General features: G+C 45.6%; 3 protein-coding genes and 1 non-coding gene across 15 annotated transcripts; 1 reads left to right on the top strand and 3 right to left on the bottom strand.

Annotated features, from left to right (window-relative positions):
* Positions 1-470: 470 nt before the first annotated feature.
* On the top strand, positions 471-29,925 carry CTR9 (CTR9 component of Paf1/RNA polymerase II complex). The gene is made up of 25 exons (XM_002708814.6): positions 471-857; positions 2,179-2,277; positions 5,328-5,567; positions 6,055-6,172; positions 6,522-6,611; positions 8,763-8,911; positions 11,138-11,245; positions 12,703-12,810; positions 12,939-13,175; positions 13,397-13,486; positions 13,595-13,723; positions 13,829-14,012; positions 18,000-18,088; positions 19,807-19,992; positions 20,079-20,166; positions 20,690-20,838; positions 22,462-22,578; positions 22,698-22,843; positions 23,793-23,864; positions 24,376-24,511; positions 24,692-24,838; positions 25,600-25,757; positions 26,680-26,776; positions 26,991-27,103; positions 28,864-29,925. Exons 1-25 carry the CDS (start codon positions 813-815, stop codon positions 29,288-29,290), a joined length of 3,522 nt encoding a protein of 1,173 aa, XP_002708860.1. The 5' UTR covers positions 471-812; the 3' UTR covers positions 29,291-29,925.
* Positions 29,926-51,471: 21,546 nt separating this feature from the next.
* Positions 51,472-63,003, bottom strand: EIF4G2 (eukaryotic translation initiation factor 4 gamma 2). Its single transcript, NM_001082379.2, is given in 22 exon segments — positions 51,472-52,304; positions 53,900-54,021; positions 54,099-54,310; positions 54,445-54,649; positions 54,982-55,240; positions 55,332-55,547; positions 55,642-55,746; positions 55,875-56,000; positions 56,480-56,593; positions 56,948-57,108; positions 57,199-57,340; positions 57,588-57,686; positions 57,771-57,854; positions 57,963-58,073; positions 58,401-58,552; positions 58,649-58,715; positions 58,806-58,937; positions 59,711-59,813; positions 60,343-60,483; positions 61,366-61,431; positions 61,542-61,668; positions 62,785-63,003. Coding segments are annotated over 21 exon segments (2,724 nt in total). The 5' UTR covers positions 61,583-61,668; positions 62,785-63,003; the 3' UTR covers positions 51,472-52,238.
* Positions 56,287-56,427, bottom strand: LOC127485317 (small nucleolar RNA SNORD97). The gene has a single exon (XR_007912424.1). It is a non-coding gene; the product is annotated as a small nucleolar RNA SNORD97 (small nucleolar RNA).
* A 1,246-nt stretch (positions 63,004-64,249) lies between the features above and the next one.
* Positions 64,250-107,199, bottom strand: ZBED5 (zinc finger BED-type containing 5). 12 transcript variants are annotated; one of them, XR_016231196.1, is made up of 5 exons: positions 106,809-107,019; positions 104,897-105,012; positions 66,403-66,601; positions 66,047-66,288; positions 64,250-64,403 (listed from the first exon to the last, which is right to left on the bottom strand). XR_016231196.1 is itself a non-coding variant. In XM_008266192.5 (3 exons), the coding sequence occupies exon 3, from the start codon at positions 103,675-103,677 to the stop codon at positions 101,593-101,595; it is 2,085 nt and encodes a 694-aa protein (XP_008264414.1). In that variant the 5' UTR covers positions 103,678-103,817; positions 104,897-105,012; positions 106,809-107,199; the 3' UTR covers positions 101,516-101,592. The 12 variants fall into 12 exon arrangements, 7 of the variants coding, with proteins under 7 accessions (XP_008264414.1, XP_002708861.1, XP_008264419.1 ...); XR_016231195.1 differs by lacking the exon at positions 64,250-64,403 and having other exon boundaries at positions 64,578-66,288; XR_016231200.1 differs by lacking the exons at positions 64,250-64,403; positions 66,047-66,288; positions 66,403-66,601 and adding exons at positions 93,822-94,034; positions 97,465-97,588 and having other exon boundaries at positions 106,809-107,051.
* Positions 107,200-109,356: the final 2,157 nt, after the last annotated feature.

The following is a 109,356-nucleotide window of genomic DNA, read 5'->3' as shown; positions in this document are numbered from 1 at the left end:
GAGCTGGATTGGAAATGGAGCAGCAGGGACTCGAACCAGAGCCCATATAGGATGCCAGTGCTGCAGGCCGGGGCTTTAACCCGCTGCGCCACTAATTTAATGAAATGACTAGTTACAAATCTTAATCAAAAGGTTTATCAAATTCTCCCAGAATTGTATGTCACAAATATAGCAGGTCCTCTGTATTTGCATCAAAGAACCATGTTTTAAAATACACAAATTATCGCCAGGACTACAGATTCATTGTAACATTTCTTTATAAACAGGTGTGACTGGCGCAGAACAGATGCTGGATGATCGAGGTGCGGAATGAAGATCAGCGCTGAATTATCCGCAACAATCTCAAGAAGAAAGCAAGACTGGCCGGGCCCATGCAGAGGCCACGTCAGTCAGGGGCTTCTCCTGGCGCAGCACGGAGCGGCTACGCCTGCCCAGGTTTATCTGGGCCAGGCTCCGAAGCCACAGGCCTCGAGGATCTCGGACCACAGACAGCCGACGGGGCCATCCGCAACCTTGGAGCTGTCAGCCCGCAGAGGGCAACACCTGAGCCACCGGCAGAATTCGCGTCGGGCCCGCCCCCTCACGGGAAGTGCTTCCGGGGCGGGGGGCGGGGCCCCGGAAGTGGCCGGTAACCGTCCGCTGCTCGTTGTTTAAGCCGCTGACGGGAAGGAGAAAGCCGGAGCTCCGGCGGCGCCGCGGGGCGGCAGTCACGGCCAGAGCCAGGCCGTCGCGAACCTCTGGACTAACCAGAAGCGAGGACAACCGACTGCGGAGCGGCGGGGCGAGACGCCCGCTCGCTTTCTGATCCCACCATGTCGCGAGGCTCCATCGAGATTCCCCTCCGGGACACTGACGAGGTAGTGCCGAGCGTGAAGGGGGTGGGGGCCGTGAACTTGGAGGATCCCTTCCCCCCAAACCCCGACTTTGCTAGACTCCGTTTCCGAAGCGAGAGCACCTTCCTCCCCAGGAGCCGCGTCGAGTTCCCCAGGCAAAGCTCCGATCACCTCCCTCCCCAGCCCTTCTCCCTCCCAGGCTAGGAACTCCGTGTCCCGGCAGCCCCGGGGCCGCTCGCAAAAGGAGTTCTTGAAAGTTGCCCCTCCAACCTGTCCGTGTTCGGCAATGCCCTCCTGTTCTCCTAACTGGTGCCCGAGCGCAGAGGTGTGAGAGTACCCGGTCAGCTGCAAAGCACCCGGCAGATGACAGAGGTGGGCGCCGAGGTCCCCGAGATCCGGCTGCCGCTGCAGCTCGGTGTCTTCTGGGAATGCAGGGGAGATTGCCCCTTCACCCTTGGAAACTCGAGTCTGTCACGGTGCGCGCTGCTGTATGCGCTGTCCCTCAACCAGCGCCTCGTTCGTGGGTGGCCCGTGGCTCGTCTGAAGGAAGCGCTCAGCTTTGATGTCCAGTCATCTTGGAGTTTTCATACTGTTATTTGTTTTACCATACAATCAAGGAGTTCTGAGTGTAGTCACAGAGTTGTGTATCATCGTCTCCAATTCCGGAACATTTTTCTGTAATTTTCATGCCCACATTCAGGAGCGTCTGTGATACACAGAAGCTGCCTCCATGATTAATGTGTACAGAGGTATGCAACTGTGCACGGCTTCGCAAGGTGTCAGACCTGTGGCATCAACCGTTTTCAGGGGGCTTAACTGCACCTTAACCTGTGTTGTATGTTAAGTAGCATTTTGTTCTGTTGCTTTTGAGTCAGCATTTTATAGCTCTAGTGATGTGGGAACAGTTGGCAAGATTGTTTTCTTCTCCATATTGTTACTGTAATATTGAAGTATAGCATCTTTGTCACATACTCTCTAAATGTTGACATGAATTGGCTCAGTGCCAGTGCAGGTGAGCTCAGACTCTGTATCTACACATATTGACAAATGTTCAACAATAGCCACAATCACAGAAGAAACGTCACTTTCAAAAGGAAATAAGAGGGGCCGGCACTGTGGCACAGTGGGTTAAGCCACTGTCTGCAGCGCTGGCATTCCATGTGGGCACCGGTTCGAGTCCTGGCTGCTCTACTTCTGATCCAGCTCCCTGCTAGTGAACCAGCAGATGGAAGATTGATCTCTCTCTTTCCCTCCCTCTCTCTGTAATTCTGACCCCTACATAAATAAATCTTTAAAAAAAAAAAAAAAGGAAATAAGAGATAAAGCCTACATTTTGTGTTTTTAGGTCATTGAGCTTGACTTCGATCAGTTACCGGAGGGAGATGAAGTTATCAGTATTTTGAAACAAGAGCACACACAACTGCACATATGGATTGCTTTGGCGGTCAGTATAATAAATCATTTCTATTTGTTGATCGGGGAAAAATGTGTTCTCTGTTTTCAGATATAGAACTGGCCAGCTTGGGTTCATGATAAATAAATTAATTGTTGATTATATTATTTGTGGAACAGTAAGACCATTTCCTAAATTATGTGCAGCAGCTCAACTGGTAAATTAGTATCTGTTGGTAGAGGCAAAGTTCACCCTCAGTAAGGAGTATTTGGTTGTTGGGTGGTTATTTAATACAGCTGGTTGTGGGTTATGGCTAAGCTGAGAAGAATTAAGATACTGCAGTGTGGACATGGCCACCCACATTGCTCTCCAGAAAGTCAAAGATTTCACTACAAAACTCTACAAGGTGATTAGGTTCCAGGCTAACCCACACAAGCCATTTTGGTCAAAGCTTATCACAAGCTGATGGGTTTTGTCCTGTTTGGTGACCTCCATACTCTGAATGTTTATGAAGAACCTTGGGAAAATCTCAGAAAGGCCACATCTCATCTGTACCCTGCGCTCCAGGGCTGCTGCACTGCGATGCTTCCTCTTACAGGGCAAGGCAGTGTCAGCACCACCCTCACTGTTCGCGAGCAGGCTGCCTTCATATATGGGGGAGGATCCCAGTATGGCCTAGAAGGGCCGGAGGAGTAGGCCTGCAATTGGGCTTGTCGCTAGTATGCAAGCCTGTTCTGAGTATCTTCCCTTTGGATGTGGAGAGGTGAAAGAGTGCTTTCAGTAACAAGTAGTGCCATCCTGACTTAAATTTCAAGTTTTCCTGTTTCATGAAGACCAACCCATGACTACTTATCACACATTTTTTAAAACCAGAAGGAACTTTGGGTTGTTTTTAGTTTATCTGCCTTCTTTAGCAGCGCCAATAGGGAAATTGGAGTACTGGAGAAATTGCATGGTATCTGTGGTAGAATATATTAGTGAAACTGTGGAATATAGGTTGTTACAGGGGAAAGAGTATGGCTTTGGGGTTAGAGGCTTTTGTCCAAATCCCAGCTTGGCTGCCGAGTAGATGTGTGACCTTAGCCAAGTGGCTTAACTTCTGAACCTGTTTCCTCCTGTAACATAGGGGGGTGTTTGAGTCCCTACTTCATAGGGTGGATGTAGATCAGAGAGAAATGTATGTGAAGTTCCTGTTTGGACTGTGACCCACAGTAGGTGGTTAATAAATGATAGATACTGCTTTTTACTATTTATCAGTGAAACACACTGGGGAAGTTATTCAGTAGGCCCAAGTCACAGACAATTTTTGGTTGATCTGGAACCAGAACCCAAGTTCCTTGCCTTTGAATTCTTTATGACTTTTTCTCTCAGTCTCTGCTAATTTAAAGATTAAAGCCTGAGGCCAGTGCTGCGGCTCAATAGGCTAATCCTCCGCCTGTGGTGCCGGTACCCCAGATTCTAGTCCCCGTCGGGGCACCGGATTCTGTCCCGGTTGCTCCTCTTCCAGTCCAGCTCTCTGCTGCGGCCTGGGAAGACAGTGGAGGATGGCCCAAGTGCTTGGGCCCTGCACCCTCATGGGAGACCAGGAGGAAGCACCTGGTTCCTGGCTTCGGATTGGCGCAGCACGCTGGCCACAGTACGCCGGCCCTAGTGGCCATTAGGGGGTGAACCAACAGAAAGGAAGACCTTTTTATCTGTCTCTTTCTGTCTAGCTCTGCCTGTCAAATAAAAAAAAAAGTTAAAAAAAAAAAGATTAAAGCTTGAAATCAACTACTTCTTGTTAGGAAACAGATTGGAAACATTTTTAATAGCCCCAATTTTTTAACAGCTGTAATAAAATCTAATTGATCTAAAATAGACTACACATATTTAAAGTTTCCTGCCTTAGTCCATTTCTGTTGCTATAAGTGAATGCCACTGACTGAGTAATTTAGAAAGAATAAAGGCTTGGCTCACACTTTTGGAGGCTGGGAAATTTAAGATCTGTTAGCTATTCTGGTGAGGTCCTTTTTGCTGGTGGGGACCTGGCAGTGTCCAAGGTGGCATCTGTTGAAGACAGCATACTTGCCAGCTCTGGTCTGTCTCTCATAAAGCCACTATTGCAGTCATGGGGTCCCTTTCACATGACTTTCATCTAATCCCGCTTACCTCCCAAAGGCCACATCTTCAGGTACCATTAACACGTGACTTTGGGGATTAAGAGTTAACCTAAGTCTTGAAGGAACAAGTAGCCAGACCCTAGCTTGTGCCACTTGTTAGGTTTGGTTGTGTTTATGTACCTGTGAAGCCATCCCCATAGTCATCATGATGAATATATCCATCACCCCCAAAAGGTTCTGCTGTACTGGTCTTCCCCACTTTGTCTGTGCAAGACAACCATTGATCTGCTTTTGGTCACTGAAGATTTATATTTTCTGGAGTTTTATAAGTGGAATTGCATAGTATGTACTCTTTAGTGGGTTAAGGGTCTGGCTTCTGACTCAACGTACTTATTCTGAGATCTATCCATGTTGTATCATGTGTCAGTGATTCATTCCTTTTTGGGGCCAGCATTGTGGCATAGGCCGTTAAGCTGCTACCTATGACACCAGAATCCCATATGAGCACCCATTCAAGTCCTGGCTGCTCTGCTTCCAATCCAGCTCCCTGCTAATGCACCTGGGAAAGCAGCGAAAAATGAGCCAAGTCCCTTTGTCCTTGTACCCACATGGGAGGCCTGGATGGAGTTCCCAGCTCTTGGCTTTGGCCTGGCTTGTGGCCTGGCCACAGCCCACTGTGGCCATTTGGGGAGTGAGCCAGCGGATGGAAGATGTCTCTTTCTCTCTGTCTTTGCCTCTCTCTCTCTCTCTCTCTCTCTCTCTCCATAACTCGGCCTTTCAAATAAATAAATCTTTAAAAAAAAATTCATCCCTTTTTATTTCAGAGTAGTATTCATTATACAGATATACCACAGCTTGTTTATTTCTTCTTCACTTACAAATCATCTTTTGCATTGTTTCTAGAGTTTTGCTATTACCAGTGAAGCTGCTAAAAACTGTTGTGTATAGCTTTTTATATGGACATATGCTTAAGTAATTCTAATTGGATCCTTTACCTTATAGTTGGAATACTACAAGCAAGGAAAAACGGAAGAGTTTGTGAAGTTATTGGAAGCAGCACGTATAGATGGCAATTTGGATTACAGAGACCATGAGAAAGACCAGATGACTTGCTTAGACACACTGGCAGCCTATTATGTACAACAAGCTCGGAAAGAGAAGAATAAGGACAATAAGAAGGATCTTATTACACAGGCCACCTTGCTGTATACAATGGCCGACAAAATTATCATGTATGATCAAGTAAGTTCAGCCAATTTCTTTGAATTTATGAAAGAGAGTGGAGGAAATACCACAGGAAAACCAAATGCATATGATAGGCAGAGTTTTGAACAAATTTTTCTTAACATGGTTTATATGGCCAGAAAGAAGGGTTCCTCATTAAATTTAGAATTTCTTTGGTTTTTGTATTGTTGAAGTAATATGGGCAAATTTAGTATAAAACTTTCTCACATGCTGAGTCAGCAATTCTAACATCTACAGGGAAATTTAAGCATATTTTTAAAAATTTGAACTTTTCTTTCTGTCATTATTACTGGCACAGGAAAGTTGGATTTCAGGATAATTTCTCATTTTGTAACTAAGAAGTGTATTGGTGGTTTAAACACATTACAATTGACAGAAAACTTTGAATTACACTCTACCTCCTTCCTATATGGTTTTCAGTTTGGTGGTACACAGTAATGGTAAGTGATATTAGTTTTAGTAACATCTAAGATTTGCTTTACAGAACCATTTGTTGGGAAGAGCCTGTTTCTGTCTCCTTGAAGGTGACAAAATGGATCAAGCTGATGCACAGTTTCATTTTGTACTCAACCAGTCTCCAAATAATATTCCAGCCCTTCTTGGTAAGTGATCTTGACAACCATCTTAAGAGTTTTCCTTTTTTTGAAATTGCAGAAATAAAAGAATAATTTATTATCCATTTCTAGAGGGTCACTAAGCAATCTCTCCTTAGACAATACCAAGCCATTTTGATCATTACTTTATAATATTTTATATAAAGAAAGGAACTTTTATTTTTGCTCATAAACTGACATGCCCTTATGGAAAATGAAGATTTAATATGAAAATGTGTTTATTAGTTTCAAGTATTTCTTAGCAAGAGATGTACTTAATTTAAGTGAGTTAGTGTAAAGAATAGTAGACTTGTGTTCTGTAATAAGAGTATGTGTTTATTTTTAAAAACCATTACAGGCAAAGCCTGCATTTCTTTTAACAAGAAGGATTACAGAGGAGCTCTTGCTTATTATAAGAAAGCCTTGCGTACCAACCCAGGATGTCCAGGTGAGAGAAGAACTTTATTTTAGATCTAAGCTGTGTGTGACCCAACTTAAAATATTGAGAATTTGGCAGTTGCTTGTGAAGTTAGTTGTGAAAAGACACTTGGATTATTGAAATGATGGAATCAAGATTTTCTGGTGTTTTGTTTGATTCAAAAGCTGGATAGGAGATCAAATTGTAAGCTTTTTGCTCTGTACTATTTTTCTTTGCAAAATTTCATTCATTTAGTGAATTTTTATTGCGTACCAGTGACGTGCCATGCACCGCAGTAGACCTTGGGAATGCAGAAGTGAACCAAGGAGACAAAAGTCTTTGCCTTCATGAAATCACTTTGCAGTGGGGAAGATGAGTCAGTTATATCCTATGTAAGCTAGTAGCAAGGGCTAAGGAGAAGAAGAAAGCTGGAGAGAGCTGTGAGAAGCTTTCGAGTTAGAAAGGGTGACCAGGGAAATGCATCAGAGATGGTGCTATTTGAGTAGACTGAACAACTTCAGAGCTGTGCAGATACATGGGAGGAGACCATTCCCAGAGTGAGCAAGCAGAGGAGATGTAAGGACCCTGAGGAAGGAGTGTGCCCGCCAAGGGTGAGGACTACTGAGGAGGCCAGCAAGTCTGGAGAGAGAAGAGGGGCAAGAAATGGGATCAAAACCCCCATGGGGAACTCGTCATGTCAGGCATCGTAGATTATTACAGGGCTTCAGCTTCTACTCTGGTGGAGATGGGAAGCCATTGGAGGGCTTGGGGCAGAGGAACACGACCTGACCTGGGTCATCGGCACTTCTAGAAGAGTGGGGAGTGAGGGGCAAGGGCTGAAGTAGGGAGAGCAGGGGGACGGCTGTTGCAGTCCTTCAGGCCACAGACTGTGGCTCTAACCAGAGTGGGGAGAGTGGCAGTGGTACACGTGGTCAGATTCGAAATAGATTTTAAAGGGAGAGCTGATAGAGTAGAAGTGATATATGAGACAAATAGAGATAAGTTCTTTGCCTAAGCAGTTGGAAGAGTGCTGAAAATTTTACTACATTTGAAGAACTTGTTTTAGACAGGAAAAGTTTGAAATGCCTTTTAGACCTACAAGAAGAGATCAGAAGTGCTGGAGCTCAGGAAATGGATCGGGCTGAAGTAGTTGATTTGGAAGCCATCACCCTGTGGATGGTGCTTAAGGCCACAACGGGGCATGAGGTTAACAGAGGAACCTGTGGGTAGAAAAGGGACCCAGGCACAGAGCCCTGGAGCACAGTAGTGGTTAGGGAGTTGGAGAACAGCAAGGAATCAGCAAAGGAGCCTGCAAAGCAGCAGCCAGAACTACGGGGAGAAGCCAGGTGGAAAACGTTTCTAGGAGCAGGTGACTGTCAAATTCTGAAGGCACACCCTAGTTAAACAGACAGAATTGATCATTGCGTTTAGCAGCATGCACATCATCAGTGACCTTGATCAAGGCAGTTCTACTGGAACAGTGCAAGGGAGAGCCTCATTAGAGTGAATGCAAGAGAAAATGGAAGGAAAGGAATCAGAGGCAACAAGTGTAGCTGGATCTCTGAAGGAATTTTGCTGTCAAGGAAAAGGAGATGGGTTGGCAACTGGAAAGGAAAATGAAATCATGAGGATTTTCTATGAGATGGGAGAAAACTTATGTGAATGAATATGATCCAGTAGAGGAGCACCCTTTTACAATGCAGGAAAAACAGGACAGGATTATTGAAGTAGTGCCTGCCAGTAGAGGAGAGAGCATCCATTGTTCAGTGGACAGACTGGCCTCAGGGACAGGTTTGTGTTTGGGCATGGCTTTCTGCATGTGCCGGCATAGCTCTGAAGGGGATGACAGTGTGCCTGTAATCAATCACAATATTGAAGGTCTGACTGGAACTTTGTTCTCTGAGAAATTGAAGGTCTGGTATAGCAGAGGTGTTAAAAGACAAGAAAAATAGTATTACAGGTGTTCTGTTCTGTGGTGTGAGAGGCATCCATGAAAGGAGATAGGGGTGCATCTAACCTCCAGTGAAGGCAAATTTGTGGAAAGCCAAAAGATTTTAGGGTGTACACTGAGGTTAATCTTGGAGATTTTGCAACCCAGAAATGGAAAATGTGTAAGCATTTTTATAATTGACTTGAACCCTAAAAATACTCTAGCTTGACAGATTGACTTTATTTATTTAGCGGAAGTTCGTTTAGGGATGGGCCATTGCTTTGTGAAACTTAACAAACTAGAGAAAGCCCGTCTGGCATTCAGCAGAGCCCTGGAACTCAATTCCAAATGTGTGGGAGCATTGGTTGGACTGGCTGTTCTAGAACTCAACAATAAAGAGGTATGTAACTGAAAAAGTGTCTCATTCCTGACTGACTGATAAGGCCCACAGTCCCTTATCTGAAGTTCTTAGAGCTACTTATGTCTTAGAAATGAAAGATTTCAGATGATAGAAAGTTAACATGGTGCCTATACGGTATGATGTCAGCACCCCCATTATTGGGGCACCATCCCCAAAGCAAACAGGTCTGTGGCAAGGTGAGTGACTTTTCACACCCTGTAGGTTAGCATGACAATTTAGGGAAAGTGTTGCCACTAAATGAGTTTGCTCCAAGATTCAAAAAGAAAAATATTGTTTTCTAGAGCTTTTTGGATTTCTTAATTTCAGCTAAGGGATTATAGAGCTGTATGCCAGTTTGGAATACTTTAAAGAATTGCAAAGAACAAGAACACAACCCATAACATAATGATTTTTATTGTTTGTTAAACCAAATGTCTAAGGTCTCAGATTTGGCACCTCAGCATCATCAGATCTAGGGTTTTATCTTTCCTTCTTTCTTTAATGTGTGTCTTTCTTCATCCTTGTCTGTCACCTCATAGTCGCCAGATGGCTGCTGCATCTCAGGCTTCTCATTATGTAGTCATATATGGGCGGAGAGGAGGAAGGGATAAGAGGCTTTCTCTTTGAGAAACTCCCTGTTACACTGAGAAGGAAGCTCCCCGTCATTCTCTCCTTCATATAGTAATTCTGCAAAGCAAGGTTTCCAGTGTTTCTCAGCCTCAATACTATTGGCACTTGAGGCTACATCTTTTGTTGTGGGAAATTATCCTATCCATTGAATGTATTGCAGCATCTCTGGCTTCTTCCCATTAAATGCCAGTAGCACATCCCCACCACCACCACCCTGATTTTTGATAATCAAAAGTGACATTGTCCTCAGCTGAGGATCAGCACATAAGGCCAGTTTCCAGAGAAAGGGAGTAGATTATCTCAACTGGTTAATTACGATTCATTCTTTGGTGTTGGCAAAGAGGATAAGGAGGTGTCCTTCCAGAAATCAGAAGAAGAGTTACAGAGGCTGCATAGTCTGCAGGCAGGGCAAAATGGCTGTGGAGTAATCCACCAGTATCTGCCACTCCAAGAAGATGGCTAGATCAGTAACACCAAAAGTGACTCTTGGAAGGCAGAAACTGATAAAGCAGATGGCAAGTAAGAATTGACAGGAAAATAAAAAGAGGAGGGGCTGGCATCGTGGCAAAATGGGTAAAGCTGCTGCCTGTGATGCTGGCATCCCATGTGGGCACCGATTTGTGTCCCAGCTGCTCCACTTCTCCACTTCTGATTTGGCTCCCTGCTAATGGCCTGGGAAAGCAGCGGAAGATGGCCCAAGTGTTTGGGCCCCTGCTACCTATGTAGGAGACCTGAATGAAGTTCCTGGCTACTGGCTCCAGACTAGCCCAGCCCTGGCCATTGTGGCCATTTAGGGAATGAACCAGTAGATGGAAGCTTTCTCTCGTTCTCTCTGCTCCCTCAACCCCCAATTCTAGTCCCTTTCCCTCCTTCACACCCTTTTTTCCCCTCTCCTCCTCCCTCTCGCTCTGTCCCATAACTCTGCCTTTCATATGAACAAATAAATCTTCAATTAAAAAATCATAGTTAAAACTGGTATCAGAGGTGCGTGTTGTGACACAGTGGGTGAGCAACTGCTTGGGGTGCCTGCATCCCATAATGGAGTGCCAGATCCAGTCCCAGCACCTCTGCTTCCCATCCTGCTTCCTGCTAATGCAATCTGGGGCATGGCAGATGATGGGCAAAGTGTTTGGGCCCTTGCCACCCACAATGGGAGGTCCTGAGCAAGTGCCTGGCTCCTGGCTTAAGCTTGGCTCAGCCCTGGCTATTGTGGGTATTTGGGAAGTGAAGCAGCAGCCCCCTCCTTCTCTTTCTCTCTTGCTCTCACTCTCCCTCTCACTTTCTGTCACTCTGCCTTTCAGGTAGATGAAAATAAATAAGCTTTAAAAAAAAAAAAAAGACTTAAATATATGCACCCAATATCAGAGGACAGGGAGTTCTTTACAATGGAGGGTGCTTCCACAATTAAGAAAACTAAATTCTAATGATTTTGTAACTCACTATTTGAAATTTTTGGTCCCTGATAATAACTAAAACAAGAGCTATATTTCACTTTCTGAATTTTAAAGTTATATTATTTCTTAAGACTACAAAGAAAACTAAAAAACTTCTAATTAAGTAATGTTTTTCACTCCATCTGATTGCAATTTTTTTTAGGCTGATTCCATCAAAAATGGTGTCCAGCTTCTTTCCAGAGCTTATACTATTGACCCTAGCAACCCTATGGTATTGAACCACTTGGCAAATCACTTTTTCTTCAAAAAGGTAGAAGTCATTTACTTTTCTATTCTGATGCTTGTTTTTCTGTACTGCAGTTAAGAGTATTTTAACTTGGAAAGAAACTTGAAAATATCAGTTTGTTTGCTTTTCCAAATTATTTACCTTGGGGTAGGTATATTTGTTCATTTTTATTGACCCTTTATACCATAGCCAACACTGATAGGGATGTGGAAATGAGTAAGACATGGTTTCTGTACTCAAGGAACTCAGCTTCATGGAAAACACAGCCATATAAACAAATGTAAAAATAAAGGTCTGCACCCACTTGTGGCAAAGAAATGAGGAAGTGATCAGGCGTCTAGAGAGGGTTTCACCAACATGGAAGAGCTCTGAAAGTGCAGGTGTTTTGGAGGCACTCACTAGGTGGTTGAAGGGAATGGCACAGATCTGGAAAACAGTCTTAGCAGTTTGGTGTGGTAATAGCATTGCATGAGATGGGCAAGCATTGCATCTCGAGCATGAGGACTTGTGTCAGAAACATTTGGATGTACAGATGTGGGCAACAAGGAGTTTGTGACATTTTTCTGTTGATTATGATATATTTGTTGCCACTAATTCTGTAGAAGCAATGGCATTTTAATTAAGATACTAAATCTAGAATTCATTGATGGGGCTAAGGTTGTGGCACAGCAGATTAAGCCGCCGCTTGCAACACCTGCATCCCACATTGGAGTGCTAGTTCATTCCTGTCTACTCTGCTTCCAATCTAGCTTCCTGCTAATGTACCTGGGAAAGAAGTGGATGATGGCCCAAGTACTTTGGTCCCTGCCACCACATGGGAGACCTGGATAAAGTTCCTGGCTCCTGGCTTCAGCCTGGCCCAGTCCCAGCTATTACAAGCCTTTGGGGAGCAAACTTGCAGATGGAAAATCTCTCTCTGTGTGTCATTATGCCTTTCCAATAAATACATCTTAAAAAAGATTTGACAAAGTTTTTATATAATATTCATGAAAATGTAATCTTCCATTTTGAAACCAGGTACTTTAAGCTAGTTTAATAGCAATTTAAATAAAAGCTACAAAACCAAATCAATCCTTATTAATGATAGCTACTGTGTTGTTCGTTATTAGTATACATTCCATGCTTACCAAATGCTAAGTGCTGCTTAAAATGTATTCCATGTATTTATTTAGGTACTCTTCATAGCAGGCTTATGAAATAGGTAATCTTACTGCCATTTTATGCTTGAGTAATTTGATGCAGTTAATAGTCTAAAGTCACCCAGCTGCTAGCCACTATGTTTTACTCTGGCTGTGGAAGCTTCCTGCCTTCCATGAGGAACTGTTGACTAAGCTCTGTGGTGTTTAAGTGTCACAGGACCCAAAGGCAACCGTGTAGGGGAGATGGATCTTACAGGTAAATGAAGTGTCACTGTTGAAGAAGAAATAACTACGCAGACTCAATTTCATTCTCCCAGTTAACTCTCTGTCTGTATCATTCAGGATTATAGTAAAGTCCAGCACCTGGCTCTCCATGCATTCCATAATACAGAAGTAGAGGCTATGCAAGCCGAAAGTTGCTATCAGCTGGCTAGGTCATTCCACGTGCAGGTGAGATAATTTTAAAACTTTCCTAAGCATCCAGTCCTGTTGTTTTATTTATAATATTTACAGTTCTTCAAGTCTTTTTTTTAACACTTTTATACCTGTTATGGTGTTGTTTCATTTCTGTTTTTTAGGAAGATTATGACCAGGCTTTTCAGTACTACTATCAAGCCACACAGTTTGCCTCATCTTCTTTTGTGCTACCATTTTTTGGTTTGGGACAAATGTATATTTATCGAGGTGACAAAGAAAATGCATCTCAGTGCTTTGAGAAAGTTTTGAAAGCTTATCCGAATAATTATGAAACTATGAAAATTCTTGGCTCTCTTTACGCTGCCTCAGAAGATCAAGAAAAAAGAGATATTGCCAAGGTACATTTGAAAAATCTGTGCTATTTTGTTAGCTATCCCAAGACTTGCATTCCTCATTTCTTGTTATTGCTACGAGAGATAAGCAGGAACAGAGTTGTTAGCTGAACCTGTTCCAGCTTGGATAACAGTAGCTGACTTACTAAACAGTGAAGTAGCCACCATTTTGCATTTTGACCACCTGTGGTTGGAATGTGATAGCTTAGTGCTCCTCTTCATCACAGGGCCATTTGAAGAAGGTCACAGAACAGTATCCTGATGATGTGGAAGCTTGGATTGAATTGGCGCAAATCTTAGAACAGACTGATATACAGGTATTTTCGTTGTTTTTTCTCTCCTACATGATGTTTTCAGTGTGAGCCTGGCCTAGTATTTGTCTTTGACCTTCGCTTCCGCGTCTTCTGTCCATCATGAAAATGCAGGGTGCCCTTTCGGCTTATGGAACGGCCACGCGGATCCTTCAGGAGAAAGTGCAGGCTGATGTCCCCCCCGAGATTCTGAATAACGTGGGTGCCCTCCATTTCCGGCTTGGCAACCTAGGGGAGGCAAAGGTAGGGAACTAGAAGTACTCTCGTAATAGTTGGTTAAGTTCAGTGTACACCTTTTAAAGACGTGTTGACCAGGTCTTTTAACAACGTGCTTTGCTTTTCTTCTAGAAATATTTTTTGGCATCACTGGATCGTGCAAAGGCAGAAGCCGAGCATGACGAACATTATTATAATGCCATTTCCGTTACGACGTCATACAATCTAGCCAGGTTGTATGAGGCAATGTGTGAATTCCATGAAGCAGAAAAACTATATAAAAACATCTTACGAGAACATCCGAATTATGTTGACTGTAAGAATTTTGAATTTATGGAATAAAATCCCCAAATTCCCACAATAGCAAAAATTTAGCCTGCAGGAAAAGCATCTTTCTTAGAACTGATAGTAAAAAAAAATTTGCGGGTTCTGATTGTCTCCCTTCTGTACAAATTTGTGACAAAAAAAGTGCAGCTTTATTTATAATTTATGCTCAAAAGAAACAGGTAACCCAGTTGGACCATACTCAGTTACTAGGCTGTGTTCAGTGGAATCAGCTAATTTTATTAGGCTTCCAACAACTCTGATATATTCGATACTGGATTTACCTTTATAACTATGGTGACATGTTATGACATGTAAACATTTTTGCAGTGCTTATAATAGTGAAAAAGTATTTTTCCTTGAAAAAATTCTTACTGAAATGTCGCTCCCCCTCTTCGTGGAGGAACGACACAGGACCCTGCGCTGTTCTTTCGTCTGCTCGGCCCTCCCCGGGTTTGCTGCTGGTTCTTCCCGGGTTGGCTACTATCCCTTCCACCTCCGTGGAAGGGCAGTTCCCCCTGGCCACATTCCCCACTTCCGCAGGGGAGCGGCACACCGCCGGCCGGCTCTCTCGGGGGCTGCACGGGTTCCCTTAGATGTTCCCCATAGATGTTCCCGGTGCATGCCGTTTCTCTCCTCCTTTATAGTCCTCCTCCGCCAATCCCAACTCGGCTGCCCACACGCCGAGTACGCTGCTTTCCTCCAATCAGGAGCAAGTCCTACAGCTCATTAGTTGAACTCGAGGCAGCTGTGCGGAAGCTGTTTACTTCTCTCCCAACGCCATATTGTGGGAGAGCAGATGCATAGAATAAGTCTTAATTCGAGTAACAGTCTAGTCCGGATTGCTCCCCACAGATCCCCCTTTCTTTTTATTTTTTAGCGTTGATACGCGCCTGTCTTCGGTGTCCCGCGGCACACACTCTGCTCTACTTGCTAGAGTTGCCACAGGCTCTTACAAGTCCTATCAATCAGGAAAACCGAATCCGGGTCCTCTCTTCGCCATTGTGAGGAGGTTTTTAGGCGCTGATGCGTGCCTGTGTTCAGTGCCCTGCAGCGCATACTCTGCTCTGCTAGAACTGCCTGCAGGTGTTTACAAAACCTATCAGGCAAACCGAATCCAAGCCTTCTCATTGCTGTATTGTGGGGGAGACTTATTAGTGTTGGTTCGTGCCTATCTTCGGTGACCTGCAGCTCATACTCTGGTCGAGCTGCTTGTTGGCGCTTACCGCCTTAAATCAGGCAGACCGAATCCAAGCTTAATATTGTTGTATTGTGGGGAAGCCTTACTGATGTTAATTCGTGCCTGTCTTCGGTGACCTGCGGCGCATAAGCTGCTAGCTGCCCGCAGGTGCTCATCGCCTCACTTGATTAGGCAGACCGAATCCAAGCTCTCACATTGCAGTGTTGTAGGGAGGCCTTTTTATTTCTCTATTTCTCTATCTCCGGGCATTCCTATTTCTCCCATTTTACTTCTATCTTCCAGCATTCCTATTTTTCTCACTTTAGTTCTAAAACTTCTGTTTCTCTTATCCCTGCAGCTTCCCGGCGCCTCGCGCTGCCGGCAGCTTCACGGCTCCGCGCAGCTTCAGCCCGCGCCTCATCTGCGCGGCTCGGCTTTGCGCGGCTTGGCTTCGCGAAGCGCTCCGCGGTCTCCACGCTTAACCCTTTCGCGTCTGAACCACAGCCACGCCAGCGTTCCCTATCTATTCACGCCCCGTGCTCTCTCTGCACGCGGCGGCTTCCGCGAGTAACACAGCGTAGCTTGCGTCTCCGCCACTAGCATTCAATCTAAGTTCCCCGGGCTAGCCTGGCGAATTCAACCCAGCGTACGTCTCCGCCCCACGATTTGGCTTCCCGTCCTTTGCTCCCCGGGCTAATCAGACGGATCCCAATCTGGCTTACGTCTCAGCTTCTGGTTTCAACTTTTCGCCCCCTATTCCCGGGCTAACTTGAGAATCCCAAAGTGGCTTTCGTGTCCGCCTTGGCCTGCCCCCCACGGCTTCAATTTCCCTAACATTTTTCTCTACCCGGTATGTTTCCCCAAGCTTTCCTCCAACAATACTCCTCCCTCATTTCTCCTGGCCTCTCCCCACAGTCCGCGTCCGAGTCTGTTTGTTCTAGCTTTCACCTTCGCTTTCCACCTTAGAGATTTCTCCCAGCTTCCCCCCGTAGTCCGTATCCGAGTCTATGCCTAGGCTTTCAATAGCTTCTTCCGGCTCCTTTTTCGTCCGGCTTTTCCCTAGGCTGTTTGCTAGTCTCTCTCTCCGATATTTTCCCTAGTTCTTCCCGTTTCTTCCCTCCTAAGTTTTTTATCCGTCCTAGGTTTCCTATCCGAGTCACGGCACCATTATGTCGCTCCCCCTCTTCGTGGAGGAACGACACAGGACCCTGCGCTGTTCTTTCGTCTGCTCGGCCCTCCCCGGGTTTGCTGCTGGTTCTTCCCGGGTTGGCTACTATCCCTTCCACCTCCGTGGAAGGGCAGTTCCCCCTGGCCACATTCCCCACTTCCGCAGGGGAGCGGCACACCGCCGGCCGGCTCTCTCGGGGGCTGCACGGGTTCCCTTAGATGTTCCCCATAGATGTTCCCGGTGCATGCCGTTTCTCTCCTCCTTTATAGTCCTCCTCCGCCAATCCCAACTCGGCTGCCCACACGCCGAGTACGCTGCTCTCCTCCAATCAGGAGCAAGTCCTACAGCTCATTAGTTGAACTCGAGGCAGCTGTGCGGAAGCTGTTTACTTCTCTCCCAACGCCATATTGTGGGAGAGCAGATGCATAGAATAAGTCTTAATTCGAGTAACAGTCTAGTCCGGATTGCTCCCCACACTGAAAGGCCCCAGTTTGAGTTTTTGCAACCAAGACATTAAAAATATGAAAGGTTTTTAATTAAAAAGTAATTTTCATTGGTTTATGGATTTGAGAGGACAGATAGAGAGCTCGCATACTTTCTTATTTTGTCTTAGTCGCATCAGGAGCTATTAACTTGGCATCTATAGAGCTATTGTGGATGCAAAACTGATTTCAAATAAATCAGATTTTAGTTGAATGTCAAACTGAATTCACATTGACTTGATAGCACTGAGCCATTATTGATTTCTTGAAGAGAATTACCTTTTCTAGAGAAAACAATTTGAATTTGTGTTGTACATTGAAGTGCAAGAACCATGGTTCGAATCCAGGACTAGTAAGTAGTAGTCCCCCATAGTCACATGCTTCCACTTGTGTCATATGACAGGCAACCTTTTAAGAAAAAATTACTGGATTCTTAGCTTCTCTATATGCTGTAATTTTAATTTTAAACATTCCTTAGATACTACAAGTAATACTTGTCTGTGTTTTACTTATTGTTCTTAGATTTAGGTGAATGTAAAAACTAGAATCATATTACAGAAATAATTGAAAGTTTAATTCCAATTGTTTGGGGGAATCTGACATTAACTTTTATGCCATAGTCTTTGGAAACATTTAAAAGCACTATTCTTGCTTTTTTTCTATACTACAGAGAGTGTTATTTGTCATCTCCTTCTTTGTTCTTATTCTGTTGTGATTTGTTTCAGTTATTTGTGGGAAATAACTTCTTAATATGTTTGTTTTCTTGAATTAAAGTTTTCATGTGGAGAATATTAAAAAAAAAAAAGAAAGAAAAGAAAAAACTACTGGCAGTGGTATGTGTTGGAGAGAAATTGGAAACAGAGACCAAAGCCAAGCTTTTTAAAATATAGCTTCAGATAAGGGCTTGGACCAGGGTGCTAGCATTGAGAATGGAATGGAAGAGATAAATCCTAGATTCCAAATAGTAAGACATGACAAAATTACACTTGAACTTGTTAGGCTGATGTTGGATGTTTTTCACCCCTGGGACTTTGTGTTTCTTGTATGGACATTTTCACAAGAAAGAGTTATTTCTAGAGTATGACTTTAAATTGTGATCCTGCATAGCTAACATTTTGAACATAAAACCTTTTAAATACATGTTTTCAGGCTATTTGCGCCTAGGAGCCATGGCCAGAGATAAAGGAAACTTTTATGAGGCTTCAGATTGGTTTAAGGAAGCTCTTCAGATTAATCAGGTTAGTAATATTAATGTTTAGGTTTGAGAGATAATATTTTCACTTCTTTCCAAGAACCCTGTAAATCAGTTCTTTCTTTTAATGGCTGTCATATTTGTAGTATTTTGGCATCTCTCTGTTTTGTTGTTGTTGTTTTCCATTTATATATTAAGAATACTGAAGAGTGGGATAGGGGTTTGATCTATCAGTCAAGACAAACTGGTTGGCCGGTGCCATGACTCACTAGGCTAATCCTCCGCCTGAGGCAATGGTACCCCAGGTTCTAGTCCCTGTCGGGGCACCGGATTCTGTCCCGGTTGCTCCTCTTCCAGTCCAGCTCTCTGCTGTTGCCCGGGAAGGCAGTGGAGGATGGCCCAGGTCCTTGGGCCCTGCACCCGCATGGGAGACCAGGAGGAAGCACCTGGTTCCTGGCTTCGGATCAGCACAGCGCACTGGCCGCAACGCGCTGGCCGTAGCGGCCACTTGGGGAGTGAACCAACAGAAAAAGGAAGACCTTTCTCTCTGTCTCTCTCTCTCACTGTCTAACTCTGCCTGTCAAAAAAAAGAAAAAAAGACAAACTGGTTAAGAATGCCCATGTCCCACATCAGAATGCCTGGGTTTGATGCCTGATTCCAGCCAGCTGCCTACTAGTGTAGACCCCAGGAGGCAGTGGTGATGACTGAAGTACTTGGGTTCCTGCCACCCACATGGAGACCTAGGTTGAGTTTCCTGCTCCCAGCATTGGTTCAGCCCTAAAATTCACTCCTCAAATGCAGACATTTGGAGAGTGAACCAACAAACAGGAGTGCTTATGTGCTCTCTCTCTCTTTCTCTCTCCCCCCTTCCTCTTCTCTCTCTCTAGTTCCTGAGAACTCTTAGTCTATCCCGCTCTGCCTCTCAGATAACTAAATAAAATTTTATTTTTTACTTTTTTGAGACAGAGTCCCCATCTGCTAATTTACTCTCTAGTTACCCAAAACAACCAGGACCAGGCTGGGCCAAAACCAGCAGCTAGGAACACAATCCAGGTCTCCCATATGGGTGTCAGGGACTCAACCTCTTCAGCTATCACCTGCTGCTTCCCAGGGTCTACAGCCACAGGAAGCTGGAATCAGGAGCTAGAACCATGGCTCAAACCGAGGCAGTCTGATACGGGATGCAGGTGGTACCACTAGGCCAGACACCTGCCCCTCTGTTATTAATTAATCATGGAATAAATAGGGGCCATAGCCTCTTCTATTTACCTCCTTATTCCGTCTTCCCTCCCCCGTCCTATCCCTTCACATACACGTCAACAAATGTGACCTGGTGTGTATGCCTTACCCTCTGTAGTTTACCTCACTTGGAATTTTAGTCCCATTTGAGAAAAGCTTGTGGCATCACAGTATTTTAGCAATAGAGGAGAGCTCGTGTTAGCCTTATGATTGTGGCCCACAGTAAGAATTAGATTTCACTTCAGAGTCTAGTGTACACATACGTATATGTATAAACAGCTAAAAGCTTCCAAGTCATTATTTGTTCTTGCCAGTGGTCAGTGGGCTGATATTTCTACTTTTTTCCCCTTCTTTTGTATTTCTTGGGCTGTAAACTATGCACTACTAATGGGTCTCAATTCTCAGTTGGAAAACCACTGTTCTAATGTAAATAATAACCTCTTCAGAAACCATCTTTGTAGGAAGTTGATTGAACTCTCTCAAACTATAATTACAGATTTTGTTTCATTGTATGTGTGTTTCAGGATCATCCCGATGCTTGGTCTTTGATTGGTAATCTTCATCTGGCAAAACAAGAATGGGGTCCAGGCCAGAAGAAATTTGAGAGGATATTAAAACAGCCGTCCACACAGAGTGACACGTACTCTATGCTAGCTCTTGGCAATGTGTGGCTCCAAACTTTGCATCAGCCCACTCGAGATCGAGAAAAGGTCATCTCTTTTTGCCTTTTTAAACTAACCTTATATTCTGTGTTCTTGTTTGAATTTTTTAAAATAAGACTTGTTTCCTTTTACAGGAGAAGCGTCACCAGGATCGTGCTCTGGCCATCTACAAGCAGGTACTCAGAAATGATGCGAAGAATCTGTATGCTGCCAACGGCATAGGTGACTATCAGATGTGGGTATCCAGGGGTGGGTGTTTGTGCAGTGGCTGAGACACGCTTGAGAGGCCCGCATGCCCTGTCAGTGCCTGGGTTTACATCCCGGCCCCACTTCTAATTCCAAGTTCCTGCTCATGTGCGCCCTGTAGGGTAGCAAGTGATGGCTCAAGTATTTGTGTTCCTGTCTTGAGTTGAAATCTGAGCTCCTGGCTTCAGCCTAGCTAAGGCTGTTCTGGGCATTTGGGGAGTGAACCAGTAGATGAAGAACCTCTCTATGTCTCTCCCCATCCCTCCCTGTCCTCCCTGTCTCTGACTTTCAAGTAAATACAAATTTAAAAATTAAAAAAAAAAAAAAAGATGTGAGCATCCATAATGATTTCTGAAATGACTATTTTGAAGGAGTATTTGTAAATCAGACTTTATCTCCAAATGTAATAGATAATTATAATTGCTTTAAATAAGACTTTTAATTGTTTTACTGGCTATGATTAGAGAATTCATAAATGTGAACCTTTCTGTACCTGTAGGAGCTGTTTTGGCCCACAAAGGGTATTTCCGTGAAGCTCGTGATGTTTTTGCCCAAGTAAGAGAAGCAACAGCAGATATCAGTGATGTGTGGCTGAACTTGGCACACATCTATGTGGAGCAAAAGCAATATATCAGCGCCGTTCAGATGGTAATGTCTTGTAAGATATCTTTATGTCATGGTCATTGTTGAGCAGATGTTTTCTTAACCTTGCTGGCCCTGTCTTGGAGCTGTCTGCTATCTCTCTGATGCTGTGTCTATTCAGAGATTTGTAATTACATAATGTAAAGGCCAGGCTTTGTGGTCCAGAGATGTGAGTCCTGGTTCTGCCACTAATTGCATGTCTTGGGCAAAGGACATCCTCTCGGAGCCAATTATCCTACCTTTCAAATGGAGATGATTGTACCTTAACCTTATAGAATATTGTCAGGATCCATATGAAAAGTACTTGGCACTAACTTGCCTAGCATATTACTGAATACCCAGTAAACAGGATTTAGTATTCATTTGTTTGCTTGGTTTTTGAAACTGCAGAGTTTCAGAAAGCTGAAATGACAATATTTTTTAAAAGAAAGAAAACTTCATAGGGATAAACTTTTGTAACTGTAGAATTTTGTTGTGGTTATCTTATTTGCTGAGTACTTGAATTTGAAATAAAAGCTGCACCCAACATCTTTAATATATTAAAAAGTGGGGCCGGCATGTGGTGCAGTACAAGTGATGTCTGCGACACTGCCATCCCATATGGGCGCCAGTTCAGGTCCCGGCTGCTCCACTTCCTATCCAGCTCTCTACTAATGCACCTGGGAAAGCAGCAGAAAATTCTTGAGCCCCCACCACCGACGTGGGAGACGTGAATGGAATTTCAGGCTCCTGGCTTCAGCCCGACTCAGCCCTGGCTGTTATGGGGAGTAAACCAGTGGATGGAAGATCAATCTATCCCTGTCTCTGTAACTCTACCTTTCAAATAAATAATAAATCTTAAAGATACATGTATATATTAAAAAGTAAAAAGACCTGCAGGTTATATTATGGTCAGAAAGAACTAGCTTCTTACGTAAGGTAGAAAAAGACCAGATGAGGCTTTTGGAAGAGGTTTACCTTTATTCTAAAAAGAGTGAGTTACTGTTGGTGTTCAAAATATTGGAAGGGCAATGATCACAGGGACTCACAGAATTGCGATTGCATATGGCAACCTGAGAGGTTGTGTTTTTTGAAGTGGGCCTTCCTGATCTGCAAAATTGTAATGTTGTCTTTTATAAATGCAAATCAATTATCAGAGACACTGGTCTTTTCCTATGACAAGATGTGTTCCATGGTCAAAAAGTGTGATATTCATGTCAAAATTAACAATTTTATTGCGTTGATCTTACCAAAAAGTGAAGCAGAACAGTAAGAATTCTCATGCTCATGCCAGTAGATTCCAGCAATCCTACAGCAAGGTCCTAGAGAGTATGCCCACGGGAGCTGGGTGTGTGACTTTTAATAAGTGGTCAGTAAACCGATTCTCCGTGGCTTCCCAACCTGCTTACTCTTTCTTTAAGTGTTGGTCCAAATTTCAAGTGAGAAAATGATTTCAAGTGTCTAGTTTTTCTAAGGATCAGATTTTTATGTTGTGAAAATGTATCCTAGATGAATGTCAAAAATCATTTCCAAAATCATTCTCTGAAAATAACCCTACAGGGTAAAATACAAAGCTTCAAAATCACTTGAAGTTTTGCTGCAAAATGAAAAGACCATTTAATCCCTGTTGGATTTCACTCTGTTTCGTAGTATGAAAACTGCCTCCGGAAATTCTATAAGCACCAGAACACCGAAGTTGTGCTGTATTTGGCCCGGGCCTTGTTCAAGTGTGGCAAGTTACAGGAATGCAAGCAGACTTTGCTGAAGGTAAAAGCGAGAGCTCACTGGGGCTCCCGTGCGTTTCTGTGCTGGACTGTGTATTTTTAATTCTTTCGTCTGTGTTTTCACATAGCTACTAACAGTCTGCGTTTACTTTTTACTTGCAGGCTAGACATGTGGCGCCCAGTGATACGGTTCTCATGTTTAATGTGGCCCTGGTCCTACAGAGATTAGCTACCTCTGTCCTGAAAGATGAAAAAAGTAATCTGAAGGAAGTTCTTAATGCTGTGAAAGAACTGGAGCTTGCGCACAGGTAAAAAGCCTGTGGGGAACACCTTTGAATTGAAATGCTTTTTTTTTTTTAAGTCATTTGTCTCCAGAGGTGCTGAAAGATTCTTCCCTAAAAAGCAAACTCCATCAGAATCATTCTAGGCATATTTGTGCTAAGGCAGATGGCTGCCATCAGGTGGCGCCATACTGCAGCCAGAATCCAGCCACCAGTGGCTTATGGAGCCCCACCCTTTGAACTGGCTGACTGGCTTGGTCGCTTGCCTTAGATTTTTCAGTAATCTGACAATAATTTGATTTGGCATTTTATTCATGTGAGAAATTTAGATTCCAATTAGGCTTGTTTTATTTTTATACCAGTGTGTCTTGATGAGATGTTGGTTTTCGTTGAACTAGGATTAAGTTCTTAACTCTAGAATACTGCTTACTGGGTTTATTCAGCTCAGCTCAAAATTTACTTAACCTGATAGTATTTCTTCAGTAATTCGGTGTGTGGTGAGATTAAAACCTGACATCTTTTCAGGTTTTATGCAACCTATTTGAATCTCGTTTAACATTTCTTCCTTGCTTAGTGAAGTGTAGGTGTTTTCCTGACCTAAGTGCCCTGGCTGCCATGCTGACGTGTTTCATAAATTTACTGTTCAGTCAGTATTCGTTGGTTGAATTGATTTTTTTTGTTGTTGTTATTTGTGAGCTTACTGATGGTATTAAACAACATTGCCCGTCTTGCTAAACTCCTCTTTTATTAAACGTGGTGAGTGGCTTATTGATAACAACCTTCTTTTAGGTGAGTTGGGTGTGTAATTTTCCTCTTGAGATGATAGTCCTTTGTACATTCTGTGCATCCATGTAAATCAGCCAGTCAAGACATAAGCCTTTCTTCAGTTTGTTTTGGTAGAACAGATTAAAAATCTAACAGGCTTTTTAAATTAGACCCTTTCTTTTAAGTATTTTCTTTTCCTCATTCCATTTAGATACTTCAGTTACCTGAGTAAAGTGGGTGACAAGATGAGATTTGATTTGGCGCTTGCTGCTACAGAAGCAAGGTAATGTTACTGTTTGTGGCGAGTGCCTGGTTGGGCTGGGAGAGCAACACAGCAGCAAACAGGGACTGCTGGCTTTGCAAGGCTCGGTCTTTCACACACGTCAGGACTCCCTAACCCATGCCAACACTGTTTTCTTTCAAGGAGTTTGGCACAAATGATTGAGTACAAGAACTTAAGTTGTGGGGAAATACCTGTGTGTTTCACTAATGTCAGCAGTGTCACCAGTCAGCATGGTGCCTGGCTCTCTCTTGAGTCACCTGAAGATGATGTTAGAAGTCTGTTAAGCTGTGCCTTGAGAGGGTGTTTGTGATTTGGGAACTTAACATAGTTGACGGAACTAACGTGCTAAAGAAAATTAGTCTTGCTAATTAAGGCTTCACACAGATGTCATCTAATGATTCTGCTTCAGATTTGTTAACTTAAGGAAAAATCAGGTGCTCTTGAATTTCTCGTTTGTTTTAAGAACGTGTCCTTTCTACTTTCATATTTCTCCGACCCTAACATGTTCCAGACAATGCTCTGACTTGCTGAGCCAGGCGCAGTACCACGTGGCCCGAGCCCGCAAACAGGACGAGGAAGAGCGGGAGCTGCGGGCCAAACAAGAGCAAGAAAAGGAGCTGTTAAGGCAGAAACTTCTGAAAGAGCAGGTACCTCGTGCCATCGGGTCTCCCAGGTGTGCTAGAATTACAGAAGTGTGTGCATACACGTGCTTCGGTTTTTTTTTTTTTTAAACCCTTCAGTTTTTTCATTATGGTAGCCTTCAGTTTTTTTCATCATAAGAACATTTTGATGGGATTTTTTTTCCGCCTACCTTGTTTTCCTCACAGGAAGAGAAACGTCTCAGAGAAAAGGAAGAGCAAAAGAAACTTTTGGAACAGCGGGCCCAATATGTGGAGAAGACCAAAAATATTCTTATGTTTACTGGCGAGACCGAAGCAACAAAAGAGAAGAAAAGAGGTGGTGGCGGTGGGCGGGTAAGACACGACCCCTGCTGGCGCTGACAGAAGTGAATCTGATACATTCCCTCTGTCCCTAGTCCTTAGCTTTGACTTCCTCCTTTACTAAGAGACAGTCTTCTGACACAGAGAATGGCATCCAGTGTTTAGAAGTGCATTCCGGCCGGCGCCGCGGCTCACTAGGCTAATCCTCCACCTGCGGTGCCGGCACACCGGGTTCTAGTCCCGGTCGGGGCGCCGGATTCTGTCCCGGTTGCCTCTCTTCCAGGCCAGCTCTCTGCTGTGGCCCGGGAGTGCAGTGGAGGATGGCCCAAGTGCTTGGGCCCTGCACCCCATGGGAGACCAGGAGAAGCACCTGGCTCCTGCCATCGGATCAGCGCGGTGCGCCGGCCACAGCGCGCCAGCCGCGGCGGCCATTGGAGGGTGAACCAACGGCAAGAGAAAGACCTTTCTCTCTGTCTCTCTCTCTCACTGTCCACTCTGCCTGTCAAAAAAAGAAAAAAAAAAGAAGTGCATTCCAAGGTTAGCTAAGTACGTTTTACCTTGTAATGGCCTTGGAGTAGTTGATGACTTTTGCGCAGTGTTAACCAGTTGAGACAGTCAACCCAATTAGAAGTTGTAGACATCTGGGCCTGGTCAGGCATCTCTTGCATGTGACTTAGTAAAAGATCCCTCACTTGGCACATGGCTGCTAGAATGTGCCAACTTCCTATACCCTAGAGTTCCGGCCGCACTCCACCTTCCAGGAAATAACTGAGTTCATTTTGTTTGGATTTTAGCGTTCAAAGAAGGGAGGAGAGTTTGATGAATTTGTCAATGATGACACAGACGATGACTTACCTGTCTCCAAAAAGAAGAAGAAAAGAAAGGGCAGTGGTAGTGAACAAGAAGGTGAAGAAGAGGAGGGTGGTGAGAGAAAGAAGAAAAAGAGGAGAAGGTAGTACCATCCGTAATGTGTCCTAGATAACCTTGTGAAAATAGCAGGAGAAACCCTCACCTTCTGAATCTGTCTGCCAGCCGGATCACGTGATCTTCCCAGTGATGCTGTGTGCTCCTGCTTCCTACCGGAACCCTAAAACAGAGCACATGCCCTTCCGCAGTCCTCAGTCAGTGGGGCCCTCTTGTGTCTTTACAACCATGGTATCTGTTGGCAGATGTAGGCGACAGAGAGAGAGAAGACCTCTCTGTCTTCTCTGAAGGTGTGCGCTTCAGCTGTGCACACAGTCTCAGCCTCCAGTCCCACTGGTGCATTGGAACAGCAGTGCCTACCTGGCTGCGTGCGCAGAATGTGAATGTATGGCAGCTCCTCTTACACTGCCCGGTCAGGGCTGCCCTGCCCCTCTCGCAGCTCTCCCGTGCCCTCACGTAGCACTGCCGTGTCCAGGAGCCCCTGCCGGCTGCCTTCCTTAGGCTGCCCTTCCCGGTCGTGGTCAGCTGTGTGTGAGAAAGAACCTGATAAATTCTTTCAGGCCCAGCCAGACCTGTGGAGTTGAAGCTGTGATGAGGACATTAGCAGCAGGCCTGGAATTAGTCGTTGGGAAGGAAGGAACGGGGCAAGATGTGGGGGTCTGGAGCGGGTGTTTTTACAGAGTTGCTCTCACCCCACCCAGCGCCAGATGCAAACTTCGAGTGCTGAGAGAGTGCACGCTTGACTAAGTCAGGCAGCAGATGTCGCGGGCACGCGGCGTGCTCATTGCCAAGTCCTGAGCCGCGGCCTCCGCCCCCGCGGAGTGTCGGGTCTGTCGAGGACAGTTCCTGCTCAGCGGGGTTTTCAGAATGAAGAGTGTCTTGATGGCAGAGTAGTGTGAGGTGAGAGGCTTGCGTGACTGCTGACAAACTCTCTCTCGGTGTTCTCTAAGACCTCCGAAGGGAGAAGAAGGGTCTGACGACGATGAGACAGAAAATGGCCCCAAACCGAAAAAGCGCCGTCCTCCGAGAGCAGAGAAGAAGAAGGCTGTAAGTTTCAGGGCTCTGTCCTTGCCCCGTAGGTGGAGACCACCACCTGCCCTGGAAGGCCTCCCTCCCCGCAGCTCCCACAGGCGCAAGTGCTGCTTGGCATCCTTTGGGAGGCTGCTTGATGGTTTCGTTGTAGTACAGATCCAGTTCAGCAGGAAGTCTTCACTATGGAAGAGTCTTGCCTGATCCGTTATGTGTCACATTTCTTCTTCAGCCCAAGCCAGAACGTCTGCCTCCTTCAATGAAGGGAAAAATAAAATCCAAAGCCATAATATCATCCAGCGATGATTCTTCAGATGAGGACAAACTGAAGATTGCTGACGAAGGGTAGGACTTGCTCCCTTGGGGAATCCCTCTAGTGCTGTGGGTAAAGCAGAAGTGGTTGGTAATCTGGCTGTCTGCACTAGGGAAAATATGCCTGTCTTTTAATAAGAGGGAGCAGATGGATAGCCTCGGTGCCAGATGTCTTCTCTCTGGCTTCTTAGAGCCTGAGCAGACATCTTGTCCTCACCCCTCACTTTGTCCTTCGACTCCTTCCTCCCTCAAAGAAGACCTGTTCTTCAGTCTCGTTCCTTCATGGACACTGGCTGGTGTTTCTTAGATGACAGCCTCCTAGAGGAGACAAATCCTTTTACTGCCTTGCCACTGACTAAAAGTGTTAGCGAGTAGCTTGCGCCTGGACTTTGGAGACGGGATACCCCGTCCTCCCTCCCGGGCAGTGGGATTCGCCTCGGCCTGCTCCCCAGGCGGCTGAGCCTCGACTCTCCCTCAGCTCACCGCTCACCTGATGAGGTGGTACAGGGTACTGTGTGTCCAAAACTTCCCCTCAGGCTCCAGCCGCCTCCCTGTGGAGGCCTGGACTCGAGCTCACTACTGCACCTGCACCGCACCGTGTGCTTCTTTGGCCATTGTTTTATTCCTTCATTCGACAGACACTTGAACATCTGTTGTATGCGTGAAGTGCGGGGGGTTTAGGGAAGAAAACAGAGCCCATAAATTCCCCCTGGGGGGTTTTGGAGAATAACAACAGAACAAGTTTAACGCTTGCTTTGTGTTTACGGCGCTCCAGGGACCATACCTAATCTGGAGTTGGGGTGATGGTAGGAGTCTAAGATGTATTTCCGTAAAAGAAGAGGTGTTTGCATTGAAGTACAGCGTCCTGGGGGTCGGAGGTGAGGCAGAGGGAGAGGGTCAGCATGTTGAGAGCACAGGGTGCGGTGCAGGCCCGGCCTGGCGGGGGAGAGATCTCTAGAGAAGCAGCTGTAAGGTCTACTGCACCCCTTCCCTCTGACAGCTCCGTCGGACACGCATTTGGGGCGCCTTTCCCTAAGGTGGTGCTTTGTCCTCACCCCCATGCTGGTCTGCTGGTTTGATCACGCCTGAGCAGTGTGTGGCTTTTAAATATGAGCACTGTGGAGACTACACGTAGAGAGGAAGGCCCAGTGTGGGCGGCAACCTGCCGCCACACCCAACCCGAAGTCAAGGCCGAGTTTATTAAGTCACTTGCCTCACTTAACCTTCATCCTGGCCAGCATGGAGTGCATGTGCTTATTTGCCCAGGTGACATGAAGTGAGCCGAGTCCTAGCTAGTGGGCCCACTGGGCCTGCACACATATACAGAGCCCCCTTCCGCATCACTCTTGATGTTCTCAGAGTGGACTGGGTCACCTGTTGCATACCTGGGTTTCTTTCCCAGTTCGAGCCTTTTGCCCGCCTGCGGTGATGTCCTTGTGTGTCACCTCCCTCGCCTCCCCCAGACTAAGCTCTGTGCGGGTCAGTACTTCTCCCACAGAAACCCGAAGCAGGGACTCCACTGGGGAAACGTGTCCGCCCCAGAGCAGCTGTCCCGGTGGCAGGGGCTCTCCCGGCCAAGACTCGCTGGTGCCACCACCCCGCGGAGCAGAGCGGCTCGTCCTTCTCCCTTCACACGGCCCTGACAGTAGGGGGCTGAGGCGCGGTGGGCCACTCCTGCAGCCCGGGGAGGGGCCGGCCCTTGGTGGCACTGGCCAGCAGAGGTCCTGGCGCGGCCTCTGTAGAGGTGAGCTTGTTAGTAAGGACAGACAAGTACCCTTCCTTCTCTTTGCCAGACGTCCCAGGAACAGCGACAGTGACAGCGACTCGGACGAGGACGAGCGGCAGAAGAAACGGGCCTCGTCGGAGGAGAGCGACTCGGACGAGCACCAGAACAAGTCCGGCAGCGAGGCGGGCAGTCCCCGCAGGCCCCGGAGACAGCAGTCCGACGAGGACTCAGACAGCGAGCGGCCGTCCCGGCAGCGGGCCTCAGGGGCCGAGCAGTCTGACAACGAGTCCGTGCAGTCCGGGAGGAGCCGCTCGGCAGGCTCCGAGAACGACTCCCGCCCGGCCTCCCCCAGCGCCGAGTCTGATCGCGAATCCGAGAGGGGATCGGATAACGAGGGCTCTGGCCAAGGCTCCGGAAACGAATCGGAACCCGAGGGCTCCAACAACGAGGCTTCGGATCGGGGCTCAGAGCGTGGGTCAGATGACAGCGACTAGGTTGTGTGTCATAAAGAAACAGCATCTCTGCAGGAAACTTTTTTAATATATGAAAGCTGTGAGAAACACGTTTCGGATGTTTAGTCAAACAATTGTGAAGTTTTTTCTTAAGGCAATTTTTTTCCTATCTGTTTGTATATTATGCCCCAAGAGACATTTCCAGTGCTCAATTCCAGTATCTGAGTCTCTCGTGATAATGAGACTGTCCTTCATCGTGGTACAGTTCCACCTGTCATATGTGAAAGCTGCAGTAAAAGTAAATGCAGATGCTAAACCATTCCTACCAAGACCGGACTGAAACGGCACAGATGTCTCCCGCATCTCCTTTGTGTGTTCAGCAGCATCCTGTTTTGATTTTTATTGCAATCTTTGGCCAAGTGCTGCAGAAACTTGGTGTTAATGTCTTTGCTCCCTTTTGAGTTTAGATTGAGAACATTTTTATTTTCTGGAGGAAGAGGTATCTACTGTATTCTTGCACCAAAGTACATATGAAAGGAGGGTGATACTGCAGCCATGCAGTTACAAATCACAAATCTATAATTTGTTAGGTTGAATGAGGTGTGGAAACCCCTTTTCTGTTACTAGACTGCAAAAGCCTACCTAAGCCACGTAATAAAATTCTTTACCAACTTTCATGGGTAACTTTGTGTGTTTTTTCTCAGTAATGTTTGTATATGAGTTTTTTTTTAAGATTTGTTTATTTATTTGAAAGAGTTACAGAGTGGGTGAGACAGCAGAAGAGGGAGGGAGAGAGAAAGATCTTCCATCCTCTTGTTCACTTCTGAGATGGCCGAGATGGCTGCCATGGCCAGTGCTGGGCCAGGCCACAGCCAGGAGCTTCATCCAGGTCTACCACATGGGGGCAGGGGCCCAGTCACTTGGGCCTTCTGCTGCTTTTCCCAGACCATTAGCAGGGAACTGGATCAGAAGTGGAGCAGCCAGAACTCGAACCAGCACACATATAGAACATTGGTGTCTCAGGCAGCAGCTTTACCTGCTATGCTACAATGCCAGCCTCTGTATATGAAAATTTAGCATAAGGAAATTATGTGGATATTTGGAATAACTTGCATTAGGCCAAAGGTCGCTTTCTCAAGACTTTTGTAATTCTTTTGAGGTTTGTGGAGAGATACTAGTATGTATTTTTATTTTCAGTCATCAATGTAAGAATAATCTTATGTAGCCATTTGCAAAGAGCTTTAATGAATGCAGTCAGCACATACTAAGTATACTGTATTAGACACAGAATTGAGAACATTGAGATAAGATGCCCTTCCTGAGGTGGGCGGGGTCCCAGCAGGTTATACTGCCACTTGGGTTGCCTGTATCCCATGTCAGTGCTGGTTTGAGTCCCAGCTTCCCATCCAGCTTCCTGCTGACACATCTTGGGAAGCCCAAGTGTGTGGACCTCGGCTACCCACCAGGGAGACCTGGAGGGAGTTCTGTGTTCCTGTCTGCAACTGGGCCCACTCCTGGCTGTTGCAGGCATTTTGAGAGTGAAACAGTAGATGGAAGATTTCTCTGTGTCTCTGTCTCCCCTTCTGTCACTCGGCCTCTCAGGTAGATGAGGGAAAAAAAAGGAATATTTTTTAAATAATAAACTGTTCTTCCTGTCCTCAAAAATCTGGTGGAGACAAGTTGCCTGTCCCTGTGGTGTGAGAACTGGGGGGCTAACGTTGGTCCGAAAGCAGTTGTCAAATGGCTCCTGGTTAAGGCAGGGTTTCCTAAAGGACAGGAGACGGGCTGACTCAGGCCCGGCCCAGTGGAGATGTCCAGAGAGGGGGCGGGAGGCATAGGGAGTCTCACGTGCAACGCTAGGAACAATTACATGAGAGGAACCTGCAGGTACCCTGCTTTCAAAGTGGCGGAGCCTGGCTGGTGGGGTGCAGCTGGTACTGGTGAAGCTCAGACCAGAACCCAGGTCTGTCTCTTTCCATGCTTGTTCCCATGGGTCACTTGAGATGAATTTGTTAAACCCCAAGTGACAAGAATCTGAGTTAAAGAATGTTTCTCAATGGATGTAGCTTGGGAGCGAGGCCCTTGGAAAGCCACCTACAAAGGGAGTCGGCTGGGTGTGTGTTGTGATTTCTCTGTGACTTGCCTCCCACTACAGGTTTTAGCTACAAAAGTGCCCTCTGTGGGACGGTGTAGTGGTGCAGCAGGTTAAGCCGCCGCCTGGGACCCCAGCATCCCACATGAGTCCCAGTTAGTCCTGGCTGCTCCACTTCTGATCTACTTCCCTACTAATGCACCTGGGAAAGAAGCGGAAGGTGGCCCAAGTCCTTGGGCCCCTGCACCCATGTGGGAGACACAGAAGAAGCTTCTGCTCTCAGCTTGCCCATTGCAGACATTTGGGGAGTAAACCAATGGATAGAAGATTCTCTCTCTTCAACTGCCTTTCAAGGAAATAAACCTTAAAAAAAAAAAAAAAAAAAAGTGCTTTTGAGTACATGTCCCCACACTGAGTTTTGGAGTCAGTTTCAGCTTGCTTGCTTTTTTTTTTTTTTTTTTTAATTTGACAGGCAGAGTTAGAGAGAAGGTCTTCCTTCCGTTGGTTCACCCCCCAAGTGGCCACTACAGCCGGCGCTGCGCCGATCCAAAGCCAGGAGCCAGGTACTTATCCTGGTCTCCCATGGGGTGCAGGGCCCAAGCATTTGGGCCATCCTCCACTGCACCTCCGGGCCACAGCAGAGAGCTGGACTGGAAGAGGGGCAACCGGGACAGAATCCGGCACCCAGCTTTCTCTGAACATTTCTCCCAGGTGAAAAGCAGTGCTCCCCCCCCACCAGCCACGTTGGCCACATCCGAAGCCACTGGGAAGCTGCTTCAGGCACAGCAGCTCCCGTGGCCGCAGTTCTGGGTCTGGCCACGGCAGAAATGACCCATGCTGCGAAGTGCTCCACTGAGGAAGAAGACCCTTCTGACAACAGAGTCACCGTCCTGCGCCTAGCTCTGCTGCCCCGGGGAGTGCACATGAGCTCAGCGGCGGGGCCCCTGCCTGCGTGTCATACTCCGTCTTCCATTTCTTTCTTTTAAAAAACTGTTTATTTTTATTTGAAATGCAGACCAACAGAGAGAACCGAGATTTCCTACCCACTCGTTTACTCCCCCAATGCCTGCAACAGTCAGGGCTGGGCCAGGCCAAAGCCAGGAGCCGGGAAGTCCATCCAGGTCTCTCATGTGGGTGGCAGGGACCCAAGTACTCGAGCCATCACCTGCTGCCTCCCAGGGTGCGCATCAGGGAGCTGGGTGGGAAGTGGGGCAGCTGGAGCTCAAATCAGGCACTCTGGCAGACTCAGGAATGCAGGCCTCTCCAACAGCAGCCTCACGGTGTGTGCCTCCCCCGCTCCACTGCTCAGTGGAGTTGTCAGCAGGAGAGGCGGCTCAGAACAGTCCTTAAGAGCAGTAGAGGGGGCCGGCGCTATGGCGTAGTGGGTAAAGCCACTGCCTGCAGTGCCGGCATCCCATATGGGCGCCAGTTCGAGTCCTGGCTGCCCCACTTTTGATCCAGCTCTCTGCTATGTCCTGGGAAAGCAGTAGAAGATGGCCCAAGTGCTTGGGCCCCTGCACCCGCGTGGGAGACCTGGAAGAAGCTCCTGGCTCCTGGCTTCGGATCAGCATAGCTCCAGCTGTTGCAGCCAATTGGAGAGTGAACCAGCGGATGAAAGCTCGCTCTCTCTCTCTCCCTCTCTCTCTGCCTCTCTTTCTCTCTGTGTGTAACTCTGACTTTCAAAACAAACAAGCAAAAAAGAACACATGTAGCATAGTGGGCTGAGCCTCCCTCTGCAGCACTGAATACCATATGGATACTGATCCGAATCTTGACTGCTCCTCTTCCAATCCAGCTCTCTGCAATGGCCTAGGAAAGCAGTGGAGGATGCCAAATGCTTGGGCCCCTGCACCCACGTGGGAGACCTGGAAGAAGCTCTGGCTTCAGATCCGCTCAGCTTTGGCCATTGTGGCCTTTTGGGGAGTGAAGACATCCCGCAGATGGAAGACTTCTTTCTCTCTGTAACTCTACCTCTCAAACTTAAAAAAAGTCAGGGGCCGGTGCTGTGGTGTAGCAGGTAAAGCCAACACCTGCAGCACCGGCATTCCATATGGGCACTGGTTCGAGTCCCAGCTGCTCCACTTCCAATGCATCTCTCTGCTGTGGCCTGGGAAAGCAGTAGAAGATGGCCCAAGTCCTTGGGCCCCTGCATCCATGTGGGAGGCCTGGAGGAAGCTCCTGGCTCCTGGCTTCGGATCAACACAGCTCCAGCTGTTGTGGCCAATTGGGGAGTGAACCAGCAAATGGAAGACCTCTCTCTCTCTCTCTACCCCTCCTTCCCTCTCTATGTAACTCTGACTTTCAAATAAATAAATCTAAAAAAAAAAAAAAAAAAGAGAGAGAGAGAGAGAAAGAAGACTGGATCCCATTCCGGATTAGAATCTTTGTGACACTGATATGCTATGCAGGTCACTTCTAGACACATCACTCTGCTCATCTAAATCGAGCCAGTTCTCCTGCACGGTAAGTGTTAAAAACCACAGCTGTCACAACCACAAAATGTGATTTGCATCGCCTTTGATGTTAATTTAGGACTAGACCAAGGACCACAGCCGTAAATTATAGCCATAGAATTTAAATAAATGTTGAAATGTTTGCAAGAAAGAACATTTATTATTCTGAATATGAAACTTTAAGCCCCTCCCCCCACAATTTTTAAAGTATTATTTTAAAAAGATATTCTTTATTTGAGAGGTAGAGAGAGAGAACACTGCTGATTACTCCTCAAATGCCCACTAAAGCCAGCACTGGGCTTGGACATGGCCAGAATGCAGGAACTCAATCTAGGTCTCCCATGAGGGTGGCAAGGAGCCGCTTACCAGAGCCACCATTGCTGCCCCCACGGTCTGCATTAGCAGGGAGTTGGAGTTGGAGCTGGAGCCGGGAGCCAGACATGGGCATCAAACCCAGGCACTGTGACTCTGGGGCACAGGCACCTTAACTGGAGTCTCAACTGCTACACCGGAGCCTGCTCATAGAACACATTTTAGGGGTCAGCGCTGTGGCGCAGCGGGTTAACGCCCTGGCCTGAAGTGCCAGCATCCCATATGGTTCTAGTCTCGGCTGCTCCACTTCCGATTCCGCTCTCTGCTGTGGCCTGGGAAAGCAGCAGAAGATGGCCCAAGTCCTTGGGCCCGTGCACCCACATGAGAGACCTGGAAGAAGCTCCTGGCTTTGGATCGACACAGCTCTGGCCATTGCGGCCATCTGGGGAGTGAACCAACAAATGGAAGACCTCTCTCTCTGTCTCTACCTCTCTCTTGTAACTCTTTCAAATAAATAAAATAGATCTTTTTTTTTTTTTTAAAAAGGACACATTTTAAAGCAGACAATTTCCATTATAGCAAAAGACTCAAACAGCTGTTGCAAGGGAGCATGAAAACATAGGCTAAGCAGTGATCACACTGTCAATCCCCAATGAATTCAGCTGCGTCACTGAGCCAGGTCTGAATGTGCCCCGAACCTGGCTGGTTCAGACCAAGGACACCCTGGGTCAGTTACTCTCACACGGGCCATCCTTTTAGGCTGTCTTGCTTCTTCCTAGTTCCCTGTGAGACCAGTATTTTTCCTCTCCAGGAAGCAAGCCTTTCCTGGGACTGTTAAAGTATCCCTTGTCTGGATTCCACTCATGCACACTTTCCATTCCTGCGAGAACAGGTGGCCAAGAGAGGTAAGAACGGCCTTTGGAAGGAGAATGTCCTTTCCTCAAGCTGGCACCTGGGCCGTGTGCAGTGCAGCCTTGTCCGTAGGCGGTTGTGGCGCTGGGGTCAGGGGAGCGCAGGCTGGCGGGAGGCGTCCCTGACTGGCGGAGGAGCCCGGGATGCAGCAGGCACTTCTAGCGCTGCAGGAGCTCAGCCGTGATGCACATCTCCCTTTGCCCAGGGGCCCCTGCTTATGATGAAAGCCGCCCAGGCCTCCAGCCCCACTGTTGACGAATGCGTCCCTCCTCAGCCCCGGCCTCCCTCATGTAAAAGGAGGCTGTTTGCCATCTTTTCAGCATTCCGGTTCTTTCCAGGGATCATAGGAAGAGCTGCCTCTACCTCTACTGCGTTAGTAGGTTGGGCTTTCAAGGAATTTCAAGAAATCAAGACCATGTCTGTTATTTCAGGCCTACTTTTTTCACAGATACAGATCCGGCATATTTTTGTCTATGAAATGTAGGTATTTGGGGCGGGTGTTGTGAAACAGTGGGTTAAGTCAACACTTGGGATACCTGCAGTCCATATTGGTTCTATCCAATCCAGCTCCCTGCTAGTGCACCTGGGAAGGCAGCAGAGGATGGCTCAAATGCTTGGGCCCCTTGGTGACCCGGATGGAATTCTTGGCTCCTGGCTTCGGCCTGGCCCAGTCCTGGCTGTTGTAGGCATTTGGGGAGTGAACCAGTGGATGGGAAATCTCAGTTTCTCTCTCTCTCTCTCTCTCTCTCTCTCTCTCTCTCTCTCTCTCTCTCTGTGTGTGTGTGTGTGTGTGTGTCTCCCGTTCCTGCCCTCTGATACTCTTTCAAATAAAATAAAGCTTGTAAAAATGTATCTTTTGTTTTCTTTTCTCCCACAGAAATGGTTCTGGTAACATTGTTCAGTTTCAAAACCTTGATTTCAGGGTAGGCGCTGTGTCATAACAGCTAAAGCCACTGCCTGCAGTGCCAGCATCCCAAATGGGCATTGCTTCCAGTCCCAGCTGTTCCACTTCCAATCCAGCTCCCTGCAAAATGGCCTAGGAAAAGCAAGGGAAAGTGGCCCAAGTGCTTGGGCCCCTGCCACCCATGTGGGAGACTGGGAATCAGCTCCAGCCTCCTAGTCTTGGCCTGGCCCAGCCCTAGCTGTTGCAGCCATCTGAGGAGTGAACCAGTGGATGAAAGAGTTCTCTCTCTCTGACTTTCAAATAGATAAATAAATATTTAACATAAATACATACAATTGTGAATTTGAGAATAATACATCCACTTTTTATGCATTGCCTGCTATAACACTATTGGTTTTATATATATATATTAAAATTATAATTTGTATAATTTAAAAATTATATTTTATTTGAGAGACAGAGATCTGCCATCTCTCGTTCACTCCCCAAATGCTCACAACAGCTGGAGCGAAGTCAGGAGACAGCAGCTAATCCAGGCCTCCCCTGTGGGTGGCAGGGACCCATGTACTACAGGTGACACCTGCTGCCTCCCAGGGTGTGCATTAGCAAGAAGCTGGACTGGGTGGAGGAGCCAGGACTAGAGCACAGACACTCCAATACCGGACGCACGCCCATGACAGCAGATACCTGCCGTCACGCAGGGCATTTCAGCCTCACTGGAGATCGAACCCTCTTTTGATGATGCAAGACCACAGTTTGTGCATGGGTTGTTGCCACCAGGGGCTCTGAACTGTGCCTGGCTCCTTGTTTCAGGCTCGCCTGGCCCTGCCTGCCCCAGGCTCCAGATCAAGAGGGTCTGTTTCTTTATCCCCTCCCCACAGTGAGTGAGCACAGAGGCAGGCTTCCATCTCTCCCATCTTGTTTGCAAGGGACAAACCTAAGATGGGCAGGAAGTGGGGGCTAGCTTATGTTTTGTTCTGAAAACTGAATTTCCTGTCTGAAAATGGAAGTTGTGGACCAGGAGCGGGCTCTGGGCTCTGCGGTCTCTGGCAGCCTCACCCTTCTCCACCACGTGTGTCTCAGGGGGTCACGTTTCCACTTGAACTGTCAAAGGCAGCCGCTTAGTTTGATTAGGAACCCCCACCCACTTCGCATACATGGCAGCTATGATGAGGGAGCCGCTGGACTCGCCACGTGGCTGTGAATTATAATGCCATGGGTTTCTTAGAACCTGTTCTTGGGGCGGGCATTTGGCACAGTGATCAAATCCTGCTTGGGACACCCGCAGCCCACATCGCATTGCCTGCGTTCCCGTCGTGGCTCCAACGGCTCCGGATCCAGCTTCCTGCTAAGGCACACCCCGGAAGGCAGCAAGGTGCTTGGGTCTCTGCTTCCCACGTGGCCGACCTGGATTCACTTCCTGGCTCCTGGCTTTGGCCTGGCCCGGTTCTGGCTACTGAACCATCAGGTGGAAGGTATCTGTTTGCATGCCTGCCTTCCTCTCTCCGCCTTTCAAACAAATAAAAATTAGATGAAATTTTAAAACTGTTCTTATCAGCTTTCTCGCTCATTCTGGCCACCGCGAAGGCGCTGTCGGTCACACTGCTCCCAGATCACTGCTCTTGAGTGTGCTTCCCAGTGAAGCTCTAAATTGGTCTGCGGTCCCAGACAGGCTGGCTTCATTTAGGGGTGTGGAGTGTCTGCAATGCCGACTTCTCCTGAAAGGGATCAAGGCCAAAACCTTTGTTCCCGGCCGGCCAGACTGCTATGTTCTTTTGAAACAATCCTGCTTTGATTTCTCCCCTGGGAGCTGGGACTCCAATTTCCTCAGCTGGAAAGAAGTGGAGACTTCATTTCCTGCCCTGGCCGGCTTGCGTGCGGCCAAGCTGCTGGCTCATCTCACCTCCTCCCGCTGCCGCCAGCTCTGAGCGAGGCTCAGGCCGCCCTGGGCCAGGCAGGCGGGAGAAGGGAGCGCCACCAGGTTCCTGGGCCATAAGCAATTACGCGAGGGACCTGGGGCCGCTTGAATGGCTGTGGAAACCTGGCCTGGGCCGCCTGCAGCCCCGTGCCAGCTCCGGTGTGAGCCTGAGCGCGCAGCCGTGCGTGCGCTTAATTTTGAGCATTCTCAGAAATCGTCGGACTCAGATTCCCACCCTTTCGGTCCTCCAAAGGACTCAGGGATTCTTCTCTCCAGAGCCTCCCACTGCAAGGAGCTGAACTTGTCCAAAACCCCTATTCAAAGCGGCCTGAAGTTCTCGGTTGCCACATGAGTTGGCGCCGTGCTGCCCATGCTGGCTGTGCCGGGGCCAGTGGCATTGCTGGCTGTGGAGCGAAAGACAAAACCTTGCAGTTACCTGGCCCTGGGGGTATGAGGGAGGTCCAGGCACAAGGAGAGGGTTTGGCTCCTGGGAAGAGCTGGGACCCCTCATCCACAGGAAAGTGAAGGGGTCATAGGTGAGTGCCACTGTTGCCAAGTCAGTTGTCCAGATGGTGGTGGGGGAGGGGCAGAACTGCTGCTGAGTGCAGTGGAAGTTGGGCCCCGGTCAGGGTAGCTGGGCAGGCAGGGTGATCCTCGCTGGTGAGCAAGGAGCCTGGGTCGGCTGGAGCGTCCATGGGCTCCTGACACTGCACCGCGCTAATGGATGGCCTGGGGCTCCCGATGGGGCATCGGCGTCCAGGGTGAGGCCAGGTGCTCTGCACTGCCAGCAAGCTTCCAGGCTGCTGTCCCCAGACTGCATCTGAGTAGCAGGGTTGTCTCCTGTTGCCAAGGTACCCTTGCTAAGGACATTTCTACCGGGACTTTAAGGCCTGATGGGGCGATTTCATCAGCTAGGGGCAGGGTGTGCAGACTGGGTGTCTCAAGGGGAGGGGGAGGGGAAGGGGAGGGGGAAAGAGAGTCAGAGGCGCCTTCAGGATAAAGACTTGAGTTGCTGCTTTGCTTACTTGTTTTTTTTTTTTTTTTTTTTTTTTTTTTTTTTTTTTTTGACATGCAGAGTAGACAGTGAGAGAGAGAGACAGAGAGAAAGGTCTTCCTTTTGCCGTTGGTTCACCTTCCAATGGCCGCCGCGGTCGGCGCACCGTGCTGATCTGATGGCAGGAGCCAGGTGCTTCTCCTGGTCTCCCATGGGGTGCAGGGCCCAAGCACTTGGGCCATCCTCCACTGCACTCCCTGGCCACAGCAGAGAGCTGGCCTGAAGAGGGGCAACCGGGACAGAATCCGGCGCCCCGACCGGGACTAGAACCCGGTGTGCCGGCGCCGCTAGGCGGAGGATTAGCCTATTGAGCCGCGGTGCCGGCCGTTTTTGGTTTTTACAGAGAAAACTCTCCCATCTGCAGGCTCACTTCTCGTGTGCCCACAACAACTGGGGCTGCCTCAGGAAAAAGGCGGTCCAGGTCCTTCATCTGGGTGGCAGGGACCGCAGTACTTGAGCCGTCACTTGCTGCCTCCCAGGGTGCACATTGGCAGGAAGCTGGAATCAAGGGTGAGGCCGGACTCAACGCAGGCAGTCCGATGTGGGATGCAGGGGTTCCAAGCCGGCTCTTACCTGCTGCACCAGAGGCCCGCCCCCACGCTGTAGTGTTGAAGAGTGGAATAGTGAGTACACTGGGGATCCGGGCCCCTGGAAGACAGGAGGGGTGACATGAGAAATGGCTGGGGGAAGCAAGCCGACAGTGGCCCACTCCGAGGCACGAGAGCAGGTGACAGCCTCAGAAGCCAGGAATGTCCCAGGGTGAGGACGTGGAAAAGTGGCTGGTGATAGACAGTGGAACCTAAAGGGTGCGGAGAAAGGCGGGGGTAGTGGGACAGGTTAGCAGCCCCGTGGGGAAGTTGGTGGTTCTGTGCCAGGTGGATGAAAGTGGCAGGTGGAGGTGGGAGGTGGTGCAAGGGGAAGATGGGCCACCTAGCATGCTCTCTTGCAGCCCCTGGCATGGGGGAGGGGCATCAGGCCATCAGGAGGGGCCTGGCTTCTAGGGCAGGAAGCTGGAGATGGCCCTCCCTAGGGCTCTGCTGCATTGCTGCAGGAGCTATGTGGGTGGGCCCTTGTCTCCCCACAGCGCACTGTCGCACTGTCGCTGCTGTTGCCTTTTAAAGAGATGCAGTCCCCACTTTACACAGGTGCCTACTGCTCGCTGCTCAGCATTTCCAAAGATGAAGCAAATGGTTGAAATTTGAGCCCCAAATGTCCTGTGTACCCGAGTATCTGGTATCCTGAATATGTGACCCCACGCCCTCTGTAAACTTAGCTGTCTAAAACATTTGTTCTTTATTTTGAGAGGCAAAGAGAGAAAGAGACAGAGAGAGCGAGAGCTCCCAACCTCTGGTTCACTACACAGACACCCATGATAGCTGGGGCAGAGCAAGGCTAAAGCCAGAAGCAAAGAACTCAGATGGGTGGCAGGGACCCACAGTCTGCGTTAGCAGGAAGCTGGAGTCGGGAGCTGGAGCCAGGAATTGGACCCAGACACTTTGTCACAGGACAAGCACATCTCAAATGAACACAAAAGGGTTTCAATTTGCTTAAATTTGTAAGTTTTTGGGACGGGTGAAATAGCTCCATGTCTGCTAATAATATTTAACTTTAAATTATTGGTGCCAGCAATGTGGCATAGCCGGTAAAGCTGCCATCTGCAATGCTGGCATCCCATATGGGCTCCAGTTCATGTCCTGGCTGCTCTGCTTCTGATCCAGCTCCCTGTGAATGAACCTGGGAAAGCAGTGGAAGATGGCTCAAGTGCTTGGGCCCCTGCCACCTATGTGGGAGACCTGGAAGAAGCTCCTGGCTCTTGGATTCAGCCTAACCCAGACCCTGCCCTTCCAGCCATCTGGGGAGTAAACCAGTGGATAGAAGATCTCCCTCTGTCTCTCCCCCTCTCTCTGTAACTCTGACTTTCAAATAATTAAATAGATTTTAAAGAAAGAAAGAAAGAAAATATGAGTGTTGTGGTTTGAATGTTATTTGAACGTCTCCCAAAGACCCTTGTGTTAAAGGCTTGGTCCCCAAATCCTTGTTAACGATTAATGACTTACTGATGATGGCTCATGGACTGGGAGTGGAAACAGCCCAGTTCGGTTACCTAGGGGTTGGGTATAGTGGCTCACCCTCCACCATTGCCATCCTCCCACCTCCCCAGATGACTGAGCCACGGGGGCCACCTGGCCTCGGATGGGAACCTGCAAAGCCATGAGCCAAAAGAAACCTGCTTCCTTCCTAAGTAACTCCTCTCAGGTATTTGCTATAGTCATGAAAATCTGACTAAAACAGGAAATTGGTGGGGCCAGTGCTGTGGCATAGTGGGTAAGAAGACTACCACCTGCAATGCTGAATCCCATATGGGCATGTGCTACTCCACTTCTCATCCAGCTCCCTGCTGTGGCCCGGAAAAGCAACAGGAGATAGCCCAGGTCCTTGGGCCCCTGCGCCCCTGCGGGAGACCCAGAAGAAGCTCCTGGCTCCTGGCTTTGGATTGGTGCAGCTCTGGGCCATTGTGGCCATCTGAGGAGTGAACTAGAAGATGGAAGACCTCTCTCTCCACCCCACCCTGTAACTCTGCCTTTCACATAAATAAATCATAAAACAAACTAACTAAAACAGAAAAGTGGTCCCGGGGAGCGGGATGGTTGCTACGGGCACAGCTGATGGTGTGGCGGGTTGGAATTGGCTCACGGGGAAAGCCTGGGAGAGTTTGAAGAGCCGGGAGAGCAAGCCTCGGTGACGCTGATGCGGGCAGAGGGGAGCAGGTGCTGGGGCACACATGGCGGCAGACGCCACGCCGCTGAACAGTCAGGCGGACATGAAGCCTCCCTTGGGACTAAGGGCTGCCCTTGTTATTCCTGTTGTGTTCCTGAGACTGTGGGAGGCTGAGCTTAGAGCTGGCGGACAGCTTTGTTGACAGAGGAGATTCTGAGACAGCAATGCGTCCAGGCTGCCGCATGGCGGGGCTGGCAGCTGTGAGCAAGTTTTACAGTGAGAATTGGGAGCAAAAAGAAGCAGGGTAGAGAGCTTTGCAAAATCCAGAGCCTGGGAGCCAGTGCTGTGGCGCAGTGGGTTAAGCCACTGCCTGTGATGCCTGCATCCCTTATGGGCACCGGTTCAAGTCCTGGCCGCTCCACTTCAGATCTAGCTCTCTGCTAATGTACCTGGGAAAACAGCAGAAGATGGCCCAAGTCCTTGGGCCCCTGTACTCATGCAGGAGGCTGGGAGAAGCTACTGGCTTTGGCCTGGCCCATTCCCAGTCGTTGTGGCCACTTGGGGAGTGAATCAGTGGATAGAAGATCTCCCCCGACCCCATTTCAAATAGATAAATCTTTTTAAAAAATTCTCAGGCTTGGCTGGAGAAGGAGCATGTTCAGATGAGAGCGTGCTGCGGAAGCCCACTTGCCAGAGATTAGCACAGGTAGGAGGGAGGCATGTGCTAATAGGTCAGATGGTGGGAGAAAGAGCCCGGAGCCATTTCAGCGCTCTTCAAGGCTGCCTCTCCCAATGCAGGCCCAGAAGCCTCAAGGTCAGAACGCTGGAGGAAACCCCAGGGCGTACCTGGGAGCACCTGTGTTCAGCCCGCAAAGCATTCTGGGCTGCAGCTGTGGCAGCTCCAGCGGGACGCAGGCATGGTTCGTGCTGGGGGTGGACCTTGGCGTCGCCCAGGTGATGCTGGCTTGCAGGCCTGCTGAGAGCAAGAGCTGTGGGGCATGGCGGCTTCCACCGAGTTTCAGAGGAAAGCCTGGGAGGCTGGGCAGAGCCTGTGCTGCGGGGCCAGAGCCGCTGGCCGGCGGTGCCCAGTGAAGCTGCAGTGGGGACCCCAGACAGGTAGAGGCACCAGGAATGGGAGACGGCCGGCGCCGTGGCTCAATAGGCTAATCCTCCACCTGCGGCACCGGCACCCCGGGTTCTCGTCCCGGTCGAGGCGCCGGATTCTGTCCCGGTTGCCCCTCTTCCACGCCAGCTCTCTGCTGTGGCCAGGGAGTGCAGTGGAGGATGGCCCAAGTGCTTGGGCCCTGCACCCCATGGGAGACCAGGAGAAGCACCTGGCTCCTGCCATCGGATCAGCGCGGTACGCGGGCCGCAGTGCGCCGGCCACAGTGGCCATTGGAGGGTGAACCAACGGCAAAGGAAGACCTTTCTCTCTGTCTCTCTCTCACTGTCCACTCTGCCTGTCAAAAAAACAAAACAAAACAAAACAAAAAACAAAAAAACAAACAAAAAAAAAGGGAGACACCTGCTGGGGAGATCTGCAAGCAGTGTGCCAGGTGTGCCCTGGCAAGTCACCGACGGCAGTGTGCAGCCTTGGAGAGCTGACCTCAACACAGCCATGGGAACTCTGGGTAGATGCCCAAGGATGTCCCCAACAACCTGGGTGGCCAGCAGAGACACTGGCTGCAGTGGCAGGCTCACTGGGGCAATGCTCAGCAGATGCGTGGGCTCCGGGCTGCTGCATAGGGGCCCCGCCAGGGCAACAGTGGGAACTGAGACCCTGGGCTGAGGCCAGCCAGGCCCATCCCCCGCCACAGTGGGCCCAGGAGGCTGGACGGGAAACTGGAGGGTTTCGGTCTTGCTTTGGATTTGAGGAATCCTCTCTGTTTCCCGGTCCCTTCTTTTGGAATGGGAATGTTTACGCTGAGCCCATCCCCCCTCGGCATGCTGGAAATGTGTCCCTGGACTTGCCCAGGTGTGGCTGGAGGAAGCTCCCTGGGGTTTCAGGTGAGACTTGAGATCCAGACTTTTGGGCAACTCTGGGTCATTAGGATTTGGGGACTTTGCGGGCAGGAATGCCTGTCATTTGCCTTGTGAGGGGGAGGTGACTGTCCAGGCACCAGGGGTGGAACGGTGCTGTTGGATGTTAGTGTGGGTGCCCCTGAGGGCCCACGTGCTAAGGGCTTCACCCCCAAGTCTTCTAGTAATGGATGAAGAGTGGAAACTGAAACCAGTTTGGGTACTGTGAGCTGGGCCAGGTGGAGGCCCTGGGTCCTCAGGCTGTGTCCCTGCGAGGCTGTTCCCATGAGAGGGTCGGGGCTACAAGCCTGCCTGAGCCCAGCTGTCCTCCCTCTGTTTCCTGGTTCGTGGGAGACCGGAAGAAGTCTCTGGTTCCGGATTGGCTCAGCTCCCGCTATTGCGACCTCTGGGGAGGTCCAGCCCTGAATGCTGTGGGTACTTGGGGAGGAACCAGCGGATGGACGATCATGCTCTCACTCTCTTCCTGCCTCTTTTTTTTTTTTTTTTTAACAGGCAGAGTGGACAGTGAGAGAGAGAGACAGAGAGAAAGGTCTTCCTTTGCCGTTGGTTCACCCTCCAATGGCTGCCGCGGCCGGCACACCGCGCTGATCCGATGGCAGGAGCCAGGTACTTATCCTGGTCTCCCATGGGGTGCAGGGCCCAAGCACTTGGGCCATCCTCCACTGCACTCCCTGGCCACAGCAGAGAGCTGGCCTGGAAGAGGGGCAACCGGGACTAGAACCTGGTGTGCCGGCGCCGCTAGGCGGAGGATTAGCCTAGTGAGCCACGGCGCCGGCCCTTCCTGCCTCTTATAAATAAAATTATAGACTTTTTTAAGTTAGCCTTTCCCATTGATTTTTTTTTTATAAAAATTTATTTGAGAGGTAGAGTTATAGACAGAGGGAGAAACAGAAAGGTCTTCCATCTGCTGGTTCACTTCCCAAATGGCCGCAATGGCCGGAGGTGCGCCAGTCTGAAGCCAGGAGCCAGGAACTTCTTCTAGGTCTCCCACACAGGCGCAGTGGCCCAAGGACTTGGGCCATCTTCTACTGCTTTCTCAGGCCACAGCCAAAAGCTGAATTGGAAGAGGAATGGCCGGGACTCGAACCAGTGTCCATATGGGATGCCAACACTGCAGGCAGAGGATTAACTTACTGTGCCACAGTGCCGAACCCATCGCATGTATTTTTTTTAAAAGAACCTTTGCAGTTAACTCTTTGTTGTGTGTATGGAAAATATTTTTCTTAGTTTGTCATTTGTTTATAGCTTTATTTATTTGAGACAGAGCTGTCCTCCACGGGTTTACACCCCAAACACCTGCAATGGTGGGGTTGGGCTGGGCTGGAGCAGGGGGCTGGGAACCCAGTGCAGGCCTCTCATGGGCGGCGGGGACCCAAGCATTTGAAGCATCACCACTGCCCCCCCCCCCAAACCGGGTGTGCAGGTGCAGGAAGCTGGAGTGAGGCGCACTGCCGGGCGCTCAGAGACGGGAGGTGGACGACCTGGCCAGTGGCTCTACCTCCTGCCAGACGCCCACCCTTGTGGCATTTTAGTTCAGACGAAGAGACGAGGGCATCACCATTTTCCTTCCTGGTTTCCGGTTTCTCTTTTCCACCTCTGAATTTTCTATCCAGAGGTGGATTTTCTGTGAAGTGAAAGAAGCTTCCGTGTCAGGGCCCCTCGCTTACTGGAATCTCTTCCAAGGCCTGTGCCTAAATTTTGCCTCCTTTTTCTTAACGGGAGTCCCCCCAGCTCATACAAACTTCAAGCCGCAGAACATCTGGACATTCTGAAAGAGTTCAATATGATTACATGTATTTCTCTTGGCTAACTTTGTTTTCTAATTCGTCAGTGCTGAAGTGGATTATTGGTGCAAAGAGACTTTTTCCCGGAGCTAAATACTCGTACTCTGCAGCTCATCCATCCGTTCACTCATTCATCCAAGCCCTCCCCTCGCCGCCCCTGGGCTCTGGGGAGGAGGGAGGAGGGGGCGGCCTGGAAGGCCTGGTGGTCCCGGATGGAGGTGATGGCGCGGGGCCCGGAAGGAGGTTGTGTTTCCTAGGGCTGGGTAGCAAAGTCAGCCCCCAACGACAGAAACTTGTTCTCTCATCTTCTGGGGCTGACGGTCTGGAGCCCGGGGCTGGCAGGGCAGAGTGTGTCCTGGGCTTCGCTCTCAGTGGCTGGGCTCCTGGCGCTCCTTGGCACCTACAGCGGTCATTGCAGCCTCTGCATCAGAGACGCCCTCGCTGTGTGCCCGTGTGCATATCCGAGGCACCCTTGCTGTATGTCCGTGTGCGTCTCCGAGGCGCCCTCGCTGCGTGTCTGTGTGTCTCTTCTCTTCCTAAGGACACCATCGGACTGGGTAAGCGGCCTTCCTGATCCTGCTAATGACCTCATCTTTTTTCTCCCCTGAAGATTTATTTATCTAGTTGGTTACCCAGCCATCTGTAAGGATGAGACAGGGAGAGACTGGGAGAAAGAGAGAGAGCGAACCAGCTAGATCTCTCCCATCTGCTGGTTCATTACCGCAAGTGCTTCAAAAGCCAAGCCTGGGCTGGATTGAAGCCAGGAACCTGGAACTCCATCCAGGTCTCCCACGTGGGTGCAGGGGTCCAAGCACTTGGGCCATCTCCCACTGCCTTCCCAGGCACCTTAGCGGGGAGCTGGATCAGAAGTGGAGCAGCCAGGACTTGAACCAGCACTCACTCTGTTAGGGCTTCCAGCACCATGAGCCGTGGCTCAGTCCCCTGCACCCCTCATGACCTCACCTTGTTCACACTCAAGGGCACGTTGGCAGGCCCGAGTCAGGACTTCAACCTATCTTTTTTGGGGGTGGGGACACAATTTAGCCCATCATGGGGATTTGGAAGCAGATTGTTTCTCTCCCCAGGGCCCATGGCCCAACTCTCAGGCATATCTGTACCTCCGGGGGCTCCCCCAGCCCTGGTTACAGGACACCAGGGGCGAGGGGCCCCTGCCTCTGAGATGGGTCCTGGGCTGGCTTTGCTTTCCTTTTTCTCCTGTTGCCTGCAACATGCGATCCTGGCTCTGGGTACTGGCTCCTGCGTTATAGCAAAGGGTAACTCACACCCAGGGCTTCGTGTGTCTGTGTGTGTGTCTGTCCTAGCACTTCCAAAGAGCACACAGCAGGGGCTCCTGACTACTTGCCGTATAAGTGAAAGACCTTGGCCAGTGCTGGAGACACGCTTTTCTGGAGACAGGCTTTTCTAGAGACTGAGCATGCGCACCAGGGGATTTCTGATCTAATCTACCTGGCCCAGCTTGGTGTACACTAAATGCTCAATGAATGTTAGCATAATGATGATCATTGTGTGCCACAAGACAGGGCAGGCGTCGGATGGCCTTAGTGGGTAAGTAGTATTACTAACAAGCCTCCAGAAACAGCCTGCTGTGCACTCAGAGTGGCAGCCAAAGTCCTCAGAGGGCCAACCAGTTTGCCGTGTGGCCCTCTGCTGCCCTCCAGCCCCGGGCTCCTCCCCCTCGGCTTGGCCACAGTGACCTCCGGCGGTAGCTCCGCCATACCACGCCACGCATGTCAGTGCCTCGGCTCTCATCACTGCTGCCTGGAAAGCCCCTTCCCTCCCTCCCTTCACATAGGTGGTCGCCTGCAGGTGGCTTCCTCCTAAGACCCTCCCTTCTGTGGGAGGTTATTTTAGAGACAGGGGCTCTGCAGATGTGACCAAGCTAAGAGGAGGTGGTTAGGGTAGACCCCCATCCAACACGATGGTATCCTTGTTAGAAGAGACCCACACAGACCCCCAGGGAGAGCACACCGGATGACCAGGCCAGGGGTGGCGGAACACCAGAAGGGGTCCCGTCTCTGCTGGCTCAGTATTTGGGTTTTTAAAAAACTTTAAAAAAGATTTATTTATTTGAAAGAGCTACAGAGAGACAGAGGCAGAAAAAGAGAGAGAGAGAGAGAGAGAGGTTGGTTGGTCTTTCATCCACTGGTTCGCTCCCCAAGTGGCTGCAAGGGCCAGAGCTGCACTGATCCGAAGTCAGGAGCCAGGAGCTTCCTCTGGCTCTCCCACATGGGTGCAGGGGCCCAAGCACTGGGGTCATCTTCCACTGCTTTCCCAGGCTACAGCAGAGACCTGGATCGGAAGCAGAGCAGCTGGGACTTGGATCCCACTTGGGATGTGGGCGTTGTAGGCTGTCACATGCCAGCTACAGTACTGGGTCTTGTTTCCCCAGGTCCAGCACTTGAAACTGCTGATCTGTTCATCTGTGGCCTCTCTCCTCTCACCCAGTGTTTGGGCCAAAATGCACAGGCCGGGTCACTGTTCCCGGCACACATTGGGTACTCAGGGGGCACCACAGCTGCCTGGACTCTGACCCCAGGCCCTGGCCTGCCCAGCACTGCTGCTCACCACGTGACCCTGGGAGGGTGCACACTGAGGATGCTTCCCAAATAAGGCCAAGGAAACGTGGAGAGATGGCGTGATTGGCCTCGGCTCCCTGAACCCACGGGCAGAAGGCTGGCATTCGGCCCTGGGCTGTGACCATGTGGGTAGCGCAGGGTCTTACCGCTTCTCAATTCCGTCGCTGCACCGGCTGCAGCCGGGGCGGCGGGGTGGGGGTGGGGGGCGGCGGTGGGGAGGGGTACGCTCTCGGAGCTGGGGCGGGCTTCCCCAGAATCTGTCCCGCTGGCCCGGCGGCTTCTCCGGGGGGCCGGCAGAGGGCGCCGTGGAACCAGCCTTCCAGTCTGTGGCCAGGCTCCACCCTGGGCTCCTCAACCTTCCCCAGGGGAGGTTCGGGAGGACTGTGTGGTTTCGGTGCCTGTCCCAGCTTCTGCTCTGCGCGCAGGCGTCCCCCGGGCCAGCGCTGTCCTGGGAAGGCTGACCCCACCGCTGTGTGACCCCCCAGCCCCAGCGTCCTCATTCTCAGGCGTGCCATCTGGGCAGGCCCTGCCTGCCTGCTGGCCAGGAAACCGCCCCCCCTCCTTTCCTCCGGGTCCCCTCGCCACAGCTTGCCAGGCACCTTGTTATCTCAGCATCGCCCCAGGAGCTCTTTGAAGGGTGAGCCCAGGCCTCCCTCAGCCCCCAGCGCGGGGCAGGCCCACAGGGGGCGCTCCTGTGCACGCAGGCGGGCCCTGCTTCCCGGAGGGGAGCTGACTGGGTGCTTTGTGGGTAGGCTGGGAGCGCTGAGCGGTGTGCTGGGAACGTCTGTGTTTTGCTTTCACCCGATGGGGGAGCAGGTAGGAGAGTTAGTGCCCTGTAGTGCCTTGGCCATGGCAGTCACTGAGTCGCCAGGGCCCTGAAGACTGCAATCCAAGGCCACCCTCGGACACAGGACTCTCTGGACTCTGAACCTAAGTTTGGATTCTTCTCCTTGTAAGCGTCCCAATCCCCCAGTTGGCTAAAATTCAAGTTCCCGAAGACCTGGCCTCCTTGCACCTGACACTTGTTTATTGCTCCCTGACACGGGAGTAGGCAGTGACTAAAACGCGCGGCCTCCGAGTCGACAGGGATGTTGTCTACACAGATCCCTTCCAGAGTGCAATTCTCCGCCTGCGCTGGAAGCCTTGCTGGGAGTCACGGCTGCCTCGTGCGACGGGGGCCCCACAGCGAGCTCCTGTGCTCCACTACTGGAAGCCAGGCAGAGAGGGGTAGGCAGATCATCCTAGTTCTGTCACCTGTATCTTCTGCCCGAGGCTGTTCCTGGAGCTGGCATCCCCAGGGAACTCTGATGCTGGCAGGGGAAGCTCCGGGTCTCACTGGGCTGCTTACAGCACTGCCCTAGGCAGGCTCTTCCTGTGCTTAGTCCCTGGTCATGTCCAAGCCTGGGTCTCTGGGTTCCCAGTGGATTCCCCAAGTGGTGTTTCACAAAGATCCCTTTCGACCTGGCTTGCCCGTAGTGTACTCTTTGCGACCAGGAATGCTGATTGGTAAACCCCTGACTTAGCCTGCGCAGAGGAAGGCAAATTTTCCAAGAGTGCCACATTTTTGCTAACACCCAAAAAGGCAGTGTGGGAAGGGGGTCTGAGGTGGGGATGGTAAGAAGAGCGGTATTCAGGCAGAGGGAATGGCATGTGCAAAGGCCCAGAGGAAAGGACATGAAACACCAGGGGGAGCAAACAGCAGGTGACGGGTCCTGGACTGGCAGAGTAAGAAACTGGAACTTTATCTGCAGGGAAATCGGGAGCCACTGAAGCACAGAGGAAGAAGCAGACTTCTAAGACTTTGGAGGGTGAGGAGAAGGGACTGGGAGAAGAGACCAGGAGACCAGAACTACTGTGGTCATTTAGGCATGAGGGTGGTAGAGACATGGAGAGAGCAGCTGGTGGAGGAAGGGTCAAGGGGGCTCTGATGTAGCCTGGGCTACTCTGATGTGGCCTGGGCGGGCTGTCTTACAGTTAGGACAAGGGAGTGCTGCTCTGGGAGAAGCTGTCATGGATTTTGACTCTGATGTACTTGTGACACAGGATAAACACCCGGGAGCTGGCTGGCACGTGTGTGATCAGCACAGTTGGGAGCCATGGGAGCGTCGAGGGAGGCGAGCAGGCCAGTGGCACTCAGGCAGCAACTGAAGGTCTTTGAAGGGGATGGAGAGGCCTGAGAGGACAGCAAAGCGAGCCATCCAAGGATGTGAATGGTTCTCAAGGGGAGGAACCTTGGAAAAGCTGAGGGCCTGAGCGAGGTGCTCTACTGCTGCCTCTAAGATTTGTTTCTATTTATTTGAAAAGCAGTGATAGGGAGGGAGTAGAGATCTTTCCTCCACTTGTCCACACCCCAACTGGCTGCAACAGCTGGGCTGGGCCAGGCCAAAGCCAGGAGCCAGAATTATGTCTGGCTCTCCCAAATGGGAGGCACCCATGTGGGATGCTGGCATGAAAGGCTTAACCTGCTGCCTAACACAGGCCCCGGGGTGTTTGTTCCAAGGCTTCCTCTTCCACTAGCTGCTGTGTTGCAGGGCTAAGCGGGAAGGCCAGTTAACAGCTATCGTGGTGCCCAGGTGAGCTGTCCAACTTCTGCTTGAAAGGCAGAGCCAACAATTCCATAGACTTGACGAACTGCAAAGGTGGTTGTTTTCAGAAAAGATGTTTCCCATCGGCGACTGGGAGGAACCAGAGGTACAAAGGCCGCTGTGTCTGGAAACTGCTGTCATACGCAGCCTTCTATGATGATCAAACATGTACCAGATCATAGTGCTGAAAACTAGTGCCCTTGATCGAGTTTTGGTGTAGGGGTCAGAAGTTACGCATAACAACTTCTGCAGTTTTATAGTATATAAAAGCCAAATTAATATGCAAACTTGTCATTATATATAATTTTCTGAAAACATAGAATGTACCTTGCACCCAAGTACATTGAAATACTGTTCAATAGTATGGCAGGTTAACACTGCACTGTCAGATACTTTTAAAAATTCAAGGAAACAATCCCATGTGGGTAGAAGTCAAGGGGTTAGCATAGGCTGCCATCCTGGGGAGCTGGATTAGAAGCAGAGCACAAGCCATAGCCTAACCCACCATATCCTAACTCTTCTCCAACCAGGAACTTTTTGAACTGGCCCACCTTGGGGCCAGTATTTATTGGTCTTGAGATGTGGGGTGCAGGCAACTGGTCTGCAGCAATGATCACTTGACTCTGGTCAGCTAAACTGCGAGCACTTTGGCCATAGGCTGCAGGGGCACTGCTGGGCTCAAAGTGTCCCCCCATCCCCTTGGTGGAGAGCCGGGCAGAGGGCCAGGGCCAGCTCTATTTATACAGCCTTGCAAAGTCTTCTGAAATCTAATGTAGATGGAAAGTCTCTGCTCAGCCTTAATTTTGCTAAGATAGCAACCAGGGCTCTGGGGATAGTTTTTTGAAGTCACTGCATCAAGTATCACAATGTTTATTGATAGATACAAGTATATAAAATCAGGGCATGAACATGACTTGATAAATTAAGTAGACTTAATTTCAATACTATAATAAGAGGGACCAATTCAAATTCTCACCATTTGTTTCACACCCACAAAAACCACTTCAAGGGCATTAACGATCTCTCAAAACTGATCAGTTTTGTGCAAGTAAACCATGTTTCTTTTAAAAAGACTTGTGCACTTGCCCAGGCTCAAGGATATTAAAATCTAGCACATAAAGCCCATGACTAGAGGTAGAAATACAGGCAATATACTATTACGGCAACAACCATCAATTACAGTTAAGAATTTTTCTGTAACAACCAAATGGATAATCAAATATTGCAACAACTCAAGTATTACTGAGCAAAGTGCATTTCTACAGTATTCAGTGTTGCTATTCAGGTTTTTTAGCTAACTTAAAACAGCCTATGGTAACTGGCAGCAAAGAAGGTCCTTGCAATAGACTGCCTCTGCTTGAGAACTCAGAATGTAATTATTGCATGCTGCTAATATACTATCTAAACATTAAAGATACTCCTAAGATATTGGATGGTAGACTATGATTAAGACATTACACTACAAAAAAACCTTATGCAGAAGGAAATCCTATCTGACGTGCTTCTGCTTTAAATATTGTGAAAACATTACAGCGGAATGAATTTTCGCAGTGGTTAGGTCAAATGCAGTTACACCATAGCAACAGTATGTTTTGCACAATTTAAGGCTTTGGCTGGTTCTTTAGTCAGCTTCTTCCTCAGATTCTTCTTCTTCAGCGGTTTCTAGCCAGGTTAGCCATTGATTCACCTGTAAATTAGATTTGTAGTTTAGCAGTGTAGATGTTAGTCTTATTTACTTTTTTAAAAAAGATTCTTCCATCCACTGGTTCACTCCCCAATTGGCCGCATCAGCTGGGGCCGTGCCGAACCGAAGCCAAGAGCTTCTTCTGGGTCTCCAACTCACCTCCTATTCCTTTCCCAGGACACAGCAGACAGCTGGATTGCAAATGGAGCATCCAGGTCTTGAACTGGCACCCATGTAGGATACCAGCACTACCCACTATGCCATATCACTGGCTCCTAGACATTAGTTTTAAAAACCTCAGAATGCAAGAGAACTAGTTGCCAATGCACTACTCAGAGTGGCCCAAGTTATAAAGAGTATGGATTTGGGATAGTACACAGGCTCTTTATAGTCAAGATCAAGGGTGATCCTTGGACACTTCACCAGTTAACATTTCAGGACCTTGGTCTAGGATGACAACTCTTCCAATCTAAAATATGTGGCATCTTCAAATAGTCCATGGAAAATAGATAGTATCAATAGCACCAAAGTATCTAGCACCAGTCATTTTTTTCATCTTCCATGAACTTTTTGAAGTACCCTTACACGGTGTTAGCAGTGCTGAGGGAAGGGGATAGGACACAATATTCTTGAAAAAGTAGATTCCCAGTCCCACTTCCCAATTATTAGCTGAGATTCCCCAAAGACCGGGGGGCTAAGGATAAAATCAAAGCTAGATTGTGGGGGCTAGTGCTGTGGCATAGTGGGTTAAGCCTCCACCTGAGGTACCGGAATCCCACATGGGCGCTGGTTCAGGTCCTGGCTGCTCCTCTTCTGCTCCAGTCTCTGCTATAGGCTGAGAAAGCAGTGGAAGATGACCCAAATTGGTTAGGCCCCTGCATCCATGTTGGGAGACCTAGAAGAAGCTCCTGGATCCTGGCTCCAGACCAGCTCAGCTCTGGCCATTGTGGCCATCTGGGGAGTGAACCAGCAGATGGAAGACCTTTCTCTCGGTCTCTAACTCTACATCTCAAATAAGTAAGTAAAATAAAAAAAAAAAAAAAAAAAAAAAGCAGCTAGATTGAATACATGACATGTTGTTCCCTTTATATAAATTTTTAAAGAAGCAAGCTTCAACCCAAACTTGCAGTCACCCAGTCTACATGAATACTGTTAATCAATCATTAGCTGGGGCCAGCGCTGTGGCATGGCAGGCTAAGCCTCTGCCTGTAGTGCCGGCATCCCATGTCAGGTGGGTGCTGACCTGGAGATCTAGGTGATCGTGATGGCCTGAGAGCAGTGGAAGATGGCCCAAGTGCTTGGGCCCCTGCACCCAGAGTAGAGAGCCAGAAAAAGCTCCTGGCTTCTCATCAGCCCAGCTCTGGCTGTTGCAGCCATCTGGGGAGTGAACCAGGAGATGGAAGACCTGTCTCTCCCTCTCAAATAATAAAAATAAAAAAAAAATTTTTCAATTTACATCTCATATATTAACATCAATGACACACAGGGGTGAAGACAAATGAGCAGGACTATCTTTGTTTATGTTTGTTTAAAAAGCCCTCTACTTGAACACATCAAAATTGGGGGGAAAAATGGATCCAATTTAAGGAAAGATTTACCTGGAACAAAGCCTTGCCCTTTCCCGGAAACTCTTGGGTTATATCTTCTTTCCAAGCCAAGAAAGCTTCTTCCTCTATTATTTCCATGTCGTAGAAGTGAACGAAAAAGCGGAGTAACATGCCTAAGACACAAAACACAATCTCGTCATCCCCATGCTGTGTCAGTGCCCACACTCACCCTTCTGAAACCAGCGCTCACCTTTTGGGAAGTTGCTGTTGTAGCAGTGCACCTGAAGAGCATACAGGGCGCTGACCTGGAGATCCACGTGATCGTGAAGGAATTTCTGCATCACTGGCTTGAAGGAAAGCAGCAGTTGTTTCTCCTGCTCTAACTGTTCTTTGGAAGGAGCAGAGGAAGAATCTGTTTCATCGCTGGGTGGGTTTACTTCACTAGAAATATACTGTAAGAAGCTGTACAAAGACAAAGAGAGCCCTGTTAGAACCATGAAGCTTTCTAACTCAGACAATTCTCCTTGAGGTCCCTGCTACCACACATGTTTCTTCAAGTAAATACAATGTTACTCAAGTAGAAAACCACTCCTTACCTAGTCATTAAGATGTTCACAAATCCTTTATCTACATGAAGTTTGGGAGAGATGTTATCTTTAATCCATTTATATATGGTTTGAGGGGATGGGTCCAACTTTATCTGCTTCAACAGTTCCTTCTCCAATTTGAGGAGTGGGAATAAGAAACTCAGTCCCTTTCCTTCCAAAATCTCCAACATGCGGTCCTTATTCTGATCAATTTCTGAAAAGGCAAAGCAATTTGTATCACCTTTTCATCTCTCTCAGTTGGCTTATCTAGCAGTTTTACAAATACTTTGTCAAGTGTAAGAGACTTGCATGGAAAAATAAAGAATCAACACAGCAAATGAAAACTCAACCTACAATCAGATAAAATTAAAGCATAATTTCTTTAAAAAAAAAAAAAAAGTGTTAAGGCCTATCCATTCCAATGTTTATTTTTCAGATGGGATAAATTCCCCATACAATTACACTCAAAGAGTCTCCATGTGTAGTGTTTATTTAAAAACAAAAAAACAAAAAACAAATAAATGAAACAAACCAGCATTTTCTTACCTGGGAGCATTTTCTGCATATTGACCTTGCTTTGTTGAAAAAGTTCTGTTAACCATTCCCGATCTTGTAATTTAGCTAATTGCTGAAGACAAAGTAAGAAGAGAGGAAAATGGGTGCCACTTTCCAGTGGTTGAGCCAGTTCTGAAATGCTCACCAGCTCTGAAATGATGGCACGAGCTGCAAACTGTGCTAAATATGATTTCACCAAGGGGATGTCAACCTCCAGTTTGGGGCACTGGTCCAATACGTTCAGGAAAGCCTTAGAAAGAATGTTAAAACACCATCAGTCTATTACAGTTTTCAACAATGAATACAAAGAATTCTTAGCAGAATCAGAAAAGTGTTCTAACCTGCATAAAGTTGTCACTTGTGGCTACTCCTTCCTGTTTGAGTAAACTGATCAAAGAACTTGCTTTTTCCTTATCTTCATCACTTCTGTCCAGTGACAGGATGATGACTTTGCTTAACATCTCAGGAAGAAAGTGTTTAGGAGCCCTCATTTCTTTTACACCATTGACAGCCTCATTTGCATTTCCACTATTCAGATATTCTGTCACAACAGTTTCCTGAAAAGAACACAATCCAAGTATCATTAGCATCTTCTCTACCGGAAATGTATCCCAAGAATTATAAACATTCATGGAACTACTTGAAACTTACAGTGAGTTTAAGCAGCTCTTCCTTTGATGGTGGTGGTTTTTTGCTGGTCTTGGCAGGCTTTTCCTGGATAAGTGGTGGATTTGTCTTGAGCCCGAGCTGAGGTGTCTAAAAATAAACAGGACAGGTATGAATGTTCAAATGATACATGCTCAAGAACCAACAAGATCAAAGGGAGAGATACCAAAGTCTTCAGACATTTTCAGGTACTGGAATGCAGGTACGCTACTGCATACCTGTCCCAGCGGTGGTGTTTGTGTGCGTGGTGGCTGTGCACTAGGAGGAATCATAGTTATCTGGGGCTGAAGTTTTGGCACTTGATTTTTATTCATTAGGAACGACTGAGCAGGCCTCAGGCTAATCTGGAATTGAAAATGAGATATCCAAGTTAATGCGCAGCTGGTGAGCATTAAATACACTACTCTAATTCTATGCACATTTAGAACCTAGGGCAAAAATACAACCAATGTTTATTCCAGGTTAAGAAATTTAATTTCTAGCAAGAAAACTGAAGACCTCATACACAGAAGTGCAATATTCTTAGTTATACAGTTACAATATCTTGCTATATTCTTAGTTATACAGGGAAATCACAAAAAGTATCTTGATAACCATTTTTCCTTGCTCTACTGACGACTACAATCGACTTTGCCCTCATATCTCATAATCTTCGCTCACAGGACGCTGGACATCCAAAGACAGAAAAAGAAGTACAGAAAAAGAGAGGAAAAGATAAAGAACTCCAGCATTAAGTCCTCTTTAACGCGTCTTTTTATAATCATCGGGCAATAGATTTCTGAATTGACAAACTATGGTATATAAGTAACATAGGCAAATGTACCTCATCTGCATTAAGCTGTCCTTTCTTAGAAAACCGAGGTGGCATATCCTTCGACTGTCCTTGCAGCTGGGATAAGAGTCCCTGACTCTGGTTATGGTAGAGCTGGCTTAGCCCCTAGTTCAGAAAGGGAGAAAGAAAGTCTAGATAAAAAGGGGGTCCACAAATTACGGTAATTAAGTACCAAAGGGATGAGCCAAGCCACAAGGAAACCTTCACTGAATTTGCCCAGAGAAAGTAAAAGATGAAACAGGGAAGAATAAAAATCTAATCTGTCAAATAGTGATGAGCTTACTAGTACTTTACTAATCTTAAGGACAGGCATTTTACTCAGTTTGAAATAATTGTCACAGATGTAAATTTGGCTTAAAACACACACACCCCTAATTGTTTTTTAAAAAGAACAAAGCAAAAACCACATTTATTGCAGGATTTAACACTTGCTATCTGAATACAGGAATGTTTTCTTACCTGGCTTTTCATAAACTTGCCTCCCATCTCTCCAAACTGCGACTGAGTGGGAGGCATGATGTGTCCCCCATGGCCATTGAAGAGTTGATTTGAACGATGTCGTCCCATGGTGGGTGAAAATCTATCCTGGATAACTCCTGGACCAGTACCAATTCCGCTACCTTAAAACATATATATACGTGGACAAATCTTAAGAACGCTATTAAAATAGTTAACTCATTTTTAGTTTAATTAACTTCATTTAAAATTACCTGGCATCTGTCCAAACATGTCAGCAAGCCCTCCAAGTGGGTCCCTGTCCATTTTCATCCTGGGTGGCATGAACGGTCCCTCCAGAAAGAAGTCACTTCTCATCCCTTGAGCCATAGGAGCAGGAATAAACACTCCTAGATCCTTTAGAAATGAAACCAATAAGCCCTCTGTTCACTGGACCCTATTTTACTTGAAGTTAAAACTGATATACTGGGGAAAATGCCAATTTCTAAAAACAATAAGCTATTAGATTTCTGTAAACAACTTCTTCCAGAAATGGCAAGACACTAAAAACACCAAATCTACCACTAAAGATGAGCCAAGTTTTAAGTCCCCTTGTTAAGTTAAAAAACAGCAACAACAAAAAACTTAAAATACCCTTCCTTACTTTCACTGCATCTTGACGGATTTGATTGATCGTCTTTGGTCCATTGTCAAGAAAAGCCTTGCGAGGAACCCAATGGTGTTCTCGCAACTCTACGGTATCCTGTAGTTTAAAAAATTAGTGTAAATTTTGCTATTTATAAAGAAACACTCAGCTTATCAACTAATTTGAAGAAATCAGTTTTACCTGCAGCAGGAAACGAATCCTCGCTGGCAATTCCTTACTTAACATCAAGGAGCACATCCGGGCAAAGTACTGATCCATTAAGGACTGATAAAGATAATAATATGCAATCAGAAGAGCTAAAGCCAATGTATGCCATCAAAGGATGAACAAATCTTAAGACAACCTACTAATTTCCATTAGCAACACACACACCTTGGCTCGTTCATGGTCTAATCTCGGTCCCACTGTCCTCATTATCTGACAGAGGCACTCCAAATCCTCTCCCATATCTTTGAGTTGGACTCTCTTCTTCTTTTCCAAAAGCTACCAAAGAATGAAATATCATGTCAGCAAAATTTTAAAGTTATTCTTGTTCAGGTGCAGCATTTTCCTCTTTATGTTTGGGCTGACTCTTAGTTCCTAAGCACTTTCATAGCACCATAGATAGCACTTTCAGTCTGTGAAGAAATCTCTCCAAATCCAGCAATTCATCATCACTTCTACCCCCTTATAGCAAACACTGCATTCTTCCTTACTAGATGCTGTTCCACAACATTAACCAGCCAACCCACCGTCTCAAAGGGTGCTGAAGTTGACTGATTTCTCTCAAGCAGTCATGTACCCAGTGAGCCTACAGTCCATCATACTTACTGTTTTGATGCACTTATGAAGGATAGATTCATGAATAAGATCAAGCTTTCCAAGTTCTCCAATGAATTTGATGTTTCCCAACATCTTGATCTTAGCAATGGCTCTCTGTTCCTCCTCCTCGGGGAGGAGGGGATTTTCACGCTTATCATAGACTGAAAAACACAAACAAAACCAAACCTAAGGATAAAGTCAACATTCTGAATCAAACTGAAAATATACAGTACTTAGTATCATATACAAATTCTTACCATCAACATTTCTGGTTCGATTTTCAAATTCATCTTGTAATTTGGAAATTAGGAGGCGTCTGAATGTCTGTTTTTAGAAACAAAAGGTAGTTCTCAGGCTTTTTGGACAATGTCTTTCAAAACAATTATAAAAAAGCCAACAAAAATGACCACTCACTGTGCTTTGCTTCTGTCCTGGCTGACCCTCTGCTGCTGGGCCATCAAAGTTTGGTGCATCTTCTGCCAATCGCAGACATAGCTGAGCATACAGTGAGCTATACTTTGGCTCTTCTAGGGCTTTGTCCACAATCTACAAAAAATGTTTTTAAAAAAACCTGAATCACACTCCTATAAAAGAAAATTTCTTTTGTAACATTACTTTTTTAGTCTTAAGGATTATAAATTTCCTAACTTCTTACAAACTACTACAAATGTCTAACCTATAATTTGAAATAAAGGCTCCCTTTTCATAAGGTTTACTGTGTAAACTAAGTGCATCTTGTAAAGTGCTTTAACAGAAAAATCCGACCATTCGAACACTAGCTTTTCCAGTGTACCATATCCCATATCAGAACGCCTGGTGTTTTGAATCCTGGCTACTCTGCTTCTGATCCAGCTTCGTACCAATGTGCACCCTGACAGCCGGAGGACAGCTCAAGTATTTGCTCCCTGACACCCAGGTGAGAGAACCAGACTGAGTTCCAGAATCCTGGCTTTAACCTGGTTGCTGAGGGCATTTGGGGAGTGTGTAAGTGGATGGAAACAAGCTTGTTCTCTCTTTCATAACAATGAAACTAGTTAAAGGTCCAGTTATCCAGATCTCATCCCTATCCCCAGGAATTAGGATGTATCTTAGATAGCTAAAGTCCAACTATCACACAGCTGATTCTTAAGACCCAAACATGTCTTCCACAAAAGGAAAACAGAACAGCTGCTGATAGACCCTAATTCTTCAACCTTATTACAAACATACATTCACCTACAAAACCTGATCACTATCAGTATCCAGAGATATAACTTATTTAAGTGGAGAAAAACTCAGGTTAAATATTTTCCTTTTTTAAGCCAAAATTTAAAACTTACCAGCAGTATGACCCCTTTAAGGATGAGTTTAGACTCTACACCCACATTGAGGAGCTCAAGGCATAGCTTGTCAAACTTTTCAGGAGTAAGCTTATTTAGTATGCTAGGGGAAAAAGGAATCATGTTGTAAGTGTCAACAAACATACACAACTATCAAGTCAAAATAACTTTTAACATATTTCTTTTACTTGCCTCCCTTATGATCAAGATACTGTCTTCTTACCTCACGGAAAGGGATGCTGAAATAAGCCCATCACTATTTAGATTATAGTATCTGTTCCAGATTGGGGTTTCCCAGGCATTTGGCAAGAAGCTTTTCTCACCTCCCAGAACATAAGACTTTCTCATTATCATGGTTAGACTATGAGCCAACACTGCAATATTCCTTAATTCACTGGGCCACATACCAGGCCAAGTGGGTCAGCACAGCAGGCTTATGAATGTTAACTCAAAGGTGGAAAAGGAAAGCTACCATAAGCTCCAAAATATGGATGTGCTGCTTTTCATTTTAAGGCAATTCTTTAAACATCAATGTTACTCATTAAACTCTTCTTTTTTAGGCAAGAACCTTGCTTTTTTAATACAACACATGTGCACCACAGAAATAAAGTAAAACAGATCTCAAAACTTACCCTCTTACTTTCCTGAAGATTGCATCATGTCGTTCTTTTTCATTTGCGGAGTTGTTTGCTGCGGAGTTGTCATCTCGTCTAGTGCTTCGTGCAGGAATCCATTTCTGAGCGTTTTGCCCTGGGGTTTTCCCCAGGAACTCGCTGAAGAATAGAAAAGACTTAAAATTTAAAAAAATTAAAGCATGGCACACATTCACACATCAAATATCATGCTGAGCAATGATTCTTCTGGGGGTGGTATGAGGCCTAGTGGTTAAGACATATACTTCCCATACTGCAGTGCCTGGACTTGAGTCCTAGTTCTGCTCTTGACTCTAGCTTCCTGCTAATGTGTACCCTGGGAGGCAGCAGGTAATGGCTTGAATAGCTGGGTCCCTGCCACAACTGTGGGAGACCTAAACTGAGATCAGAGCTCTGAGCCTTGTAGACACTTGGGGAATCAACCAGCATATGGGAGCATGCATTCTAAAAATAAAATTGTAACAAGGAAGCAATTTAGCTTTTCTCAACTTCCTTCACTTTGTACAAAGCAACTCAATCACTGGTTCTCCAAGAGCAGTGTCAGAATCACCTGAAGGACTTACTGAAACAGACTGCTGGGCCCACCCTGGTTTCTGTTTTAGTGGGTTTGGGCTACTGCCTGAGAGTATGATTTCCACTGAATATTCCTAGGTGCTGCCAAGGTTGCAGACCCAGGAACCACACCCTCAGAATTATCCCTTTCTAATGTTTTGTGACCATACTGCACACATACCACTTTAACAACACCAACCAAGTAAGGACAATTGCTGATTTCAGACATAACATTGGTAAAAATGATAGAACAGGAGGAAAAAAAAACAGCAATTTGAGAGCCTCAACTCACATCAGATGACTTGGCTAAGGAATAATCAAGAGCAGATATTCTGTATTTAGGGTATCTAGCAGAAAGTATTCCCCGTAAGCTTAGGACTCCTGATGTATGTATGCTATGCATAGAAAACACCTTTAACCTAATCTACGGACTCCTCTTCACAGCCTTACCTGTTGCCAGCAGTCTTGGGATAGTGCTGAGGTGCACCCCTACTTCCTCCTCCGCCCGAAGAAGCACTGTTTAAAAAGAATTTTTCTTTACTATACCCCAATTATGTCTCACTTAAATTTTAAGTTATAAAAATAGTATCCGAAAATTTCACGACTTTAAATAAATCTACACATACCTGAAACGAGAAGCACCCCCTTCTGCAATCGCACTCTCCACTTTGGCGGCTTGACAACGAAGAATCTTCAAAAGAATAATATTAATGGATAGGGTGGGGAGGGGAGGGGATGGGAGAAATGAAAAACCTAGAATGAGAAAGAGTAGGGAAATTAGACACCGCTCCCGCAGTCATCCACCTCCATCAGTTAGTTTACTTCAGACCCTGGTACTGCATCTGCCTGACCTTTCACTGCATTGCAGATCTCCTACGACTAAAATAGAAAGGATCCCGAACACAAATGGACAGAAAACGGGGCTGTTTAGCCAACTGGAAATCCTAGGTGGTCCAGAATGCCAGGAGAAGCGTTCACGGAAGTCCGAGAACACGCCAAGCGGCAGGGAACGAACGTTTCGGAACAGCGACATTCCAGCGCCGGCCAAGCCGCGCACCGGGGTCACACCACGGCGAACGCGCCCGCCGCGCGCCCGGCAACAGGCGGCTTCCCCGCGGCCCACGCTCAGCGCCGGCCCGGGCCACAACATGGCAGCAGGAACCTCCGCCCCGTCTCTCCCTTCCTGGGAACAAAAGAGCAGTGGGTTCCTCCCACCAGGCTCGAGCAGGGAAGTGCTTCCGACAGCTTCCCCGGAGGCCGCGGGTCCCCCGGCGGGGAGGAGCGGCCGGGGCCGCCCCTGCGCCCGGCTCTTTGTTCTCCGGCAGGAGGGCGGCCCCGGCCACCGGCCGCCGGCGAGCGGCCCCCACCCCCGGCCCCCAGGGACGGGCAGCCGCCGGCCCCCGCCTCCCGGGCCCACCTCGGGGCAGGGACCCTCTCCCCGCGGCCGGCGGCCCAGCCGCCGGGCCCCACACACCTCCTCCCTGCCGGAGCCGGACTCTGGGACTCCTGCGCCTCGCTGGTCCCGCGCCAACGGCCGGGCCCTGCCGCCGGCCCGTGTGCCTCCCGCCGCCGCGCACGCGGCCCCCACCACGCTTCCTCGCCGCCCGCGCCGCGGCCCCGCCACCCCGCCGCGACGACCGGGAGGCGGCCGCACCAACTTCGCCGTTTACCCTTCTGCTCCGCGAGCAACGGGAATGGGGAATTGAAGCCCGAAATCCTCAAGTGCCCGAAATGCAGAGGAAAACACTTAAGAAGGGTCGCCCCGCCCGGCTCCGCCTGCGGCCGCCATTTTGTACCGCCTGAGAAAGAAGCGGCCGGGGACGGCGGCCATTTTAGAGCGCTGCACTCGGCGGCGGCGTCTCCACTCACCTTCACCAAGAACTCAGCAGCTGCCACCGCAGCTGCCTTCTCAGGATCCGGTCGTCGGGGACGGGGAAGGGAGGGGGAAGGGGAACGGAAAACAAAAAAGGGGGAGGGAAGGGGAAGGAAGGAGTCGGGGACGGCTTGAAACTCTCAGCTCAGAGGAGTCGCTGCTGCAGCCACCACCCGGTTCCCGCGGCCACCTCCATAGAGCTCCGGCTCGCTGCTGGCAGTGAGGCGTGTCTGAATCCGAACTTATCACTCTGGGGCAGCCGAACCCACCAGGGCCGCCCCGAATGGCTCCCTCGCCACCCAATCAGCAGCCTGGTTGCCGTCCGCCACCAATCCGCGCAGGGCGCCGGGGAGGAGCCACCGGGCCAAGCTCGGTTGCGGCGCAGCTCCGCCGCAGTGCGCAAAGCCATATTCGCGAAGGCTCTGAGGCCAAGCCGGCGGCGTAAGGGGCGGCTCAGCGTTGGCGGGATGCGGGCCTCTTGCGTAAAGTCGTAGAGCCCTATTGAGTCTGCGTTGGTGTGGCCGCTTCATCTTCCTGCAGTTTCTTTGTTTCCCGAGTCCGTACCCCGTGCTTGAGTTGTGCAAGCCTCCTTTCCTCTACCTCGTGTTGTGTCCAGGAATTCGGGGGGAAAGCTGTAGCTTCTACTTCACCCCGTTCCTGATCGTGTTGTGTGTGAGCATTGATTTCCCCGGGCGCCCACAAGGAACTGTGGTTGTCCCTCGCGGGCCTGGCCTCCTTGGGACTGGCCTGCAGGGTTGCGGCCTGGCGTCCCCGGGGCGAGCGCTGCGCCGGGAATCCTAACTCCGATCCCGGGGTTCGGCAGCCCGGGAGAGAGCGTCCACGAGACGAAACTTGCATCGCGGTGCGGGGGGAAGAAGCTCCATTCAGTTTCTTCCTGACCCACCCTCGGCAGCGCGAGTGAGGAAGGGAGACAAGGAAGGGGCTTACTGTCTGCCTGACAGGAGCCGCAGCCTTCCCCAGAGGAACGTCGGGCCAGCGGCCACCGAGGAGTCCCAGGAAGCTGCCAGCCGCCTTTGGGAAGCGCTGTCAGAGCGCGGGCGTTTGGAGATCTTAAATTGCTACCTCTTGGATTTCATTTTTTCTTTAAAAAGAAAAAAAAAATCACACCCGAGGCTGTCAGTTGTGTATTTTAAATCACACAGTTGTGTGACTAACTCAATGGTAAGAAATGGGAAATGGGAAAGCAGGCAGCGGGTTGAACTATTCCTACTTCTCAGGTAATGCTTTAAAGGCCGGGGACTGTGGTCCACGTTTGCGATGTGTTAGCCATGTGAAAAATGGAGTCCTGCTTCCATATACTTAAGCAACACTAATATCCCCATCTCCATTTTGAACATACAATTCTTGATACAGTGTGTAATTAAAAAAAAAGTGTGTGTTTGAACATGCATGACTTAAAGAGTCCAGAAAAGAGCAGTATTCACAAAGACCCAAACTTACCTTTGACAATCAAAACAGCTCTTGGTGTTAAAAACACCCAATCCTTAATACAATTTTCAGGAGAGTTACAGAGGTCTTCCCAGGACATTTAAATCTATCACAGAAGGAGGTGGTGTGGCTCTGAAGGCTTCTAGTACAATCCTCATCTTTAAACCTTTGCCATAGAAGAGATTGGTCATCCCCCCCCATCTCTCACTCTACACACACACACACACACACACACACACACATAATTATTGCTATTAATTTAACAAACTAAACTAGAAAAGATTTCCATTTGAAGTTAGTGACTAAAAGAAAACCACCTCATTTTGGGGAAAGATGCAAATTTCTTTTTGTTTTTTAATTTAAAAATTTTTTTTTTTTGACGGGCAGAGTGGACAGTGAGAGAGAGAGAGAGAAAGGTCTTCCTTTTGCCGTTGGTTCACCCTCCAATGGCCGCCGCGGCTGGTGCACTGCGGGCAGCGCACCGCCCTGATCCGATGGCAGGAGCCAGGTACTTATCCTGGTCTCCCATGGGGTGCAGGGCCCAAGGACTTGGGCCATCCTCCACTGCACTCCCGGGCCACAGCAGAGAGCTGGCCTGAAGAGGGGCAACCGGGACAGAATCCGACGCCCCGACCGGGACTAGAACCCGGTGTGCTGGCGCCGCAGGCGGAGGATTAGCCTAGTGAGCCGCGGCGCCGGCCCTTGTTTTATGTTTTTTAAAGATTTATTTATTTGAAAAGCAGAGTTACTGAGAGGCAGAGACAGAGCGAGAGAGGTCTTCCATCCCCTGGTTCACTCCCCAGATGGCTGCAGTTGCCAGAGCTGCACTAGTCTGAAGCCAGGAGCCAGGAGCTTCTTCCAAGTCTCCCATGCAGGTGCAGGGGCTCAAGGATTTGGACCACCTTCTACTGCTTTCCCAGGCCATAGCAGAGAGCTGGATCGGAAGTGGAGCAGCCCATATGGGATGGCGATACCACAGGTGGCAGCTTTATCTGCTATGCCACAGTGCCAGTCCCACAAATTTTGTTTTAAATACAAGGGGTTTCACTATATAATCCCAAGACCCTTCTAGCTTCAAGAAAAGACTAGAATATATTTATAATTTGTGTAGGATTTTAGTTTACAAAAATACTTTTGTATATAAGTTTTCATAACTGGTTTACAGACCACATGTATGATAATGAATACCTTATTAGTCTAGACTTCAGAGAATATTCACTTACCCCCAAAATCTGGATGTCCTAATAATCAAGGAACTTGGTCAATAATTAAATATAAAGAGAGAGAGAGAGACAGAGAGAAAGGTCTTCCTTTCCGTTGGTTCACCCCCCAACTGGCTGCTATGGCCGGCGCAGCCTGGTTTCCCATGCGGGTGCAGGGCCCAAGCATTTGGGCCATCCTCCATTGCCTTCCCGGGCTACAGCAGTGAGATGGACTGGAAGAGGAGCAACTGGGACAGAATCCGGTGCCCCAGGCAGAGGATTAGCCAAGTGAGCCGCAGGCCCCAATTAAATATAAAAAGATTTTACTCAATCTTCTATTTACTCTGTCCATTGTGAACCCCTCTGCTATAGACTTTACAGACATGGGTATGTGAGAAAGTGAACTGGGGAGGGGGGAGTAGTACTGAGGTACAAATAGTAAAAAGGTGGATAAAACACAATCTTTCAATTACCTTTCAGTCTGTGAGAGAAATAAACATTCATAAATTTGAAACATTTCCATAAAATCCTAAATATGTGACTACTCAAGTCATTGCCTTGAATTTAGCTTTTAGCTCATAGAAAATTAAACTTTGAATATACCCACCTCAATCTGCTAGTGTTACACTTCCTGTTTTGTCAGTTTTCTGTAAGACTGAAGAACTCTGTGAGCCCTGACAGATTTAACTTCTCTGTTCTTGCACTTCTTTAATCATGTCCAGTGATTAAATCATGGCCAGCACACAGCATGCTGCAGCGTAGCCATCCTCTCAGAGCTTCCTGGCCCCTTAGTTACAGACCTCCAGCCTAGGTTGCTCACTTGAAATCCAGTTCGGAATTTTCAGCAGCCTGTTGATTAGAGAAGCAAACTTGCAGCCATATTTAGTTTAGAACATAGTTTTGAACATTTTAATTAGTTGACATTCAAATATTAGATTTTTACATACCAATCCAGGTCTTTACCTTTTTGTGAAAAAATGCCTTAATGGCAATATTCAAGTATAGCTGAGTAGCAACTGCCTCCCCTAGATGTTTTCATTTCTTTACAGTGAAATCTGACTTGATTCACTCATTTATGTTCTTATCAGGTCTTGATAGCCATTTTGTTTTTTTCAGTTGTTTGCTCAAATTCAACAGATTCTGTATGTAACTGATCATTTTCCTAAAATAAAGCAAAGGAGTCAGAACCGTTGAGTTCAAGTATCTTCTCTACCACTTGCTGTGTAACTTTGGACAAGTTATTTAATTGCTTACTCTTCTTTAGTTTCTGCATCTGTCAGATGGGAATGACAATGATATTAATAGAATTGTAAAAATTAAATGAGATAGTGTATGTAGAGCACGTAGCAGAGACTCTGACATAGTACTTAATGTTGGTTGCCACATCCTTGATTAACCAGCTGTTTAACGACTGCTTTTTAGTTTTGCTAAAGGTCCCACTATTCTAAATTTCCTTTTGATCAGGTTTGATAATCAGTCACTGAGTCCTGGTGTAACTTGTTTCTAAATGTTTCTTACAATCATCTTCTTCCCTATAGTGTCCTTGCATGCATGCTAATCCAGGCCTTAGTTTTTCTTCTGAATTACTGAAAAATTCTAAAGGGCCACCTAAAGTATTTTCCCTTTAGTCTGTATACTCATGTTAGTCTTCCTTAAAACACCTTTTTCTTCTACATATTACTATGTTTAAGAATCAGTACTTCACTGTTTGCTACATCAGTTAATCTCAACCTTGGCTACATGTTAGAACTACCTGGGGGCCCCTGAAACATCTCAATGTCCAGGTTGCATCTAAGACCTAATAAATCTGAAGCTCTATGAGTGGAATCCAGCTATCAATAGCTTTTAAAGCTCCCACGGTGTTGCCAATGTGCTATCAAGGTTTGCAAATCACAATAGCAGGTCAGAGCTTAATAGAAAATTATAACATTAACAGCTGAAGAAAATCTTAATCAAGGGAAACTGGGTTCTAGGGAAACAGGCATCAGAACCCAAGGGTCTCAGTTCATACACTTTTGCTTAGTGCTCAGGCCCTTCATATCCTGGCCCTCCATTACAGCTGCTGCCTTGTTCTTACCACTCCCAGACACCCAGTCTTCTCTCATGCAGCCAGTTAGGCTGGTATTGCCGCCTCTAAAAGTTCACTCCTACTAATGCTCCATCACTTTCAATTTTGAAACTACCCTCATTTATGCCTTCTACCAATTCACTTCAGAAGCCCAGATATGAGTATGTGAGTGCCCCACTCCAAATCCTCAGTAGTTCTCCTCTAACAGCATAAATCCCAAATCCCTTTCTTTGGCATAAAAGGCCCATGGTAACTGGCTTCAGATTACTTCCCTATACAAATCTACATCCTCTCTTCATTTCTATAGCATCCCTATCTAGTTCTATTGTACTCAGAGTTTGCTGGATTACATCACCAGTGTTCCATATTATATGACTGTTCTGTACTTGACAGAAGCAGAGTTAGTGGTGTAATATACTACTGGCTAGGCATGGAGCCTGAGTGTCTGTTTTCAAGGAGCTCACCTTCTAGACAAAGAAAAGATAAACTAATTACATTTAAGGGCAGGAAAGGGTAGAATCACTGCTAAACCTAACAATCAAGGAAAAAACACTGCCATTTCATAAAGGGAGTGATAGGAGATGAGGCTGTGGCCATGCTTCTTTGACTATCATAACGATTTGAGGTTGTAGGCAAAGAAAGTTCTTGAGCAGAATTCTGATCAGTTTTAGTTCAAAGCTAACCAGTTGTAATTGTTCAGAGTGCTGTTTTAGGGAAATTAGTGTTGTGGCTTGTGTAGAATGGAGTGAAAGGCAAACCTGGCAATGGGGTTATCAGGTGGCTATATACTGCATTTATTATGGAGCTTGTTTAATCTCTCTTCCAAAATTATAAGGTTCTTGAGAATGTGTACTTCCTTGTATTACCAGAGTTGTTTTCACATACAGGAGCTGAGAAAATATTTATGCATATGATATTGCTTATATTTTATTCATTCATTTTTCTCAAGGATTTCCTCTTATGTCATTGGCTCCTTTACCTATTCAGCTCAGTCTTTGCTATGATCTCCTCTTCTGCTTTTAATTTTTTTTTAAGATTTATTTATTTATTTGAAAGAGTTAGAGAGAGAGAGAAAGGAGAGACAGAAATCCTCCATTCACGGGTTCACTCTCCAAATGGCCACAATGAATGAGGCAGGGCCAGGCCCAAGCCAGGAGCAAGGATCTTCTTCTGTATCTGCCATGTGGGTGCAGGGGCCCATGGACCATGGACCTGGGCCATTCTCTGCTGCCTTCCCGGGTGCATTAGAGGGAGCTGGATCAAAAGTGGAGCAGCTGGGACTCAAACCAGCACCCATATACGATGCTGGAGCTGCAGGTTGTGGCTTTAACCTGCTGTGCCACAGCACCTTGCACTTGACTTTTAAATATTAAGTAACCCAAGGATTTATCCTGGGCTTTCTTCTCTTCCCTCTGAGCACTTTCCTCCTAGATAATAAATCTACCTTATGACTTTAAATGCCAACAATATGATGATGATTTCCAATATATTTCCATCACTGATCCACTTTTCCTCCTTGTAAGCCATAGATGTGTATTTTCTATTTTGAATTGTCTACTAAAATTTATCCTGGGGCCAGCACTGTGGCGTAGCAGATTAAACATCTGCCTGCAAAGCCAGGCATCCCATATGGGCACTGGTTGGAGTCCTGGCTGCTCCATTTCCAATCCAGCTCCCTGCTGATGGCCTGGGAAAGCAGTGGAAGATGGCTCAAGTGCTTGGGCCCCTGCATGGGCATGGAAGACCCAGAAGAGGCTCCTGGCTCCTGGCTTTGGATAGGCCAAGTTCTGGCCATTGTGGCCATTTGAGGAGTAAACCAGTGGATGGAAGACCTCTCCCTGTTTCTCCCTCTCTCTGTCTGTAACATTGCCTCTCAAGGAAATAAATAAAGCTTTAAAAAATTTATCCCTGATTATCCAACAGATATTTCACTTTTAATATGTTCCGAATAGTTTTTCTTCCATTGTTCACCATTTGCCAGTTGCTAAAGTCAAAACCATATGAATCACTCTTAATTCTTTCATCTTCCACATGCAATCCATCAGATGTTCTACTGGCTCTGTTTTTAATACATATTTTAAATTGGTCACCTTCTCTTGATCTACATTGCTATCGCTTTCATTTATCATTATCTCTAGCCTAGACTACTGCAATAGCCTCCTAGAACTGGTCCCTCAACTTCATCTCTTGCTCTCCAGTACATTTGCTGCTCAGGAGCCAGTCATCTTTTAAAAATGTAAATCAGATACTGCCACTTTCATGTCTAAAACCCTCTAATCATGGATACATATTACATTTACCATAAAACCTACAAGTCCTTATCAAGGCCTACATAACCTTATATGATCCGGCTTTTGAATATCACTCTGACCTCATCTCTTAGTATGTTCCTCTTGATCTCTCTACTTTAGTCACACTGGCCCTTTTTCTGTTACTCAGACATATCAAACTCATACAAAAAAGTTTTTTTGGAAAAATTAACAATTTTTAAACTTATTTGAGAGAAAGTGAGCCTGACAGAGAGGCTTCCATTTACTGGTTTACTTCCCCAGTGCCTACAGTGGCTGGACCTGGGTGAAGCCAGGAACTCAAGTCTCCCACGTGGGATGGTACAGTCCACTGGTTCCCAGAGTCCCCATTAGCTGGAAGCTGGGGTTAGGAGCCAGAGGCAAGTATTAAATACAAGCACTCCAATACAGAATCTGCACATCTTAATCACTAGGCCAAATGCCCAGCCCAAGCTCATGCGAGGCTTTTTATTGCTCAAACACGCAAAAGCTGTGGCTACTTCCTTTTTTAAATTCCACTGTCGGCCGGCGCCGCGGCTCACTAGTCTAATCCTCCGCCTAGCGGCGCTGGCACACCGGGTTCTAGTCCCGGTCGGGGCACCGGATTCTGTCCCGGTTGCCCCTCTTCCAGGCCAGCCCTCTGCTGTGGCCAGGGAGTGCAGTGGAGGATGGCCCAGGTGCTTGGGCCCTGCACCCCATGGGAGACCAGGAAAAGCATCTGGCTCCTGGCTCCTGCCATCGGATCAGCGCGGTACGCCGGCTGCAGTGCGCCGGCCGCGGCGGCCATTGGAGGGTGAACCAACGGCAAAAAGGAAGACCTTTCTCTCTGTCTCTCTCTCTCACTGTCCACTCTGCCTGTCAAAAAAAAAAAAAAAAATTCCACTGTCCAAAAAGCTCTTATCTCAGGTTTTCACATGGTTGATTTTTTTTTCTCCGTAATTAGGTTTCAGCTTGAATAGCCTTCCCTGATCACCCTATGTAATGTTGCCCCAGGGGCCAGTGCTGTGGTAGAGCAGGTAAAGCCACTGCCTGCAGCACTGGCATCCCATATAGTGCCAGTTCAAATTCTGGCTGCTCTACTTCCAATCCATCTCCTTGCTCATATGCCTGGGAAAGCAGTGGAAGATGGCCCAAGTGCTTGGGCCCCAGCACTCATGTGGGAGACCCAGAGGAAGCTCCTGGCTCCTGGCTTCAACCTGACCCAGTCCCAGCTGTTGTGGCCATTTGGGAAGGGAACCAGCGTATGGAAAACTTCTCTATCGATTTCTCTCTCGCTCTCTCACTCGCTCGCTCTCTTTCTCTCTGTAACTCTTTAATAAACTAAATCAAGAAAATAATAGTGTTCCCTTTCTAGGCCCTCTATCACAATACTCTGCATTTTTTCCATAGAACTTACTAAGAGAAATAATTTTAAATGTATCTACTTTAAAGGCAGAGAGAGAGAGAGAGAGAGAGAGAGAGAGAGAGAGAGAGAACTTTTATCTACTGGCTCACTTCCAGGGCTGGGCCAGGCCGATCAGGAGCTACTAACTGCATCTGGGTCTCCCTTGTGGGTAGCAGGGTCCAAGTACTTGAGTCATCATTCACCACCTCCCAGGATGTATTAACAGGAAGCTGGATTGCAAGTGGAGTAGCCAGAACTTAAACTATCATTCCGATATGAGGTGAGGGTATAAGCTCAACAGGAACCTTGTCTGTCATATCATCTCCCTTGGGGTTTTACCAGATGACTGGCTTCTGGGTCCCAGATGCATAGGAGAGTAAGAGATTCAGGGCTTAGAATAAATAGCTCCTGGTATACAACAGACATGAATAAATATTTATTAAATACAGGAATAAACATTCTGTCAATCAATTGAGTCTCACCTCAAAGGGATGTATCATTTCTCCCATTTTACAGATAGAGAAATGGAAAGTGAGTTGACTTTTCCAATGCAAGTTAGTTAATATGTGGCAGAATCTCATACCTTCCCAAGTGTACCAAGCTCCTTACAGCAACATGGATATTCCCCTTTTTAAAATCACTTCTGCATACAATGTATACAATTTTTGCATTAGTTTCCTGTGGCTGCCTTAACAAACTGTCACAAAATGGTGGCTCAAAACAATAGTAGTTTATTTTCTCACAGTGTTGAGCCCAAAAGTGAAAAATGAAGCTGTTGGCAGCACTTCCTATGGAGGCTCTGTAGGAGAATCTGTCTTGCCTCTTCCAGCCTTTGGTGCCTGTTGACATTCCTTGACTTATCGCATCTTCGCTCTGACCTCATCTCTTTATTCTGTCTTCACAATGTCTTCCTCTATTGTGTCTCACAAATCCCTCTACCTACATGTGATTGGATTCAGATAATCCAAGATAAACTCCTCCTTTCAACAGTCTTAATTTATTTTTTTTAAGACTTATTTATTTGACAGGCAGAGTTAGAGAGAGACAGAAGTAGAGAGAGAGAGAGGTCATCTGTCCTCTGGATCACTCTCCAAATGATTGCAATGGCAGAGGCTGGGCTGATCTGAAGCCAGGAGCTTCTACAGAGTCTCCCTCATGGGTGCAGGGGCCCAAGGACTTGAGCCATCTTCTACTGCCTTCCTAGGCCATTATAGAGAGTGGGATAAGAAGTGGAGCAGCCGGGACTCAAACCAGCGCCCATATAGGACGCCGGCACTGCAGGCCTTGGCTTTACCTGCTGTGCCACAGCATCATCCTCAACATTCTTAATTTAGTCATGTTAATATTTACAGGTTCCAGGGCTTACAGCATTGACCTATCTTCTGGGAAGAGGGGTTTTTATTCTTTCTACTACAGTGTTCATAGCATTTTAGTACAGAACTAAATTCTTAGAACACTATCTAATGGCCCAGCCTTTTAACATGGGTCATTGTTTATCTATTCAACAAATATTTAGTGAGGAGCCAGTGCTGTGGCTTAATGGATTAAGCTCCTGCCTGCAACACCATATAGGCATAGGTTTGAGACCCAGCTGCTCCACTTTCTAACCAGCTCCCTATTAGTGCATTTGGGAAAGCAACCACATGGGAGACCCAGAAGAGCTCCTGGCTCCGGTCTGGCCCAGTCCCAGCTGCTGTGGCCATTTGGGAAGTGAACCAGCAGATGGAAAATCTCTCTCTATAACTCTGCCTTTCAAATAAATAAATAAATCTTTTAAAAAAAGGACAAAAGAAATGAAATAGAGATGAGAAAAGCAATAGGAAAAGTCAACGTGGACCGGCATTGTGACATAATGGATAAAGTCACTGTCTGCTGTGCTGGATCCCATATGGGGGCCAGTTCATGTCCCAGCTGCTCCACTTCAGATCCAGCTCCCTGCTAATGTATTGGGAAAAGTAGTGGAAGAGGGCCCAAGTGTTTGGGACCCTGCTACCCACATGGGAGACCTGGTTGAAGCTCCTGGTTCCTGGTTTAGGCCTGGCTCAGTTCTGGCCGTTGCAACCTCTGGGAGAGTGAACCAGCAGATGGAAAACCTATCTGTGTCTCTCCTTCTCTCTCTGTAACTCTGACTTTCAAATAAATAAATAAAAATTTTAAAAAAGTCAATGAAACTAAGAGTTAATAACCTTTTTTTTTTTTTTAATTTAAGATGCAGAGAAAGAATTAGCTCCCGTTTACTGGTTCACTTCTAAATGTCTGCAATGGCTGGTGCTGGACCAGGCTGAAGCTGGGGGCAAGTAACTCAGTTCAGTTCTCCCACATGACTGGCAGAGATCCAAGTACTTGAGTCATTACCTGCAGCCTCCCAGGGTATGTAGTTATCAGGAAGCTAGAGAAAGGAGCAAAGGACTTGAATCTAGACACTCAGGTATGGGATGCAGGTTTCCCAACTGACAGAAAGACAAATACCAAGGTACTGCAAAAAGTTTGTTGGAAAATGGAATTGGAACAAAAAAAAGTTTATTTTGGTGAAAAATTTTTGAAATCCATGCAATTTCTTTCATAATATATATCTCTCATGAACTTTTTGAAATAGCCTTATATTGAATGATTTCACTCGTATGTGGAATCTAAAAAATTCATATCATAGAACTGGGAAGTAAAATCATGGTTATCAGGGGTTGGAGCAGTTAAGAAAAAGATTGGGGAGATTTTGGTCAAAATTTCAGTTGGATAAGAGGAATATATTAAAGAGATTTATTTTATAATATTGTGACTATGGTTAAGCATTCTTGAAAAATGCTGAGAGTAAATTTTAAGTGTTCTCATCAGAAAAATAACTTTATGAGATAATGCAAATGTTAGCTAGATTGTCAATCCATGATACACATATGCTTCAAAACATCATATTTTAAATTATAAATACGATTTTATCTGTCCATTAAAAAAGCTAATGGGTTACATAATGTTCAGAATTCACATAATGTACATTGGTTTAATGCCACTAAATCATTTACCTGAGTCTGAAAAATATAACTGAAGTAACCATGAGGGTTAATTTTATGTGTCAGCCTGTTTGGACCATGATGCTCAGATATTTTGTCAAACATTATTCTGGCTGTCTCCGTGAAGGTGTTTTTAGATGAGATTAACCTTTCAACTGGTGGACTTTGGGTAAAACAGTTATCCTCCATAATCTAGGTAAGTCTCATCCAATCAGTTGAAGGCCTTAACAGAACAAAGACTGACCACCTCTCCACCCCTCCTCCTCAAGAAGGAATTCTGTCAGTAGATTGAATTTGCACTGCAACTCCTGAGTCTCCAGCCTGCTGGCCTACCCCATTAGATATTGGCACACAAGTGTGCCAATTCCTTAAAATAAATCTGTCACATAGACACACACACACACACACACACACATTCTATTGGTTTTTTTTCCGGAGAACTTTAATGCAGTAGCTATTTGGAAAACTACTGTATCTGGTGGAATTGTCTTCTTTTTTTAAAAAGATTTATTTATTTGAAAGTCAGTTACACAAAGAGAGGAGTGAGAGAGAGAAAGAGAATTGAGAGAGAGAGAGAGAGAGAGGTCTTTCATCCTATGGTTCACTCCCCAATTGGCCGCAATGGCCAGAGCTGCGCCGATCCAAAGCCAGGAGTCTGGAGCTTCTTCTGGGTCTCCCACGTGGGTGCAGGGGCTCAAGGATTTGGGCCATCTTCTACTGCTTTCCCAGGCCATAGCAGAGAGCTGGATTGGAAGTGGAGCAGCTGGGTCTCGAACTGGCTCCCATATGGGATGCTGGCACTTCAGGCCAGGACGTTAACCCGCTGCGCCACAGCGCTAGCTCCAGAGTTGTCTTCTTAGAGAAGTTAAAACTAATTTTCTTTCTTTGGAACATTGATGGTTAATTTAAAAAAGATAAGTCATTTACAAATAATTCCTGGTTGTAGGTAATTTTTAAAGCGGAAGTACAGTTTTGCAAGACATTAAAAGTCTCAATTATTAGGGTGTGAGTTTATAACACAAAGAGATAGGTTATTTATGCTATTGCTTTGACAGCTAGTGTAAATATTCATATACATTGAAGTGGACTTCTAGCTCTGGATTATCTACTAACTTATTTGAAAACTTAAACAAGTCACTTATTTTGCATAATGGAATCATAGAATTTGCCAAGATATGCTTTATGAATACATGAGTCTCTCTTTATAAATCTTTGAGTTTCTGTGATGAAAGCAGCATCCAAAACAGTTAACTTCCAAGCATAAGGATGATGACAATAATAACGATAATGTTAATGAGTAGTCCAAAGAAACTTCCTATGTCACATATCAGCACCACTGAGAGAGGATGGTAAAAGGTAGAGAGCAGTTTCAGAATTCTACAGAAGATAAAACTGAGACACAATGAGAGCTGTATTTAAGGTCTCACCCATAAAATTCTACAAAGCAGGGTCTAAAAGTCAGGCACTCTCCCTTTCAGGTTTGTTTGCCTCGTGTTTCTGGACTGGGAATCTAGGATCTCTGATTCTGGTTTAGATTTTGGCAGAGAAGCAGAGTTGTACTTACCATATATTTTTTTTTCAAGATTTACTTATTTATGTGAAAGGCAAAGTTACAGAGACACTGAGGCAGAGGCAGAGGCAGAGAGAGAGAGGGAGAGGGAGAGGGAGAGAGAGGGAGAGAGGGAGAGGGGGAGAGAGGGAGAGAGGGAGAGAGAATCTTCCAACCGCTGCTTCATTCCCCAAATAGCCACAAACAATAGCTGGAGCTGGGACAATCTGAAGCCAGGAGCATAGAGCTTCTTCCAGGTCTCCCACTTGGGTGCAGGGCCCAAGGACTTGGGCCATCTTCTACTGCTTTCCCAGGCCATGACAGAGAGCTGGATCGGAAGAGGAGCAGCCAGGAATCGACCCAGAGCTCATACGGGATGCCAGCACTGCAGGAGGTGGCTTTATCTGCCATGCCATAGCACTGGCCTCACTATATAGTTTTAGATATTCTGTATTTCTAGTAATTTTGCCACACATTGAAGTGTAATCCTGAAGGACCACCTTAATGATGGGGTGAAAATTTCAAAGATTTATAAATACTGTTGAAAAGTCCAGCATGTCTGGATCTGGTATCTAGTACTCTTCACAGCTACTAATTTAAGAATGAAATTATAACTAGAAATGGGAATGATAACATGAGAAAATGGGAAAGTTTTGTGATGCCAGGTGAAGCAACTGACAATTTTTACAGCTTAACCAGTTCTATCTTTTTGGATAATTTTGACATTCTAATGACACAAAAAGAACATTCATTTTTTTCTCATCAAATTGAAAATAAATGTGACTGCTCTGGTTTATAAAAAATTGCCTTAAGTGTAGTAATTCTATTTACTATTTTGGTAGGATTTTTCTGACCTACAAGATTATTGAAATATAAATTATTTACTAAAAACTTACTTTATCACTGGTTTAATAATGGCTGGCTTTTTAGAGATAATAGCAAGTCAATTCTAAAAGGGAAAGACGTTTGAAGACAATGGAGAAGAACTATACGTAATAAAGTGAATTTTGGTTGCTATTGCATCAAATACCTAACTTCCCTTGCCTATAAACACACTGTTTTCTGGCTGACAGTTACATATCATTGTGGCTGATCAGATAAAGGGTGGAAAACATCTGTGATTCACCAAGGAACTCAGAAGAGAAAACAAATATACCAGAGTGAAACAATGCTGACCCACTCAGTGCTGTCTCAGAGACTAATCTTTATCCCACAGCACTGCACATCTCCATTTAACATCCCTACAGCTGAGCTCAAGGCCTGTCCATGACTGCTCCCCTCTGCCAGAAAACAAAGTGTTTATCAGAGTACATAAATAAATTTTTTAAAGATTTGTTTATTTACTTGAGAGGCATAGTTACGAACAAAGAGAGGGAGAAACAGAGAGAGAAGTCTTCCGTCCACTGGTTCCCTCCCTAAATGGCCACAATGACTAGAGCTGGCCTGATCTAAAACCAGGAGCCAGGAGCTTCTTCCAGGTCTCCCACAGGGGTGCAGGAGCCCAAGCACTTGGGCCATCTTCCACTGCTTTCACAGGCCATTAGCAGTAAGCTGGATGGGAAGAAGAGCAGCCGGGACATGAACCAGCATCCGTATGGGATACTGGCAGTGCAGGTGGTGGCTTTACCCACTAAGCCACAGTGCTGGTCTCCCCAAATTGTTTTTGATAAAGAATGATAAACCAGAACAAAGAAATGTTCTTTATTTTTAGTTATTTTTTGTATCTTTAAAACAAGACAAAACAATACAAAACAAAAAAACCTCCCCTTTCTCCCTTAAAGGTCATTTTATACTAGTTCTTTATATTTTGTTCTAGAAAGAGTTCTTTACTTTCTTTTGGACAGAACATTTAAAAAGTTTCTCTCCTTTCTGCCTTTTTCCACAATAATCATAAGGCAGAGACAAAACACAGCTGGATTTGGAAAACAACTGGTGACAAAGGGACTTAAATAAGTACAGACATTTGATGGTAACCTCACTGACCCTTTCTGATTACAGCTCACCTTTCCATATCTCACTATTGCCAAAGGGCAAACACATAAATGCTGACAAACCAACACATCAAAGCCCAGAGAAGGGAAAAAGGAGGACCAGAGTTAGTTTAAGGTACAAAGTTATAATTTGAGAACTTGAAGAGCTGAGCATTTGGGGAAGAGACAGGTATTGTTTCTAACCACAGGAAAACAGGAAAAAATGTAACTTCTATAATATGGTAAATTTAAGAGAGAGACTAGGAAGATCATGATGTATGATTGCAAAATGTGCTTCTAACCTTTTAAAGAAAACAAACTATAAGATAATATTAGAAGCCAACAGGTAAACATTCTTTCTTCTATTCAAAAGTCAATAGAAAGAGCAGTGAAGGACCAACGAGATAAACAGGTGCCCCTTGCCATCATCACAAATGCAGCTCAGGGAAGCCAGCATTAGTTTCTGCTTTATCTCTACATTCTTTCTAGCTCAGTATCTGGTGCACTGTGGTCATTCAACACACATTTGCCGAATTATGAGTGTGATAAAAACAGCATGGGTCTCTCCCCCACAATGTCATGCATGAGCTCCTAATAATAAACACTTACTAAATGCCTACTATGTTTCAAACTATATTAAAAATGTTCCACAGGTATACAACCTTAGGAGGTGGCTGGTATTAGTCTCTCTTTTATAGCCAAGGAAATGAAGCACAGAGAAATAGTATATAGTACTACTGGGATTTGAGAGTAGGAAGTATGGATTCCAGGGCCTAAGTGGTATTCCATCATTTATACTACCTCAGGTTAATCAGGAAAAATCCATGGGCTAACATCACAATACCTTAAACCAGAGCTAGATCCCTGCCTGATTCGAGAACCAAGAAGAGGAAGCACTGCACTAGGCTGAAGAATCATGACATATGAGAATGTTGTGGCAAATTATCTTGTGGAGATCAAGAGCCCTGACTGTGTTTGAAGAAACCCCCAGCTAGACTTAGTCCAGACTCATATCTTCTGCATTTAAGAATACAACTGGGGGCTGGCACTGTGGTGTAGCGGGTAAAGCTGCCTGCAGTGCCAGCATCCCATATGGGCACCAGTTCAAGTCCCAGCTGCTCCACTACTGATCCAGCTTTCTGCTATGGCCTGGGAAAGCAGTGGAGGATGGCCCAAGTGCTTGGGACCTTGCACCCACATGGAAGACCCGGAAGAAGCTCCTGGCTCATGGTTCCTGGCTTTGGATCAGATCAGGTCAGTTCCAATTGTTTTGGCCATCTGGGGAGTGAACCAGAGGATGGAAGATCTCGCTCTCTCTCTGCCTCTTCCTCTCTATAACCCTACCTTACAAATAAATAAATAAATCTTGAAAAAAAATCACTTCTTGGCCTCTTGGCTAAGGGTAAAAAAAAAAATACAACTGAGAGATGTAGACAGAGGTGAACAGAAGAGCAGGATTTACTAACAGGAAAAAAGATAGTACTCACTGAGACATGAATGAGGGCACCCTGAAGAGAGGATTTCCCCCAGCTAGGCTGAGGTAATCCTTTTAGAGGGTAGAGGTGGTGCTCAGGGCAGAGCCTGATTTAAGCTTCATAGGAGGCAGGGTTTGGGGTGGGGATGAGTGTCTATGATAATCTCCAAAAAGGTGTCATGGCACCTGGTTCCTGATGTGTGAGGTGTAGCTGCATGATAAAGATCAACATGGAAAATGATGATATTTGGGTGGTGCACTTGGCTTGGATGTTGGCAGTCTTTAGCTCCTTATTCCTTCCTGCCTCATCCACATCAAGAGTACTTCAAAAAATTCACAGAAAAAAAATTAAAAGATAGGTTTGATACACACTTCTTTAATGATACACATTTTCCATGCACTTTCTGAAGACCCCTTATATGTGGGAGTTGGCTGAGGGATTCAGGAAGGGCTATGCTAGCCTGTAGTGCGGGGCAGACACATTCACTCACTCATACCTTAGCTTGGTTAGTGGAAAATGGAGCAGTGGATTTCAGAAGATCTTAAACCCTTGGCTGGCAGCCTTTATGCTATGCAGAAATTGCAGAGTCAGAGTGAGAGTGGAGGAAAAGGAGAAGAAAAAATTGAGGAGATGGGGGAGGAGTGGATGCAAAGAGGAAGGAGACAACTAGATGAAAAGCCAAGGACAGGGACAGGTGTTTCCCACAGCAGTAAAGATGGCTCTTGGAACATTAGCATTCAATATCTGAGTGCCTGCTTCAAGTACTAGCTCCTCTGCTTCTGCCCAGCTTCCTGTTAGTGTGTACCCTGGGAAGCAGGGAAGATCATGGCTTAGTACTTAGGTCCCTACCACTCACAACAGAGACCCTGACTGAGTTCTAGGGTCCTACCTTCAGCTGTTGTGGGCATCTAGGGAGTGAACTTGTAAATGGAAGAACTCTGTCTCTGCCTTTTAAATAAAGTGAAAATAAGTAAATACAAAGTTTTAAAAAATTAAAAAAAAATCAAGGACAAAAATTCACATGGTGGATAAAATCTGGATTGAGTCCCAGGCTCCTGGGCATTTGGAGTGTGAACCAGCAGGTGGGAGGTCTGTTTTTTTTTTTTTTTTTCTCTGTTTCTCAAATAAAATAAATAAGAATTCAACAGTCTCACTCCACTGTGGTCTGAACATCCTCTCCACCCCCAATTCATGTGTTGAAATCTTAAGAGGTAGAGTCTTTGAGAGGTGATTAAATCACCAGCAGAGCCTTTATCAATAGGATTGGTCCTTAGAAGAGGTCCAAGGGTGCCTCTTTGCCCCTCCCACTCTGTGAGGGCACAGTGGAGAAGACACCATCTATGAGAACAAGGACTCTTACCAGATACTGAATCTACTGGGGCTTTGATTCTGAACTTCCTAGCCTCCAGACTGTGAGCGATAATTTTCTGTTAAAAGTCACCATTTTGGGGCCAGAATTGTGGCCTGAAATGCCAACATCCCACATGGGCACCTGTTAGTATCCTGGTTGCTCCACCTCCAATCCAGCTCCCTGCCATTGGCCTGAGAAAAGCAGCAGAGGATGGCCCAAGTGTTTGGGCCTCTGTACCAATATAGGAGACCTGGCTGAAGCTTCAAGCTCCTGGCTCTGGCCTGGCCCAGCCTGGGCTGTTCCAGTCATCTGGAGAGTGAACCAGCAGATTTTTCTCTGTCTCTCCCTCTCTTTGTAACTATGACTTTCAAATACATTAAAAAATCTTTAAAAAAAGATACCATTTTATGGTATTTTGTTATAGCAACCTGAACAAACTAATATACTTTCAAACTAATTCTTTGTAACAGAAAAACTAGAAGCAGAAGTGATACATAGACTTTAACTTGATTTGTGGAATTTAATTTTTTTTCAAAGATTTATTTATTGGATAGAGTTACAGGGAAAGGTAGAGACAGAGAGAAAAAGAGAGGTCTTCCATTCACTGGTTCAACTCCTCAAATGACTGCAATGGCTACAGCTGGGCCAATATGAGATGTTGTCACTACTGGCTGGGCTCTAACATAGTGCTGGGCCCCTGGAGTTTTATACTTTATTTGGCATCACAATTTCTGTAACGGAAACAGTTAGGAAGAAGTGGTCATGATTAGGAAAAAGTAGTGTGTAATTTTTCTTCATTGACTGAAGAGGCTTGCCATTCTTCATTGGAACACATAGATACACAGAAAACTAACAGGCACCAGAAGAGTAGGGCAGACCCATTATCCCATTAATGTGCAATTTCCCTAAGGACTTACACACCTGAGACCTCAAAGAGGGAAGGGGACAATGGATGGATACTCCAGGTAAATGATACCAACAAGCAGGCTATGGAACAGACTACTGACAGATAGTCAGTCTGTGTCAGAAGGAAAGCTGTATGTCAGAAATTTGGATTTCCCTTTTTGTAGTTTCTTGTAGAACTTTTTGGAGTGTGTTATTTATTACTTCAGAGGATTTTACAAAATATTTATTTATCATTCTATTTATTTATTTATTTATTTGAAGAGCAGAGTGACAGAGAGGAAGAGAGAGATCTTCTATTTGGTGTTTCACTCCCCAAATGGCCACAACAGCCTATTATGGTATAGGTTGAAACCAAGAAATACAATCTGGTCTTCCATATGGGTGGCAGGGGCCCAAGAACTTGGGCCATTCTTCACTGCCTCCCCAGGTGTGTTAGCAAGGAGCTGGATCAGAAGCAGTGCAGCACTGGGACTCACACTGGTGCTCTGCGTTGGGATGCTGCTTTGCAAATGGTGACTTAACCAATGCGCCACACAGTGGCTCCTCATTATGTTTTAATAACATTCATTTTGTAAAAAAACCCAAAAACCAAAAAACAAAACCAAAGCCCTCAAGCACACTAACAATAAGGAAGATAAAATTTGTTATTTACTAATGTTGGTCAGATGTAACTTTGAGACTATAACTTGGGGCCAGGCACAAAGTTGCCATAATCCAATATTTACTGAATGCCTACTATGTACCAGGCAGTGTGCCAAGACACTGGGGATATATTACTGAGGAAGGCCAAAATGGTCTTTGCCTTCATGTAACTAAAAGCCTTTGGGGGAAGAGAGACACTGAAAAAGAAATTACAGTGTGATATCTTGTGAAAGGAGAATAATATATTATAAGGATTATTGGAGAATACAGTTACAGATGAGCAGAAGAGAACTCTCAGTGGAAAGAAATCAAAAGATTAAAAAAAAAATCAGGAATGTTCAAGAATGGATGGGAACAGATGGAAATCCATGAAGCCATGCTCATTGAAGACAGTGAGCATGGTCTGCCTGAAAGAGAGATGGTATAAGGATACATTTATACTCAGAGACACCAAAGTCCTTAGTAGAAACTTCCAAGTTTGTAGTAGATATTTGCATGTTTGTAAAATAGCAGTGTATAAATGTGGGATTATGTTTGAGGGAGGAACTAGTAAATGCAGACTATCCTAAAACAGAGTAAAACTTTATCCCTGTTTTTAAAGAACTCTCAATCTAATACGCCCAATAAAACTAACAATTTTATAGGATAATACTTGATCTGAACAAAATGTCATGAGAGTAATGTGTGGATTGATGTTATGAGAATGTTATAAGAGCCCAACCCCTTTCTAAACTGCAAAAGCTAGAAAGCTAACAAATGGTATTTCCCAGACTGCATTTCAGTCAGAATTCCAAACATGATTTGGTTCAACACATCTTGTGAGAAATGGATTCAGAACTAAGCCATGTGAGGAAAGATGCATGGATTCTAACTTACTGTGTTGACTTGTCAGAAGTGATATAATTCTGGAGCTAGCTTTTTTTTTTTTTTTTTTTTTTGGTAGCAGCAGCAGAAGTAAATGGTTGTGTGAACAATAGCAGTGAGTTCCTATAGCAATGGAATTTGGAGGTCTTTTAATTATGGTAGAAAGTGGTTGTGAACACTACAGGTTGTTCCAGAGTTGATCCTAGAGCTTGCTTCTCTCAGTGGTTTTACAAGCATCCAATTTTTGCTTTAAATCTCTTCTTGCCTAAACAAGACCAGATTCTGTGTTATACTGCTGAACACTGATTGATGCAGTAATAGGAAGAGTTATAAGCAATTGACTTTCCAGGAAACAGGAATGATTTGATTGCATTTGAAGGCTGTCAGAGTCTGTTTACCACTAGAGGAACTGGTAATTCATAATACACAGTGGACAGTTATTGCAATATCATCTGTGGGCCGGCGCTGCAGCTCACTAGGCTAATCCTCCGCCTTGTGGTGCTGGCACACCGGGTTCTAGTCCCGGTCGGGGCGCCGGATTCTGTCCCGGTTGCCCCTCTTCCAGGCCAGCTCTCTGCTGTGGCCAGGGAGTGCAGTGGAGGATGGCCCAAGTACTTGGGCCCTGCACCCCATGGGAGACCAGGAGAAGTACCTGGCTCCTGCCATCGGATCAGTGCAGTGCACCGGCCGCGGAGGCCATTGGAGGGTGAACCAATGGCAAAAGGAAGACCTTTCTCTCTGTCTCTGTCTCTCCCTGTCCACTCTGCCTGTCAAAAAAAAAAAAAAAAAAAAAAAAAGAAAGAAAGAAAGAAAGAAAATCACCTGTGAATTGCTATGCTGATAAGTAAGCCAGATGTCATCTCTGCCTTCACATGGAGAGAATCTTCCTGGGAATAAATACAACAAAGGAAGGCAGAGACAAGAGACTGCAATGGCTAAATTCCTACAGACATGATTTAAACCTCTATATCCACACCTCTCTATATATTTTTTAGTTATGTTATAAAATACATTCTGGGAGCTGGTGTCATGGTGCTGTGGGTTAAGCCGCAGCCAGTAATGGCGGCATCTCATCTGAGCATGGGTTTGAGTCCTGGCTGCTCCACTTTCCATCCAGTTCCTTGCTATTGTGCCTGGTAAAGTAGATGGGCTGTTTGGGCCCCTGCCAACCATATGGGAGACCTGGATGGAATTCCAGGCTCCTAGCTTCTACCTGGCCCAGCCCTGGATGTAGCAGGCCATTTGGGGAGTGAATCAGCAGGCAGATCTGTCTCTCCCTCTCTTCATAACTTTGCCTTTCAAAAAAATAATAAAAACAAATAAAATAAACAAAGGTAATTATATACAAATTTTTTAAAAATTCTGTTTGCTTAAACAGTTTCTCTATTGTCATACGGAATAAAATGCTTATTAAGGCAAGGCTTTGGTAGACCAACTGGCTGCTGGGATAGACTGAAAGGCAAAAGGAATCAAGGGCAGAAGTCGTGCAAAAAAAGAAAATTAGAGGCTCAAGATTTCAAATCTTAGCTCAGGGCATGTTCAGAAAATCAGAGGTTTTCCATAATTGCCCTGAAAAATTCCTTATCTCTTATAGGTGCAGATCTAAAAATTATAAGCATAATCTGATTCAGAAGAATGCTGAATTAAGACTGAGGTAGAACTAACAGTTTTATTTGTTCTCTGGTATGGAAGTTAGGGCACTGATTAGAAAATAACAGAAATACAAAAATAGCATCCTGTTTTTCCAGAATCCACTGAGTGGAGTCAGAGTTGTGGCACAGAGGATTAAGCTGCTGCTTGTAACACTGACATCTCATATGCTGGTTTAGGGCTCAACTGCTCCCCTTCTCATCCAACTCCGTTAATGTGCCTGGGAAAGCAGCAGATGATGGCCCAAGTATCTGAGCCCCTGCCACCCATGTAGGAGACCTGGATGGAGGGCCCGGATCCTGGCTTCAGTCCCTGCTGTTGTGGACATCTGAGGAATGAACCAACGGATAGAATATCTGTCTCTCCTCTCCCTCTCTTTGTCATTCTGCCTTTCACATAAATTAATTAATTAATCTTAAAAATTCACAGAGTAGCCCTTGCTTATAGAAGCAATCTCCTTCTTCCTGATAAGGCTGGCCTTATCTTTCTTGAAAACCCTATTGTGATCTCAAGGTAATCAGTCTCCAAGAAGGTCCCAATGATCTCTACCTTCTAGTATTAAATGACCACATGTAATCTATTAAATATTGCAGAAATGATGGTGTGTGACTTCCGAGGCTATATCACAAAAAGATAATGCAGTTTGCTTATTCTCTCTTAGATCTGGGTTAAGTCAGGTGCCATGTTACAAGGATATGCCATATGGTGAGGAACTGAGGCCTCCCACTAAGAAACCAGCACTACTTTGCCAGGCATAGGAGTGAGCCCCCTTGGAAGCAGGGCCTTTAGACCCAATCAAGTCTATGATGATTATGGTCCCAGTTGACATCTTGCTCCTAATCTTATGAGGGAACCTGAGACAGAATCACCCACCTAACTCAATTCCAGATTCCAGGCTCAAATAAATTGTGAGATAATGATTTCCATTTCAATTGCTAAATTTTGGGTAATTTGCCATAAAATAGATAATACAGGCCTTATCTTGCAAGGAAGTATCTATTTTTCTTTTCCACCATATCTCCTAACTACAGACCTATAAATATAAGTCAGACCCAGAAAGCTCTAGGAGACAAATTACAAAATAAATCTGGGTAGAGAAGGATTACGTGCCAGAAGAATGGCAAGATTTAGCTAACTTGGCAGTAGTAAACATCTTGTGAATATAATAGAGACTCTGGACTCTGAGGGTACAAGATCAAAGAAAGAACACTATAATTTAATATTGGCTGAGTTTATTGATGTGAGAACACTTACTAGAGATTCAAGAGTCATACTAGTTAAGGTAGCTAGAAGTGTTTTACATATTCTCAATTGGTTAACAGAAAACTAGACTCAATGGGTGACTGAAACTAAATAAAGTTGAGTTGCCATAAATGCCCTGATACAATGTTGAAGACAAACCTTAGAGGCCTGGGAAGAAAGCAACATTGAAATGAGTTATTTGTATTGGATCATCCACTCCTGAGTCCCCAACAGGGCTTCTAGCATATTATCTTCTTTTTTTTTTTTTTTTTTTTTTTACTTTTTTATTATTTTTTGACAGGCAGAGTGGACAGTGAGAGAGAGACACAGAGAGAAAGGTCTTCCTTTGCCGTTGGTTCACCCTCCAATGGCCGCTGTGGCCGGCGCGGCCAGCGCATCACGCTGATCCGATGGCAGGAGCCAGGTACTTATCCTGGTCTCCCATGGGGTGCAGGGCCCAAGGACTTGGGCCATCCTCCACTGCACTCCCTGGCCACAGCAGAGCTGGCCTGGAAGAGGGGCAACCGGGACAGAATCCGGCGCCCTGACTGGGACTAGAACCCGGTGTGCTGGCGCCGCAAGGTGGAGGATTAGCCTAGTGAGCCGCGGCGCCGGCCTGCATATTATCTTAATATCATAGAATGAAGAAGATTGGTAAGGATTATATGAATGTTCCTGAATATATACTGTAATGTCTGAGGATAAAGATTGTATATGATAGAGGCTGGCGCTGTGGTGTGGTGGGTAAAGCTGCTGCCTGCAGCACTGGCATCCTTTATGGGCACCAGTTCAAGACCCAGCTGCTCTATTTCCAATCCAGCCCTCTGCCTTGGCCTGGGGAAGCAGTAAAAGATAGCCCAAGTGCTTGGGCTCCTGCACTCACGTGGGAGACCTGGAAGAAGCTCCTGGCTCCTGGTTCCAGATTGGCCCAGCTCTGGCTGCTGTGGCCATTTGGGGAAAGAACCAGAGGATGGAAGAGCTTTCTCTCTGCCTCTCAAATAAATAAATTAAAAAACAAAACAAAACAAAACAACAACAACAACAAAAAAACACTGTCTATGATGGTGCTGAAATTGGTTGTCCAATTTCAATGATGGTTAGGGGATCCTGAGGTTGCAGAAGCATGGTAGCACAATATAACTGCCATAGTCACACTGCACACAATGACCAAATAAAATCAAACTGATGATTGAAAGGTTTGACCTACAGAAATCCTGGGTAGGGTCTAATTGATCAGAGTTTCTAGCACTAAAATAGATGAGCAGCTCACTAAGGGCTTAAAAGATTTATGCCAAGGAACAAAATCTAGGCTGGAAAACAGAGGCCTAACTAAATATCACTAAGAGTAATAGTCCTCATCCATTTCCCGGTCCTGGGAAGTTTACTCAAGAAGCCCTTGTGTACAGAGTATGCTGTTTCCTTGCGAAAGGACCTTGTGAGTACATTAAAAGTATGTTGTACAAATCTCTTAGTTTATTCCAAAAGGGACATGCAACTATTTACCAGGGTAAAACTGACACAGTGAGAAGGGAAGTATCTTGACTCTTAAGGGATTATCTGACAATAGTGTTAATCCCTGGTGACCCAGAATACTATACTCACAGGATTCACTTGTCTTACTGTACAGTGTATCCCATTATGCAGACACAGTTGGCCTTTAGAAACTTCTGATTGGCTTTTTGAAGACTCAGTTCCAGTGCTAGCAGGGAGGGAACATTTTGCAAGAATACAATATTGTCCTATGGCAGGGATTAACAAATTATACTCTAAGGGCAAATATGGTTTGCATTCTGCTTTTGTATAGACTTTAAGAATGATTTTTAGGGGGCCAGCACCATGGCTCACTTGGTTAATCATCCGCCTGTGGTGCGGGCATCCCATATGGGTGCCGGGTTCTAGTCCCAGTTGTTCCTCTTCCAGTCCAGCTCTCTGCTGTGGCCCAGGAAGGCAGTGGAGGATGGCCAAGGTGTTCGGGCTCCTGCACCCTCATGGGAGACCAGGAAGAAGCACCTGGCTCCCGGCTTTGGATTGGCGCAGTGCTGGCCATAGCAGCCATTTGGGGAGTGAACCAACAGAAGGAAGACCTTTCTCTCTGTCTCTCTCTAGTATAAACTGGAAGTTTATACTAGCAGTTGATTATTTTGGTCTCTCATGCTATTCGTGCAACGGGGAGAGGGGGCAAGTCCCCAGGGGATGCTTTGGGTCACTTGCTGGCATTGCCATCTACAGTAGTAAGTTAATAGAAGATTAAATTAATCCAATTCAAGCAGAACCACCAAGGACTACAATTTCTCGAGAATGAAGATTACCATATTATGTGAAAACTTCAACCAGCTGAAACTGGCAAAATGAACATGAGATAGATGATGATGGAAGAGTGCTGTGTACAGTCACCTCAAGACCAGTTATAGAATGACACAGTACCTACCTCTCTGCTTTGTCTTATTCTGTATATATCTATACATGTTAATCATTCCCATTGATTTATTTTCTGCTTTAGCTTTTTTTTTTTAAAAAAAGATTTATTTATTTATTTGAAAGTCAGAATTACACAGAGAGAAGGAGAGGCAGAGAGAGGTCTTCTATCTGCTGGTTCACTCCCCAATTGGCCACAATGGCTGGAGCTGCACTGATCCAAAGTCAGGAGCCAGGAGCTTCTTCTGGGTCTCCCACGTGGGTGCAGGGGCCCAAGGACTTGGGCCACCTTACTGCTTTCCTAGGCCATAGCAGACAGCTGGATCAGATGTGGAGCAGCCAGGTCTCAAACAGGCGCCCATATGGGATGCCGGCACTGCAGGCTTTACTGCTATGCCACAACACCAGCCACTCTTCTCTAGTTTATACATGATGTACTTCTAATCTATAGCTAATGGTATTGTACTTAATTTATTAATTCTGATAATTTTACTATGGATTTAATATTAGAGGAAATCAGCTAAAGAGTATCTACTGTTTTTGTAATTTTTCTGTAAGCCTTAATTTCAAAACAAAAACATTTAAAAAACAAGCACAGTAATAATGATACAGAGTACATATTAAAGTTCAGAAATATATACAAAATTGATGAAATTGTAGATTCAATCTGGAAAAAAATAAGATGTACTTATATGTTTTATTATTTTTAGAAATGCAAGTAGTAGCCCAGGAGTGCAGTGGAGGATGGCCCAAGTGTTTGGGCCCTGCATCAGCATGGGAGACCAGGAGGAAGCACCTGGCTCCTGGCTTCGGATTGGCGCAGTGGGCTGGCCATAACGGCCATTTGGGGTGTGAACCAACGGAAGGAAGACCTTTCTCTCTGTCTCTCTCTAACTCTGCCTGTCAAAAAAAAAAAGAAAGAAAGAAAGAAAGAAAGAAAGAAAGAAAGAAAGAAAGAAAGAAAGAAAGAAAGAAATGCAAGTAGCATTACATATATAATACCAGAACTTTTTCTTAGTATTCTATGTTGTCTCTTTGGAACTATGCAAGATACTGGAATCTCTGAATTTACCGGTCTCTTAGATTACCATCTCTTAGTAATTTTGTTCCTTTGGAATAATTCTTCAGCTTATTTTTCCAGTTTTGTCAATTTGTTCTTCATGAAAGTCCATTCACTGTTTAGTTCATTTCTTAATTTTAATAATCTTTAGCTCATTGTTTTTCATAAAAGTTATTCTTATCATTCTTCTGAGGAATATTCTATATAAATATTAAATTAAAAATAATATAAGGTACTTAAAACAATGCCTGACCCCACAATCAGTATGCACTAAGTCAGTATCAATGATTTTAAAGATCCTCCTCTGTTTACTCTTTATTTTTTTAATTTTTTTATTTTATTTTTTTTTATTTTTTGACAGGCAGAGTGGACAGTGAGAGAGAGAGACAGAGAGAAAGGTCTTCCTTTGCCGTTGGTTTACCCTCCAATGGCCGCCACGGCCGGCGCGCTGCGGCCGGCGCACCGCGCTGATCCCATGGCAGGAGCCAGGAGCCAGGTGCTTTTCCTGCTCCCATGGGGTGCAGGGCCCAAGCACCTGGGCCATCCTCCACTGCACTCCCTGGCCACAGCAGAGAGCTGGCCTGGAAGAGGGGCAACCGGGACAGAATCCGGCGCCCCACTGGGACTAGAACCCGGTGTGCTGGCGCCGCAAGGTGGAGGATTAGCCTAGTGAGCCGCGGCGCCAGCTTGTTTACTCTTATAATTATCTGCTTTGGTGTTAGTTCTTTTATTGATTGGTGACACATTTTCATGGCATGAGTCTCCTTGGGTATTTGATAGTTCTTGGGTTTGCTCTCATCTTCTCTGTGTATGATGCTGTCTGTTTACTATAGCTTGCTCTGATTGTGAGGGAGGGACAAGATGTCATCTTTGACAGGGCATGCCAGTGTATATGAAGTGAGGCTTCCTTTCCTGATGAAACCATTTATGGTATCACCCGGCTTATCTGTCTTAAATTTCCAGACTCACATAGCTAGGTGGGGAAAAATACAATTTGCAGGTACCATCAGCTTTGAAGAAGAGTAAAAGGGAGAAGCAGCCAATTCAATCAGAGGTTTCAAATTCTATTGCCCAACACTCCTTATGGTGTTCTAGAACACTGTGCCTCCCTTACTCCCATTCCCCAATTCCATGTTTCTATCAACTTTGAGCCAGAAGCCTTATTCCTGCCTTATCTATTTAATCCTTTTTTTTTTAAGATTTATTTACTCATTTTGAAAGTCAGAGTTAGAAAGAGAGAGACAGACACGAACCAGAGCCCAAGTGGGAGGCCGGTATTACAAGTAGCAGCTTTATTCACTACACCGTATCACCAGCCCCTAATAGCATCTATCTTCTAATTTTCAAAGGGTCCTCAAAATTTCAAATTTGCTAGGAATCTTGGCCACACACGAAACAAAACAACTTAGTGCCCTGGTCACCAGGTAAACTCAGATTCATGGTTTAAGACTCATATATTGGCGTGCCGTTGCTCACTAGGCTAATCCTCCACCTGCGGCGACGGTACCCTGGGTTCTAGTCCCGGTCGGGGTGCCGATTCTGTCCCGGTTGCCCCTCTTCCAGTCCAGCTCTCTGCTGTGGCCAGGGAAGGCAGTGGAGGATGGCCCAAGTTCTTGGGCCCTGCACCTGCTTGGGAGACCAGAAGAAGCACCTGGCTCCTGCCATCGGATCAGCGCGGTACGCCGGCCGCAGCGGCCACTCGGGGGTGAACCAATGGAAAAGGAAGACCTTTCTCTCTCTCTCTCTTTCACTGTCCACTCTGGCTGTAAAATAAATAAATAAATAAATACTCATATTTCTTATATTAATGAAAAAGATTTAACTTGCCTTAAAGAAAAATGGCTAGGATGAACAATACTAGAAAAAAACAATTAGGTTGAAGATGGCTTATTCTATCCTTGAGGACCAATTTTTAACATTTTAGATTAATTTCTAAGCATGTTTATGCTAACCATTCGTTATTCTTCTGTATTCATTGAGAAAAGAATAATAGATGGGAAACACAGTGGGTTCTGTGGTCAGCCAGATGTAACTTGGAATCTCAGGTTTGCTACTTACCAGCTTTGGATAAGCAACTTGAACACCATGAGCTTATGGGAGATACCTTCTAAAAATTGCTTACAATGATCTCTGCCTCTTGGTATTTGTGCACTTGTGTAATTCCTTCCCCTTGAATATGGGCTGGGTCACTTTTAAGGAACAGAATACAACAAAGGTGATAGGCTGTCACTTCCAAACTTAGATTATAAAAAGGCTGACTTCAGCCTTACTGGCACTCTAATTTGCTCACTTTGATGATGCCAGCTGATATGGTTGTGAGCTGCTCAACAGAAGTCCACATTGTTAAGAAACCAAACCCTGCAGACAGGAGTGAGGTTGAAAGTGGATCCTAGGGGGCTGGTGTTATGGTATAGTGAGTAAAGCTGCTGCCTGCAATTCTGGTGGCGTCCCATAAGGGTGCCAGTTTATGTCCTTGGCTGCTCTACTTCTGAATCAGTGCCTTGTTCCTGGCTTTGGCCTGAGCCAGCCCTGGCCATTCTGGCCATCTGGAGAGTGAATCAGTGGATGGAAAAATCTGTCTCTTCCTCTCTTTCACATAAATAAATAAATAAATCTTAAAAAAAAAAAAAAGTGATCCCAATCTAGTGGAGCCTGAAATGACTGTAGCCCTGACCAACACCTTCCCTAAAGCCTGTGGAAGACACTGAAGTAGGGTCTGAAGCTAAACTGCATCTGATTTCTGACCTATTCAAACTAGGAGGTAATGGTGATGTTTTACACCAAATTTTGGGGCAATCTGTTATACAATTGACAACTAATACACAGCTTTCGATTCCTTGTCTCCAAAATGGTGCTGATAGCCATCACTTGCAATGCTTGCATACCATGCGGGATTGCCAGTTCAAGTTCTGGCTGCTCTGCTTCTGATCCAGCTCCCTGCTAACGTGCCTGGAAAGGCAGTGAAAGATGGCCCGAGCACTTGGGCCCTTGCCACCCATGTTGGAGACAGGATGGATTTCTTGGCTCTTGGCTTTGGCTTGGACTAGCTTTGGCTATTCCAGCCATTTGAGGAGTGAACCAGCAGATCTCTCTTTCCCTCTCTCTGCTTTTCAAATAACTTTTTGTTTTGTTTTTATAAGAAGAACTTAAGTGACTTGCTCAAGTTTCCACAACTATAAGGTGTCACAGTTGGGCTGGCACTGTGGTATAGTAGGTTAAGCCTTTACTTGTGGCACCGGCACCTCACATAGGCGCCAGTTCAAGTCTTGGCTGCTCTACTTCCAATCCGGTTCCCTGCTGATGGCCCAAATTCTTGGGCCTTGCACCCATGTGGGAGACTTGGAATAAGCTCCCGACACTAGATCTGCACAGTTCTGGCCATTGTGGCCATTTGGGGAGTGAACCAGAAGATGGAAGACTTCTCTGTCTGTAACCCTGCCTCTCAAATAAAGAAATAACATCTTTAAATAATAATAAAAATAAAGCGTCAGAGCTGACTCGAACCTGGTCCTTTTTTCACCAGTACCATGTTGACATTCAACACTCACTTAAGCATCAGGCATTATCACAGGCCCTAAGAAGAGAGAATTAGAAAGTCAAGGTCTCTGCCTTCCTGAAGGCTATATTCCTTCTTATACATTATAAAATTAGAAAAAAATTAAATTTTTATTGTTTCTCAAATTTAGTCATCTTAAACCTTTTATGATTTGGAGATTCAGTGTTTAATTCATCACAAACTTTGTTTTGATTCTTGATTTAACTTCACTAGCAACGATGTTATATAAGGTAGAGACATGGTTGTTTCAGTATTTGGCTGAATTCTATGTAAATACTCGATACACCCAGGAAATACTTCTTCATTGATTTTTACTAAAGGTTTGCATTTTGAACTTCATGCCTCTGTTTTGTAAGCTCTATTCATCTCTCATATTTTGACACAAAGTTCAGTTGATGAAAGTCTGAGTTTTCCTTTGAGTATAAAATTAAGCAAAAGTAGAGTAAGTATATGTTGGAAGTGTTGCATAATTCAAGAAGTGCTTAACTTATTCAATGCATGCAGGAACAATCTGAGAATTTCCTATATTGTGAAAACATAAGCAAGATTCAGAGTATAGGTCCACAAGACCAGAGAGCTATGTTGTATTTGGTACTAAAGCTTTTGAGAATTTTTACCCAAGAGTAAGTACAGTCTGTCAGAAAACGACTTTTTTTCTTCCCAATGCCTTTATGAAAAGGAATGCTGGCTTAGTTCCTGATGACAGCTGTTTATTTAAATCATGTTGCTTGACAGAACATATATTTATATTTAAAAGTGAGTCACTGGTAAGGTAGATGATTCTATAGTCAGTTTCACTCTGTTTCTTGAAATAAGTGCTGTATTGAAGGGAAAAAATGATGAAGTGAATGTTGCTGAATGAATCTGGAGTCCTTTAAAGGACTCCAACATCCTCTGAGGCATTAAGAATACGCTGACTTTTTTACTTAACTGCTAGGTTAAATGCCAGCCCTGAATTTTTTTTTTTTTAAGATTTATTAATTTACTTGAGAGGCAGAGTTACAGAGATAAAGATAAAAGAGAGAGGTCTTCCATCTGCTGGTTCACTTGTTAAACGGCTGCAACAGCTGGAGCTGTGCCGATGTGAAGCTAGGAGCCAGGAGCTTCATGGGTGCACAGTCCCAAGCACTTGGGCCATCTTCCACTGCTTTCCCAGGCCACAGCAAAGCACTGGATCAGAAGAGGAACAGTTAGGACTTGAATCAGTGCCCATACAGGATGCCAGAGCCACAGGTTGAAGCTTAACCTACTCAGCCACAGTGCAACCCTTAATTTTTATTTCTTATAAGGGATGATATCTAACCAACATTTATACATCTAGAATAGTAAAAATAACAACATTTTGCACTTTAAAGGCCCTTTGCTAAAAAAAAAAAAACCCACAAGTAGTTGTGACAGGCAACTAATTCTTGCATAGATATGATTAAATAAACTATGCAGAATTAATTGCGGATTACTGATTAAGTGCTCTGGAAATGGACATTTAGAGTGAGTCTTAAAAATTGCTTAGTAGCATAGAGAAAAGCCTTGGAATATAACAATATTCTATCATCCCAGTCTCATCCAGTACTGTATCATTCAGATCCCCGAATATTAGGACTCTGTTATATAATTTGGGCAGGGATGACAGGGCCACTTTAAGAAATTTGAAATCATGACTAAGGTACAAAGAGCTTAAAATTAAACTAAAAAAATAATTCCAATAGCAAAATCAGTAAGGGTAAGTCCCCTTTACTTCTCTAACCACTAATAATTCTGGAACCCTCCCCAAAGGACAAGACTTGGGGAAGAGCTGTGGCAGGAAAAAGGACATGGTAGTAGCAATCAGTTTGAAGATACTAAACAAAGCTTGGAAACTCAGTGTTTATTCCCCTCAATCGACAATAAAGGCAAAAAGCCAAATTTGGGCATTTTCTTAGACCACGGGCCTTTGATTAATGTACTTTTCTGTGACAAATCTGAATAACTGCCCAAATTAACAGTGACACAAAATGCCTAGCATGTTATTGTATGGAATGAAAGCAGGCCCAGAGTATGGTTCTTGCTTTTAAGACGGAGAACCTTTCAAAATTTCCCAAAGTGGGGTCCCCAAACTGCTGATCTCTAGTTTTTGTAGGTCCCAGTATGTGGTAGAATGATAAGGCCATGCCAAAATGGCCACTGGCAATGGAAACTGCCTGGCAACAGGCTGTGATTGGATGGTTTTGGAAACCACATGAGAATGGAGCCTGCCTGGCAACAGGCTGTGATTGGTTAGGGCATAGACCACCCCTTGACTGGATTGGCTGCCTTGGCTATTTAAGCTGCTGTACCAACTGAAAGGAGTCTGGGGGCTGCTCACCTCTGGCCTGTTTTCACCTGGCTCCCGGGGTCTGTGTGGTGACTCTGCACCTCTTGCCCCCACCACACTCCTCTCAGAATGAATCCACCTCAACACCAGTATCACCCAAACTTTGTACTTTCTGAAAGACATGCTCCTATGTGGGTAGATACTACTCCTGTACTAATGGGTCCTCTAAGGAACAATCCTTCAGGGAACTTGTTTACAACTTTGATAGAAAGCCACTTCAAAAACATTATTTAAGAGGCAGAGAGACAGAGAAAGACAAAGACAAGGAGAGCTCTCATCTGCTGTTCACTCCCCAAATGCCTTTAATGGGGTCATGGTTGGGAGCCCTTGACATTGGTGGTGGGGATCAAACTACTCAAGCTGTTACCTACTGCCTCATCAGGGAGCTGGAACTGGGAACCAACTCTGGGATGCAAACTCAAACAGGACATGAGCATCTTAACTATAGACCAAATGCCTGCCCCAGATAACTTTTAATAATCAACCTATTTCTGGCCAATAATTTCCTTTGCTACTATGTCTTAATAAGCCTTAAAAACTTTCATCATCTTTATCATGGTCTTCAGAAAATTAAAGGAAAAATGAACAAATTTGTTTAAGATAATAAATTACACATTATTTAAGCTAATAAATAAAATCCATTTATTATTGTCATTAAGATAAATGAAATGGCATTTGATGTTAATAATGCCAACACATGTGTTGATTTAGCTTCTACTCTAGAAAATATCACCACTAGCAGAATTTCAAATTGTTAATACCATGGTCGAGGGCTAAATAACCAGGGATCAGTGTTTCTTTGTGATGATACTCATTATTGCAGTAACTTTATCAATACATTTTAGTTTTATATTGCTTTTCCTGTAGACTTCTTTATTAGGATGATTTTGCCTTTGGTAAATAGAAAACCCAACTTAAACTCTCTTGAACAATAAAGGGCAGTTATTAACCTAGGTAACAAACAAACAAACCCAAAAGACACTATAGTGTTCAAGTATGGTTCAGTCAGGTTTACTTGATCAACAGTTCCTTGGTTTTGCTCTAATGTGTTGACCTTATCCACAGCCTGGTAGGTAGAAAGCTGCAGTATTTTAGCTCCTGCATTTATTTATCTCCTCTTGAAGACTGAAGGGCATCTTTTTCCAGTGTCCCTGTAATATTGCCCTTGCTCTTCACTGGCTTGTTTTAGGTCACATGCTATGCCTGGACCAAATGGTATACCTTAGTAAGCTCAGATACAGGCTCCTCAAGAATATTTGTTAAAAGCAGTGGCATGACACAGGTGTTTTTCAAACTTATATGTGTGTCATAACCCAAGAATAGATCGTGAAATTAAAAAGCTAAAAAATTAAATAGAATATAAAATATGAGAATGCATATAAAGGGTTAATACTGCATTATGAAAAACTGGTGTATACACATACACGCACACACACACTCTTGGATCAAAATATAAAATCTGTTTCTTCTGGACTGAGATTAAAAAATGTTTGATACTGGGTCTAAACAAATAAATTTTATTTTTCCCTTCAATGTTTTCTAAATTACAAAGCATGTTTCCTTTCATAAAAAGCACCTCATTCCTTCCATCTAATTAAATATCCATTAGATAATCTATAAACTTTATCATTTGGTGGTTGTGGAAATTATTATGGTAAGACATTCATTAAAAAAAATGAGCTTTTAAAGAAAAATATGTATTAAAAAAACAGCACATATTACCACTTATTTTTTAATTATGACCTTATCTGATATAACTGATAGAGCTCATTCTAGTTCATTTAATAAATGAGGAAACTAAGTTCTGTGGAGGGTCAAACTTATCTAGGCAGTTAATTAGTTGCAGAACATGTATCTCTTGATACGTACCTTCAGAATGCTTTCCATTATGCTAATTAACAGTGCACTTACAACCAACTTTAAAAAATGAACGCTAATTAGTATGCATTAATTTTCAGAGGTAGCTAGGTTTACATAGTTGATGGATGCTTTCAAGAACTGTAGGTGATTTATTTTTTAAGGCAATAGGGGATTGCCTTAAATTACACTTTTGAGAGCCGGCGCCGTGGCTCAATAGGCTAATCCTCCGCCTTGCGGCGCCGGCACACCGGGTTCTAGTCCCGGTCAGGGCGCCGGATTCTGTCCCGGTTGCCCCTCTTCCAGGCCAGCTCTCTGCTATGGCCAGGGAGTGCAGTGGAGGATGGCCCAGGTGCTTGGGCCCTGCACCCCATGGGAGACCAGGAAAAGCACCTGGATCCTGGCTCCTGCCATCGGATCAGCGCGGTGCGCCGGCTGCAGCGGCGGCCATTGGAGGGTGAACCAACGGCAAAGGAAGACCTTTCTCTCTGTCTCTCTCTCACACTGTCCACTCTGCCTGTCAAAAAAAAAAAAAAAAAAAATTACACTTTTGAAGTCTTCTAAAGGCTTATTTTACTAGCTTATCTGTTCAATTATGTTAAGGATTATAAAGCTAATTTTTTATAATATTTTAGTATGGATTATATCAACACCTTAGTTTTTAAAGTGGGAAATTCAACTCACTGAGCACTTTTTAAAATCAATAATTTGCTAAGTTTTAGAAATGACCCAAAAGAATTGACGAGTTATTAATGTGTGATAGCACAGCAAGATTGACATATGAATCAATTTTCTAAGGAAATCACAGCCAATTTAAATCGCCAAAAACAAAGGCATTAATAGCGACAGAGTCCTCTGAGGTTTGATATACCAGGGGAATTTTACTGTTTCATGCACAGGTAGGAAAGCTAGGTGTCATTTGAGGGTGCCACGAAAATATAATAAATAATCCTCAAATAGCCCCTTCCCATAATTAAGTGGAATGCTACTTATTCTTCCTTTAACAGCTGTTCTTTTGGAGTTCCAGGAACACTGTATTGGCAGATGGTAATCAAAGGGCTTTGGAAGTACAAACCATGAGAAAAAGAAAGGGTGGTTGGCAGTGCTCCCTATTTTGTGCTGTTATAGAGTAGAAAACCAATTCTGAAGGCTGGCATTAAGGCATAGTGGGTAAAGCCACCGCCTGCAGTGCCAGCATCCCATATGGGCACTAGTTAAAGAGTCTCAGCTGCTCCACTTCTGATCCAGCTCTGTTATGGCCTGGGAAAGCAGTGGAAGATGGTGTAAGTCCTTGGGCCCCTGCACCTACGTAGGAGACCTGGAAGAAGCTTCTGACTCCTGGCTTCGCATCAGCCCAGCTCTGGCCATTGCAGCCATTTGGGGAGTGAACCAGTGGATGAAGATCCCTCTCTCTCTCTGCCTCTCAAATAAATAAATAAATAAATCTCTTTAGGAAAGGAAACCAATTATGAAGGGTAGGTAGGGTTAACATGAAGGAAAAGAATCTTCTGAGATTCAGTTATGGTAACTACAGGAGGTTACAGTAATCTAAAAATTGCAATCTGGTACTAAATTTTTTATTGTCTTGCAGGTACCAGACCCAGCTTCAGGTACTGAAGTCCATTTAATTAGCTACACATGTTATCTATAGGTTAGTTCTGTAGGATCCAGAAAAGGCAAACAGCTGCTATCAAGAAGTTAGGTAGGGTCTTAGTTATTGGGATTAGACTTAAATGTAAGAATCTAGACTCCCAAAGGTTAGGGGAAAGAATTGTAAAAGAAAGGCTACATTTCTTAGGAGGGTGACATCTTGAACAGATGAACTAATCAGGGGCTCAGGCTTAGCAATCACATAAGTCTAGTCATGAGACTTGAGGTTTAAGGCAGACACGGACATAATGGCATTGTGCATGCTTCTCAAATTAGGGTTTAATTCTGGGATTAGTAGGTTAAGAGTACTGCATGCATGAGGAACCATAATGCATCTTTTTTGAGAATTACTATCACTTGATAGCAAGTCAATCTGATATATTTTTTATTTGACAGTTGGACAGTGAGAGAGAGAGACAGAAAGGTCTTCCTTCTGTTGGTTCACTCCCCAAATGGCTGCTATGACTGGAGATACACTGGTCCGAAGCCAGGAGTCAAGTGCTTCTTCCTGGTCTCCCACGTGGGTGCAGGGGCCCAAGCACTGCCTTCCTGGGCCACGGCAGAGAGCTGCACTGGAAGAGGAGCAAATGGGACTAGAACCCAGTGCCCATTTGGGATGCCGGCGCCGCAGGCGGGGGTTAACCAAGTGAGCCACAGCGCTGGCCCCATCAATCCCTATTTTAACATAAAAATTGGCAGTCATACTTTGAAGTAGATGGAAATTTGGAGTGAATTTAGAAGAAAACATAAGAGTTCAAAACGTCCAAATCTGAGCACAGAGTTTTGCGCTATGCTTCCAAGGCGCTGTTTGATTCTCCTAAAAGTTTGAAATGCAATGACTGGAGGAAAGTAGTATCTTTTGGAAAGAGTTAAACTAAATACTACTGCTTACTGTAGGACCTCATGCAAGTCCTGAAATTATTTAATCCTATAAAACTCATATAAAAGATTATTGAAATCACACAATGCACCTAAGGTACCTGACAGAAAAACATGTGCTTAGTAAGGTGACAAAGGGGGAAAAAAAAAAAACACAGGTTAGAAATGCTTCATCTTGCTGCCTCAGTTCAGGGTAGGTTCCATGACCTGGAAAGCTATTGTCTCCACAGAGAATAAAAATTCATACTAAGGGGCTGGTGTTGTGGCACAGTAGGTTAAAGTCCCGGCCTGCAGCACCAGTATCCCATGGGTACTGGTTCAAGTTCCACTTCTGATCCAGCTCCCTGCTAATGCACCTGGGAAAGCAGTGGAAGATGGCCCATGTGCTTGGCCCCTGCACACACATGGGAGACCTGGAAGAAGCTCCTGGCTCTTGGCTTTGGATCAGCTTAGCTCTGGCCATTGCAGCCATTTGGGGAGTGAACCAGCAGATGGAAAGTATCTCTCTCTCTCTACCTCCTCTCTGCAACTCTTCCAAATAAATAAAATAAATCTTAAAAAAACAAAAACTCATACTTAAAGTGTCAAGTGAAGAGTCAAAGTTAACAGAGACATGATTTAGCATGGCAGAGAATATATGTTTTATAATTATTTCTGATCATTCACTGTTGGAGTAGTTGTATATATATTCTCATTTAATCTTTATAACCCTTCAAAGGAGTTGTAATAATTTTATAGATCAGACAACCAAAGTTCAACAATATTCAAATCCCTTTAGTTATCTATTTAGTTGAGTAGTAGAATAGGCACTTGAACCTAGTAATTTTACCACTTTCTGCTTTAACAAGGGGAGGTAATCCTACTCCCCAAAGAGGAGGTAAGTTTTAACAAGTGAGATTAAATAAATAATGGTTATCCACAGCAGTTCTTGACTACAGGAGTAACAAAATATTTAACACTGAGTTGGTGACTTGTGTTGTATGATGTGTCATAGGAAAAGTAGTCTAGAAACAGCAGTCAGTCAATAATCTTTTATAGTATTCCAAGAACTGATGGGAATTTACTTAGCCACTTTCAGGACTATAATGTCTCATTGCTTAGATTGCAGTATATGGAATTTATAATACTCTATATAGGAAGAAATAAAATGTATGAAAATATTCTTCATACTTCCTCCCCTCTTCCTCAACAGTTATCAAATCACAAAACCCACATTCCTCAATGACTTCTGCACAGTGGATGCTATGAATTCTAGCTAATAAAACAACCTAGCCAAAAAACTCAAAGGGTAGACTTGTACACACATGCCAACATGCCGATCAAGAGAACGGTAGGAAACCTCTACTCCATTGTTTTGCTTTATTAAGCATCTGCTTTAGTAAAGGCTTTTGCCAGATAATGGAGACATAGCTAGGTAAAACCTACGAATTCAGTCCAGTAACACTGGGAATCATGAGACAATTGAGATGCAAAAAAAAAAAAGGGGGGGGGGTGAATTATAGTCAAGACAGAAAGCTATAGAGCTACAGAGAATGGAAGTACCTAAATTAAGTTAAAGTGTTGAAAAGCAAATAGGAGTCAGAACACAAGAGGTGCGACAGTTCTCAAGATCTAAAATCATGAAACAGTGTGATGCTTAGGGAATGGCAGAAGGTTCCCTGGGACTGGAAGGCTGCAGAGTAGGCATGGCTAGAAAAGAATGGTAGGGATTAGATCCTGAACAGATATATTATGTTAAGGAATTGGGACTTTATCTTGTGGAGCATCATTTTCCAGTTATGACCATGGAACCATCTGAAATTACAATACAAAGAAAAATACCAATAACACAATACGCTTAAATTTTTGATACTTCAGCTTTCTTAAAATCTAAGGATAAAAAAATCTGAATATTTTATTTAAAACCCCCAAATACCAGAGATGAAGTAAATTATCTTTTATTTTCATCTTACATTTGGTTGGTTATCAAGAGACATGCAAAACCCTTCAATCTTAATGAGAACAGTGTTTCTGTGTCTTTTTATCACATATCCGCTTAATATTAGGTGTAATGTTGCTAAGTCGGATCCGCATGTGAGGTGCAGCATCAAGTCTTTTCCTGTATTTCGTTTTGGTTGCAGCATAATATGAAAACCCTGTTTCACACAGGTGCATTGTTGCAAAAGGAAGAAGTACACGAACTGCACGCCTTGCAATGCTTGGGTATTCTTGAATTAGGCTACTCCAAAATTCATTTAGGGAAAGCTCACTAAAATTTTGTTTCACTTGAGAATCAGATGTTAAATCAATAAGGCTCTCATAGTCCCGTGCTACTAATGAGGCTGGTTTAACAGTTATTGTAAAAGGATTTCGAACCCAAGCATTATTGTCATTTGTTGCAGGAAAATATTTTAGCAGAGTAGAGCGCAAACCCCTTAGGTGCTGCACAATAGCACTGCAAATATCTTTATCAACTGTGGAGTTAATTTCAATCAAAAAGTCACTGAGTGTAGGAAAACAATCAAAGTTTTCTTCTTCTACAGATGAGGCCCAAAATTCCAGTTTTCTTAACAATGATGACATTTTATCAAACACTGTAAAAACTGTCACATTTTTTCCTTGCATTGACAGATTAACCTCATTTAATTTAGTAAAAATATCTGCAAGATAGGCAAGTCTTAGTAGCCAAGATGAATTTGTTAAACAATCAGATAGTCGAAAAGCAGAATCCATGAAAACCAATAGTTCACGTCGAAGTTCAAAAAGTCTTACAAGAACTTTACCTCGAGAAAGCCACCTCACCTCTGTATTTAGAAGAAGTGCTGTGTGTTGAGCACCCATTTCTTCACATAAAATTTTTAGTAGTCTGGATTGATGTGGTCGAGCTTTAATGTAATTGATGATTTGTACTGCCTGATCTAGCACATTTTTGAGAGAAGTAGGCATTATTTTAACTGCTAGTGCATGTCTATATAGTAGGCAGTGACTCCTGGTGCTTTCGGGAGCCACATATTTTATCAAGGTGACAGCCTCAGCAATTTTCCCATCCACTGCCCTGGAAGCATCACTACAAACATCAACACATTTTTCCCATTCAATTTCATGTTTCTGCATAAAACTGTTGATGCAATTAAATATTTCTTCACCAGTAGCATTACTTTGCAAAGATTCACATAAGAGTAGATCTTCCTCAATAGACTTATTAAACCTATAACGAATAAACACAAGCAGCACAGCAAGACCTGAAACATCGGCTGATTCATCTAGTTGCAATGAAAACCCATCACAGATTTTCAGTCTACAAACAAGCTCTTCTTCAATGTCAGCAGCTAGATCTTTGATCCGACGTGCAACAGTACTGTTTGACAGTTGTACTGCATCTATTTTTTTACTATACTGTTCATCAAACATCCGCATTACTACATCTTTTGCACAAGGTTTGATAAGCAATTCTCCAATTGTATGAGCCTCTCCACTCAGGGCTATATGGTAACTTACATTGTATGATGCTTCTGTGGCACTTTCATTATCTGTATTGACAATTTTAGGTGTTGGGGGTTTATTATTTTCAGGTGAATCAAGATGTTGCTTGAAAAAGCTTATGTCTTTGTCTTTATATGCAGCATGTTTGGTTTCCAAATGTCTTCGAAGCTTACTAGGGGCTAAAGAGCTATTTGATAAAATTTTTTTACATAATACACATTGAGCATGAGGTGCATCTCTATTTCCAAAGTAAGTAAATCCAAAAGACAAATAACTTTCATCATATTTTCTTCGTTTTGGTTTCTTACTAAATGTCGTTAGTTTGTTGGAATTGGATATAAATTTGACCCTGGAAAGCTCACCTTCTGATTTTTTAGAAACTGAAGGCTGTAACTGTTCATCTTCACTTTGTAATATTCCAACCTTTTGATCATTTGATTCAGACACAATTTGATAACAGAAAGATTCTACTTCTTGTTTAAGACTTCCTTGCTTCAGCAATAGATCCATGGGCAATGAGTTTGTGGTACAAAACATGGTTAATTTAGAACAAACATTGAGTATCACAAATGTGTTGAAATTATAAGACAGGATACAAAGGAGATGAGCAATCATCAAAAAGATGATATATAGCAAGAAATCAGTTAATTTGTAAAGGCTGCCTATGCATCACCGCGTAGATGGAACATCACACATTCGTGTATCAGGTGATCTCTCATGCGACTTCCTGGTGCTCTCAGGTGTGGCATACCTTTCTTAAAGGTAGATTATCACATAAAAATAAAAGCTATAGAAATGAGTTTAGTAGTCTTAAGTTTATATTTAAATAAATATATTAAACTAAAAAGAAAAACAATAGCTGGAATCAACCTTTTTCTCAAAACACTTGCTCAGAGAATATGAATGTTCTATAAAACACAATTTGGGAACAATGTTTCTAAAAGATAAGGAAGAGTTGATAAATATATTATAAAGAAGGGACTTTTAGGAATTTAGGAATATGTATCACAGCAGGGGTTGGAAATATTTTTTGTAAAGGGCCATATAATAAATATTTTTGGCTTTGCTAACTGTTCAGTCTTGGTTTTAACCACTCAGCTCTAAAGTTGTAGCACGACAGCAGCCGTGGACAATACATCAAAGAACAGACTTAAGTATGTTCCAGTAAAATTTTATGTACAAAATAGAGAGCATAGGCCATAATTTACCAGCCCTGTTTCATGATACACAGATCTTGGAATCTCTTTTAGCTTTTTAATGCCTACTACCATAGGATATATTGTTGCTACTATTATTATTAAAGTCTCCTCCCTTTAGGGCTAGCAACAATTCTGATGAGTTATATTTAAAAATACTCAGTTAAACATTTTACAAGACAAAGATTTCTATTACATCTTAAATGCTATATGTTAACAGTGAAGAATAAACTAGAGACCAAAAGTGAGGTACTGTTGCTCTGGACTTAAAAGTTACATAATGTTTACAGTATCCAAATTAAGACACATCCAAATGTATATTTTTACTTATTACTCTGCATTCCATTATACTACAGATGAAGACTTAACCAGGACCTAAAGAAAACATAAACTCTAATTTTAATATGTTTATTTTTCATATAAAAAAGCACAATTAAAAGAGCAAAACAATTTAAGAACTTCTAAACAACAGTAAGTTCAGTTTGAAGTTAGAACTTTTAAGTTAAAGCATCAACTGTTATCTATACAAATATAACTACTTTTGATTTAAGCTTTATAATCTGGTAAGACTAAATTTTGTAATCTCATGTTAGGTCCTGAATCAAAGGGCTCCTATTAACAGCTAGAGAATAAGATACCTGAAATAAGGAGTACTCCCTTCTGCAATCATACTCTCCACCATGGCAGCTTGAAATGCAGACTCTTCAAAAGAATAAAATTAAAGGATGGGGTAGGAAGGGGAGTAACCAAAAGCCTAGAATAAGAAAAATTAAAATTAGACCCCGCATTAAGCACAATTCACTACAAGCTTCTAAGATGACTAGTCATTACAATTTATTTTAGGTCTAGGCAGTGTAAATGATTCTCTACTGCAATGCAGATCTTGGTCTGAAACAGAAGATGCCTAATATCTAGCAAAGTTAAAATGCTAATATTTTCATACTGTTTAATACTTTGGCAATTACCCAGCTTTGAGATGTTCCCCTATTCCTAGCTTCATAGCAACACATTAAATTTTTTAAAACTAAATCTAATTTTAAGTACAGCTCATCTTAATGTCTCTAAGACTAAGCATTATATCTACATTGAGTCTCACGTAGAAGTGTTACATGAAATATGCCTTGGGGGTCCGGCACTCTGCCATAGCAGGACCTGCCTGCAGGACCTGCATCCCATATGGGTGCCGGTTCGAGCCCCTGCTGCTCTACTTCCAATCCAGCTCCCTGCTAATGAGCCTGGAAGGCAGCATGCACCCATGTGGGAGACCTGGAGGAAGCTCCTGGCTCCAGCCCGGCCCAGCCCTGGCCATTGCAGCCATCTGGGGAGTGAACCAGCAGATGAAATCTCACTCTGTCTTTCCTTCTCTCTAACTCTGCCTTTCAAATAGATAAACTTTTTTTTTTTTAATATATACCTTGGGCTATAACCATTTTTTGTCCCCTCAACAACAAATGTCCTAAAACTAACACTTATTGAGTAATCATTGTTTACCATGTGCCAATAACTGTTAAATTCCTCATTTAATCTCAAAACAAACCTCAGTCACACACAGGTTAAGTCACCTAAATTCACATATCTTCCAAGTGAAGAATCAAGTACAGAGTCCAAAAAGTTTGAATACATAGCCCAAGGGCCTAGCCATTACTTGTGTTTTCCTGAATACTCTTTTTTTATTCCCTAAGCACTAGCAAAGTCCGGTGCCAGGAGCCGGGTGGTGCAGAGAGAAATGGATTAACAATGGGCTACAACTGCCAGAGTCCAGGGCATCAAACTGGCGGCAGGAGAAATCCCTACTTCTGCAGATTCACCCTCCTTCCAGCCTCCACTGGATTTAGCAGCAGAGAACTTCACGGAGCTGCTCGTTCACCTACGGGATCAGGAACCCTCTCCCCTGCTTTGTTTCCGGAAAGGAGGACCTCATTCCCACCTCCTCACAGGTGGGTCCCCAAATCTCTGCAGGGCCTGGCCTCCCTAGAATGCCACGTTTCCACTCCTGTTCTGAAAAGGAGGGGAGAACCATTCATCGTTCTCGGCTCTTCTCCCGGGCAGACTGACAGGTAACACACAATGCTTCCCCCCACCCTCAGGCGGTCCCGGCTGTGCACGACACCCTCTGGGGCGGGGAGGGCAGGGCCGAGGTGCAGGCCGGCGGCCAAGGCTGGTCAGGGGGTGGGGACGACAGCCCTTCCAGAGACTGACTGCGGGACCGGTCACCTGGGCGTGCAGCCCGGACCAGCCATCCCTCATCGCCTCCCTGTCACAGGCGCGCGCCCCGCCCGCAGACCGCCACGTCTGGGGGCTTTGCTTCCTGTCGCAGCCCACCCTCGCCTCCGAGCTCCTTTCGCGTCCCGGGGCGATCGCCTCCGCGAACCGCCACACGGAAACGTCTCAGCACCCGGCACGGTCTTCCTGCTTCAGCTCCATCAGGGACGGAGAGAACGGTCTGCGCCGCGGTCCCCAGCTGTGCCTGCGACCGCCATTTTGGACAGCTCAAGGCAGCGGCCATTTCAGGGCGCAGCGCTTAGCCGCGGTAGCGGCTCTGCTCCTCACCTTCGCCGAGGCCTGAACAGGGTCAAGAGCCAGTCGTCGCGGACTGGAGGGGGGAGGGAAGGGAGGAGGATGAAAAACAAAACAGAGGGAAGAGGGATGCGGGGACAGGGTGATGCTCTCAGCTCAGGGATATCGCCTAAGCCACCTCCATAGAGATCCGATTCGCTGCTGGCGCGGTCCAGGTCTGAAGATAAATTTAGCACCCTGGAGCACCCGAACCCCACAGTCTCCACGAACGACTCCGCCGCCGCCCAATCGGCGCCAGAGCTGCCATCCGCCACCAATCCGCGCAGGGCAGCGGGGCGGGACTTAGGGGGAAGCCCAAGCTCGGCTGAGGCGCAGCGCCGCTGCTGTTTGGGCCGCTGCTTTGATTGTTGGTAACGGAGAGGCTGGCGGTGAAACGATTGTTCTCAAACATCCCCTGGCTCTTGTCCGCCGGGTCCCTTGTTTAGAATACAGATCCCTGGGTGCTGCCCGATAGAGTTGGTGCTCGTGGAATCCAGGAATCAACATTTTCTGGAGCCTTGGTGGTGTGCCCAGGTGAAGATTTGAATGGGTTCCTAGCGGCCCTAAGCCGGGTGCAGAGCCTTGGCTGCTCTGCCTTTGTTCCCTGAGGCCGCACCTCGGGCCCAGGTGACCGCAGCTGCTGCCTCTTTTCCTTGATTTCCCACTAGAAACGGGAAAGAAAACTCTCCCTCTCCCTACCCCGCCCCGCACCTGGCCAAGGCTGAGCCTGGCGTTCGCCAGGCCCCAGTTCAGCTCTGTGGCCCCACAGCCGTGGCCCCACAGCGTTGGCCTTCTGCCCCTGCCCGTCACGGTGGCTCTCGCTCCTCCAAGAGCTGCAGCATGCGGGTGTCTTAGGCCTCAGTTCTGTGCCCGCCCCTGTCTTCGAAGACACCTCCGTTTTGTGGGAGACTTAAGTCTGTTATTCCTCACTGGCAGCTAAGAACCACCAAGGAGAAGGATTTGGTAAAGTACCGGCAGCGTTAGGTCAATATTCAGGTTTTTTTTTTTTTTCCCCCAAATTTGAGCCTTTTGAGGCCCCATAAAATTGCTACATGGAAACTGGATCATGGTTTCAGGCGCTGCATTCAATGACAGAAAATCCCAACTTGGGGTCCGAAGAAAGGACAGCTTCTGTTTTTTTCTTAAATAGCTTCTTTAAGAATATGTGATCAAGGGGCTGGTGCTGTGATTTGGCGCTTGCCTGGGATCCAGCCCTGCATCTGCTTGGGATCTGGCTTCCCGCTAATGCACACCCTGGGAGGCAGCAGGTGGTTGTTCAGTGGTTGGGTCCCTGATACCTACCTGGGATACCCGGATTGGATTCTGGGCTCCTGGCTTGGGCCTGGCTCAGCCCAGCCCTAACTGTTGTTTGGGGAGTGAACCAGCAAGTAGATCTCTGTGTCTCTTGCTGGCATTCTGCCTTTCACATAAAACAAACAAAAAAGGGCATGTAATAAAATCGCTTGGTTATTGAAAGGCACCTAACCCTTAAAATAATTTTCAGGACTGCATAGACAAGTTCCTAGAGCTGACATTTGGTCCCTAATGTTTAAAACCACTTTCAACCTCTTCAACTTGCCTTATAGTAAATTGTCCTATATCATTATTATATATGTATTCTTTTTAAAAAAGATTATTTATTTGAAAGGCAGAGTTATGCAGAGGTAGAGAGAGAGAGAGAAGAGAGAGAAGTTTTCCATCCACTGGTTCACTCCCCAAATGGCTGCAAAGTCCAGAGTTGGGCCGATCCGAATCCAGGAGCCAGGAGCTTCTTCTGGGTCTCCCATGTGGATGCGGAGGCCCAACAACTTGATGCATCTTCCACTGCTTTCCCAGGCCATAGCAGAGAGCTGATCAGAAGTGGAGCAGCTGAGACTCGAACTGGTGCCTATATGGAATGCTGGCACTGCAGGCGGCGGCAGCTTTACCCACTATACCACAGCACCAGCACCTAATAATTAATGTTCTTGTAGCATAAGGACTTCTTCTGGAGTTGCTTTGTCAAATTATTATAAAATATTGATTAGTTGTTGAGAGATAGAAGAAAAAATATAGACAATAAAGATCTCAGAACAGTAATGACAGCCAGCTTTTATTGGATATGTAAGTGTGGACAATAGGCTGTTTTATAGTTTTTTCCCCTTAAATCAGAGGTTACTTTTTAAAATATTTATTTATTTTCATCTACTTGAAAGGCAGCAACAGAGAGAAAAGGATCAGTCTTCCATCTGATAGTTCACTGTTGTTCAAATGCCTGCAACAGCCAGGGCTGGGAAAGGTTGAAGCCAGGAGCCCAGAATTCCATCTGGGTCTTCCACATGGCTGGCAGGGACCCAAGAACTTGAGCCATCTTCTGCTGCCTCCCATTATGCATTAGCAAGAAGCTGGATTGGAAGCGGAATAGTCAGGCCATGAACGTGGCACTCTGATAGGGGATGCAGGCTTCTGCCTGTGCCACAATCCCAGCTCCAGTTTTTTAAGTTTTTCTTGGTTTGAGAGGTAGAGAGACATGAGCAGAGAGCAAGGGGGCTCCCACCTTCTG

Source organism: Oryctolagus cuniculus, chromosome 1 (genome assembly GCF_051225735.1).
Source record: "Oryctolagus cuniculus isolate XC-2025 breed Fujian yellow rabbit chromosome 1, ASM5122573v1, whole genome shotgun sequence".
In the NCBI taxonomy this organism is placed as follows: Eukaryota; Metazoa; Chordata; class Mammalia; order Lagomorpha; family Leporidae; genus Oryctolagus; species Oryctolagus cuniculus.
This window is presented reverse-complemented; position numbering and strand designations above follow the sequence as displayed.

What these genes read in the sequence shown, in the direction of transcription:
- CTR9 (XM_002708814.6), top strand. Translation starts at nt 813, where the DNA reads ATGTCGCGAGGCTCCATCGAGATTCCCCTCCGGGACACTGACGAG. An exon ending in ATATCAGCGCCGTTCAGATG is followed by an intron (nt 20,839 to 22,461) that starts GTAATGTCTTGT and finishes TCTGTTTCGTAG; the next exon opens with TATGAAAACTGCCTCCGGAA. An exon ending in GAACTGGAGCTTGCGCACAG is followed by an intron (nt 22,844 to 23,792) that starts GTAAAAAGCCTG and finishes CATTCCATTTAG; the next exon opens with ATACTTCAGTTACCTGAGTA.
- ZBED5 (XM_008266192.5), bottom strand. Translation starts at nt 103,677, where the DNA reads ATGATTGCTCATCTCCTTTGTATCCTGTCTTATAATTTCAACACATTT.